General features: G+C 40.5%; 2 protein-coding genes across 3 annotated transcripts; one reads left to right on the top strand and one right to left on the bottom strand.

The window, feature by feature from the left end:
* The first annotated feature begins 240 nt into the window (after positions 1–240).
* Positions 241–72,781, top strand: MYPN (myopalladin). 2 transcript variants are annotated; one of them, XM_008695942.1, is made up of 19 exons: positions 241–1,142; positions 18,419–18,594; positions 21,207–21,258; positions 25,052–25,166; positions 26,294–26,365; positions 34,502–34,643; positions 36,876–36,899; positions 39,503–39,619; positions 40,010–40,382; positions 47,468–48,058; positions 48,442–48,580; positions 57,788–58,009; positions 59,184–59,333; positions 60,269–60,345; positions 61,547–61,673; positions 62,827–63,034; positions 64,549–64,714; positions 69,530–69,663; positions 72,612–72,781. In XM_008695942.1, the coding sequence occupies exons 1-19, from the start codon at positions 241–243 to the stop codon at positions 72,779–72,781; spliced, it is 3,957 nt and encodes a 1,318-aa protein (XP_008694164.1). The 2 variants fall into 2 exon arrangements, with proteins under 2 accessions (XP_008694164.1, XP_008694165.1); XM_008695943.1 differs by lacking the exon at positions 241–1,142 and adding an exon at positions 11,925–11,944.
* Positions 72,782–85,126: 12,345 nt separating this feature from the next.
* Positions 85,127–85,681, bottom strand: ATOH7 (atonal bHLH transcription factor 7). The gene has a single exon (XM_008696283.2). The coding sequence runs from the start codon at positions 85,583–85,585 to the stop codon at positions 85,127–85,129; it is 459 nt and encodes a 152-aa protein (XP_008694505.2). The 5' UTR covers positions 85,586–85,681.
* Between the last annotated feature and the right edge of the window lie 29,240 nt (positions 85,682–114,921).

Genomic DNA, 114,921 nt, shown 5'->3' with positions numbered 1-114,921 from the left:
CTTAATAGAGTGGCTATCATCCATGTTTTTATTTTATATTTCAGGGCAATCTCATTCAGTTCCTCTTCATTTTACAATTTGAGGTTAATCTGTAAGTCTTTAATGTAAATTTGTAGAAGTATCAACATTAGGCAATTTTTTAATTTCAAACTTTAAGTTCTTAAAAATGCATCATGCTTATAGATCTGTTATTCTTTAGAAATGACCCAACTTTTTCTATTATTATTATTTTGTGACAGCATGCAAGACGACAGCATAGAAGCCTCTACTTCCATATCTCAGCTTCTAAGAGAGAGCTATTTAGCAGAAACGAGACATCGGGGAAACAATGAGAGGAGTCGAGCAGAACCTTCTTCCAACCCTTTTCATTTTGGCAATCCCTCTGGAGCTGCTGAAGGAGGAGGAGGCCAAGAAGACCTTCCAGATCTTTCGGCCTTCCTGAGCCAAGAAGAATTAGATGAAAGTGTCAATCTGGCGAGACTGGCCATCAATCACGATCCGTTAGAGAAAGCAGATGAAACTCAAGCTAGAAAACGTCTTCCATCTGAGCAGATGAAACACTCACCTAAATCAAGTTGTGACCCCAGCTTCTGTCAGGATAACTCTCGAGGTCCTACCAGCTCTAAAGAGAGCCCCCAGGAGGCAAAAAGACCACAGTATAGTTCTGAAACCCAGTCCAAAAAAGTATTCTTAAATAAGGCTGCCGATTTCATTGAAGAGCTGTCCTCCCTTTTCAAAGCCCATAGCTCCAAAAGGATTAGACCTCGTGCCTGCAAAAACCACAAGAGTAAATTGGAATCTCAAAACAAACTTACTCAGGAAAATAGCTCCAGTTTGTCAGATATCTCAGAAAGAAGAGAAAGATCTTCTGTTCCCATCCCTATCCCTGCAGATACTAGGGATAATGAAGTGAATCACGCCCTTGAAAGGCAGGAGGCTAAGAGGCGCGAAGCTGAGCAGGCTGCCAGTGAGGCAGCTGGTGGAGACACTACCCCCGGGTCTTCACCTTCATCTCTGTACTATGAAGAACCTCTGGGGCAACCTCCTCGGTTCACTCAAAAGTTACGGAGCAGAGAAGTTCCAGAAGGAACCAGAGTACAGTTGGATTGCATAGTGGTAGGAATCCCACCACCTCAAGTAAGGTAAAAAATATCCCATTAGTAATGTTTGGTAATTGCTTTCCAGCTATCCTGATCCTCTTAACTTTGTGTTGTAAGTATGTGGTTTCAAAAATTATATACTCCTTTTGAGAAAAAGTCAGAGTCTAAGGTAGCACTCTCCAAGAGAAATATAATATTAGTCATATTACGCAATTAAAATTTTTCAAGTAATCACATTTTCAAAAAGTAAAAAGAACTGGGTGAAATAAACTTCTAAAATGTGTATTTTTTTATCAATATATTAAAAGATTATCATTTCAACAGGTAATCAATATAAAAATTATTAACAAGATATCCAGGGTGAATTCTGCACTTACAACAGCACATCTCAATTTGACCGCCAAATTTTCCTAGGAAATACTCAATCTGCATTTAGATTTCATAGCATTTACAGTTGAAAAAGTAGCTTAACGCACTCAAGTTGTTCCAAACATACTTCGAAATTTCATAACAGCGAAATTATCAGTTTTTAAATTTAAATTAATTAAAATTAAATATAATTTGAGGGGCGCCTGGGTGGCACAGCGGTTAAGCGTCTGCCTTCGGCTCAGGGCGTGATCCTGGCATTATGGGATCGAGCCCCACATCAGGCTCCTCTGCTATGAGCCTGCTTCTTCCTCTCCCACTCCCCCTGCTTGTGTTCCCTCTCTTGCTGGCTGTCTCTATCTCTGTCAAATAAATAAATAAAATCTTTTAAAAAAATTTTTTTTAAATTAAATTAAATATAATTTGAAATTCAGGTCCTGGGTTGCACCAGCCACATTTCAAGTGCCCAATACCACATGTGGCCAGTGACTAAGATATTGGACAGCACAGGTCTGCAGCCTGAAGCTTAGAACAAGAACGTATTTAGGACCTATACTCAATGAATACTTGAGATATTTTTTTCAATTTTAAAGAAAGCCAAATGATAAAGACTAATAGAATAAAGATAGAATTATGTTGTAGCTAAGTAAGATCAATTTTAAGATTCATTTTACATATATTGTATGTATTATCAACTTTTTCATAGCAGCTTAATGAATACTATTCTCCCTAATGCCCAAGTCTTTCCCTAATATGGCTAATGAGTAGAGAGGATATTAATCTTTTACGTGCCTACGAGTTAGCTTTTCTTTGAAGCAAATGAAGCTTAAGCTTCAGGGCTCCTCATTTGCATAAGCTATGCCTAATTTTGTGGTCTTATTTCATTTCATTTTTTAAGGGGCCCTTCCACATTTATGAGCTTCAGGCCCCACAAAGCTGGATCCGGCCTCAGCCCCAGGGTGACATTTGTAAACTCTAATATTACAATGCAATAATATGTGAATAAAGTGCTTTAAGTGTGTTGCTTTTGTAGAGAATTACTGGTATTTAGAGTCCTGTAACAATCACTTTGCCTTCTTAACCATTTATTTACTAGTAGAATGATTTCATTACTATTTAACATTTATTCTAGGTGTGTAAACAGGGCTTTGTCTTTTTCTCACACATTATTCATATTATAGGACAGTAATAGTATTAATAATAATAGTTTTATTTATATTCACCTATTAATTCAAGAGATTCTAGCCCAAAGACATATTCATATACCGAATTTTGCTTTTCAAAGGCAACATAACACAATGTTAAATATTATTTCTACAATGACATATACACTACTATCCAGTTATCCAAATGAGCTCCTTGAGGGCAGGGATTCTCCTTTGTATCTTGAACACATTTGTATCTCTTTTGTATCTTTCTGGCCCATAGTAGTCATTAAGAAATGTTAAGTAAACTAATGCATAAAGAAACAGGAAAACAAGAAACTCAACTTCAATTTAAATCAGGAGTGAGTCATTTGGCCTAAGCTATGACAAAGGGTTGAAACTGTATGACACAGGGCAGTATCCACCCTTCTATTCTAAGTATGCCTGATGACACTCTCTAGGAGTCTGGTTGGTAATGCTGGTGAGATGTCATCACAGCACCATGATGGAAATCATTCAGTGACATCTGGTCAGTCTAAGTAAGCTGGTAAGTACTCAAGTTATAGTACAAACACAACTTAGATTAGTTTTGTCCAACCGACTAATTTCTGAACATAGAATGGACCCAAAAAACCCACAAAAACCAGATCAGATTATTCAGGACTGATTCTCCCCATTTCTTGACTGTGACAATCTCAGATACAAAAAAGAATTCAGGGGCGCCTGGGTGGCACAGCGGTTAAGCGTCTGCCTTCGGCTCAGGGCGTGATCCCGGCGTTATGGGATCGAGCCCCACATCAGGCTCCTCTGCTATGAGCCTGCCTCTTCCTCTCCTACTCCCCCTGCTTGTGTTCCCTCTCTTGCTGGCTGTCTCTATCTCTGTCAAATAAATAAATAATATCTTTAAAAAAAAAAAAAGAATTCAGTGTTCTTGTGAGAAAAATCAGCCAGGAAGAATTATAAAATACCCACTCCCCCCCAAAACAAAGTAATCTAGTGGTCACTCAGAAACTACTTAATCAACCAATTACAAATTTTTTTTAAAGATTTTATTTATTTATTTATTTGACAGAGAGAGAGAGAGAGCCAGCAAGAGAGGGAACACAAGCAGGGGAAGTGGGAGAGGAAGAAGCAGGCTCCTAGCAGAGGAGCCTGATGTGGGGCTCAATCCCAGAACGCCGGGATCACGCCCTGAGCCGAAGGCAGATGCTTAACGACTGCGCCATCCAGGCGCCCCAACCAATTACTAATTTAAAAGTGAAAAAAACGTACACAGCTTCTGTGTAGCAATACTAATTTTACCTGGAAGAATTTCTTTACTGATAGAATTCATGCCTGTATTCCAACCACTGGTTTGGTGCCAGGAAATTCCTAGGTATTCACTAAATATTTTCTGAATGAATCAGTACTTAATTTATGGCAGCAATTATATTACAAAAAAGTTGAGAATTTTCTATTAGCTGTCATTATTGTCCTAAGTCCAGAGTTTACATAACTCTAATTAATTGGACAGCAAATATATTTTTACTATGTGCTCTGCACTCTGACTATTGCAATAACAGAGACAGTATAGGATGTGTCTCTGCCCTCAAGGAGCTTGCGATTCTATCAAAGAAAACATCTAAATTTGTATAGTACAAAACCATAAGAACTATCAGGCTTCAGAGAAGAGATGGAAGACTAGAAAGATCAAAGAAGGCTTTACACATGTAGGATGAGAAGGAGTGAGAGGATTTAGGAAGAAATCTACTCATTCATTCATCCATTCATTCAACAAATACCTGTTGAATTACTAAAGTGACTCACTGGGAGTACAGAACAACTGTGAGCTATTGGAGATCAGGGACCTTGTTTTGAAACCAAGTCTACAACTATTCTGAGAGGGTAGCTCACAATGTAAAAGAGCAATCAGGCAGGCATATAATCGAAATGTCGCAATATCGTACTATAAGGGCTATAACAGGAGTATGTATAGAACACATCCGTGGCTCAGAGGAAGACGGGGTTATTTTGCCTAGAGTACAGGAGAAAGGAAGCATTCACAAAGAGGTGCCTTTAGTTTGAAGAGACCAAGGGTGGAGGAGGAAGCTAGTGCAAAGGTCTAAGGACAAGTGTTTTCAAGGAACTGCAAGTACTTGGCTATGTGAAGGACGTGGGGCAACAGGTGAGCAAAGACGAGAGAAAAGATTGAAGAAGTAGGCAGAGGGATGGGTCCTTTTAGGCCAGGTCAATTTAACATGCTCATATAAAGGCACAGATGCTGGAAGAGTACTATTTTTATATGACAGGGAAGAGACTGACCTAACCTGAAAAGATAGTAGCACCAGATGATTTTGCAGAGCCTTGAAAGCAAAACAGAATAGTTGAGACTTGGTTTCAAAGCCACCTGGAAACCATTTATAAGGTTGTGTATAGGGAAGTACCAAGATGAAAGGGAGCATTTAAGTAGAATTAGTCTGGAAGGATGAGATAGACTTGAAAAGAATGAAGCGAGTAGGCCGCTGAAGAAGCTGTGGAAGTTATCCCGGGCGTCAGATGCTCTGATCGGATTTGAATGGGGACAGTGGGAAAGCAGAGAAAAGCTGTGAGTAAGATTTAGAAGAAAAGAAATCAAGCCAAACTTGGTGGCTGACTGGATAGGAAGGATGAGTAAAAAACGTTAATCCACATGTTTGAAGCTGGGTACCTGAGAGAATATTGGGGTCACTAGCAAGGACTAAGAAAGTGGAAGAGTGACTAACTTACGGTGGAGGTTGATGATTTGAGTCTGAGGAGACCGAGGGACGATATCCAATAGGCAGTTGGTAAAGCAGGACTGAAGGTCAAATGAGAGCGTAGTGGAACTGGAGACATTCCAAGGAATGACCTGGACACTGGGAAATCTGGACACAATATCTCTGTAATTACAAAGGGACTATATATAAACAGGTAACACTTGGAACTAACTTCTACTAGTGCCAGAGAGGAGTAGTGTTCTCCAACATTCTTTTAGCAGTAACTCCTCCTCCCAGTTTTCTCCTGGCAATGAATCTGTTACATGTTATCCCAACACACACACACACACTTTTTTTTTTTTAAGATTTTATTTATTTATTTGACAGAGAGAGACAGCCAGCGAGAGAGGGAACACAAGCAGGGGGAGTGGGAGAGGAAGAAGCAGGCTCCCAGCGGAGAAGCCTGATGTGGGGCTCGATCTCCCCGTCCCCGACACACACACACTTTTTAAGGATAAAATTAGAGCCTTTGAGATTGAAGAGCATTGGGGCGGAAGAAGCCTGAAACTCCTGAGGCATCTCCACAGAACCCAGGAGCACAGCTTTTGATCCAGAGAATACCTTACAAAAATAATAATGAGACATTTTGGTTTGCCACATAGGAACGTGGCAGTCCATCAGAAAAGTACCCTTTTCACTGTTTTTGCAAGAAAATGTAATAAGCGAACTTGGCAACCGAAGGCTCCCCTTGTATCTGGTCGCCCCTCTGTGTAACCAGTATGCTCTCCATGCTCTTGTAACTCTGGTTTAGCAAATTGAAAAATCGTTTTTGGCGTATTTGTTGATTTCCAAGTTAATCGGGCAGAAATTGCTTTGTGTTGTAGAGGGGAGATCCTACATCGCTGAAGGCAGCGTTTTGGAAAAGTTTGTTCATCTTGGACGTGGCTTCGCTGGAGGAAGTGCCTTAGAAAATGAAACATATTCATGCATTACCCACAGAGGAAAGAGTCTGTAGGAATTCACGGCAAATGGCTGTGATCCCTTTTTGTATCCTGCCTTCAAATTCTTTTCCCAGGAATGTGCAGCTGGGTCACACTAAGTATGTTTGCTTGTACGCAACCTTTTGAAATGGCACAAATTTACCCTTTACAGGCATCAGTGCCTGCTTTGGCTGTTTAGTTTTGCTATTGTTACTTCTGGACAGTAGCCTGCAAATGACATGCTCAGGAAATAAATTAGTTACAAAGACAAAGGATATTTGAAATGGCACAGGGGAACTATAAAAATATAATTATAAAAAATTAGATATGATAGATAGTCTAAAATATTATACAAATATTTTGAAATATTACATTATTTAGGGGCTTTTTCTTCTACCTTTTGGGAAAATCTAGATGCCTTCATTCATTCATTTATCTAACCAATAGTAAATGCCTACTATGTGCCATGTATTGTTATAGGCACTAAGATTAAAACAGCAACAACTAGAAAAAAAATTCCTGCCTTCATGAAGCTTAGGGTCTAGTAAGGAACATAGACAATAAACAAAAATTCCCCAAGTTATTATGTAAGTACAATTGTGATAAATGTGACAGAAGAGGGTGCATATAGTAAAGGCACCAAACTTCGTAGGTAGGCTGGGGAAGGTTTTCTTAAAAAGTGGTATTTAAGCTGAGAAATAAAAGATCCCTAGGAGTTAGCCCAGCAAAGTGGGGCTTGGGGAAAATTGTGTCAGGGTGAGGGAATAGCAAATTTGAAGCTCTTAAGACTGCAAGACCATTGCTGACTTTAAGGAATTGAAGGGACTAACGTCACCAGAACACAGAGTGAGGAGGAAGTGGTTTGAGATCAGTCCAGAGAGGGGGCAGGGTCTTCCTTTTGAGTGCCTCCTAGAATCTGCTGCTCGAAGTGGGTTCCTGGACCAGCTGGTCAGCATCATCTGGCACCTCGGTGAATATGCAGGTTTGCAGGCTCCACCTTATAGCTACCGAATCAGGATCTCTAAAAGTGAGGCCCAAACATCTGTGTTGTAACAAACTGCTGTTTGCCGCTGTGCTGAGAATGTTTGCAGTTTCTTCGGAGACTTCCTCAGCGGGAGGGCCCTTCCCCACACTCTGTCCCTTGACCCAGATGTTGCGATCTCCAGGTAACTTTTTAGTACCGGCTCCTCAGTTCTCACTCCCACAGTACACTCCTTCCACTCTCTGCTGGAATCCCCTCACCCTTGTAGGTGGTTCTTTGAGGCGAGTTCTGTTTTGAGATGGAACACCAGGCTAGTTTCTGTGGTGTCCACTCGGCCCATGGGAAAACCCACATCTTTGCCCCGTGAACTTTGGAAATGTAGGCTGCTTCCACTGAAGCCCTCTCTCTTGTCCTTCCCTCTTGGGCAATACTAAAGTTCTTTTCACCTTAAAAGTTTCTGAGGCAAGAATTGGGTATAAGCCTCTGTACGCCCCCAGACTCCAGAGGCTATAAGTCAAGCTCTCCAAGGGCTTCTATAGAAGTTCTTGCCATTGCCTAACAGCTTTCTTTAATCAGTCTCTTGACTTCACATATACTCCCAAAGTGGACACAGATCACCAGACTGAATTGTCTGAACCATCTTCTAAAGCATATTTTGAATAGATACTGAAGAATGTGTGTGTGTGTGTGTGTGTGTGTGTGTGTGTTCATGGGATAAGAATAATAGCACAAATATCTTGTGCCCACATTACCATTATTTTTAAGACTGCTGTCTTCCTAATCCAATCCCTTCCTCCCCTCTCAGAAGTCACCACTAGCTCAAATCTTGTGTTTTGTCTTTAAATTTTTCTTAACATTTTTTCTTCATAGTTTTACAACATATTTTTACGTCCCTAAACAATATTGGTATGGAAGTATTTACAAGTGAAATGACACAAAATCCTAGACTTACATTAAAATAATTCAAGGTGGGGAAAAAGGGGAGAATATAAAAGAAATACATTTGCCATTTGTTGATAAGGTATTGAAGTTAAGAGATATGTGGATGGTGGTTCATTATACAGTATCTCTACTTTGTGTATGTTTGACAGTTTCCATAATAAAAAGTTTTTTTTAAATATTAGTGAAATTTACATATTTTAAATTTTTTATGTAAGTGGAATCATGATGTTTATATTCTTCTGCTGCTTGAATTTTTTTCTCCCAAAACTATATCCATGATGTTGCATGTAATTCTAATTCACGCATTTTCATCGCTATATAGCATTTCACCGTAAGGTTAGGGGATTGTATTGTTGATGTACATTTGGTTTGTTTCTAGTTTTTTTTCCTAGTACGAACAATCTTATTATAAACATCCTAGGCATGGAATTGCCTTTTACATAAAATAAAACATACAATAATGTTTAGGGGCACCTCGGTGGCTCTGTCAGTTGTTCACCTGATTCTTGGTTTCAGCTCAGGTCATGATCTCAGGGTTGTGAGATGGAGCCCCAAGTTGGGCTCTGCACTCAGCAGGGAGTCACCCTGAGATTCTCTCTTTCCCTTTCCCTCTGCCCCTACTCCTTACTCATTCCCTCCCTCTCTCTCTCAAAATAAATAAATAAGTCTTTTTAAAAAATAAAATAAAATATTGAGGTTTCATATTCAGGAACATAATATATTTCTCCATCTATTTAGATTACCTAAATAATAAGCCTAAATAATTTTTTCTCTGAGTCTTACAACTCCTTGGCTAGATTTATCCATAAGTACCTCATTTTCATACTGTATAAATGATAGCTTTTTAAAAAAATTACATTCTATGCTTGTTATACAGAGAAATGCAATCCACTTTCGTATCTATTTTTTTCTTTTTTTAAATTTAAATTCAATTAGCCAACATATAACACATCATTAGTTTCAGATATAGTGTTCAATAATTTATCACTTGCATATAACACCCAGCACTCATCACATCATGTGCCCTCCTTAATGCCCATTACCCAGTTACCCCATCCCCCCCACCCACCTGAATATTGGTTTTTCTAACCAACAATCTTGCTACATTCTAGAGCTTTTCTATAGATTTTGGTGTTCTTCCTTTCCAGTCCTGTATCTTATATTTCATTTTCATGACTTATTGAACTGGCTAAGCCCTCCAGTACAATGTCAAAAAGAAATGGTGACACTGGGTATTCTAGTCTTATTTAGAATCTTAAAAGGAATACTTTCCATTTTTCACTCTTACATAAGATTTTGTTGTAGGTTTCTTTTGTTTAGGAAGATTAAGATTTGTTTTAAATCATGAGTGGATGCTGAATGTTATAAAACATTTTTCTGCATCTTTTGAGATCATTATATGATTTTTTCCTTTTATTCTTTTGATGTGGTAAAGAATATTGATTTTATAATGTTAAGCCAAACTTGAATTCTTGGGATAAACAAAATCAACACCATCAAAGTGGTTTGTATAGAAAAATTTATTCTGAAAGATTAACATAGTAAACAGAAGAAAAGAAAAAATTATACTTTAAAATACACAATATTGCAAAGATTCAAGTACATTGCATCAACAAAACTAAAAAATTTGATATGTTCATTTGTTCATTTACTCAATAAAAATTCACTCAGCCCTCACTATGCTTCTGGAACTATTCAAGGCACTTGAAATTCATTAGTAAATAAAGCAGTTTCCTGCCATATTCTGTTCTAGTTGAAGTGAAGGAAATAGATGATAAACAGTAAATTTTATAAATAAGTATATTGTGTAGTAATTTAGTAATAAGTAGTATGAGAAAAAGAAAAGGTAAGAATTCTAGAAGGAGACAATAAGAAGTTTCCAGTCAACCCTATGCAAAGTAATTTACTCCTTTAAAAAATTATTTTAGGAATTGTTTTCATTTTCACTTTATTAATCCTCACTTTGTTCTTAAAATTGGCTAGGTCTTGATATCTTGATATTAACCAAGTGCTTATTTATGTTTCTCTTAAGTTACCAAGAAGTTTCCACGTGGAAGAACTCAGTAAATTTTAATAAAATTTCAAGTAGAGTCTTATCCTCTCCCTTGTACTCCCACAGCCCCATGATTGAAATACAGCCACTGGTCATGAACACTTAAGTTTGTTAACTCAGCAGCAAACGGGACATACAGAACACCGAATTGTGTTGCAAAATCTAACGTAATTTTGAGTTTTGTTAGAAAACGTCTACTGTTATCTTACTGTCCCATATACTCCAGAGTCCAGTGCATTCTGCCTAGGGAAGAGTCACTCTAATGCTTGGAGAGAGCTAAGGATGTCACGAAGTAAATATACTACTTCTGTTTTAGGCCCTACACCCTTCACGTCGGATATCAGGCAGTGTTAGACTAAGCTGGTTAAAGGCAATTCAAGGAAAGTTCTTTTTTAGCCTCCAAACCTTCTTTTTTTTTTTTTAAAGATTTTATTTATTTATTTGACAGAGAGAGAGAGACAGCCAGCGAGAGAGGGAACACAAGCAGGGGGAGTGGGAGAGGAAGAAGCAGGCTCATAGCGGAGGATCCTGATGTGGGGCTCGATCCCAGAACGCCGGGATCACGCCCTGAGCCGAAGGCAGACGCCTAACGACTGCATCACCCAGGCGCCCCATAGCCTCCAAACCTTCTTGAAAATTAAAAACAAAACAAGCTTGAGACTCTAATAATCCTAATTTGAATTCATTCATTTAACATCCATACAGCAAACATCTCTTGGAGCAGCTCTGATATGCCATACACTGTGCTAGGAACCAGATAAACAAGTGATAAAAGAAACAAACATGATTATCTCCTTCCGGTGGTGTTTCCTGTTCGTAAGGGAGAGAAATATTAAACAAATAAACGTACAAGCCACTGTATAATTTAAGTGATAGGTCAGGAAAGGAAACAAACATGGAGAGGCAAGAATAGGAGGTAGGTAGGGACATTGGAAAGGCTGGGGCAGGGCTTAAGAAATGCTCTGAGTAATCGTTCTTTTAATGAGCATTATTGCTGGTGAGTCAGAATAACACATTCAAATTACATTTAGAAGTCGTTAATGTGCTAAAGCAATGAGTCATAACATTTATCCAATCCATATTTTTAATAAAATAGTAACCTAACAGCAGTAACCAAAAATCCAGTTAAATCTGGAAAATGTGTCTCTTCAAGTGTCTTCATTCCCAGGCTTGGTAGCCGGCCAAACCAGCAGATCTGGCAAGCTATCCTCAGTGCACGAAAGCCGGGTCCTTCTTTTTCAGTTAGACCTGCCCTATTTTCCCAGATCACTGACTCATTTCTGCTGCGCCATGAATCACGTCTGGCACCACTGTCATTCTGTGTCATGAGGGTTTGGCGGTCTAAAACACGCACCTTGGGCAGGGCACTCCTGTGAAGACGTTTGAAGAGGGTGTTTTCCTCCTTATCTTCTAAAGTCTTGAGGGGAGCTGGATACATTTTAATACTTTTTGAGAAGGCAGCCTGACCAGTGCGCTATTTCTGAGTGGGTCACAGTGTTAAAGTCAGAGTGACGGTTACTGATTGTTTTTTGGGACGGGCTGAAGCTATCCTGCCATCTGAGTAGGACAAAAACGCTTCTGACAGAGAGTTTGGGCATTTGAATCATTCCACTTATCGCGTTCCGGCTTCCAATTGCTCTAGATGTTTCCACTCTCATTTTGGTAAAGAAGAAAAACATTAACTAAGGAAGTGAGATAACCTTATAATGTTTATATAAGGGAAGGGATTTGTTTATTTGTTTTGAAACAATTATTTCTATTTGCTTTATCAAATTAATACAGGTACAGTGCTGAAAAAGTCAAATAACATTAAAGAATAGAGCAGTTTCCTATCTCTTTACCTCTAGATTTCTAAATCATACTCCAGTCGTTTTCATACTTTTTGTTCTCAGGACCCTTTTACAGTCTTAAGAGTTATTGAGGCCCCAAAGAGGTTTTGTCTATGTGAGTTACATCTATAATTATCATATTAGAAATGAAAACTGTTTTAAATAGGTATTTCTTATTCTTTTTTAAATAACAATAATGAACATGCTAATAGAAATTATTTTATGAAAAATAACTGTATTTTCTTTGAAAAAATGTAGTGAGGAGAGTGTCATTCTGTTACATTTCTTGCAAATCTCTGTCGTGGCTGCCTAAGCAGAAGACCGCTAGATTTCTCGTATTTGTTCCTGCCTTCAGTTTGTGGTACTATGTTGGTTGGGTTGAAGTAAATTTTAAAATCTGGCCTTATACATTCAGTTGGAAAAAGGAGGAATATTTCAATAGGCTTTTCAGGTAATGCGGTTATTCCCGTTTGGCACTACATCAACATTCAGCTAGCGGTAGTTTCTTAAACGTCAGTTGCAATGTGAAATCAACCATACCAATGAACTTTTGTACTCTGCTCTACTAAAACCCTTCGTTCATCTTGAACTTTCAATGGCTAATATCATGCATTGGTAATCTGGAAAATGAGTAATGCAGATTTTCCGAATGTTGACACATTTTATTATTTAATATTTTAAAAAATGTATTGATACCATCATTTGATTTTATCAAAAATCTTTAAGTATTGGGAAGCCCTAAATTCACAGTGGGGGATACAAGTTTTCCAAAACTTTAATTTTTCCTTGAAAACTCCAATATTTTCTCTGGCAACAAAGGTATCAGCTATTTTTACTTGAAACAACAGGTTTATTTCATTCATTTGTGAGAAAACATCTGCCAGGTACCCAAGTCTGAATAACCATAATTTGTCAGTTGTTCTTTCAAGTTAAAATATTGTTCCATGCATTTAATGCTTAGTTCAACTCAAAAAATTACACAAGTGCTCTTCCATATCCTGGAGAAATGCTTTATGTTGCTTCCCATTTCACCACTCAGAATGTTAAAAAGATATGGGCTCAAGGTTGAGATTTAATAGAAGTAATGATTCGTACTGCTTCACTGAGGATATTTTTAAGTGAAACTGAAATTTTTTTAACTGTGAGTATGGAGGTGAGGAACACAGTGACCACAAGTCAATTTTTGCCCGTGCCCTAATTCGTGCTGCTGGAGCACCAGCAGTTTTACCCACTGTGGCTTTTGCACCATCAGTGTAAATGTCAACACAGTGGAAAGGCAAATGATATTTTAATATTATATAAAAATAGCTTTGTCTTCACAGAATGTGAACTACACCTTGAGAACTGTAATGCGCTTGTACCACAATTGCTTGGCACAGATGTTAACTATTTTCTATTGACTGTTCCAGAAGATGGGGGTTCAGCACGCCTTTACTCAACCAGCACCTCTGTTTTTTCACTGCCTCAATGTAATCATATCACAATGTTGTTTAAAAAATATTTTATGTGGGGCACTTGGGTGGCTCAGTTGATTAAGCGACTGACTCTTGATTTCAGCTCAGGTCCTGATCTCATCTGGCCCACTTGCACACTCTCTCTTTCTATCAAAAAAAAAAAGTTAATATTTACTTTCTTCTTACTATGTAAGTATTATTCACTGACAACCCAGGTAGGGTAAAATGAATGTTTTGTTGCTTGTACACTGTTTGTTTGTTTGTTTGTTTGTTTGTTTTGGCCTGGAGTCGATTCCTGTCTTTTTTTTTTTTTTATGTGCTTAGTTCTGTGGTTCTATCACAAATTTGTCTCAATTCTCCAATAAATTTACAAAGTGTCTCCTAAATATTCCGTTTCATACAGTTGAGCCATTAGGTCCATTTGTTCTAATATGGAGCAGCTGCTTACGCAGCCAGCAACTCAGCCTTCATCCCAGCACATCCCCTAACTTTCGGAAGACAGGATGTGACCTGCCATGGGGATCCCAATGCTTATTTCCCGAACTTGAAGTCAATTACCCTATTTTAAGTTCTCTTCCCTGTTATTCATGTGTTTCCACACCCCAAACTCCTGTCTCCAAATTCTGAAACCTATAGGGCTGTGCGGTACAAATTGGCTTCTTTCAATGACATCCCCAAACAGGCACTTGATTTTCAGATTCCTCGACTCTCCTGGCTCCTCAATCAGCCTTCCTCCTTCCAAAAGTTCTTGAGGTCTCAGTTCTACTCTTGTCTCCCTTCTCATTCTTTTGGTTCTTGTGCCTTTATACCTTTTAAAAATTCCTTTATTGTCATTTTAGGGGCACTTCGGGAGAGGAGTAAAGATAAAGACGTGCTTAATCCATCACATTTGACTGGATGTTCACTGTATTTAGGACGACACATGCTCTGAGGGTTTGTTCAGATAAGCTCCTCAGGGTCTTTTTCTTTTTAAGATTTTATTTATTTATTTATTTGAGAGACAGAGAGAGGGCATGAGCTAGGGGAGGGGCAGAGGGAGAAGGAGAAGCAGATGCCCCACCATGCAGGGAGCTCGACAACGCGGGGCTGGATCCCAGGACCCTGAGATCATGACTTGAGCCGAAGGCAGGCACTTCACTGACTGAGACACCCAAGTGCCCCGTAAGATCCTTGGGGTCTTATTGAGATTTATGCCTTGGAGATTTATGAACCCATTTCAGCAGCCACATCTAACACTGTCACAGCAGATCAAAAACTGGCCTAGAATTTGATGAATTTTTAATAACAAAATTCTTACAAAATATTAACTATCAATTCTTTCTATCATTTGGTCTTTCAACAAATCCAACACATATTTTCTGAATATCTACCATGTGTCAGGGCACTGTTGTAGGTGTTGGCATTACAGTGGTGAATAAAACTAATAAGGTTCTGTCATGGACACTTTACAATCCGGTGGTGGGGGGGGGTGGACACAAACAATGCAAAGTGAACTGATTTCAGATAACAAGTACTGTGAAGATAACAAAAGAGGGTAGTATGATAGAGTGACTGAGGATAAGGGGACTGCATTAGGGGAGGATGGTCAGGGAAGGCCTCCCCAAGGATGTGACATTTGAGCTGAGGCCTGCCTGACTGATGAGAAGGACCTGTTGGGGAAAGGTCTGGGGAATAAGATTTCAGGAAGAAAAAAAAAAAAAAAAAAGATTTCAGGAAGAAAAAAATCCTAACGTGGAGAATATTTTAATGTGTTTGCGAAGTAGAAAAAAGATCGATGTGGTTAGAACATAGTGAAGGAGGTATCCAGAAGTCAGGGCTGGAAAGACGGATTGGGAGGCAATCCCAAATAGAGGTGATAATTGAGATTATGGGATGAGATAAGATGGCCAACGGAGAGAATATACAGAGAACTGTACAAGAGCACATGAAGTGGTTCCCTACCTTCAAAGAATTTACGATCTGGTGAAATTGGTGGAAGAAGACAAATCCCCCAAATCGAGAATAACAAAGACAGTGTATCATCAAGCCTTGCATGACATAGTACAGGTTTAAAAAAAAAAAAAAGTGAAGTTAAAAAAGTAAGTTAAGTTAGAAAAGGTAACAGTCATCAAGAATTGATGGTAAAAGGTCTTTTGTATAGGAGGTGATATCTGAGCCAAACTGATGGATGAGTTACCTTTACAGCAGAGGAAGAGAATCTCAGATAGAAAAACATGAGCAGAGACTTGAATGTTGGGGTAAATATGATGTATTTATGCAAGAGTAGAGAACAGCTTGACTGTTGAGAAGTAGTTGAGTGGGTGAATTTGCTTTGGAATCTTGCTTAATCAATAGTGGGAGGGAGGAATTAAAACACTGAATGGCTGGATCTGAAATTACGGTAAAGATTAGCAATTGCCAGGACTCCTTAATTTTTGACATTGAATAGTGGTAACACCTCCCCACTTTTTATTATGATGTTGATGAATAATTATTATTTCAAGAAATGAAAACAATATAAAAGGGGTACAGTGAGATATCTTGCTCCTATCTGTCTTCATCTGCCTTATTTCCCCTCCTTCCCCATAGGGAGCCACTTTCGATTTTCGTTTAGATCTTTATGCAAATGCAAATAGCATGATTATACCTTATTTTTTGTCCCCTGAGTTAGTTTCCTTGGGCTATTGTAACAAGGTGCCACAAACTGGGTAAAATAAACTCTCAGTTTTAGAGGTTAGAAGTCCAAAACCAATGTGTCACCAGGGCCATGCTCTGAGACTCTGGGCAGACTCCTTTCTTGTCTCTTCTAGCTCATGGTGGTGCCTGTCAGTTCCTGGCTCGCAACTGCCTCAGTCCAATCCCTGCCTCTGCCATCACATGCCATTTTCTCTGTGTGTCTCTGTCTTCACATAGGGTTTTCCTCTTCTTAAGGAACCCATTCACACTGGATTAGGACCCATCCTAGTAATTTCACTGTAACTTGATTATGTCTGCTGAGACCCTATTTCCAAATAAGGTCATATTCACCAGTACTGGCATTTAGGCTTCAACATATCCTTTGGGGAAAGATTATTCAGCCCCAACAACCCACATATTTTACACCAACACTCCATATTCACTATCCCATACCTTCCTGTTCAAATTTTAACTATGTATCTTGGGGTTCTTTCCATATCGATGCATAGTGATCTTTCTCAATCTTTTTTCACAGTTGCACAGTGTTCTACTATGCTGCTGCACCATGGTTTATTTCATAGGACCCCTAATGATGGACACCAGTCTTTTACTATTTAAATGAGAAACGTGTACATTTGTCATTTTGTATGCATGCAAGTGTATCTGTGTGAAGGATTCACACAAGTGGAATTGTTGGGTCCAAAGATAAACGCATCTGTAATCTTGGCAGATATTGTCGTATTCCTTTCATAGGGGTTGCACCATTTTGCATTCCTACTAACAGTGGATGACACTCATCAAACTTTTAGAGTTTTGCTAACGTGTAACATAAGAAATTGTATTTTTGTGTAGTTTTGATGTCTTTTTCTCTTATGCACCTCCACATTTTAAACATTATTTTTTTAAAGATGTATTTATTTTAGAGACAGAGAGAGAGAGACAGCACATGTGCATGAGCAGCAGGGAGGGGCAGAAGGAGAGAGGGGGAGAGAAAATCTCCCGGAGACTCCCAGCTGAGCAGGGAGCCCGTTGCAGGGCTCGATCTCACAACGCTGAGATCATGACCTGAACTGAATGAAGAGTCAGATGCTTGACCGACTGAGCCACCCAGGCGCCCCTAAACATTATTGTATGTATTATTTTATGTAAATTTTTGGCCAGAAAAACTATAATAAAAAGATCTAACTTCAAGTATATAGAATCAAAATAAAACACCATAACGTATGGAAACATACTTAACTTAGGTTATTTGCCAAAGTTGGGTCACTACTGAAGACTATGACCCATCCTCCCTACTCTGACGACTCAAGTAACCCAACAAAATAATTTTCATTTAACTAGGTCAGAAGAAATTTCGTAATAGGGAATGAGTGCACTCAACCTCATGAACTTTTTTTTTTTTTAAAGATTTTATTTATTCATTTGACAGAGACAGAGACAGCCAGCGACAGAGGGAACACAAGCAGGGGGAGTGGGAGAGGAAGAAGCAGGCTCATAGCGGAAGAGCCTGATGTGGGGCTCGATCCCATAACGCTGGAATCACGCCCTGAGCCGAAGGCAGACGCTTAACCGCTGTGCCACCCAGGCGCCCCAACCTCATGAACTTTTGATATCCCTTAGATTCTCTCCAAATAAGCAAAGAAGCACTTACTTAATGCATAGTATGGAAAGCTGTATATCTTTTTAGGAGAAGCCAAGTTCCACCTCAAAGACCCTGCTCCTTGTGGTTGGCTGTATTTGCTTTCTCATCCATCTTCTCTCATTGTATCTCTCTTTCTCTCTCTTTTTTTAAAGATTTTATTTATTTGTTTTAGAGAGAGAGAGTGCAAGAGCAGGGGGAGGGTCAGAGGGAGAAGGACAAGCAGACTTTCTGCTGAACACGGAGCCCAACTCAGGGCTTGATCTCACAACCTTGAGATCATGACCTGAGCCAAAACCAAGAGTTGGGCACTTAACTGACTGAGCCACCCAGTACCCCCACTCAGTTGTATCATTCTTAATAGGAGCCATTTCCCAATTTCTTGAATAAAGTGTCACTGTAGTGTGAATACTGCCAACTCTTCTCATTGTTACAATCAAATTATACCATTTAATGTCCTCATTCTAAGTTGTCACAGTTTTCTTCTTAGGGAACATCTGGAGGATCTATGTAATTAATTTTCACACTTGAGTCATGTGCAATATTCCCTTTTTCACAGGTGGTACTGTGAAGGCAAGGAGCTTGAAAATTCCCCAGACATTCATATCGTCCAGGCAGGAAATCTGCACTCGCTGACCATTGCTGAAGCCTTCGAAGAAGACACAGGACGCTATTCCTGCTTTGCCTCTAACATCTACGGGACAGATTCAACCTCTGCTGAGATTTATATAGAAGGTAAAACAAAATCCTCTCAGAGCATGGCCTTTACTGGTAAGACATATATCTGTAATAAATATTTATGAAGGACCTAGTGCACCACACGCTCTTCTAGGCAGTGGGACAATAGTAGTGAACGAAATAGACAAATTTTCGTGGACAGATGGAATATACACTGTAATGAGAGAGACAAGAAATAAATGAGATAAATAAATAAAATACGTAATATGATAGGTATATGAAATGGTTCTGATCACCAGTTCCAACCTGTGTGTGGCATGTGGGGTTGGGTGTCCTATAATTTAACTCACTTCTAACACCATTTACCTGGGTATAGTGTCACATCCAACAGGTTAAGGGCTTAGTTCTACAAGATTGCTCCTACCTCACTTCAGATACCAATCACAAGTATTAGGCCCCCAGGTTACCCACAACTTCTGTCTCACTTGGCTACAAATTGGAGGTTTCCACAACCCCCTTCTTGAGTTCAATTAATTTGCTAGAGTGGCTCACAGAACTCAGGGAAACACTTGCTTACATTCACCAGTTTATTAAAGGATATGATAAAGGATACAGATGAACAACCAAATGAAGAAATACATAGGGTAAGGTCTGAGAAGGTGGGGAGTGCAAGAGTTTCTATACCTGTAGAGTTGGGGTGTGTCACTCTCCCAGTGTGGATGCATTTGCCAACTTGGAAGCTCTCCATGCTGCTGGGATTTTACGGAGGCTTCCCCACGTAGGCATGATCAATTACTATCTCCACTTCCTGCCCCTCTTCCCTCTCAGGAGGGTGATGGGGAGGGCTGAAAATTCCAAGCAAGCTTCTAATCATGCGTTGGTCTTTCTGGTGACCAGCCCCCATTTAGGAACCATCCAGAGTCACCTCATTAGAACAAAAGATCCTCCTGTGCTCTTATCACTTAGGAATTTATAAGAGTTTTAGAAGCCCTGTGGGGTTCAAAGACAAAATTAGAACAAGATATACTCATGACTTAGGAAATCGTAAGAGTTTTAGCAGCTCTGGGGAACTGGGGGCAGAGACCAGTACATATATTTTCTGTATCTCACAGTATATATAACACTACAGAAGAAACAGAAAGCAAGAGAAAGGGATAGGAAGTACACATGTGTATATTTGTGTGAGCGTGCACGTGCATGGGTGTGTGGGTGGGGGGAGGGGGGTTGTACTTCTACAGATAGGGTGGTCAGGGAAGACCTCACTAACCAGGTGACATGAGTGAGGACCTGGAGGAAGGGAGGGAGGGAGCCACAATGATATTCAAGGCCAAACCACTCTAGGTAGAGAAATCAGTAGTACACCCACCCTGAGGTGGAAGTGAACCTGTGTTTAGGTATAGAGATGAACCAACGTGGCCTGGATGGGGGAGACAAGGAAAAAAGTAACAGATGAAGTCAGAAGTTCAAGATGGGGTAGATGTGGGAGGAGGCAGGTGAACAGATCGCGCTGGTCTTTGTAGGTCATTGTAAGGACTCTGGCTTTTACTCTGAGGGAGATGGGAAGCTGTGGGGGATTCTGAGCAGAAATGTGACATAATCCAACTTAGCTTTTCATGGGGTCACCCTGGCTCCTGGTTGAGAATATACCTCAGGCTGTCAAGGGTAGAAGCAGGGAGACCACTGGGAGCATTGGACAGGCCCTTTACATCAGTACCAAACCTGTATGACTAATTTTAGGGAAGAAATCAATTTGTGTTCCTTATATAGCTACCTAAGTTTTTGTTCCAGTTTCTCTCGTCTCTGGGTTTTTTCTGAGGATCATCCTTTAGCATGTTTATCATCTATAATACCTTCGGTGTGCTTAGGTTTTAGTACGTAAATATTGTATTATTTTGGTAGAAATGCTCCTTCACCAACTAGATTATAAGGCTGGGGCGGTCTCACTCCTTTTTATATCTTTAATACCTTATGGAGTACCAAGTATATAGTAAATATTTGATAAACATTTACTGAATAGATGTATGAATAATGATATTAATGCATAATGCATGATCGAAGTGTTTCATTTGTTTTTACCCTCAAACTTTGGGAGTACAATAAATACCTCCAGATTCAGCTCAGTTATGTCTTCCTGGAATTTACTATCTTGAGAGGTAAATCCGAGATCAAAGCTTTGCTAGCAGTGCTGAGATTGGATAGCTGATTTTTTAATTCGTGGCAACAGAGCTTCCAACACCCCCACTCCCAAGATGAAGTATGACCTGTTAATATTAGCTTGGGCGGAAGAGCATCCACCTACAGCTACAGTGTTTAGAATCCAATGTAATCCCTGCTTTTATTTAATCTGTGTAGGTCAAGAGCGAGAGAATTTATGGACAGCATAAAATGTCTGCAAAAACTGCTCTGTTAGAGGCATCAGCAGGTGTTTTATATACAAGAATATTTGGCATTTAGGCTGGTTCATTTGAACTCTCACTAACTAGCCATGTGACCTTGAACAAGTCCTTCAACTACTTAGGGTCTGTTTCTCATCTGTAAAATTGGGTGTTACTGTAGGAAATCACTAGGTTCCTATCTAGGTCTGCAATTCTATAGGTCTTCAAATGCCTAGGGACTAGTTTAAGAAATTATCATCTTAAAGATTTCATGTCTTGTTTTTACTTTTCCAGGGGTTTCTTCTTCTGACTCAGAAGGGGACCCTAACAAGGAAGAGATGAATCGGTAATTCTAATTTTCTATTTATGGCTTTAGCATCCTCAGAGCCTGAGAAAGCTGCTAATTGGTTTAGTAGAACTTGAAAAGCTGGCTCCAGGTGGCTCCAGGATATGACCTCAAAAAATAAATATTGAGTGGATTTGGAGAACTCTACTTCTTTTGCTTTAAGTCTTGCCTAGAAGAGGAATTTTAATATTCCCAATATATTTTTTTAAGATTTTATTTATTTATTTATTTGACAGAGAGAGAGACAGCCAGCGAGAGAGGGAACACAGGCAGGGGGAGTGGGAGAGGAAGAAGCAGGCTCCCAGCGGGAAAGCCCGATGTGGGGCTTGATCCCAGAACTCCGGGATCACGCCCTGAGCCAAAGGCAGACGCTTAACAACTGAGCTACCCAGGCGCCCCAAATATTCCCAATATTTTAAAAATGAGGTATCACCTATCATCATACTTATATCATCATACTGTATCACTCTTATATCTACAGAGTAAAAAGCAAATAGCCCAGTGCTCCAAAACAATTCATGTTTTGTGACTAAATAATAGTATTCATAAGGACATAAAACATGGTTACCCTAAATTATATATGTGAGTGATCTGAGTAAGTCATAGTCTTTTTGTTAAACAATTACACTGAATACTGAACAAAGTTACATCCATCCATTGTTTACTTTCCCCAACCATCAACTAAGCACCTACTCTATGCCAGGCACTTCGTTAGACACAATGGTTAATAAGAAAAATCAGATATTTCTTACCTTTGAGAGGCTCATAGTCTACTAGAGGGAAGTATATAGCAAATATAGCAAGAGATATATACCAAGCATATAGACAGTAAGAGTAATAAAGTGCAATAGACTATGATGTAACCATGGGCAGGGTGTATCAGACTTGGCACAAAGGTCTCTTAATTGGTTGGGAAAGGAATGAGAGATCAGGAAAGGCTTCACAGAGTTGGTGATCTTGAGCTGAGTCTTCAAAGAACAGTAGGTGGACACCCCCAAACAAGGAAGGAAAGAGCATTTTCAGGCAGAGGAAGCTGTGAACAGAAGGCATGGGACCTGAAACAGATGCAAATTCCATTCCCTGAGATTACGTGAAACAAACAGCAACATTTGGAAGACTGGTTAGAGTTGTTGACTTGTGTTTGCAAATTCTGTCCTCCCCTACAGAGGGGAAGCTCCTTAAGGGCAGAGATCATATCTTATTCTTTAAAATACCTTTGTGTATGCTTACCTTGGAATAATAATTTGCTTTTAGTTTTTGTGCAGATATGAAAATTCATAACCAGAGCAAATGATTTCTCCCTTTTAACTCTCTTCCTTATCATTCTTGCGGCTTTGCGTCAATTCCTCCTTCTTTCCTGCCTCTTTATGCCAGTCACTTCGTTATGGTAGCTCTAGCCCTTTTCTCCCTCTTATGGCCTCCAAACCACAACCGGTTATTCTCTAAAAGATAATTCTGATCCTTCATTTCCCTGACTTAAAAAAATGTATTATCTATGGGGAAATAAAAACCAAGCACAGGGGCGCCTGGGTGGCGCAGTCGTTAAGCGTCTGCCTTCGGCTCAGGGCGTGATCCCAGCGTTCTGGAATCGAGCCCCACGTCAGGCTTCTCCGCTGGGAGCCTGCTTCTTCCTCTCCCACTCCCCCTGCTTGTGTTCCTCTCTCGCTGGCTGTCTCTATCTCTGTCAAATAAATAAATAAAATCTTTAAAAAAAAAAAAAAACCAAGCACAAAATGAACATTAAAAAAAAATTAACATGACACACAAAGCCTGATTGAGTAGAATATCAACCAGGCTTTCCAGCTCCCTCCTACTCCCTTCTGCCACATCAGGCTCTCTACCCTGCTCCCATCTCACTCAAGCAATGTACGGTTTATTTTCACCCCTTTGTTCAAGCTATTCACTAGGAATGCCCTATCTCCTCTGCCTGGAAAACTCCTACATATCCTTCAAGACCCAGTCAAGTTCTCTAATAAACTCCTCCTCCATTGCACATACATACTTCTTCCTCAAGGCCCCTATAACATGGTTTACAAGCCTAATGGGTAGGAATTTTGATATACAAACTTAAATAAGCAAGAAATATCTCAGTTGATTATTTTCTTTAAGTCTACTTTTGGTGATTAGGATTTAGCTTCAGTTCTATGTAATAGATACCCCAAATGACAGTGGCTTAAATAAGACAGATATTTATTTCCCATTTACATAAACATAGGGATTTGGCTGGTAGAATGGCTCTACATTTCACTGGGTTCCAGTTGGCTTCTGGCTTCATCTCATTCTAAGGAATAGCCTCATCTTAGTCTCAGACTGCAGGAATAAAGGGCATTCCCCATCCCCTTTATAAGGTCATTTCTCTTAGCTCAGCATACATCACTATCATTCATATCGCATGACCAGAGAATAGTCCTGTGGCCACACCTAGCTTAAGGAAGGTCAGGAAATGCAGTCTTTATTTGGAATAGCCATGTAAAGAAATCAGAAATTCTATTATTGTAGAAAAAGAAAATGGATGCTTTGGGGACACTGATAGCCTCTGCATCAATACATAATTCTGCTTCTGAGACCCCATCCTTCTTGGCTGGGAAAAAATTCAATCACTCCTTATTGGGCATCCCTTTCCTCCTCCGTGGCTATACAAAGATGATAGATATAGATATAGACATAGAAATCATGTTTGATATTGAACACTACTCTAAGCATCTTACATGAATTACCATATTTAACCCTTACAAAAACCCTTTGAAGTAAGAATTATTATTTCCCCATTTTAGAGATGAAGAAGCTGAGGCAGAGGAAGGTAACAACTGGACAAAAGGGAAGCCCATCTTGTCATCAGTCATCTACCCATAAGATATGGGTGGGAGGCCTATGTCCCAGACTTCAAGGTCCCTTCAAGTCCAGTGCTTTGTTGCTTCCTGACATGCTTGGGTACTGACACGCTTAGTAAGACTGGGAGCTCTTTAACCAGACGGGTTGCCATCCCCTCTGAACTCTGGTTCTCCCTCTTGTCAGGTTCTCTGACAAGATCCTCAGATGTCTTTCCTCTCCACAGCAAAACTAAAATAATCTCCCTTTCACAGTCTTCTTATGAATATTTCCTGGCTCTCTTGCCCTTCAAATAAGCTTTTTAATTTAATTTAATTTGTGTAAACTTGAAGAGCTTGTTGACTCAGGCTATTTCTGCTTTATGCCATGCCAAAATCCCAGAAGCAAAAGTTTATAAAGCCTGGCCTTTCACTTGGAATCGAAGGGGAAGGGAAAATACAGAGGAAAATACAGCAACAACAAAAAATCTCAAAAAATTATCTTCTGCACTTGTCTTGAACCTCAGTTAGCTATGAATATTCTTGAGTCCCCAGCTGAGAAACAACTAACTCAAGGACAGTAGTGGCGTCCCATCACCTTCCTGTTGACATTGCCTATCAAAGTGTATAGTAAAGAGGGGCACCTGGGTGGCTTAGTTGGTTAAGTGTCTGCCTTTGGCTCAGGTCATGGTCTCGGGCTCCTGGAATCAAGTCCCACATCCATCTCTCTGCTCAGGGGAAGTCTGCTTCTCCCACTCAGTCTCCTCTCACCCTCCCTCTGTGCACCCTCTCTCTCAAATAAGTAAATAAATAAAATCTTTTTTAAAGTGTGTAGTAAAGAAATGTAAGCATTTGTGGAACATTGTTGAACAAATATTTTTAGTACATCTAACTGTAAGAAGTGATGATAGTCCTAGCTTTTCTGAAAGAATTTTCAAAAACGATGATAGGTCTGTTTTAAAATCTATATTTTAATCATTTCTCAGAATCCAGAAGCTAAAAGAGGGGTCATCTACTCCTACTACTTCTGCAGCCATTCCTTCAGCAGTACCCCAAGCCCAGCATGTGGTGGCCCAGCCCAGGGTGTCAACGATCCAACAGGTACAAGAGTCTAAGTGAACCACAGCTGCCATGGACTGTGACAGGCAGGCACCGTGACCATGGCCATCTTGTATGACATGATTGTACTCTCCTCTGTTGCAACTTCATGACTTTGGGCAACACATTTCCATGGTCATGATAATGGCTTCGTACTTCAGATGTAGGATATCAGCGTTTCTTATTATTTCCAGAACGTATTCTCTAGCTTCCTAGGCAAATTTCACAGGAAAACAGGCTCTTTATTAGTTAGTCTGTGATCCAGTTTAACGAAGGGCATTGATTACGTATACAAAGAGCTACTAGCTCTCACAGTGGCCCAGGCAGGAAAACTCTAAATCATGAAACTCAGTTTCGTAGAGCTGCAAATAATTCTATTTTCTAAGATACAGCACCCATGAAATGCTTTTTTTAGAAAGCATTAAATGCTCTCATTCTTCAAGTTAATGATGATAACGATGAACATGATGACGATTATAATGCATGCTTATTGTAAAAACATTCGAAAGACCCAGAAGTATATTCAATAAAAACCTTGGTCAAGGTACTACTCCCATGCCCCAACTCCTCAGAGATACCTCTTGTGAATAATTGGTAGCAGATAGTTCCAGACATTTTCTCTGCATGTATATGAATATATATAATATTTTTAAAATATGAAATCATACTAATCTAAACATATTTGTAATATGTTATTGATATATTTGTTTGTGTATAAGTAAACATTGATCTACAACTTTAAAAAAAATTTAAACAGAGTTTCTTGTTTAATCCATTTAGTAATGCAGAGGGGTCACATTTTAATTCTAATCCAGTAGTTTTCAAGCTGTGATCTGCGGAGACTCAGGTTTTATGGAACTTCCTCAGGGGATTAGGGTTAATTACAACCAATAGAGCTCTCTCTGTATATTGAGGCTATGGGGATGGACAGCACTTACAACCACCAAGACCTAGAAAGAAATACAATCAATTCAGTATCAAATTTGAAGTCTGTGATTCACAGACTTAGAAAATGTCAGTCTTTTGGTTTTGGAGTAATCGTATACACCAAATTCTATAGATTTGTTCTATCTATCATCTAGGTAGTAATCATAGTGACAATGAATCTATTGTTGGTTCCCTTCTAATAGTGTCAGAGCCCTACCAACTATCTGCAAGGATTGGATGGAAAACCTATCATTGCAGCTCCTGTGTTTACAAAGGTAATCAAAATATTACTTCTTTCTGTCATGGCTTTAAACATACCACAGTACCCACACAAAATTCTAGGATCCAAGATTTACTGATTTAGCTCAGAATTTTGGTCTTTTAGAAGTACTGTATAGGGCTTGGGGTTTTTTGGTAGTTGTTACCATGTCATTTCAAGTCCCAGATTCCTAATACAGGTGTGCATAATGAGAGGAATGCCTTCCCACTCGCCACAGTGATCTCTGGGGCCCTCTTATCACTGTTAAATGCAGTAGCCACACCTAGGGGTCAGGTGATACGTTTCTAGCCACTCACTACTCCAAAGGTTTCTCTGGACTTTGAGAAGAATCAGGTTGCAGGCACATGTCTCTCCCGTTCAAGGAGATGGAGTTAAATGATCTTAGGAGGCTTAACATAAAGGAAGACTCTAGGACAAAGAACTTTCTTTTTCTATTCCACGGTATCAACTATTGCGGTGGCATCAAATTCTGAGTCTCATAGTCTTTGTATTCAGAACTGGAAAATTTACTCAAGCACCTTCATTTACAAATGAAAACACAAGGGAGGGCCAGGGACCTGAAGCAGTTTATCCAAGGTCACGAAACTAGTTAGTGGCAGAATCAGGACTAGAAACAAGTTCTCCCAATTCCCTATTATTCCTTCCTTTATATAACGTACTTTATGTGTTGCCCGAGACAATAAATTTAAAGGAGAAAATTGAGTCACATTTTTTTTTTGGTATTATGAAGACCACATGGATGAAATCTATACCTGGATTTATAGCTTATCGTTTATACGAATGCCAAACTTAGGCCTAAAGAGATTTTGTCCTGTCAGAGGTATGCTTTAGTTGAGAGCAGTGGTTCTCAATGAGAGTTAACTTTGCCCCCCAAGAGACATTTGCAATGTTTGCAGATATTGTTGGTTGTCACGACTGGGAGACTGTGCTGTTGGCATCCAGAGATGCTGTGAAACATCCCATAACGCATAGAATGACAGCCTCCTGTGGGGTGCCCTGATTGGGTGGGGGCCAGTGGTGTGGGTGGTAAAAAAAAAAATTCACCCAACGCAGAACAAAGGAGATGGAGGTTAATAGACTATACTGCAAGGGAACAGCGGGAAGGACAGCAAAGAAGAGACTGCGAGGCAGTGGGAAGGGGTTATAGAGAGGGTGGAGTGAGGACTTATAGGGATGTACGGAATTTTCCCTTTTATGGTAATCTTAGGTACTATGCCAGGTAGTAAGTAGCCCATTGGTCGGTTAGGAACTATGGCTTAATGAGCCTGTTTGCATTCAGCTCGGTGGTCGCTGTGGGCCCTTTGGCCTTACTCAAGCTTCCACTGCTCAAGCCTGTTGCCTAAAAGCAGCTTCTACACCTCCCACAATAAAGAATTATCCAGCCCAAATTATCAATAGTCCTGAGAAATCATGATTTAGAGCAAAATGGCAAAAATGGCATATTTTCCAAAGAATATTAACCCCGAAGGAAGAGCTAAACACACACCTTCCACGGAAACATCAGTTTTAGGAAAGTTACATCATACCAGCTCATCTAAGATGGTTTTCCAAAATCAACAGAGTCTAGAGTGAGACACGTTTATCCATACCCGTATCAGTTGGGCAGACATTCTTACATGAAGCAAGATGCCTCTCGAATTATCAGGTTTGTTTCTTGAAAGCTGCTTTTGGAATTTCAGCCTTGCTATTTTCAAAGAATTGAGATGGGAAGGCAACATATTTGTGACTTGGAGAATACAAGATTTTGATGAAGAATTATAACTGGACCTTTGTAGAGGGGTGTGTGCGTGTGGCTGTGCGCGGGCGCATGGGTGTAATACAGCCAATAGAGCTACATCCAATTGTCTCTTATTTCACTACTAAGTCACCTAGCCTTAAAACAGAACTTAAGTGCTGCAGAATGAGGACTTTTTTTTTAAGGATTTTATTTATTTTTTTGAGAGAGCATGAATGGGGGGAGGGACAAGGGGAGAGGGAGATGCAGACGCCCTGCTGAGCAGAGAGCCCAATGCCGGGCTCAATCCCAGGACCCCGAGATCATGACCCAAGCCAAAGGCAGACGCTTAACTGACTGAACCACCCAGGTGCCCCGAATCAGGACATTTTAATTTTTCATGCCCTTTTGTCACACCCCAGAGACAGTGCTGACTCTTCAAAGGCAACTAAAGTCCCCGCTGAAGTGTCCTCTCTCTTCTTCCTCACCGCCACCTGCCCAGCCAGACACCAGACTGGTGTCCTTGTCTCCTGCTCAGTTTCAGAACTTCCCAGGTGTTCTCTCTTCCCGCATCTGAATCACCTGGTGCACGCGGTTGGTACAACATTTAGCGCAGTAATAAAGCTGCTTGCTTTTCTGTCTCTTCCAAGCACCTTGAAGGTTATCTCTAATATCTAGGTAGAAGTCCATGAAGGAAACAATAGGTCCAAAGCTGTTTTTATTATTCCAATAAATGAAATAGGACTTTAGCACTTATTCTTTACATTCAATTTTCATGGACTGGTTAAAAGAATAGGTTAAGCTGCTTTTGTGCGGTGACTCTGATACCTCCTTGCAATTAGATACTCTAATGGGCAGATTCATATTTGCTTTGACAAATAAAAATGGGGAAATGAATTAATCAGTAGTTATATCCTGGTAAACCCATTATTAACTTGAAAATATCATGGGTCCAAATGCATTTAGTAAACCTACCTTTGCCTAGCCTACCTTAAACATGCTCGGAACACTTACATTAGCCTTCAACGGGGCAAAATCATCTCATAGAAAGCCTATTTATTCTTATTTTTTTTCTTTATTTATGTGACACAGAGACAGCCAGCGAGAGAGGGAACACAAGCAGGGGGAGTGGGAGAGGAAGAAGCAGGCTCATAGCAGAGGAGCCTGATGTGGGGCTCGATCCCAGAACGCCGGGATCACGCCCTGAGCCGAAGGCAGACGCTTAACGACTGCGCTACCCAGGCGCCCCATAGAAAGCCTATTTTAAAATAAAGTGTCGGATATCTCATAGAATCTGTTGAATACTGTACTGAAAGTGAAAAACAGAGAGATTTTATGGGTACGGAATGGTTGTCAGGGTGTCGGTTGTTTGCCTTCGGGACTGCGTGGCTAATGGGAAACTGAGACTCCCTGCTCCTGTCCATCCTCACAAGAGAGGATCATACCTGCGATCGCTAAGCCAGGAAAAGATCAAAAGTTCAAATTTTGAAATACAGTTTCTACTGAATGTGTATCACTTGGGCACCATCATAAAGTTGAAAAATCATAAGTTGAACCATCCTAAGTTGGGGACCATCTGTGTGTGCCATTAGATAAATCTCCAAAAGCATTAGGTCCGTGGTGGGAAAACAGTCCTTAACACAAAGACCCAAACTCTAAATAGGCTTTCCCAGCCCTCAGGATATGTGCTTTTGCCTCCATAAATGGGCTCAGGATTGTTCAGACGTGGGGCACAGGGATAGGATAGGCTGTGGCTCAGATTCCAGAGAGACTTAGCAGGAACGGTGTGCTTGGTTAGTTTCCACCAGTGAGGGCAGAATTGAGGTCATAGTTATTGCCAGTGTCAGAAAATTTCTGAGTCGGGGCCACTGATGATGGTAATCACATGGCATGAGCCATGATAACTGATCATATGCATATGATTGTTTGGGTTATTCCTGCTTTATTTGCTTCTTTGGGGACTTCTGGCATTCCAACCCCTCTGACTCATTTTCTATACTGCCCAAAAAGCATTTCTTTGCCAGTAATGTCAAGAAGCCATTTTTCTAAAGCAAAAATTAGCAGAGTTTTATTTAACTCCTTGTGCCTCCTTTGGTGATAGGGAAGTACAAGCATTATTTTCTTTTTAAAGAAGGTTAAAATGAAAAGGAGGGCTGCCCAACAAAACAGTGGTAGCTTGAGAGAAGAATTACCGTATCTAGTTCACCGCTCTACTCCTAGGCGATACCTGTATTTTAAAATATTTTATGGAGATAGACTATCCTCCGTCTTCTGTACGGTATCAAATGCACTTTCACTCTATTTATGGGGGAGAAAACAGCGCTCACCCTTCTTGAGTGCGAAGGGAGGTAGATGATCAAATTAAATTAGAATCTTACTGCTACCGCTGCTCCCAGTCCACCAGCAGCTGCCCTGGCCGGCTTTCCAGGCTGCAGCAGCCTGGCTCCAGCTGCTTCAGCAGTAATTTGAAGAGTGCAAAGGGGCAGGGGAAGTGAGAATTTGAAGAGCACTTCATTATATAATAGCAGAAGCAGGAAAACCCTGAAATAACTGGGCCAGTGGCCGGATCCAGATTTCTGAAGATTACATGGGCGCCCCTTCCCAGCCCAACAATGCCAGAAACTTTTCTGGCTCAGCTGTGGCCTGGGCACCTGTGCCCACCAAGGGGTAAAAAGGTCCTCCGTCAAACAGTTCCTTATCCATTAAAATCCCTTTGGTCCAGCTGCAGCCGAGAGCACTGTGCACACTCACTTGCAGCCTCTCTCTCCCAAGGTGCACAAATATCAACTGGATTAAAAAAGAATAAAATAGGGTACCTAGGTGGCTCAGTCATTTAGGCATCCAACTCTTGATTTTGGCTTGTGTCATGATCTCAGGGTGGTGAGATCGAGCCCTGCGTTGGGCTCACACTGGGCGTGGAGCCTGCTTAAGATTTCCTCTCTGCCTTCCTTTGCCCCTCCCTGCCTCTCCCTCTCTTAAAAAAAGGGGGGGGGAGGGGGCACCTGGGTGGCTCAGTTCGTTAAGTATCTGCCTGCGGCTCAGGTCATGATCCCAGGGTCCTGAGATTGAGCCCCATGTTGGGCTCCCTGCTCAGCAGGGAGTCTGCTTCTCCCTCTCCCTCTGCCAGCTGCTCCCTCTTCTTGTGCTCTCTGTCAAATAAATAAATAAATAAAATCTTAAAAAAAAAAAAGGGAATAAAATGACAGTATGAACCTCATAGCTGACATCTTTGAACCGATAAGGGAGTTGTCCTTTCTCAAGGTTATCCCTATATTATATTTGTGGGTGTAAATCTAAGCTCAAACTATGTTCTTTCAACTCACATTTAAAGCGCCTGGCATAGTGTTTGGGATAAAGCAGGCACACAGTAATATTTATTCCGTGGTGAATAAGTTCCATTTCAGCTAAATAAGGAATTATTGCTTTCATTGCTTTGTGGCTTCAGAGTATCTTTAGGAGGAATAGAGAAAAAAAAAATCCCCTATCAAATGGCTATGGAAGAAATGCTTCTCGAGGCTCTGTGCTGTCAAATCTCCCTACAAAGAATGTCTTTCCAGAGAATCAGTATGGTGATGACACACAAGACAGGTTCGCTCTTTTGATACTGTTTACCCCGGGAGAAGTTGGGAATGTTTCATTTATCTTGTTCATCTTCAGTGAAGTCAAGATGATTATGATCAGATCTGTAGACATTGTGCCATTGGTAACAGCCTACGACCTACTCCTGTGTTGAACATGGCACCATCTGCACTATGTTCAAATGGTGTGATTGGATTGGACCCTGGTGTGAGTCAGTTCCTTCTCATGAGAACTTCGTAGAAAAGCAGTTTTCAGCAATAACAACTATAATCGTCCTTCAAACTATGACTTTCAACCACGTTTTTTGAGTGGCTTGTAAGATGACCCTTGGCGCCTCTCTTACTGAGTATTGATGATGTGTCAACTGGAATGAGGTTGCATCTCATATCACAGACACTTAGCAGGCATTTTACATACACTGTAGTATCTGAGGCATCTTGGTTGGATTCTCAAACAGAACGCAGGTCTTGACCTTCAATGTCAAGTGAATAATTACAACCAATTAAAGTTGGTCTCAATTGTGAGCAACACATTCTCTCAAGGATATCCTTTTGCAAGCAGGGCTTTGGTGTCACCTCTACAGATTGAGAACTGGCTGACGCATCTGAACTAATAGCCATGTCAGAACATATAGATTGACCTCATTCTTCTTACATCCACTTAAAAAGTATGCCATATTTAATTTATTCAATCTCTTCTGCCACCACCACCATTTTTTTTTCTTGGTCTATTTTTCTGATTTGTTTGCCTCAAGGAATGAAACTCTATTTTGTATGAATCCCAGGGAGATGTCTGACTGCCATTAAAATTTTCATTAGGCCTCAAAGCTGCGGGGAATTTGATCAGATGTCGGGGTGGAAGCCATATCCACCAGCTTGCCAGGAGCACCCAAGACTCCTTGATGTTCCCGGCTTACTGAGAACATTCCTTTCTTGTCACTAGAAGTTGTTGTTTGGGGTAAAGAAGAAGAAGGTGTTTGGGGTTTGTTTGTTTGTTTGTTTTTTTGGTTGTTGTTATTGTTGTTGTTTATCAGATAGTTTCTTATTAATTCAGAGTCCCCTCTATACAAATCTCATCTTGAATTACTTCAGCAAACAAATCGGGGAGTGCAAAAAGAACAGAACACTAATGTTGAGCTACAGCGCCCCCTGGCTTTCCCGATATCGACTTACATACCTCTGAGGTAAAAGTCATCTACTATATAGCTAAAGCTGTGTGGTTATCCCCACCCTTATATTCCTTAGACAAATGTCATAAATATGATAGGGCCATGCCATGCACAAAATATCATAAATTGCTCATAAAATAGCTATAAATAATCACAGGATATTTATAAGAGTGAATGACAAAAGCAAAAAAGTAACTAAATATCGGCTTTCCCTTTCTCTGATGGAGGAGCCTATATTTCCTTGATGCAGATCCCCAAATAGTAATAATAGTAAGCCTTGCAGCATTTGTTACTAATAGAGCTTGTGGAGGAAGTTAATCATAATCTTTCCAATGTTTAATTAAAACATTAAAAACAATAATATGAAAAAACCCCACAATAATATGTTCACACACAAGCCAAAGAAGAATTTCATAATCAAATGAAGTAGCAGGGGCACCTGGGCAGCTCAGTCGGTTCAACACTGGACTCTTGGTTTAGGCTCAGGTCATGCCCTCAGGGTCCTGGGTTCGAGCCCTGCCTCAGGCTCCGAGCTGTCTTGGAGTCTGCTTGAGAAATTCTCTCTCTCCCTCTCCTTCCCTCTCTCCTCCCCTTACTAGGACTCTGTCTCTGTCTTTCCCTCCCTCTCTCTCTCTCAAATCAAATGAAGAACCAACTACACAAAAGAATGTGTGACTTTAAGCTCACAAATCATGAGTGAAAGACTGGCTGTGAATGGAAACTGTGAGTGCCATTCTCCCGTAGCGTCTATTATAGAATATATTGATATGATACAGTTCAAAGTGGTTTTGTAGGGGTGTCTGGGTGGCTCAGTTGGTTAAGCCTCTGAGTCTTGATCTCATCTCAGATCTTGATCTCAGGTCTTGAGCTCAGAGCCATTAGTTCAAGCCCCACATTGGGGTCTGTGCTGGGTGAACCTACTTTTAACAAACAAACAAAAACAAAGTGGTTTTATAAACCTTTTTTTTCATGGATGTGTGGAAAAGCATTTAACAAGACCTTCACAAAGTTACGACATATTTTACCATGACATCAGACTCCACTTATGGCTATGATTTTATAGAGATTGTCATTGTTTATATCCGTCAACAGATCATTGAAGCTATACTGTAAAGAATACAGAAGGAAAACAAGATAACAAAACAAAAGTCAATTTCCAGGACTACAGTATGTAAACAAGACAAAGGCAGGAAAATGGCGTCAGTTACTTGAACCACAGAGACGTTCCACCTCGTGAACGGTGACATTCTTGTGTGGAGAAATCCATTGCTCCCATGTTGACTACACCTAGTAGAAACTCCTGCAGATTTCTTAAATTGTTATTATTTCTGGAAACCAAAACCAGTTGGGCATTTAAGAACAGAGGTGCTTTACCAAAAGTCTTTTTCCAAACCCTCAAAATGTGTCACCTAATATTTAATAAAATGATCTGGCACTGAAACGGAGAGGAAAAGGAAGAGGCTAGTGAGGGAAAAGCTTCATATGGGTTCAGATGATTCCATCTTCAAAAATAGACTAAATGAATATCCACAGAATTGAAACTGCTGGAGATGTAGAAGATTTGAGGAAAATCCAAATATGAAGGCTATAGTATCTTTTTCGAAAATTCAACACTGGAACTAGATTCCAAAAATGTACACTTTTTGGCTCTAACAATATTCTCATTACAGATGTTACAAAATTTATCAGCCTCTGAAGGTCAGCTGGTTGTCTTTGAATGCAGAGTAAAAGGAGCTCCATCTCCTAAAGTTGAGTGGTATAGAGAAGGGACCTTGATAGAAGATTCTCCAGATTTTAGAATTTTACAGAAAAGTAAGTGAATACTTTAAAATTATTTTTCTGATAATTAATTTTTATAAATATATTGTATTCATTTATTTCTATAACTTTTAACAACTAATTAAAAATATAATTAAAAGAATAAAAGAAAAATTACTTGCAATCATAATCCTCCAAACTAAATCCTATTAATACCGTGTTGTCTATTCTCCAAAAATTTCTCCATGCATATGTTTTTCAAAAATAAAAATAAATCATAAGCTTTTTTGTAAATTGATTTTTTCACTCAACGTATCGTGAACATCTTTTCACGTTAATAAATATACTTTAAAAACAAATCAATATAATCAATTTTATATTTATTTAATCTCCTGTTGAACATTTAGATTGTTCACAAATTCTTTTGTAAACTGCTTCAATGCATATAAAAGAAAAATCATTTGTGAATATCTATAGAATAAAGAGTATTGGGGGTGCCTGGCTGGCTTAGTCAGTAGCGTATGTGACTCTTGATCTCGGGGTTGTGGGTTGAAGCCCCACATTGAGTGTAGAGATTATTTAAAAATAAAATCTTAAATTAAAAAAAAGAATAAAAAGTACTAGAATTGCTACTATAAATTCACCCAGTTTTAGGCTTTCAATATATATTGCCAAAATGCCATTCCAAAAGGTTGAACTAAGTTGAGGATAATCACGTAATTGATTATCCAATCTGGGACACTTTGGGAATGAAAGAGACTGCTATTAATAATTACACAGAGGGGCACCTGGGTGGCTCAGTCATTAAGCATCTGCCTTCGGCCCAGGGCCTGATCCCAGGGTGCTGGGATCCAGCCCCGCATCGGGCTCCCTGCTCTGCTGGGAGCCTGCTTCTTCCTCTCCCACTCCCCTGCTTGTGTTCCCTCTCTCGCTGGCTGTCTCTCTCTCTGTGTCAAATAAATAAATAAATAAATAAATAAATAAATAAATAACCTTTAAAAAAAATAACAATAATTACACAGAGATCCCAGGAATAAAACAGGTCTATCCCAAATGAACCGGGACCGTGTTGTCCTAGCTATATTCTACTACAACCAACAATATATGGGAATGCCGTTTGTCTCATACCTTCGCTAATAATGGGTATTAAACATTTTTCAAATTTTCACTAATTTTATAGGTCCAAAATGGGAACATCTGTTTTAATCTGTACTTTACTAAGTAAATGTAGGGTGAAACTTTTTTTCATGTTTATTGAGTCTTTGTATTTCTTTATTATTAAATTACTTGTTCATATCCTTTGCTCATTTACATATTGAAGTTTTGTTCTTTTTTACTATAAGAATTATTTATACATTCAAGTGGTCAATTCTTCTTTTTCTTATCATGTACTGCCTTCACCTTGACCCATTTCGGTCGTTGGAATTTATTTGCTTTTTTGTTAATTTGTCTCTGCTTATCACTGATATGAGTCAAACTGCTATCAGGTTTTAACAACAGTAGCAGCAACAATAATATAATCTGAATACTATTTAAACTTGAGAAAAAAAACATTAATAGTTCTATCGGTGTTGAAGGTTGTAACTAAGTTCCATAACTCTTACTGAATGCCTGCGATTGAACACCTGTATTCTATATTCAGTACCACGCAGGCACTTTCATGAATGTCAAAGAATTTTAAGATAAAGAACCTGTTCTCTTGTTATCTATCCTGAGGCTGTTATCTCTCCGGAGGCTCTCTGGCTAGGAAATGTTTTCCTAGCCAGAGAGTTCTTCCTCCATCTTGTATATGCAAATATCCTTTGGAGACAGGATACTTTATCAGGCAGGTACAGTGTAGTGTGAATAAATTAATCAGATCTAGAAACCTTATAGCAGGAGGTATAGTCTACTTTTCTTTAGGATGTGAGAACCCTAGCCAAGAATGAGCTGTCAGTGTTCACAGACTTTGTTTCAGGTAAAACTGAATGGGTACCAGTAAAATGGGTACCTGAAACCCTAACTCAGTCACGTTTCCTCACCTAAGGCTTTATGTGTCCCAAGTGGAATCCAGGTGTGTCCCAAGATATGGCGACATCTGGTTAGCAGCTCTCTTGCTGCCCTTCTGTGACAACTGTCCTGTCCCTGTAGAGGTCATTGGTGCTTTACTTCCACACTTACAGGTTAACCTCATCAAATCACTCATGAATATACAAGAGACTGAAATTCTATAGGAAGTTTCTGATGAAAATATAGCCTCTCGGTAAAAGAAATGCTTAGAATCTTTTAATTTTTTTTTTCTTTTAGAACCTCGATCCATGGCAGAACCAGGTAAGTATCATTTTAACTTTAATTTGTTAGCATGTCAGCATGTTAGCTTCAGTGATTTTACAGATAAATAAATATATATACATAAATCAGTGGTTTTATGTATATTATATAAATAATAAAACATTGATGTTACACTGGTGTCAAGAAAAAAATGAAAAATAAGGTTTTAGAAACAGGATTTCAACCCACTCTATCTATTGTAAGAGAAGGAAAGAAGGAGAGCACATGCAAATTTGGAATTTATATCGGATACTGAATATGAATGTAGTTAGTTCCTGGTTTTTAACAGATGTTTCTTAGGAATATTTTCCCTCTTTCTTTTGGCCCCCCAAACTGGATAGAGCAATTTCCATGATGCTAGATCAATTCCAATTCCACAGCTTATATGTCTCAAAACTTATCCACCAGATCTTGAAATTTGCAGAGTCAATAAAACGTCCATGGTGTTATTAGATTTGGTTGGGAAGATATCAAGATGACATGGGAGTGATGGTAAAGGTGAAGCTCTTACCTCTAGAAAATGCAAGTTACTCACAAACCACAGTGTAAACATCTGTTAGTCTTCTCTGTGATCACCCTAGAAAATTCTATTGTATTTATACCCCTGGGTAAGAATGATGGTTTGGGATTTCATTATTATAATTCTCTCTTCTGAAAACTGAATGGAAAGGCATTCCAGAAGTAGACATGGAAGATCCATATGGCACAGCCTTACCACCCTAGGGCTTTGGGGATACATAAGTAAAGACCAGAGCAGCCTTACCCTTGCATTGCTTGTAGTGCAGTGGTACTTTTCCCCCTTGAAAATATCTCAGGTTCTGACACTTTTGTCCAGAGCAGGCTTTTCCACTAGGCAATTTCATACACAAAATCATTTCAGAGTCACCCAAAAGGGGTCCCTTCCCAAAACAATTGCTGCTTTTCCCGGCTCCGTGATCTAAAATTTCATAGCCAGAGAATACCCTTTAGAGGCAGAATACTTTATTTTATCAGGTAGGTACAGTGTAGTGTGAATAAATTGATCAGATCATTTTCTGAAAGTGGTTGTTGAAGGCTGAGAGTAGAAATGTTTGGGAAGGGGAACAGGGAGAAAGAAGCATAGTCCAAGGGCTTGGAAAAAGTACAGAGAGGCACCAAAACCAAACTTTGCCTTTCCGTCATTTAGGATTCTTGGCAGCAAGTGAAGAAGACCTAACTAAAAGTGGTGTAAGCATTAAGAAAAATGCATTTTCTCACATAGCAAGATGCCCTGAGAAATGTCGTGATATTGGGTGATTTCGCATCTTCAAGATCATTGGGGGCCAACCCTTCTTCCCAGTTCCCATTTCACCGTCTTCAGGCTTAGTCTTGTTTTACTCATCTCCCCAGACGGCTGCCACAGTTCTGAGTATTGCATGCAGACAACACTGCAGAGGCAAAATTAGGGAACAAAACTTTCTTTTGTTTTCTTTGAAGAGCAAGGAAAACTTTCTCATAAACTCCCCAAGAGACTTTCCCTCCTATTTCATTGACTGGAATTGTGTGGCACATGCCATGACTTAGCAAGAATAGAGCTTAGTATGACCAGTCATGGTTCACCACCTGAGACTGGGAGAGGCCAAGTTGCCTTGAAGCACATGACCGCTCCAAGGAGGGTGGACAAAGCCAGAATTCTGTTAGGAAGGAGGAAGGAGGATGACGAGCTATGGAACAGGTACTCAATGCTGTCTGCCGTGGCCTCCTGTCCAGTTTTCCTAGAGGCCGGCCAGCGAATTCAATTCAGTTATCATGAAACAGTGAGATGCCAAGTCCCTCCTAACACAACTATGCTTTTGTTAATTTTGTTTTTAGTGTCAGGTCCACTGAGTGATAATTGACTGTTTATGCTACTGTCCTATACTTCTCTTCACGTCGAAGAACATCTAACTATAATAACTTTAGGTTACAATCATGTGGTTCAATCTGGAAATCATTTTGGTAGTTATTCAAAGGGGGTTCATGCTGTGTACTGAAGTAATCCGTAAGAATTACCGTAGCATTGCAAAGGAAAAGATGCATTTCACTCTTCTTTCACCTGGAATTTCAAATTACTCTATCAGCTAATTACTACAAGCTCAGCAAAATATTTCTTGCCCAGTTTTAAATGGTGGCCTTCATTTAAAATTACCTCAGTGCAAAAGTTCCCCACAGACATAATGGGAGACCTAGATTTTAAAATGTTTTATTAATCCTTTTATGTCACACAAAATCTCTTTTTGCTTTAACTCCTAACTTGTTTTTGTGATTTGTAAGTTTACTGTTTCTCGGTTCTATTTTTGTCATCTGGACTGATAACATAAAAACAGAAAATAGTCTGGGAATTCACAGTATATTAAGATATTATATTATCATAAGACCCTCTTGCCAGTGGTCTATGTAGGGTTTTTTGTTCTACATCCTTTGATTCATTAAGCCTGTTCATCAGTAAATCCTATCAAATAATTGTTTGGACTAATTATTTTCAAACAATTAGTAGAATCAACTTCTTAGATTGACTTTTGTAGAATCATCATCTGATATCAGTAAATTTTGTAATTCCATTTCCACAATTAAGTCTATAACTGTTTTGTTTTACTGCTGTTTAGAGGAGATTTGTACTTTGGTCATTGCTGAGGTGTTTGCAGAAGACTCTGGATGCTTCACGTGTACCGCAAGCAACAAATACGGCACAGTGTCAAGCATTGCACAGCTCGATGTAAGAGGTAAGGGCTCCTGAAAGTCAGAACAGTCTAGAATATGGAACAATATTCAATTTTCAATTTTTTATTGCATTTATGACCACCACCACCAACTATTATCCTGCTGTTATCTCTTATATTCCCTAAGAAAACATCTCCTTGGTCTTTCATAAACTTCTAGTATTCTTTCTAAAACAGTACTTAGATTTTTAGTTTAGTTTTTGTTTCGTTTTGGTTTTTTTTCTGTATCCTCACCATTCTTTAATGCCCCAGATTATGGTCACTGTTTTTGACAAGCATTCTCCCATTAACGTACTCATCTGGTTTGGATACATGCCCCCGCTCACAGTTACAATCCTATCTCAGTTTTATTGAGTAAGGCTAACAGCTCAGGTCCTATTATTGTTCTTGTAGGAAATGAAGACCTCAGAAATAATGGGTCTCTTCACTCAGCCAATTCCACCACCAACCTGGCTGTTATTGAGCAACAGGCATCCCCACCCAACCCAGAGCCCCCTTCTGTGGAACAACCCCCTAAACCCAAACTCGAAGGCGTTCTGGTGAACCACAATGAGCCCCGGTCCAGCTCAAGGATTGGGCTGCGTGTGCACTTCAACCTGCCTGAGGATGACAAAGGAAGTGAAGCATCTTCTGAGACTGGCGTGGTGACCACCAACCAGACCAGGCCTGATTCTTTCCCGGAGAGATTCAATGGACAGGCAGCAAAAATCCCTGAGCCTTCTTCGCCCATCAAAGAACCCCCTCCAGTTCTGGCCAAACCCAAACTGTAAGTAAAAATTAGAATGGATGACCAAGGGTGCCTGTGAGCTTCTCTGAATCTGCCCTTAAAAATAATGGGGCTGAATGGGACACCTGGGTGGCTCAGTTGGTTAAGCGTCCAGGTCTTGATCTCAGAGTCATGAATTCAAGCCCTGCAATGAGCTCCATGCTGGGCGGGCAGGCTACTTTAAAAAAAAAAAAATGGGGCTGAAAAAGGGAATTACAGAATGATAAGATACAATTTAAATGCTTGGCAAACCATAAATCCTTCCATCAACGTTATTGTACTGTCACTACTATCCTTACTGTTAAATATTCTACCTCTGAAAAATGTTATACCTAATGTGACCCCTAAACTAGCTGATAAAGATGTTTGTCTAACATTAGAGTCTGCGGCTGAAGCACTTCTACACTATTCTTATAAAACCCCTTCTTGCATCTAATAATCCTTAGAGTCTGTAATTTCATCCTCATGTTTCCCATTTCTGCTTCAACTAAAGCTTTTGTAGTCATTATGGAAGAGATATTTAGTACGTTTTCAACTGTTCCTTGCTATGGCTAGATATTCTATACGTAACCACAGTAGGTTTCGTATAAAAGAATGGGGATGAAAGAATGAGGAGTCAGAATTTTCAGACTCACCTTGGGGCCTGATGTGGTGTCACCCTACCCTCTAGACAGCCTCTGTCAGAGCCATTTTGCAATGTTTAATGTTCATCCATCATAAAGCAAACACAGACCATGATACTACTACGATGTTCTGTTTGAGCCACACGTCAAAATTATAAAAATTATATTTATAATTACAGAAACCTTTAGAGGTCAACGTTAAAATCTATAGTAACAGTGCTCCCGTCATGTGCTTCTCAGTGCAGAACACAAGATGTTCATTGGAAGCAGGACATGTCGTTTAGTTTTATATTCTTCTCACGATCACATAAGGCAAAATCCTGGGGCATAAAATTAAATGTTATGAAACATGCTTCTTGGAAAACCATGTCCAAAAATGTCTCTGTCCCCTAAAAGTTCTGCTGGTCACAGGAAATAGGAATTCACTAAAGTAAAAAAGAGGGAAGGCATTACTATAAGGAAATAGGCAGAAATGGGAACCCAAAGGCAGCCAGGTCTTGCCTGGATACCCCAAGGCTCTGTCCACCACTCTCTCTCTGTCTGGAACACCTCCTTGTTTCTTCTTTGCATATCCTCTTCACTCTTTCCTCTTTGAAGACTCATCACCTCACATCTGGCCCATGATGACATGTCCCATTCTACGACTTGTGTCATGTTCCACTGCTAATTAAATCGTTCATAGCAGCTGAATTCCAAATATCAGCTAGATATGCTATACGTAACCACAGTAGGTTTCGTATAAAATAATGGGGATGAAAGAATGAGGAGTCAGAATTTTCAGACTCACCTTGGGGCCTGATGTGGTGTCACCCTACCCTCTAGACAGCCCTGTCCAGCCTGGTCAGGTGCAGAGGATTTATGTTTGGAGGAAAGAACAGTCAAATGGATCAAATCGGAACTATGAAGGACAGTGGAGTAGGGGGTGGGAGAATTTCTCAGAAAAGGGAGTTTTGGGAACAGATAATCAAAAACAATTTCTTTGGGAACTGCCTTCTTTATAGAGTCTCCTCTTACCCAGGGACTGTTCAGGGGCTACTAGGTACATCAGTTAGGATTCGGTTTAGCTTCATGTTGCAGAAAACCCAAACAAATGGTGGGCTAAACACATGAGGGTTTTTCTCTTGAAGGAATTAGATGGCCAGTCTGGGGCTGTTAGAGTGGCTCCATAGTCATTGACAACCCAGGCTCCTGTCTTTCTGCTCTGCCACCTTCACCACTGGCTTCTTCTCCAGGTCCCCTCATGGTCCAGGATGGCTGATGGTGATCTAGTCACCACGTCTGATTTCAAGCTGCAGGACAGGCAACTGGGTGGAAGGCCCGATGTCAGACTCTTTTTAAAGAGCCTTCTTAGGTCTTACCCAAAATCTTGTGCTTGTATCTCATCAGCCGGAACTTAGTCACACGGTACAGTAGCTGCAAAGGAGACTAGGAAGAGTAGTCTTTGGCTGCATATGTTGCCTCCATGAGTAAAATCAAGTTCTTTAACAAAGGGAAGAAGTAAGTAATCGACCAGCAGTATCTGCCACATCAGACTTTCAATTAATATAATAATTCTTGCTATTAAATTAGGTAGTGACGTCCTCTACAAATCCAGTCCTCAGCACTATATAATTCTTTAATCGTTTTTGCCTTCCTTAAGTTTTCTGTTAAGTGTGTGTATATAAGTTCGTATTGGTAGAGGTGTGAATATATACGTACGTGTGCACGCACTCACGCGTGCGTACAGATATGCACCCAATCCTTTGTGAACCCATATGTCTACAGCCTTTTCTTACTGGTTTTGACCTCATTGGTTTTAATCTTTTAGGTTTTGCATTAGAATATATTGACTCTCTGAGTAACCTTGAGGATATAATTTTCTGCTTGCTCCTTCAGTTTGCCACTCATACAGAAAATAGACATAATTCTTACAGATCCTAAAACTGCAACGGAAAGAGAAACTGTCATTGTTAAACATTGTATCATCAAAGCCTAGATAATTCAGACTTTGAGATTTTCAACTTGAATTCAGCCTGTCTAGAGCAGTGATTCTTCATCCTGGCTACACTCTCGAATAAAATGTAGAACTTTTAAAAAAATATTTATGCCTTCCATCCCCACTGAATCAGAATCCTTCCACAGATTATTTTAATATTCAGCCAATTTGGAAACTACTGGTCTAAAGTTGAAAAGTCTGGGCTACAACCCTTTATCATTCCACCCCAGCCCATACACACACCCCTCCACACCCAGGAAAACACAATAATTAACATTTAAAGTGAGGAAAATGTCAGACAAAAATCAGCATGTACTGGGAAAGCCTCTGTTTTGGGGACAAGTGTTTCTTTACAGCAGTGGTTCTCACTCCCACATGCATGCAAAAACCACCTAGAGCCTTGCTAGTCACACTGAGGGCACCACCTGGGAGCTTGATAGAAATGCAGATTCTCAGGTCCCATTGCAGACTTGAATGGGAAACTGGGGGTGGGGGCAGGGAGGGCAAAATCTGGGTTTCAACCAAGCCCTCCAGAGGCTTCTGAGGCTCATTAAAGTTTAAGAACCACTGACCTACTTTTAAAAAGATAATAATAACTAGGCCTGGATCTTTTCCCAGGTCGCTTGACTCTCTGGGCAATGGTGCCTGAATTATCGAGATTTGTTTGTCTTTTACGCTCTGCGGGTGATTCTAATGCGCAGCCAGCATGGTAGCCACCGCTAAAGCCACAGCTAAAAGCCAGTTGCAGAGACATATTTGCTCAGAACTAGTTATCCGAATCAGTGATGTGCTGGCAGATGTTTTAACCATGGATAGAGACAGGGAAGCCCTGATTTGTAGCATTTGCCAATTTTCTCCCACCGTGTTCTATTTCAAGCTACTAAAGAAAGGTGGTTAAACTGGGAATTGGAATGAGATGTGCACAATCTGCTCTGCAGAGCAATCGAGAGCTTTCTCCAGCACACACTGTCCCAAATTTTTGTTGCCAAAACTGCTTTCAAAAGTACTTGATACACCATCCCATGTTTGTTTTGTTGTTTTTGTCACTAAGCCTTTTTATCTCAACAGTTCAAAATCCCTAAGAAATTCCTTTGTACCCCAGAAACCACAAGAAGCATCCTTATTATTCTGAAACTCTTAATTTTCATTCTTACAAATCTTGAAATTGATATTTGTCGTTCAAAAACTAAGAAATAAAATAGCCACCATTTATTGATTACTTATATGTTTTAGGTGATTTGATCAACTCTCACGACAATGTGGAGATATTACTTATTCCTGTTTTATGTATGAGGCAATCAGGGTCTGAAAAAGTCTAGAAACTACAGAAAGCCACGCAGACAATAAGGGGCAGAGCTGGGATTAGGACCTAATCTGTCTGTCTGTCTGCAGAAACCATATTCTTGAGCACCGTGCTTAAATTACATGTTGTGGCAAAGGAGAAGATATATTCAGGTAACCCACCTGAGCGAGCTGATAAATCTGCCTGGGTAAAAGAAAGCTGGATGTCAGCTTGAAAGCTGATAAAAGAAAGCTTGGGTAGGGGCGCCTGGGTGGCACCGCGGTTAAGCGTCTGCCTTCGGCTCAGGGCATGATCCCGGCGTTATGGGATCGAGCCCCACATCAGCCTCTTCCGCTATGAGCCTGCTTCTTCCTCTCCCACTCCCCTGCTGTGTTCCCTCTCTCGCTGGCTCTCTCTCTCTCTCTCTCTCTGTCAAATAAATAAATAAAAAATTTTAAAAAAAAAAAAAAAAAAAGAAAGCTTGGGTAAAAACCTGACTTCAGAAATCCTCATGGCAGCAGAAAAGAGCACCTGAGCTCATAGCCATCTATGACAGGCTGTTACTTTGAATTAGAGATGTTACTTGGGATTTTAGAACTAGTAGCCTTTGTAATTAATTTTTGCTTCCTTTAATCTTTCATTGCACTTTGCACCTTCGTTATCAAAGCAGTAGGTAAGTTCCATATGTTCTCTGTAAATAACTAGTAGTTATTTGTGTTGCATGTATAGTCAGATTTTGAGCGCTGAATAGCTTGTACCAGCTCGGGCATATTTATAACTCCTAAAATGCCTAGCAAAGTAAACACAGAAGATTCAATAAAAGGTCGTCGAATAATGGAATTGACACCTGATGTCATGAATACGTGAATCCAAACTGCTGTTTTAAATCCCTTCTGAAACAAGACTAATAAAATGAGAAACCAAAACCAGAAAACAAAACAAGAACCAAAACAACAACCTTGTTCAAATAAAAAGAGACATTATTCTCAAATGAATTCTTCCAGAAACTTAGATAATCCAAACAATTTGACAGTGTATCTCACATATCATTATGTTTAAGGTTTGTGACCCTCTCTAATCCAATATACTGCATTGAATGATAGAGGCTAACATGTCATTGGAAGTGTCACTTAAAGTAAAAAGCTAGTTCTTAGTTTTTATTCAATGGGAACTAAAGGAAAATAAGAATCTATCAATACCAAATGACCTTCTGCCCCTTTTTATCATCCTTATCTTTCTGAGATTACTTACTTGTCATATACTACTTTTTCTATTTCCATAGTCACAAGAAAATATTTCTGCAAAATCATAAGACTAAAATCTATGTAGACTACTCTGTACAGAGATGTCCTAAAAACCATATAGCATTGTCTCAGGCAGAATGTGACCTGACAAATATGAAATCCATTAAAATCTAAAGATTTTTGTATTTTCATGCCGTTGGGAAAGTTAACACTAACAGAAACAATATTAATTGTATATATTTTATATTTTCTAAGGATAATCTAACAAAGATATTTCTGCTTCTCTTGATTGCTGAATCTTTCATTTATGGTGAAATGAAAAGATTTAATTAATCTTTAATTATATTACTTTATTCTCTCATCTTAAACATTTCTAAAAAGGAGAGAAAGAAGAAAATTACTGTACCAAGTGGCTAATGCTTCTGAATTCTTAGTTTAACTCAAAACAAGAATTTTTATTCACGAACAAAGAAGGATTTCGTATTATATAGCCATTTGACAACAGATGGGACTCTGTTTTGTGCAGTTACTTCTCCATATATCGTGTATTAGCAATGTTAATGGAAGGAACGAGAAAGGTCCTAAACTCCCAGAATTAAGAAAAATCAAGGTTCGAACCTCTTGGTTCAACTTTATTACCATTGGTGTTGACTTTCTAATGCTATGAAAATACCGAGCCTTTCATTTTTAATAGATCTCATATTCAGCAAATCACCTTCTATGTTCCAGAAGCAACCTATGTTTCTGAAGAACATAAAATCGTGGTAGATTTGAAACACCACAGTCTTTTGTGTGGATCTTCCCGTAGTAACTCGTTTGAGAGTAAATTCTCCTAAACAGCAAAGTTTAGCAGCCCTGACGACTTTATGCATATAAGCTTTTTAGAGATTTTCATTTTCTATTTTCTTTCTTAAAAAATAAGTAACCAGGGGCACCTGGGTGGCTCAGTCAGTTGAGCATCCGACTCTTGATTTTGGCTGAGGTCAAGATCTTGGGGTCACGGCATTGACCCTGGCATCGGGCTCACTCTGTGCTTAGTGGAGTCTGCTTCTCTCCCTCTCCCTCTGCCCCTTCCCCCGTGCTCACTTGCTCTCGCTCGCTCTCTCTCTCTCACTCTCTCTTTCTCCCAAATAAATAAATAAGTTTTTAAAAAAATAATAATTAACCATTTTGTTAAGATAAATTAAATAGACTGTGGACAAATCATGTAATGCTTCTGTGACTCAGCTTCCTGCAAAAGGAGAAAGTACTCCTAGCTTGATCTTCTCTCTCCTCTTAGGAACAAGAAAAGTCTAAGGCAATGTTTCTAATTATGGTTGCCATACAATCTACCATTCAAACCATGGTATATTTGAGAGTAAAAGAACACTGTTAATAATTATGCCAGGAAAACAGGCATAAACCAAGCCCGTCCAGGATGTATTGGGACATATGGTCACCTTATCTATAATGCTTTGTTGTTGAGAGAGAATGAGAAACGCCAGGACACATCCAGCGCCTTCATTAAGGTTTGCTTTAAAATGAGGCAGAATGAAGAAGACCACGCACTGAGGTACCTACATCAGCGTGCGGCTCACTGCCTCTGTCCCAGAGCTGAGATACAGTCTGCTCCTATCGGAACTTGAGGCATTCCCAACGGAGGACCCTTGTTTCTATGTCTTTTCTCTAATTTAGACACATTCTAAAATGGTGCTGCCGTGTTGCTGGGTCCCAACACGAAGGCTACAGTGTGAAGGAGGCCTTTCGGAGTTGTGTGTTGTGGTAGCTTTGCCCCTTCTCGCTGACGATAAAACAGACTCAGGAAGGAGACGCAGCTCACAGGGAATTGATCAGCTCACTTCTGGCAACTCCGGTTGTGCGTTCTGAATCAGCGTAACATTGTAAACAGCCTGTCTTTGGGTTCTCCGATGCGCGAGGCCGACAGTGACAGATTTCCCTTCTCTCTCCCTCTCTGTGTGCAGTGATTCCAGTCAGCTGCAGCAGCTTCACAACCAAGTCTTACTGGAACAACAGCAGCTGCAAAACCCATCTCCTTCCTCTCCTGAGGAGTTTCCTTTCAACATGAGTGCTTTGAACGCCACTGCTTCCCCGGCGGTGACAATGTCCAGCAAGCAGGTGAAGGCCCCTTCATCGCAGACGTTCAGCTTGGCCCGGCCAAAGCACTTCTTCCCCTCTCCAAATACCACCGCAGCAACCGTGTCCCCCTCCAGCTCTCCAGTGTTCACCCCGAGCAGCACTCCTCAAACCATTCAGAGGACCGTCAGCAAAGAGAGCCTCTTAGTTTCTCTCCCCTCTGTGCAGACCAAATCCCTAGGAGCAGTTTCCATCCCCAACGAGCCACCCCCTCCAGCTCCCGCAGAGCCAGGGCCACCGCCACTCACATTTGCCATCTCCAGTGGAAACCAGTTTCAGCCCCGCTGTGTTTCCCCAGCTCCTGTCTCTCCCACCAGCCGGATTCAAAACCCAGTGGCTTTCCTCAGCTCCGTTCTGCCTTCTCTCCCTGCCATCCCACCCACCAACGCCATGGGGCTGCCCAGAAGTGCACCATCCGTGTAAGTGTCGTTAAGATTTCTGGAGTAAACGGTGTCACTTAAGAAAGGACATATGTGTGGGACAGTTTGGTCCGGGACAGGACTCTCATTTAGTGGATTCCTAGATAATCCTATCTCTTAAGCACTAAACAGATATTGAACGCCTTACAGCAAAGAGCATGATTACTTTAAGTAATTATTGATAATTTAAATATTGAAAACACCTCTACAAACACAGATTCTCTGTGAAGTGTTCAACTTTTGTACATAATATGTCCTCCCTAAGTGCCCGATGACTCCTGGTGTCTGACTGCCATTTCAGCCACTCTGATTTCTAGGCTTTCGGACAAGGGTTTCTGGCAAGGGTTTCTCATGGGTGTGTCAGGTGCGAATTTATTTTACAGGCCATCCCAGGGACTAAGGAAGAAAAACACAAAGTCTCCCCAACCGGTGAATGATGATTTCATTCGTGAAACTAAGAATGCAGTGATTCTAGACTTGGGGAAAAAAATGAATTTCAGTGATGTCAGATCAAACCAGCAGGTAAGATTCTTCTGCTCAAACAGTTTATTGTAATTTCATGATAAGAAATACCATTTCAGGGGTGCCTGGGTGGCTCAGTCGTTGAGCATCTGCCTTCAGCTCAGGTTGTGATCCCAGGATCCTGGGATCGAGCCCCACATCGGGTTCTCTGCTCAGCGAGAAAGCCTGCTTCTCCCTCTCCCACTCCCCCTGCTGGTGTTCCCTCTCTGCTGTGTCTCTCTCTGTCCAATAAATAAATAAAATCTTGGGGGGGGGGGGAGAAAAGAAAAAGAAATACCATTTCACTCAATTTAGTCCTTGGATGGTCAGTTCACCAGACCTCAGTGAGCCTGACCCTGCAGTCTTAGAAGATAGAGCATAGATTAGCCGAGGGTCATATAGGAAACTCATCCACAAGGATCTACAGTTCTTGATTACCCCAGTAGTTAATTCAGTGTAACTGCTTATATGTGTTTGTGTAGAATGGAATATGGTAAAGAAAGAGAGAGACCAGCTAGTCTGTTGGCCATTCCAGCAATCTTCAGCTTGGTGTAGGCAAACACCATCACACCTTTGAAAAATTGCCACATATGAGAGGATCTAGACTTAAAGGAATTCTGGGATGGCACACTGTCCTTTATCTGACTCCTTCAATCTAATGTGCTAGAGGTCTGTTCACCAGTTCCTCTTGATCTTCACATTAGCTTGAATCATGTGAAACAGCCATTAGTCAATATCCTGTGGTTCAACCCATACAAGCCCTTGCTTACTAGTGAGTGTTCACACTGAAAGAGAGAAAGGAAAGTCATAGGTGAGCATCAAATAAAAGAAAAATAGACTGACTCTTTTGTTATTTGAGCCATTTATTTTTGCATTTCATAACGTGTTTTTTTTTAAGTGTAGGTTTACATTTTAATTACCTAATTCTTGGTTTATTTCCCAAGGTGGGAACTGATCAAAAATCTATTTTGAAACATAAGATCAGATTTCAGTCAAAACTACATGCCAAATTGTGGAATTTGTGGCATAAGTGATCCCTGGAAACAAGGCTCCAGATTTCCCTGCCCATATGCTGTTTTCCTTTGTTTCTGTCTTTTATCTCTAGTGGAGCACAGGTATTTTACACCTGTGCGATATGTTGGGCAATTTTTACTAAGTAGATTCTTTTGAAAATGTGCTGTTTAAAATCTTTTTAAAATTGACTTTAAATTGTTGAATTGAAGAAGAACATTGAAGCTTGTTATAATTGAGTACACTTTTCACGTATTATTTCACCAAATTATGTATGTTTCTGGGAGGCAAATTCCAAGGCAACTATTCTTCTCCCTTCCATCTTCTAGATGGAGACATGGGGGCACAGTTGTCAAACTGTCAGTGGCAGAACTAGAACTAGAGCCCTAGTCTCCAGAACACTTCACATTTACCCTGAAAATGTGCAGCCTTTTTCAGTTTTATGACAATTACCTTTAAGGCTCCATAAATGTTGCTCTGTCTGATGCAGATTTGCTTTCCTGTAATACTGTCATCACATTTGTGGCTGTTAATCCTTCTAAGTGTCACTGAAATCAGAGCTGTGTTCGGCCTATGTCTTTTGCAACTCAGAGAGGGAGCAATTAGAACCCTGCAAAAATAATACCAGGTCAGCACACAGGCTGTGTGATGTTACTTTCATAGTTACTCTGTGGTGGATCCATGCTAATCTGCCAGCCAACTCAGGGCAAAGTAGGGTTTTTCTCCTAATTACCTGAAATGTGAGTATATGTGCACATGAACGTCTATGAGTTAAGTGCCATAAACTTGATAGAGCTCATTATTAACTCTGGGGCTAAGAGCAGGGACTAGGAACAGTTTCAAAAAGCATGTCAGTACTCTCCATTTGAATATCTGTGACATGCATCGGTGTTCTTCTGAGATCATTATTCTGAGAATTGCTAAGCCAGTTTAGTTACAGAATTGGTTCTAGATTGAGTTCTATGCCATGGATAAGAAAACCAAGCTGCATAAATGCAATTCAGGATACTAAGGATCTATCTAAGATGGAAAGTTTGCATTAGGTTGGTAGGTGTTGATTCTGATAAACTTTTGAGGAGTAAAGTGATGACCACATTATAATACTGCTCTGCCATTGTTGCCTTGGGAAATGATAGTGAAGATGTCGTGAAGAGCTGTCTAAACTGTACTGTGGCTTGTTGATGAAGTTAGAAGAAGAAAACTTGCTTGGGAAAGTGGGAAAGCAATCATAAGGAAACACGTGTGTATTGACAATCGTCTGTATCTGCAGTCTGGGGACACGGGAATCAAATGATCAGTTTTCTCATTCCCGTATTAGGCTGCCCGTACGAGGGGGAAGCAAATGATATCTTCTGAAGAGTATACATTTGTTTTTGTTTTATTTTGCTTTGAAAACTTTTAGGTCCAAAAGCTGGACTCTCTGGCCCTATTTTATTCCTAGCCAATGAAGAACAGTACCCTCTAAGAACACGTGTGTGGTCTAGCCTTATCCCATTATGCTGAGCAGGAAAATAAAGCAGAGGTCCTTGAACAATGAATATTGACTATAGACGATTTCCTCCCCAGAACTCAAACTCCTAATGTTTTAAAAAATGGTTTTCTTTGACATATCTACCACTTTGTATTTCCCTATTGTAATATTTCAGTGTTTACTTTCTAACTCATTTTATATAACCTTTTAAAATAGCAATTAACATTTACCTGTTGATTCTTAGAACATTGTGTGACACAAAGGTGTCATCCTTTCAGATGTTCATATTTATTAAAATGGTTAACTTTCTAAACTGACAGTTAAGTTTCTTTGAGTTGGGGATAAGCCAAGAGAGGTGCCCAGCTTCTAGATTTTAGGCTGCATTATTTCTTATTTTGAAGGGTATCATTCACCATCAGTGGGATCTTCAGTGGACATCAGTAAAACTTACATGGTTCAGGATAGCAAGGTGAATCTGAGAGGTCAGAGGAAACCAGGATCACAGGATGTAATAATGAAGGTTTCATGGCCAATGATTTTAATTCACACATGACTTACCATGATTTTCTACACCCAGTAACTACTTGGTGACTGTTAATCTCTAAACACACACACACACACACACACACACACACACACACACACGCACACAGAGTCTTATTTCAGCTTCCTTCCTTGACCTCGTTTCCTTGGAAACCTTCCCATCTCTTTATTCTGCTCCTTCCCCCCAACACACTTTTTTTTTAAATTAATGCTTCTTTAAAACTGTCTGTGGTTCCCAGATACTGCCATGTGTGACAAAAGAAAAAATATATGCACCTAATTCTTGCAGGCTTTTTGTTCCTCTAATCTTCTTCTCTAAGCTGCTTAGTCATTTCTTCTATCAAAAGCATACCTCTTTCATCTCTTACTCTGAACTCTTTATGAAAATCCTATTTTGTGAGTCTTGCCATCCATTCCTTTTCTGATAAGAATTCCATCCAGCCATTGACCTTAGGTTGCTTACCTTGAGCATAGTAGAACTTTGGGACATTGAAGTGTCCCTATGTCATCTGCTGTGGACCCAACCAGGATGCACCAGTCACAGTCTCTCTGGGATCTGGGATTGGTGGATGTCTTAGTCATCGCTGCACCCCTGTTGTGTCTGGCACAGAGAAGGTACTCAGGGAATATTTGCTGAGTTAGCACATGGCAATGGGATTTACATAAGTTTCAGGTAAGATAATGAAACTTTTGACCAAATAGAAAATTTTGGATTTGTGGCCTATCTATGGAAAATATCTCACTTGACTACCTAGATTTTGATTATGCCTAATTGTGGATACTACCCTATGATAATAATCCATTTCAATCAATAGATTAAAGAGATGAAAACACCGAAATTAAGCAAAACTCTAGTGTTAACTGAATGTCAACTTCATTATCTCTTTTGAGCACAGATATCACTTACAAGCAGCTAATGCAGAAACTGCTGCTTTTACTCACAAAGGGATAAGGCAAGGGGAAGTGGAGAAGGTACCATAAATTCAGTCCTGGGAATTCAAAACCTGTGTCTACCAACAGTGGATCAGTAATACAGCCTTTGTGCAGAACAGTGCAGAAAGCACCTAAATTTAACTTAAATGTATTGCTTTTGTTTGCAAATTTCTTTACAAAATCTGAGTCCCATCAGTCATCCCTTGGAATGACCATCTTGATTTATGTGTAATCAGGGTAGTTATCCTTGGGATAACCAACTCTTAGGTGCAAAGCGCTACAAAAAGATGTCAATTTCTGCTTTGGGAATGGGATACATCTTGGGTAACAGCTCAGAAGTGAAGTTTCAGTGCTATCACAACAGGCCACATATCCCTGACACACAACTTGATGGTTTCCTTGTTCCTGTTTCCAAATTCCCAAATATTTTATGAAATCTTTCATGGAAATTCCTTGATCTACAATATTCTTATTTTGCTGCTCATTTGCAATTAATACATCATATATATACCTGGTACATTAAACAAGTATGTCGAAAAAGACATTTTTTTCTCCCAGTATCCCTTTGAATTTATTCAGTGGGACTATTTCTTCTCCTGCTCTGGGCCATCTCCAATATAAGGCAATCTCAAAGCAGTTTGGGCCACATTTAGTTCATTTAAGGTTCTATGGTAACTTTGTTGCAAAATACAATCTTGATCCAGTAGTACCAAATGTCCAGTCCTTGTAGTAACCAACACTCCAAACCGTATTCAAAAATAAGACCCCACACACAAACACCCCTGTCCATACCCCACACGGCAGGGACTGTTAAAATGGTGAACCTAAAGCCAGGAAGGGAAGCGTGGCCAGCTGCTCTCTTTTTTGCTCCCTCCTCCCCCACTTTACTAACTGCTGTTCCTCACTCCCTTTCCCAGCCACGGAGAGAAGAAAGCTGACCCCACAGTGGCTCTGTCCTGTTTGTGCCCCACGTGTGCCTGACGGGACCCATCACAGGTCCTCTGCCCTGACACAATGTGGGAGCAAAGGCTACTTTAAGTAGCCTTTGGACAAAAAGCTGCTTCACTCCTGACTCCAGCTTTTTTAAGCAGGAGTCAGATACTAACCCACTGTAGGAAGCAAAGCAAACTCTCCTAATGGGTCCATTTAATCTCCCTGGCTGAGCTTGAAGTGAAGGCAGGTACCCTTGGGGTACAGGGGGAGGCAGGAGATGCAGAGACACAACAGCTCTCTCCAAAGTCCTCTCACTGGAGCTTCTTCCCCTCATTCCTTTGTATCTCTAGTGGAGGTGAGGGGTTTAAATGGTCTAGTCTGTCTGTAAGCACCTGCTTTGAAATTTCTGGAGAATAGTTTGTCTGCCAACTCACTTGTTTTCTGATATCTAGCCCATGTTGGTGTCTCAATAAAAACTTCCCGTGAAGATCTGGTTGCAACTGTATCCTCAGTACCTAGTTATGAGTAGTATTTTTGAAATAACTCATTGAGTGTTCTGTTTCCATCACCTCCCAATTTGTTGTACTGATAAAATAATAAATATATAACCAATATGCATACATTTACGGTAAAACAAAATGTGCATATTTTCATCATATTGTTCCTGTAGTTCCTTGGATCAAATCAATTCAATTATTTATAAATTCCATGAAATCAGGCCCCAACTTGGTAAAACCAAGTTTGGAACACATGGAGACAATGGTATTTATATTCTTGGGCGGGCACTTACCTCCTCATACATCTCGTCCACTATGTTCCTGAAAGTTAGGTGTAATCATAACTTAACACTATGTACAAAACACTTCCTTGGGAAAATTACTTCATACTTTCAAAATAGAATTTCAGGAATTCATCTCTCCCTATAATGACTCTGACAATGTATTTAGCCAGGAAGTTAACAGCCCTTACAGGTCAGGCAATAGGAGAAGCTTCAGGGAAGACTCTTTAATTTAGAGCAAGGACTCCATTAGAACAATGGCTAAAGTCGGTATGGAATGGACTAGGAATTTGGGGACTTAAATGAAACAAGATGAGAAGTGGTAGACGGCTAAGATCTCCTGCCACCCTCACAAAAATTCTGGCGTTTCCTGAACCCTAGGATCTGTGTATGAGGTTTGAGAACTATATGAATTTTTCTGTTTGAATGTAATTTCTTTTTTTTTTTAAGATTTTATTTATTTATTCGACAGAGATAGAGACAGCCAGCGAGAGAGGGAACACAAGCAGGGGGAGTGGGAGAGGAAGAAGCAGGTTCATAGCGGAGGAGCCTGATGTGCGGCTCGATCCCATAACGCCGGGATCACGCCCTGAGCCGAAGGCAGACGCTTAACCGCTGTGCTACCCAGGCGCCCCTGAATGTAATTTCTAAAATAATAAAACTTCTATTTAATACCTACTTCATATGGTATGGGAATAAAATGATTCATTGGTTTTACTTCCAAATATCCCAGAAAAATAAACAAATGTGTTAAAAAGAAAAATAATATATGTTCAAAAGCATAAATGCAATTCAAGAAAGAAGAAATATGTAATCTTCATGTGATTTTAGACTGGCAAGACTAAGAAATATTTCAAATTTGGGGGAACGTTTATTGTATTTATGGAAAATATAGTCATTGTGAAGTGTTAGATTGAATCGTATGAAATTCTACATTTTCGTCCTACAACAATGTCAGTTTCATATAATTCAACCTAATAGGTAGATAGTTGGAAGCTTTAATTATTAACTTGTAAAAAAACTCCTATAATGTAGAAAATAGTCTTAATACTTTTAAACTAGGTTTCAAATTAATAGAAGTGAATATTTTTTTACTTTAACTGATTTGAATTATCTGATTAAAAATTAATAAGCTGGGGCGCCTGGGTGGCTCAGTCGTTAAGTGTCTGCCTTCGGCTCAGGGCGTGATCCCAGAGTCCTGGGATCGAGCCCCGCATCGGGCTCCCTGCTCCGCTGGGAATCTGCTGCCTCCTATCCCACTCCTCTTGCTTGTGTTCCCTCTCTTGCTGGTTGTCTCTCTCTCTGTCAAATAAATAAAAAAAATCTTTAGAAGAAAATTAATAAGCTAACTGGATGTTAATCATTTTCGTCTCTACCCTGAAAGATCTATGGTTTTATTTTGCTTACCCAGTGTGAGATGTGGCCAAGAGAAGAAGATTTAAAATTGGTTTCAAGAAATTGAAACCAAGAAACATCTGATTTTTGTATTTCTGTGTTTCATAAGTTCCAATTCTACACAAAGTCAGTGATAATATGTATAAGACAGTAACATGAGTAATGTGATTTAATAGCTTGAGAATACATCTTATGTATCCTGAACTCAATCGCTCTGCCTAAGACGGGGTGCAGATGTATATCAGCCGTGCACTTCCAAATTCTATTTCAGAAACATCCTAGTGCCCTCTCCATGGAGCTCCCCTAAATTATGAAATTGTGGTTAACTAGAGTCACAAGCTTAACAGAATGTCCTACCCTCAGCCCAAAGCCATGGCTCTGGAGTCCTCAAAGATGCAGTTGTAACAAGTGATTACCCCCCATGCCATCCATGTCTTCGCTCATTCTCCAGATACTCATTGAGCACCTGCCATGAGGCAGACGCTATTCCAGGTGCTGTTGATAGAGTGAGAAGCAAGACAAACAAGATCTCTGCTCTAGGGGAGCTAACATTCTAATCCTTAGAGATATTCAATCACTCAATCAATAAACAAACAAACAAGAAATATACTAGATAGCAACCAGTACTGTGCAGAGTATTAGAACGGGGAGTTCATGTAGATGAAGTGGACTGGGAAGGCTGCTTTGGGGAGGTGACAGATAAGCTTGATAGAATTTGGCAGGGAGAGGGAATGACAGGAATTCAGGATAAGTCCTAGATTTAGGGTTTAACTTGGTACACTCAAAGTGTGGTCTGAGGACGCGTGGCAATCTGCAAGCTATCACCTCTCCACCTTGGCATAAGCACAGAAACTGAGAGTAACCATTAAGAAATTTTTATAGCAATTTGACAGAAAAAATTTATGCCTATTAAATATAATAATTTTGCATGCCTCCTAAATTTCATTTTGCTACTCATTCATTTTTATTTCACTTTACAAAACTACACATTGGAAAATTTTTAAAACCTCGTTTTCACCAAAGGTAGTGTAAGACACACTGACTTAACTACTTAACCAAGTGGATGGGTAGTGGCTCCATTTTCTGAGATGGGGAAAAGCAGGGCAGGAGCATCTCTGGGAGACAGAAATCAAGTGTGTGTTGTTTGGATCACGCTAGGCTTGAGATGCCCCTTGGGCACCCACGCCATGATGTAGAATCAATCCCTGGATATATGACTCTCATGATGTATAGTAGATCATCGGTATATGAGTTTTGGGGAAAGATCAGGCTTGGAGATATGGGTTTGGAGCCATCAGCATGCAGAAGGTATCTGAAGCTGTGAGATAGGATGAGACCACCTACCTAGGACTAGGAGCTAGCAAAGGAGACTGATAAGGAGCAACTAAAGAAAAAGAAGGAAAACCAATATGGTGTCGTGAAAGCAAACAGAAAAAAAAAATGTTTCAAAAAGGAGAAAGTAGCCATCCTTGTCTAATGCTGCTGAAAGATCAGGTAAGGTAAGAACAGATAAGTGACAACTGGATTTGGCAAATTTGGAGACCCTATAGTAATAGTAATCTCGGTGGAACAGCGAGAACACAAGCCCAATTGGAGTACATTAGCGAAAAAGTGGGTGACAAGGAAATGATCCTGTAACAAAACAAAATTATTTCAACTAGTTTTGTTGTGGTGGGAGTAGAGAGATGCAATGAAGATGGATATGGAGTCGAGGGAGATTTATTCAAGACAGGTTTCATCAAGTATGCAGATGGGAATGTCCAGTAGAGACAGGAAGTTGGTAATGCTGGCATGCATCAGAATGCAATTCAGAATAGCTTTGCCATATTACCAGATAGGAAGTTCTACATAGTAAAATGGGCATTAATAGTAGTAATGGAAATTACATTCCATCTTCATTTCTCTGCAGGATGCTACTGGGGCTCCATACTCAAGGTGAGGAATCAGGATTCACTAAGGCAGTTTGGGATTATAGTAGAGACATTGACATCTCCTTTAGTGCTCCATGGTGAGGAACTGGAAATGGAACGTGCCTGGTTTATTGGGTTTCCATGATATATATTTAACATGTGAATCTAAACAGTTCCATCCTCAAATTATACTGATAGACACCTTCTTTCTCACCCATAGAATTGAAATTGAAACATGTTTGCCATTTTGACAGGAGTACAAAATTTCAAGCTTTGAGCAGAGGCTGATGAATGAAATAGAGTTTCGCTTGGAACGTACCCCTGTTGATGAATCAGATGATGAAATCCAACATGACGAGATTCCCACGGGCAAGTGTATTGCTCCCATCTTTGACAAAAGACTCAAGCATTTCCGGGTTACAGAAGGCTCTCCAGTGACCTTTACCTGCAAAATTGTTGGGATACCTGTTCCAAAGGTAGGGGAAGATGATCAGCCGCTTTGGCCAACCAACAACACAGAACTGTAGACAGTGCCTTCAAGAAAGTCTTATCAGATTCTAGGGAACTGTCTACAGAGGGAATAAAAACCACCACCAGAAAAACTAACAAAGCCCAGATAATTTTACTAAAAAGATACAGTCAGGGATAGGATTGTTAAAAAATGAGGCCAAAAATAAATCAGATTTACGGGTAAGTTAGAATTTTAATAAAAGTTTAAAATAAACTTCTTAGTCATAATCCTCCATTTTGGGCTATTGATTCTCTCAACCACCAAACTCACCAAATTGGTATTTTTCTTTTTCTTGAACACTTAGTGAATACCCACAAAGTGCCTGTTGTTGCACGAATTGAGTCATATTTGTATCATTACTATTAGGTTGGTAAATGCTGAAAATGTCATATCGTTATCACTGGCTGCAGAAAAATCTTATGAGTCACCAGAATTTTTTGGCAGTCAGCTGAAAGAAGGATTTACACCCTGTATGGTTGTGGTAGGGGATCTCTCCACTCCACTTTCACAAACATTAGCATGGTGTTATCATGTATGCTTAGGTAACCAGGAAATGTGGAGGAGAACAGCTGCAGCCAGTACTTTAACCCCCCTGTCTTTGAGAGATCTCCTTGGTACATGCAGAACTCAACATGAAAAATATATTTATTTAAATGTTAGCCAGATGAGAAATTTAGCAAGTGAATCCTGGCCTCTTCCCACTTGGTATAATAAACCATACTATCCTTTCAAGTAGGGTGAGCTATTGTAGACCCTGAGATGTGTGACTGCAGAAGACTTGAGCTTGTAAATAGGATAATGGGGAAAAAAATTCAGGCATCTGGTTTTCATTATTTTGCCTCTGAAGACATGTCCGGTCCTTGGGGTGACTTTTTAAGTGATTATGAAGTACAATAAAAAGAGCCAAAAGCTTTATCTCAATCCTAAATTACGCAGAATTTTTGATTTAAGTATCATGTCTGTACAAGTACAGGAGCAAAAACAGTCATTTTTAAAATATTTCTTTTCGAACTGCTTTATAAGGGATGGGGCACTTGTAGAGATGGCAATCAGCCCTTGTCTCATCCTACTCCCTACTTTATTATCCTCAAAAGATGTGCAGAACAGTATATGTTCTCCTTGATTATCTTTCATTGCAGGTTTACTGGTTCAAAGATGGGAAGCAGATTTCAAAGAGAAATGAGCACTGCAAAATGAAGCGAGAAGGAGATGGGACGTGCTCTCTGCACATCGACTCCACCACCAGTGATGACGATGGCAACTACACCATCATGGCTGCCAACCCCCAGGTGGAGAAGCAGGGTTCTGCGCTGTGCTACACCCTGAGGAAGGAGCACTGATGTCATTGTGAATGAGACCTTGAGAAGTGCGAGTTACTAAGGATTGCTGAGGAAAATGAATGAGAAGCATTGTGATTGTGTGTAACCAGAGCACAGTATCACAGCTTGAAAGACCAGTTAGCCACTGATGGGTCGCTCAACCTTTGAGCCTTTGTCAAAGGACATTAGTAGTATCTGTTCACTATGTCCCAGATGTATTGGGCTAAATCTTATGTTTATCAACTCATTGACTGTTTTGAAGAGTCTATAAATCATTCTATCAAAGAATGATTTGTTGTTTAGCTCTTTAGAGAATTAACAAATTACTCCAAAAAAGCTCGCAAATAATCCTCGAATTCATAATGTCCTTTTTTTTTTTTTTTGTAAAAGTTGGAAAGCCATAATCTTTCACTTTTCTTTTCTGAATGAGATCAAGGGTCAAGACCTAAAATTCTCCTAAAAGATATGGCAGAATAAATACCTTCAACTACTATTAGAATACAAAATATAGAACTATAATTTCTACTCTCACCCACTCCCCTTCTTAAAATGTTAGTTTTGAGGATAGTCTCTATTAAGAAAAGTATAAAATACTTGGCCATAGTCTCTGCATGTGGCTGCAGATAATGTTCAGTGCACAAGAATTCAAATTTTATTTTTTAATATTTGTGTTCTGTTTATTTCTCAGCTCAAAATGAAAGTCATCATAATATTCTTTAAACTCCCCCCGTGGAATACTAACAATGATTTAAGGAGTCGTACTTCATTGTTTCCATTCCCCACCCCCAAGTTTTCTTTCTCATAATAGTTAGCCAAAAGATTCATAATTGTTCCAGTCCACAAAAATTTATATAAATTGAAAAAATGGGGAATTCTCTTATTTTTAATTCATTTTTGTTTCTCAGGGGAGAATCAGCTGTTCTGGACACTTGATGGTACAAAGTTTGCCCATTCGCAGTCGACTAACTGGTCAGTCTCACAGGTAAAGACAGTAAGGGGCTTCTCTAGCTCCTCCCAAGCACCCACCTACCACAATGAGCATCAAAGTGTTGGGTCTACAGATTATTACTTGAAGTGTAGTCCTGCACCTGCAGCATCAGCATCCCTTGGGAGCTTGCTGCGGATGTGGAATCCCAAGCCCCACCCCAGACCTACGGGATCAGAAAGTACATGTTACTAAGATCCCCAGGTGATTTACAAGCACATTAACTTGGAGACACACTGGTCTGTCAAACACTCTTGATGGCTCAAAATGCATAACTATCAGTAGCTCTTGTGCAGATAATATATAAACCAGGGTCTTTTAATTAAATTACCTTATTTTCTTCAATAAAACAGAAACTGCTAATGGTTATATGTCTATAGATTGCATATTTTTGTTTGTTGTTGTCCCCAGTGTAACAATTGCCTCTAACAGAGCAATTGGCTTTCTTCCTCTCTCATTTTACTAACCACTAAGAATTAAGAGCCTGGCTTCCCCTTGAGTCTTATGGTGCCACAAGGTCTTAGCAAAGCATTCCATAACTGCTGACATGGATGAATTATATTTGACTTAACCAAAGGGGCAAAAATAGTGACCCATGTTTCAGATACAGTATTTCATCACTGCTGGAACTATACCTTCTTCTTCATTTTTTTCCCCTTCAAGAACAGCTGGTACTGTTGGTCAGTCTTAACTAGTTTAAGTTCATGATCATCTTTAATGGTCTGCCATAATTTATAGCCGGGTTAAATTTTTATTAGTCAGAGACATGGGGATTGCAGCTGTCTTGTTCTGGGTAATAAACAGGACTTGTCTGTTGGCTCTCATTTGAGATTCGGCTTGAATACTGATTTATTTGTTTATTTTGAAACTTTTGAACAACTGGTCAAAGCCAAGGCAAGGGGAGCTGAGCCACTTAACCCGGAATGACTTCAGAGAGAAAGAAGCTAAAGCCTGTTTATTTGATTACAGATCGCATAAGATAATCCTACAGTGTATGAGATGCTTACCACCTTGCTTTTTACATAAGCTTCACACCATTATTTATTATTTTATTATTTGTTTACAGTCCAGCAACCTCCTCCCCCACAGCCCCCAAAGTACCTGTTCTCTAGGAGCTATAGCCATGCCTCAGTGCTTGCTGTTGTAGGTTTATAGATCGGTTTCTATGTCTAATGCCTGAACATGCTTGTTTTTATAGAGGAAGGTCCCGAGTACAAGAAAGAGACAAAGAGCCCCTACAGGAACGCTTTTTCCGACCATATTTCCTGCAGGCTCCTGGGGATATGGTAGCTCACGAGGGGCGCCTCTGTCGGCTGGACTGTAAGGTAGACTCTAATACTCATCCCGATTCCAGAATCTGTTCCCATTTTGCATTCGTTTATTCTCGTTTGTATTTGTTTTATGTTTTGTTTAGAGAAAGGGGGGCTGGGGAAAGGAGAGAGATCACTTCTTTTCTCACAAAGCTTTTGCAAGGCATTTAATACCAGACAAAAGAATTTGATGAGATGTTCAAGGCTTTATACCTTACTAAAATTACTTTGGTGTTGTATCAAGTTAACTCTGCATTTGTAAAAGACAACCGAAGAAGTGATATAATTCAGACATTTAGCCTGATTTTTGCATCCTTGAAGTGAATTTCTGTGATGTATAGATTTCGAAAAAATTGTAGCCATGAAAAGATGGCTCTGAGGTGGTTTACGAAAACGGAAGTTGGTTTCTCATACTAATCAACACCCACCAGCTTCAGCTACTCTGCATTCTAATTCTTCAACCAGAAACTGTTCAGCTGAGCAGCGTGGATATCTCTCAGTATGAAGAGAAACTTAAGTCACCTCTTCGACTCCAGACAAAGATGCAGAATGCTATGGAAGTTTTAGATGCTAATTAGTAAAGGCTTGAGCTGAAACACTGATAGAGTCCACTTCTCTAGGTAGTTCTTACTCTGCCAAGGGCTGCCTAAATAATATTTGGGATTTATTGTTACTTCTTCCACCCTAAACCCTAAAAGATAGCCATTCCAGGTCCCATCTCTAGAGATTCTGACTTAATATAGTAAGTAGACATTGGGATTTTCAAATGCTCCCTATGTGATTATAACACACGGCAAGGTTTGAGAACTCTAGTTTAATGTCTGCCCTCTCCTCGCTTGCCTCTTGCTTATCAGGTATGTAAGCAACATTATCATCTGTGAAACTGGCTCTGCAGGCCAATTTATCTATTCATTTTGTTTTTTATTTCTTATTTAATCTAAAATATAACCATCACCTGAATTGGGGTCAAAAATACTATACAGTTTAAATTAATGCGGCCATTCATCCAGCCCCTCTTGTCCTGATGCCCCTGCAGAGAGGTTTCTCTCCACCTCATGTTTTTTCTCACTATCTATTTGGTGCTAGACAAGGATGAAGAATTCAGCCACCAAATAAATCTGCCTGTCACCGGTCTGTCATTTGCCTCAGCTGTCCTCTTGTTTGTTAGGTGAGTGGCTTACCGCCCCCAGAGCTGACGTGGCTGCTCAATGGCCAGCCGGTGCTACCAGACGCCTCCCACAAGATGTTGGTCAGGGAGACCGGCGTCCACTCTCTGCTCATTGACCCGCTCACTCAGCGTGACGCGGGGACCTATACATGCGTCGCTACCAACAAAACCGGACAGAATTCCTTTAGTCTGGAGCTCACTGTAGTAGGTAAGGTTTGTTTCTGGGACCCCCAAACATAACTCCCTTTAAAGTTATTGCCCAAATAGGCACAGCCTCTGACAGAATTCCTTAGTCCTTTGCTCCGCCAAGTTTCATCTCAGTTTCTCCTTCATTGTAGTAAGGGCCATATTTCCTACATTGCTTTCAAAGATCTATCAGTGAAAACATAATGTGGTATCTTGTGCATATATGCATGCAATAAATGGGAGCCATTGTAATAGCTAATTAATCAATTAATTAGTATATTGACTTCCACTAAATTCAAGTCACTTGCCCTACAGTTCATCACTCCTGGAACACACCAGGATCCTGCCCCTCCCCCAAGCTTCCATCCCTTCCCTTCGCTGATCCTTCTACCTGGAATGCCCTTCTTTGCCTAGGAACCTCCTCCTCGGTCTCTAAGGCTTAATTCAAATGTCACCACCAAGGCACATCCTCCTCTGTTTCCATAGCTCTTACAAAAGGAGAGACTCCTCAGGGCACTTGCGGCCTTCCATGGAACTGTTATCTCCTTTGCCTTCCTGAAGAGGCTGTAAGCTTCTAAATCAGACACTTGGTTGATACCCGCCCTCCAGCCAGAATTAGATTTCAGAATATACGAATTCTAGTGCTGAGCTTTCTCCCGTGTGTGGCCCTTACCGGAAACTGGGGGGCTTCGGCATGCTATCCTCTCTATAGGCTAGTGGCTGCCTGCCCCATATATCTTTTTCTCTTTCTCACTCTTAATTTTCTCTTACCCAACAGAGTAGGAAAAGCTTATCCTGCAAGGAAATATTGATTACAAGCTTTTACTTTTTCCCCAATATTTTGCTAATATCGACCCTGGAATCCTGAAATATGAGATATCTTTGCCTTATCTGCTTCTGGCCCTCCCCCCCAAAAAAATGCCTCCTTCGGAAGCATAATTTGTGTGTGTGTGTGTGTGTGTGTTTTTAAGTAGTGTATTTCTGGGGTGCCTGGCTGGCTCCGAGGAGAGTGCGACTCTTGATCTCAGGGTCATGAGTTCAAGCCCCACGTCCAGCGTAGAGATTACTTGAATAAATAAAACTTTATTAAAAAGGAGTGTACTTCTTTTCTGTAGCTATAAACTTCTTCAAAATAAAAGTTGAGGGGAAATGAATATATCTTCTACAAAATCAACTCCTCTAGAAAAGAAAAAAGATAGATTCAGTATATAAAATCTGTTGTTTCTCAAAATTTACTGCTGGGAATAAAAGAGCCTCCTTAAATTCCACACCCACCATTCGCGTCCCCCGTGTGCAAACCAGATCCTGGAGTGTTGTCTCTCATACAATATGCAAAGACCTTCCCTCATTCCCTTTTTCATCACTTGCGGAGCTTTTATCAAAGCAATGATCTTCCTTAGAGGTATGAGAAGGGTTCTGAAGAGGAGGTGAGGTGGGTGGGTGCCCACTCTGTTAAATTCCAGAGTTGTAATGACTTTGAAGCATGAACCCCAAGGTGCTCACAATTCAAACAAGAATGGACCTTCTCTCATTCAGCCAAAGAGGTGAAGAAAGCCCCCGTGATCCTGGAGAAACTGCAGAACAGCGGAGTTCCGGAAGGCCACCCAGTGAGGCTGGAGTGCCGGGTGATAGGCATGCCACCACCTGTGTTCTACTGGAAGAAGGACAACGAGACCATCCCTTTCACCCGAGAGAGGATTAGGTACAGCCTGCTCCCACGTTCAAAGGGACTTCCAAGCTCAGGGGGACTTACTGGGCACCAAGATAAGTCTGTCATCTTTTCAATTTGGCTTCTTTCACTCAGTATGATGCGTTTGAGTTTCATTCCTGTTATTGTGCGTATCAAGAATGTATTCCTTTTTGTTCCTAAAAGGCAGTCCATGGTTATGGATGTCCCACAGTTTCAAAACCTTAATTTTTTTCAGGATTAATTAGCAGGGTTGTTTTTTTTTTTAATTTTAAACTCAGTTTTGTTAACATACAGTGTTATATTAGTTTCAGGTGTACAATATGGTGATTCAACAATTCTATACATTACTCAGTGCTCATCAGGGTACATGTACTCTTAGTCCCCTTCACCTGTTTCACCCATCCCCCCATCCACCTCCCCTCTGGTGACCTGTTTGTTCTCTATAGTTAAGAGTCTGTTTTTTGGGTTCTCTCTTTTTTCCCCTTTGTTCCTTTGTTTTTTCTTAAATTCCACATATGAGTGAAATGATATGATATTTGTCTTTTTCTGACTGACTTATCTCATTTAGCATTATATTCTCTAGATCCATCCGTGTTGCTGCAAATGGTAAGATTTCATTCTGTTTTATGGCTGAGTAATATCCCTCCGTGTGTGTACACACACACACACACACATGCACATATATATCTTCTTTATCCATTTATCTGTCGATGGACACTTGGGTTGCTTCCATATCTTGGCTATTGTAAATAATGTTGCAATAAACATGAGGGTGCATATTATCTTTTTAGATTGGTATTTTTATTTTCTTTGCATAAAAACCCAGTAGTGGAATTATTGGATCATATGGTGATTCTATTTTTAATTTTTTGAGGAGCCTCCATACTGTTTTCCATAGTGGCTGCGCCAGTTTGCATTCCCACCAAGAGTGCATGGAGGTTCCTTTTTCTCCACATCCTTGTCAACACTTGTTGTTTCTTGTGTTGATTTTAGCCATTCTAACAGGTGTGAGGTGACATCTCATTGTAGTTTTGATTTGCATTTCCCTGATGATAAGTGATGATGAGCATCTTTTCATGTGTCTGCTGGTCGTCTGAGTCTTCTTTAGAGAAATGTCTGCTTGTGTCTTCTGCTCATTTTAAAATTGGATTATTTTGTGTGTGTGTGCGTGTTGAGTTGTATTAAGTTCTTATATATTTTGGATACTAACTTTTTATCAGATATGTCATATGTAAATAATCTCCTATTCAGTAGGTTCTCTTTTAGCTTTGTTGATTGTTTCCTTTGCTGTGCAGAAGCTTTTTATTTGGATGTAATCCCAATAGTTTTTTTTTTTTTTTTTTGCTTTTGTTTCCCTTGCCTCAGGAGGTATATCTAGAAAAATGTTGCTATGGCTGATGTCAGAGAATACTGTCTGTATTCTTTTCTAGGATTTTTATGGTTTCAGGTCTCACATTTAGGTCCTTGATCCATTTTGAGTTTACGTTTGTGTCTGGTGTAAGAAAGTGGTCCAGTTTCATTCTTTTGCATGTAGCTGTCCTGTTTTCCTAATGCCATTTGTTGAAAAGACTGCCTTTTTCCCATTGTGTATTCTTGCCTCTTGTGTCAAAGATTAATTACCATACAATTGTGGGTTTATTTCTGGGCTCCCTATTCTGTTCCATTGATCTATTGTTCTATTTTTGTGTCAGCATCGTACTGTTTTGATTACTACAGCTTTGTAGTGTAATTTTTAATTTGGGATTGTGATACTTCCAGTTTTGTTTTTCTTTTCAAATTGCTTCAGCTATTTGTGGTCTTTCGTGGTTCCATATAAATTTTAGGATCATTTTTTCTAGTTCATTGAAAAATGCCGTTGGTATATTGATAGGGATTGCATTAAATCTGTAGATTGCTTTGGGTAGTATGGACTTTTTTTTTTTTTAGATTTTATTTATTTATTTATTTATTTGAGAGAGTGATTGCACTAACAGGGGGAGCAGCCGAGGGAGAGGGAGAAGCAGGATCCCTGCTAAGCAGGGAGCCTGATGTGGGGCTCAATCCCAGGACCCTGGGATCATGACGTGAGCCGAAAGTAGATGCTCAACTGACTGAGCCACCCAGGCACCCCTAGTATGGGCATTTAACAGTATTGGTTCTTCCAACCCATGAGCATGGAATATTTTTCCATTTGTTTGTGTCATTTTCAATTTCTTTCATCACTGTTTTATCAATTTCTTTCATCAGTGTTTTATAGTTTTCAGAGTACAGATCTTTCACCTCCTTGATTAAGTTTATTCCTAGGTATTTTATTATTTTTGGTACAACTATAAATCAGATTGTTTTCTTAATTTCTCTTTCTGCTGCTTCATTATTAATATATAGAAATGCAATGGGAGGGGGCGCCTGGCTGGCTCAGTCAGTGGAGCATGTGACTTTTGATCTTGGGGTTCTGCGTTCAAACCCCACATTGGGTGTAGAGCTTACTTTAAAAAGTATTAAAAAAAAAAGAAAAGAAAAGAAAGAAAGAAATGCAACAGATTTCTGTATATTGATTTTGAAGCCTGCAGCCTTACTGACGTCATTTATCAGTTCTAGTAGTCTCTAGGGTTTTCTATTTATATTATCATGTCATCTGCAAATAGTGAAAATTTTACTTCTTCCTTACAAATCTGGATGCCTTTTATTCCTTTTTCTTGTCTGATTGCTGTGGCTAGGGCTTCCAGTACTATGTTGAATAAAAGTGGTGAGAGTGGACGTCTTTGTCCTAGGGGAAAAGCTTTCCATTTTTCACCATTGAGTGTGATGTCTGCTGTGGGTTTTTCACATAAAGTCTTTATTATGTTGAGGTATATTCCCTCTAAACCTACTTTGTTGAGAGTTTTTATCATGAATGAATGTTTATTTTGTAAAGTGCTTTTTCTGCATCTATTGAAATGATAATATGGTTTTTGTCTTTTCTCTTGCTTATGTGATATATCACATTGATTGATTTACGAATATTAAACGACCCTTGCAACCCAGGAATAAACCCCACTTGGTCATGGTGAATTTTTTTAACGTATTGTTAGATTCAGCTTGTTAATATTCTGTTGAGGATTTTTGCATCTGTGTTCATTTGAGATATTGGCCTGCAGTTTTCTTTCTTTTTTCCTTTCTTTCTTTCTCCCTTTCTTTCTTTCTTTCTTTCTTTCTTTCTTTCTTTCTTTCAAATGTCTTTATCTGGTTTTGGTTTCAGGGTAATGCTGGCCTCATAGAATGAATTTGGAAGGCTTCCTTCCTCTTCTATTTTTTGGAATAGTTTAAGAAGAATAGGTATTACCTCTTCTTTAAATGTTTGGTAGAAGTCACCTGTGAAGTCACTTGGTCCTGGACTTTTGTTTGTTGGGAGTTTTTTGCTTCCTGATTCAATTTCACTGCTGGCAGCTGGTCTGTTCAAATTTTCCATTTCTTCCTGATTCAGTATTGAGAGGTTACATGTTTCTAGGAATTTACCCATTTCTTCTAAGCTGCCCAATGTTAGCATGTATTTTTCTATAATACTCCTTTTTAATCCTCTGTATTTGTGTGGTGTTGGTTGTTATTTCTCTTCTTTCATTTCTGATCTTGTTAAAACTTTAATTTTTAAGTTTAAAAATGTATAAGGAATTTGTGAAGATCCTGCATATTTTTTGTCACATATTTTCAGTCATATTAGTACCTAGGAAACCCCTTTGACAGTAAAAAGCTAAAATAAAATAAAGCAAAAGAAAACATTAAGGCAGTAACTCATTTTCTATCCATCATGACTTGGTTATTTTTAAAGTAACTAAGGATCCAGTTTCCAGAAGTCAATGCCTTGTTAGATTTCCATTAATCAAACTTATCTTTGCTGTTTTGGTTTTATGCCACGAGAGGGCAAGCAAACAAAAGCAGCTTGTGTACAAAAGTTTCTACTGAGAATTATTTCTTCACAGTAAACTGAATTTGTCCCAAGGGCTGTTGTAGCTGTCAAACTTTATAGAATTTTGGCATCTAAGAAGTCTACATATATATAGATCAAGATTTTTCTCTGGTAAAACTTAGGCAAGCACAGAAAATATTCTTGAGTTAGCGCTTCAGTCTAAATTAATGTAACATGTTGGGGTGCCTGGCTGGCTCAGTCAGTATAACATGCCACTCTTGATCTTGGGGTCATATGATTTCAAGCCCCATGTTGGGTATAAAGTTCATTTAAAAAAAATAATAATTAACATGTTAAACTCAGCCTGAAGTTTTAGTGTAATTACCCAAGATGCAATATTCAGCCAAGGGTGAGAACTACTGATGTGGAGGAAACAGAAGGAATTTGCCCCTGAACTGTGCTAAACTAAATGCTGCATATGCCCAATTGGTTACATTAAGAAATAATCCCTCTATGCTAACAGTACATCCATCCCTGGACTCTCATTTTGGTCTCCCTTCTTACAGCTTCCTAGCAAAGTTCTTGTTGAAATGTCCAATCTGGTTTGGAAGAGAGATTTTTCTGGACTTTGGTTGTGACACGTGGGGGCCCCTTTGGTGGGGAGTACAACTCCAAACGTGGGGAGGGTAAGAACAGATCTCAGCCTGGGCTGCCAACCCTCACCTGGGCCTCATGAGGTTAACCTCACTAGGTTAACTGCTGCTCTTTCGTGACTCCTTTCCACTTTTCAGTTTGCCTTTGATAATTGCTTTAAGCTGATTGCCGCATCCCTCCCCATAAGGTCAGGGAGGAGAGGGGATGTACTGCACAGCTGGGTTTGCCCCAAGAGTTCCTCTGAGCCCTGCACTGCTCAAGGCCTTTCCTGCCTTCAGGTACGGCACAGATATGTTCTCTTTTTTCTCCAGTATGCACCAGGACACAACAGGGTATGTCTGCCTCCTCATTCAGCCAGCCAAGAAATCCGACGCTGGGTGGTACACGTTGTCAGCCAAGAATGAAGCTGGCATCGTGTCGTGCACCGCGAGGTTGGATATATACGGTAATGTCCTCAGTTAAACGTCTGGTGTGATAGACAGCTTAAAACAATCTTTTTAAGGATAGGCGTAGTGTGTTTCCATAACTGCATTGGTGGGGTTATATTTTAGTACTTAAGCGATGGATTTTTAAAATCATTTCATCCCAGTCACCTCAGGGCTTTTGTACACTTTTGTAGTTTCCTATGAGCTCAAGCTTCTTCAAGCAATGTCCTGTAATGTTAGGAATTACAGCTATTTCAGAGTTTAACTGTGTTTGTGCTTCTGATCACTTAACATCTCACGCTGTCTCCTTAATACCATGAGCCACCCACTAGAACTCCCTCCCCACTGCCTGTCATTCCCCCCCAGACATACCTCCACCCTGAAGAATTTTCCTGTCCCCATTCATCTGTTAATTCATTCCACAAATATTTATTGTGCCAATCCCATAACCAGACTAATAATAGAGAGCTGTCCTAATAATAATATCAAATGATGTTTCTATGATGACTTGTAATTTACAGAATGGTACCCTTAGACCCTTCCAAACAATTATTGCAATTGTTGTCACCCTCATTTAAATTCTGAAGAAACTGAGATGCAGGAAGTTTAAGTGTCTATAGCCAGGATGCAAATCTAGGTTTTTGTATCACTCCTTTGAGCCATGTTTCTAATTTTCAAAAGAATTTAACAAGTTAATCTTTATTTATGTACTCTACTCCTCTCCTCTATGCTTTTGACATTAACTGGTATTTTTGGAGACATATTCCTTAATCCAAAAAGGTGATTCTTTTTTCTCCCCTCTCCTTTAAAATTTTTTAAAAAATAATTCAACAATTAATAAATTTCTTATTCATTACTGGTTTAACATGATTAACAGAATAACAAATAAGAGTCACTATGTCTGGAACCTGAGGTCCCTGCTATTCAAAGGTGCATACTAGGTATACTAGGTATACCCCTGGGTATACCATACAGGAGGGGCCTTGGCCTACCATTTTTCCCTAGGTCTAATATTTGGGAGAAATATATAGCTTTCTGATTATTTTCCCTTATCCTTGGATTTGAAGTTCAACTGTGAGGAACGCTGACTTTAACGTACTTTCCCCTTGTGAGGGGGTGGGGAGAGAGGACATCGATATATTTAACCTAGGTTAAGTCCCCTATCCGTTTCATCTACTTCTCCGTGTCAGAGGGAAATAGCTCTCCAACTAAGAAACTCAGTACCAATAAGCCCTGAAACTGATCAGTCTTGTCCCAATCCTGCTCTCCACTTCCCAGTTCAATTTTCTGGACTTACTCCTCCCAGGCTCCTGCCTTGATTGAGCACCACCAACAATAGGGGGTGCTGTTTCCTCGATTGGGACCTGGGAGTGGAGGAGGGGATGGAGGACTTGGCTAAAATCAATCCCGCACCCCCTCACCACCTCCACCACCACTTCCTGTCTACGGAACGGGGAAGCAGGTGGGCTCCCCTCTCTCATCCGAAGTAGGGCTTCTAATAGAAGCAATTACAGTAGTCTGGTTAAGAGCTCTGGAGCAGAGACCTGACCATTCACAGCGGCCTTACTGAGTGCCTTCTCTTCAGTGAAATCACTAGACGTTTTGTCCTCACTTTTGTACCTTTCAAAACTTGATTTTATCAATCCATTCAGAGGTATTTAGACTCTAAAAAACTGATTCAAAATAATGAAATCAACAAAGGTCCAATTTATAAACGAGAATGTTAAATAGGTCCATAGCTTTGTAGGACCCAGAGCATCCGTGTTCCCCACCTGGTGCTCCCCCTTCTCCACATTAAGTCCCTGGAAGCCTAATCAGAAGACTGCCTGGTAATTTTCAAATCAGACACAACAGCAGGGACAAAGCAGTTTGGATGGATATTTCATTCAGGCCATGTTCAAGCCTAAGGATCATCTCTGCTTAAAAAAACAAAACAAAACAAAAAACCTCCTTTAGACAGTGCTTAGACATGGAAATTCTAACATATTCTCTTTTGTCCCTGAACCGTGGTTGATCGCATCTCTGTTACTTTTCAGTCTTCTTGCTGTAACATTAGAACCTGATTAGGGTGGTGGTAGGTAGTGGCTAATTAATGATTAGGGTGTGGGGTAGGTACTTCTCAGAGGTCTGGACTTATCTTTTGGCTTCTATTACCTCAGGTTTCTTGTCTCTACCTTCTGAGGTACCTGCCCTTGAGAGCCTAACAGCTCTTTCTACACTGCCCTTGGGAGACCCCGTGCTAGGTCAGTGAGAGGGGACATAAGAAGAGATGTTTTGACAAATCGACCTATGCAGCTACTCTTAAAAAAAAAAAAAGATTTCATTTATTTATTTGAGAGAGAGAGCACGAGAGTGGGGGCGGGGGGTGAGGGGCAGAGGGAGAAGCAGACAGCAGACTCCCCACTGAGCAGGGAGCCGGATGCGGGACTCATCCCAGGACCCTGCGATCATGACCCAGAAGGCGGATGCTTAATCTTCTGAGCCACCCAAGTGCCCCCCTATACAGCTACTCTTTTTTTTTTTAAGATTTTATTTATTTATTTATTTGAGAGAGAGAGAGAGAGAGAGACAGCCAGCAAGAGAGGGAACACAAGCAGGGGGAGTGGGAGAGGAAGAAGCAGGCTCCCAGTGGAGGAGCCCAACATGGGGCTCGATCCCAGAACGCCAGGATCATGCCCTGAGCCCAAGGCAGACGCCCAACGACTGAGCCACCCAGGTGCCCCGCTATACAGCTACTCTTATAGTCCCAGATCGTGGGTTTTGGAATTAGGAGCGTAAGGGATCGCCAGCCCAGTTTGCCTATTCCTAGCAGGGAAGGAGAGATTTTATTATTCTTTTGCAAATGACGCATTTCAGACCCAGATATGTTTCATAGCAAGTGTTGGAATGAGGACAGAATACACCCCTACAGTGTACCCACTCGACTGCATTCCTTTGATTGTAACATGTTATTTGGTCCATTTTCCAGCTCAGTGGCACCAGCAGATCCCACTGCCCATGTCCGTCCGGCCCAGCGGCAGTCGCTACGGATCTCTCACCAGTAAAGGACTTGACATTTTCTCTGCCTTCTCCTCCATGGAAAGCACAATGGTGTATTCAAGCTCTTCTCGGAGTGTAGTGGAGAGTGATGAACTTTAGGAATGTCTGGATGCCTGCTGTGTAAGGGGGCAGACTGGAGGGGGATGGAGGACAAGCCAGACACAGTGGTTTCCAAGCAACTGGATTTGAGTAAGTTCCCATGCTGCTGGACCCGTGGCAAACAAGTGCTTTGAATTAAGTCAGCTGGGTTCTCTTGCAGTCTCAGATGGGGGAAAGACGTAGGGCTGTGCCTTTTAAAGATTCCAACAAAAATATGAGAAGACGATACAGATGAACCAAAGATGTCATGAAGTCATCCACTGCTTTGGGAAAAAGCTAGTATTCTCCCCTGCCCCCTGCTATGTTAGGGATATTTAGGCCCTACTAGGAGCAATGAGGGGCCATATGCTTGGGCTGAAAGGAGTTAGACAGTAGTGACCTTAGGTATCACTAACTCACCAAACAATGCAAAGGGAAAAGGTGGGGAGGTCTATGTTACCTTTCATCAATTACACCCATAGCTGTAGTTTTGATGGATTCATTTAATCAGCTTCTACTTAGCCTTAAGAGATCGTGCCATACAACTCACAGACGTGGAGACACACTTTTGATTTACTTATCCTGAGTGTACTGAGCCACATTATAAGGCGCCAAAATGTGCTTGAGACACAAAAAAATCCACTGAGACACTCAATATTGCACAGTGCGCTTCTTCTATAGCCAAAACAAGGCCCCATCAGCCTGTCTGCTCCATTTTCTTTTGGATATAATGGTGAGTGGTTTTTCTTTGTGAATTTATACATCCCTAAATTCTAGAACTAAAAGGTTGTTAGTAAACCAACCAGAGAAATCTTCTGTGGGGTCACTTTTAAAACTACTAGCTTCAATTGCCACTTGCAAAATATGCAAGAGTCGTCATCATCTGTCCCTCTTCTCTCCCCAAAAGTCTGGAAGTGTATGAATGAGGCAGTGAGGGAGGAAGAGATGCGAACGAGGAGAGGAAGTGATGGGAGAGTGTAGTTTTTCACTTGCCCTAGAAGAGCAGTGGGTGTGGAAGGAGACATCTTTAATAGGTATGAACTGTTTTTCAGATAATTAATTTTCATTTTCAATATAGAAAACATCATGCTAACCAGGAAAGTGGGAGGAAAGGGAAATATGCATCTTTGTTCTAACCTACCCATTCAAAACCTGCCTCTTAACTTAAGCCATCTTTAGACATAAGTTCACTGCGATTATCCCCAGCGCCTAGAAGAGTGCTTAGCACCACGTAGACATTCAATAGATATTTGTTGGATGAATGAATCTTACATTAGAGAAATCTGCAATTCACACAGCAGTCCAAAAATTGCCCTGGGAATGGTCCTCACAGCACAGCTTGCTCCAGACTCACCTGTGAAGTGAATTGGAGGTGTCTGTTAACCAATTCCCTTGTGCCCAGGTGTCTGGTGGTCTCTGAGCCAGGCACCCTCAGCTGGCATCTTACTCGAATGAATAAATAGTTGTTGTTTAGAGAGGCTTGAAATTTTCTTCACTTCAAGACAAGGATTTCCAGTATAAAAATAAATTCATTCACTCAAAAAAAAAATCATTTGTGTGTCTACTCTGTATAAGATGCTATGCTAGAGCCTTATGAATAAGACACAGTCCCTGACCTCAGGGAGCTGACAATCTAGTAGGGGAGGTAAGATGTAAGGCATAAAGAGTGCTGCTTTTGGGGGAAAAAATCTATTCTTTATCAAATAGACATTTCTAGTACTTTTCACCCTATATTTTTTATGACTCTAAAATCATCTTAATATTTTCAATCTTTATTCCTTAATGAAACAAAATGCCACAGGTTACATCATTAAGAAATACAGGTTTCAGTCAGTTATGCAGTGAAATTATTAGATTTGGTTTCCTTTTTTTCATGTATTCAGGAACAATAGTAAAAATACAGGCAACTGTAATGAAATAGTATACGTTTCATGTAGAATGCATCCTGTAAAATGTTCTGTTGCCACATTGGCTTCTACTATGAAATCTCTTCTGGCCAAAGAGAACTTTCCAACTCCAGGATTGTTCCTTCACGGTTGTGCACCTGACCTCCCCATCACATATATTTCTGTAAACGCTAAATAGTCCTCCCACGAAAGGATATTTTTCACCTCCGCACGTCTTAGCTTTGTGAATACTTTTTATCTGTTGCCTTCTAGTGTTCACCAGAGAATTAGCTTCAATACTATATTTGACCACTGGATGGCGCTGTCTAACTTAAAATATAAGAAACCTAAAAATTCCTGAACCGAGATACTGGATGATGTCAATGCAGGGTTTCTGAGCCCATTATTGACATTTTGGGGTGGATAATCTTCATTGCAGGGGACTGTCCGGTGCGGTGTAGGATGTTTGGTGGCATCACGGGCCTCTAACTAGATGCCAGTAGTGTTAGTGGCCATCCCCAGGTTCTGGCCACCCAAAATGTCTCCAGACAGGGCATACACTTCCTAGGAGGCAGAAACCTCCCCTGTATTGAATGAATCAGTGTCCTGCTTCGAGAATTCCATTAGAAGTCAATTATAATGAGGGATACTTATATAAGAAATTTTGGTTCGGTTGGATATGTTTGGTCTCAACATGTCCAAAATCAGATCCTTCATCTTCCCTTTCATAAACCATTCTTCAGCCTTGCTTAATGATTTCTATTAATGGCACCATCACATTCCTAGCAATCCGAATAAAAAGCATCCAAGTCATTTTTTTGCTTCCTCTAGCCAGTTCATCAACAGATCCCATTAATTCTAATTCCATTATTTTTTTTACATTCAGCCCTTCTTTTCCATCCCCCTGCAGTTCTCCAGGTCAGACTTGCATTACTTTATTAAGTTCCCTCAATATTTCTGACTTCAACCATCATAAAGGACTTCTAAGTGGCCTTTCTTGCCTCTGTTCCTGCCATTTCTCCCACTCAAATCCAGCCCAGATCTCAGGGTCAGCTCTTTCTTCCTGAAGTACTGTTCTGCTCATACTATTCCCCAATTTCAAGCCCCCAATGGCTCCCTGGAGCCAAATCAGGTACCAGCTCTTCTGCCCTGTGGTATTCAAGGCTTGCTCCAGTATGATGCCAAAACCTTTCAACCCATTCCTCAGAAAACACACTCAATATGGCAGCAAACCTAACACAGGCCCCTGCTTTCCAGCTACATGCCTTTCTCTGGCCTCTACCTGGAAGGCTCTCTCCCCAGCCTCCACCTATGGCAATCTTACCTGTCCCTTAAAGCCCATCTGAAATGCCACTGCCTCTGCAAACTATTTTCTGATCCTCCAGACCCCACCCAAAAACAATTCTACTTTCCTTGAAAACTTATAGCAAGTTTCTTCAATCTGGAAGAAGAAAAGATGACCTTATAGTATTTTATATAAAATATACCCTCTCTAGACCTCCTTGTCCCCTCCCCTTGCACTAGCCAGTCTTGCCCACACTAGGTTTTAGCTACTGTTGGTATGGACTGTGTCAAAACTTTGTCATGGACCTTATACAGAGCAGGCACTCCATAAATACTCATTGACCTAAACTGAACTTTAAATTTCTACGTAAGTCAGTATGTTTCTATATAAAGTGAATTGAGTCTAGAGCAGTAGTTCTTGACATGGGCTGCATATCAGAATCTCCTAAAGAGCTTTTAAAAAGCTTGATACCCAGGCCACAACCCCCCATCAGTTAAGTCATAAGCTCCGCAACTGTGGCATAAGCATCAGTGTTTTTTGAAGTTTCCCAGGTGATTCCAAAAAGCAGCCAAGATTGAGAAGAAAAATTTCAGAACTTACCCAGAAAGGTCCAAAGGGATGCAGATGGCGTTAAAGCTGTAGTTTTGTCACTTGGTGAAGAACTTACTCCCCCCCTTGTGCTACATGCCGTGCATGCCTAGAAAGTAGAAATACACGCACACCTCGGCCTTATTAGACCCTACTATTTTGTGCAACACTTATTAGACATGTAGCATTCATGAAGACCTTAGAGGAATCGCAAAAACCTGCAAAAATGGACCAGGGAAAGAGGAAAAGTTGATGCAATATGTCTGGCCCTTTGTTTCTAAAAGCCATACAGGTCCCATAAGCACTCTTGTCTCCAAACAACTTGAAGGGCTTTTCATAATTTGATTAGTCGTGGAAATGGGGATCAAAGGGAAAATGGAGAAAGGAAAGGCACTGTTTAAATGAAACTGCCGTTTTGAAACATAGCACCCTTCACTAAAGGAAGGTTTTAATCAGAATTACCAAATAGTGGAACTGGTTTCAATGCATCTTTCTCTTTTTATTCCTCACCTAACTTTTGTAAGCATCCAATGAGAAATTAAATAGTTGAGAGACCAGCAGCAGACAGAGCCAGAGCTCTGAATGAAACACACCATGGAGAATAATTCCCAGAGGAGTCAAAAGCTGACTTTTATAGGGACAGGTTAATTTGGATAATCCTCAAATGGTAAATGGGTTGCTTTCTACATGTTCACTTGTAAATTGGTTGTTCAAAACTCAGAATATATTTCCTTACACACACAACACCCAATGCTAGATTCCCAAGTGAGCTCAGTAAAGCCCATTTAATTCATGACTGAGTTATGATATCGATTATACCTGATTGGGTTATGGTCCCAAGAACAGGATCCAGGCAAAGCAGCCAATAGGAGGAGAAGAGAGACTACTTCCTCCTTTTTTGCATCTATGATGTGTCAAAGCGAAAGTGTGTCTAAGGTCCTTTCTGCATCTATCCCCCATTCTGTGTTTTTCTCCCCAGATGCCCTGTGCTCCATGTTCTGTAATCCCCCTGTGTGGTAACCCATCCCATCTCAGCCTGTCAGCATGCTTCATGCTCCAAAATGACCTAACTCCTGTTCCAGGCATCTTGGCCCGATGGTCAGAAGAAAACAGTCCAACTGAACGAATCCTGAATACCTGAGAGTCTCTTAACTTCACAGAGGGACTGCATTTTTTTTAAGCAGTTGCCTTCTTACTCCCATCAACTTCTAATTGACAGGATTGCTGACAAAGTGAAAAAAAAATCAGGTTGGGAGGGGAGGTCTAGAAAACTAACTGGGTCAGACATCCAAATTCTTGTTGACCACAGCCTCCTTCTGTCCTCTTCCTCCCCACACATTCCCAAAGTACCTTCCAAGCTGAGATCCTGGCCTGCGTCTGTATCTGGGCTATTTATGAATTGGTTGTAAACTCAAAGGCAAAGTTCCTAATAATGACCCTTATTCAAGGTCCCTTCCAGGGTCCTTGGGTAACCTGGCCTCAAAGTATTTCTGCTGATGGTTGAATAGAAAATCAATGTGCCTTACCAGTAAGATGAACAATTACTGAGATTACACTAAGCTTGTTGAAGTCCTTTTCACCACTAATTACCTTTTCTTGTTTTACATGGATCAATATTTCAGAAAGTTAATTACTGAAACATTGCTCGAAGAATGCCAAGCATCTTCTAAACTTTGACAATGCAGTGGTCATCAGTATGCTAAAAAAGTTGCTAATACCATGTTTTTAAAAATCTGTGCAGTGCAAAAAAAATGCATATTTGTTGAAAATATGTTTGCCTCTGATTTCTAATTATATTAGTTAGCATACTTGGTGTTATAGAATGATAAACAGGCTGCCCTTTGTTAATATGTAAATAATGGCCACCTCAAACTCCAAAAAGTAATAGCCTTGAAATTGCAAGAAATAGAGAAAGAACACACTTTTCAATCCTCTGAGAATTCTGCCAAAAATGCTGAGAGTAAGCATAATGACAATGGCTGTACTGTAGGGGCATATAAACATTAATTTGCTAGAAGATTTTAACATATGAGTGAATAGAAAATGTTTCCCTAATAATAAAAATTACAAGATTTCAACACTATTTGACAATAAATATTTTAAGGCTGAAATAAATGTATACTTTTCTTTAAAATGAAGAAAACAGTTCTAGTTTCCAGGTTTAAACTTTTTGATGATGATTCAACCATTTTTTTAATGTGCAAATATATTTGACACTTGGAAGTGATTTTTAAAAATTATTCTTATTCAAATCGTATAAATTACAACATGAATTATAACCTGGTTAAATATCAACAGAGCAACAGAAAGATAACTAGGTTTTAATCTTCCTAAAATATCCAGCACAACCAGTAGACTTCTTATAGAATGTTAACTCTCTAGGATAAAAGTTCATTGTGCCTCCTAACTGAAAACAGAGACACATTAAAAAATGAGACTCAAAGATGGGAAAGATGGGGGTGGAAAGACGTGATTAGTTTAGATTGAAAATTAATGGAGATACAATAAAGGGGTGTTTTGGGGCGCCTGGCTGGCTCAGTCGGTGGGACATGCAACTCTTGATCTCGGGTTGTGAGTTTGAGCCCCACGTTGGGTGTAGAGATTACTTAAAAATAGAATCTTTAAAAAAGAGAGAGAGAGAGATGTTTTAATACCCATAAGAAACATAAGTTATTTTCATATAATATGGTAAGAATGAATTGTTCAATGTTCCAAAATTCCAAAGAACCTGATGTTTTTCACAGATTCAGTGAGTTATCTGCAAACTAGAAGATTCTTTTAATTTTCCCACAATTGGGGTGCCTGGGTGGCACAGCGGTTAAGCGTCTGCCTTTGGCTCAGGGCGTGATCCCGGCGTTCTGGGATCGAGCCCCACATCAGGCTCCTCTGCTATGAGCCTGCTTCTTCCTCTCCCACTCCCCCTGCTTGTGTTCCCTCTCTCGCTGGCTGTCTCTATCTCTGTTGAATAAATAAATTAAAAAAAAAAAAAAGAAATCCTTCAATTTTCCCACAATTAATAGTGCAAGATTTCAGTGAATTATATGCTAGTATTGAATTGAATTATACAGCTAGCATATGCTAGTATATACCAGTCACTACCAAAAGATTACTAAATGTTTATGTGTACAGAGTATAAATGGTTTTACTGTGTTTAAGGAGAGTTAAAACCCTAAAATAATTCAAATGAAATAATTTACATGCAACTGCATTTTTTAAATGCATGTGGGTAAATTAAATTTTACTTTTTCAGTATTTTTATTTCAGAGACACCTTACCTTCTTTTCTGGTTTTCACTTACTTTTCCAATCTTTAGCATCAAGTTTCTTAACCTACCCTTCTCCCTTTGTTACCTTTCTGTTGAGATTTTTTTAAAAAAATCTGTAAAATACTTAATAGCATTAGGAAAGCTCCTTATTTGTAGGAATTCAAGGGGGATTTTAATAATTCAGATGAATTTCAGACACAGTCTCTGATTTTTCTATCACTCTGAGGTCTCTTATTTCTTTATCTGTAAAATAAACAAAATACTTGATTGAAACTCTCCAGGATGGAGGCTAGGATAAACAAACATTTATGAAGAATTTACTTTGGAGACCCTAAAAAAAGTAATAGGATTTTTTTTCTTTATTCCAAAGGAAATTTTTTTAATGTTTTTCTCCAAAGTGAGTAGTTACATTTGCTTTAAAGGTTCACATTTCTTTCCTGCCCCCACTACTTTGTTTTTCTTTAGAAAGGTAGTACATAGTGGTGGAATCTTCTTCTAAGATGGTATACATTAAAAAAAAAAGAATCTAGAGAAAAATCAAAGGAATTCAAGAACTATTCTATCTGCTTTCTGTAGGCAGATTCCCAGAAAATTTATTTTGGCCTAGGTAGGATAGCCTACGGGAACTCTGACTCCTGTGTCCACGACTGAAGCTAGTGGAAATAATGACTCTGCAGCCCACAAAGAAAGAGCAAAGGAGTTCCTGTATTCCTTTCTGGCTTAAGCAGTTCAGGACAACTTCATTGTACTATTCCAGACCCCAATGAAAAAACGTTCCATGCTAGCATGTCAATGGCCTTATGTTGAAATGAATCAACTTTAGGGTAACAGATAGATATGGACCCACAAAAATGAGCATAGATTTTGGCCGCTGCTTTTGCATTCTCGGCTACATCAAGTCTGCATTTAACCCCAATGACTCATTTCAGCCGTGAGGACTGGCAAAGGATGTACATATGCTCACTGGCATGTACACACACATGCACACACACTTCAACTGAGGCATGGAGCGCCCATAGCTAACATAATTCAATCAGAATCGAGAGATGCCTCTTACAAACATGGTATGCTTCCATCTTAGGAAGCTTGAGTCAACTTATTTTCTAAAGTACTTTTTTGGTTATTGAAATACTAATGGAAAAAACGATTATAGAAGCCATTTTGAAATGTGTGAATTACATAAACAGTATGTTTTGCTTCCATTACTAAAAAGCAATTAATGGATCTTGGCTTTTATTTCTGTTCTTCTGCATCATGCATGTTAGATATTCTGTGGAACTGAAAACAAGTGATCGCTTAAGCCCAAATGTTTGTGAGCATAAACTGTGTCTTTCTTCAGAAGGTATGTGGTACTGTATTCCAGTAGACCAGTCATCTCCATGACATTGTTACTGTTTCCTAGTCGTGCTTTCTTAAAGATTTGTTGGGGGTTGTGTTTTGTTTGGAAACTTTGCAATTAGAAGAAGAAAAAATAAGAATTAAGAACCAGTATTTAATTCAAACTGGATATTTTAAAAAGCAATTTAGAGGATGTGATGGACTGTTTCTTTATTAATTAAATAAAATTTTATTTATTCTCAATTAATTGTTGGGTTTGTTTTGCTTTGTATCTGGTTCCAGACTATGTATGTGAGTTAGGTAAATTCTTGCTTTCAGTGTTTTTCTTTCAGCTCAGGTGGTTTTTGGATACCCTGCCAGTTTAAAATAGCAATCTTAAAGACCCGTGTTACTTCAATAAAACAATTGTTAGAGCTTGTACCCACTTGTATTCATGACCAGAGAAGGGAATGGGTTATACGCATGTGAGAAGACAGGTCATATATTTACGGCTTTATACGCACTTTAAAATTGTTTTCACCCGTAGGTAGCAAAAAGAGGTATTTTAGCGATGCCTACGCAGAGAGCAGAGGCTAGCCAAATTCAGTCCAAAAACAGCACTTTGCATTTACTGTAAGATGGCAAAATTTAAGTAACTGAGACTTACTGTTGAGTTCCACAGTTCTATTAACCACAGCCCAAATGCATTCTATCTGGTTCATAGCTAACAGAAATTTTAGATCTTCCTTAGTATAAAGGCCACCTCATTAACTAAGAAACGGGCTGTATTGGATGTTTAGAAAGATAGCCCGATCCTCTTAACATCTGCAAATACCAAAAGTTTGAAGTCAGTATCATCAGTTTTTGGTAATGAGGTTAATGGTGTCATAGTACACGTTGTTCTTTTAAGTGGTTCTTAACATTTACAGCCCGTTAGAATCACCTGGGGAAAATTTTAAACTATGCCCAAGCCTCGCCTTGGAGCAGTTAAAACAATTCTTGAGCGAGCGGGGGACCCAGACTTGATATTTTTTTCAAGACTCCTAGATGTGATTCTAATGAGCAGACAGGGTTGAGAACCACTGGCTTGGATGGTCTTTCCCATCTTGATAGCCCTATTCATTTGTATATGATTCTTCAAGACTTCTGACCCTGGGGTTTGGGGATCCAGCCTCCAGCTAGCACATAGGAAGAGCCCAGATATAATAACTAGTCAAACTGAAAACCTGCCCAGGGGAGTCTTCTTTTATTATTTAATGTTCCCTCTTAAGAGTTCTTATGGCATAATGCTACTGGTACTACACTGTTGAAGCATTCAGCTATATTCTGTTTAGGACTGCTTATTGATTAGTACGTGTGTGTTCTTCTTGGCTGCATATCCAAGGGCAAGGGTGGTGTTGAGTAAGTCTGGGTATGGGTAGGTGCTTGATAATATTTGTTGGATTTTTTTAAAAAGGGAGCTCAGGTAAAAGAATGTTTTTGAATTTCAATATGCCCTGTTGTCAAACTAGAAAGAACACAGATTTTTCAAATGTAGACAGTATAGAATACTGTAGCAACTCTTTAGTGTTTTGGTAATCTACAATCTATTATGTATAATAATGAATCTTAACTTCAAAAAGATTTTACACTTGTGCTATCCAAGCTCCTAATGCATAAATCATAATGGATTTCCCAATGTACAGTTTCTGGAGTTTTATCAAAGACTGGATTTGATCACTGAGACCCATTTACTTTTCCCTCAGATGTCTTCCAGGAAAAGATAGTACATCAAGTGGGGTGGATAGCTAGGGATTTGGTAAGAGCTAAATTGCTTCCAGAGATTTCAAAAACCAGAACAGGCAGTTATAGGCAAAATATTTAATGGAGAGATTCCCATTCTTTTTGGAGAATGGGGATGCAGAAGAGAAACAGGATTAGGACCCTAACTTTTTAATAAATCGTTCAATTTCATTAAGAAACTACTGTTAATAATCAAAAAAGAAATATTTATTGAGAGCTTATTCTGTCTTTCCCTCTCTACTAAAAGCCATAGAGATAAAATGAAAAGCACAGTTCTCTTTTACAAGGTATTTACAGTCTAGAGAGTGGGATATGAACGCTACTGGAAAAAGGACTCCATCTTAATACATTTAGAGACCTTTCCTAATTAATACATTTTTTAGTACTGATTTGATTCATTCTCAAACTCTACAAACTTACTGGGGTTATTAATGAAGCTTTCTGAGTCTAAACTATTGTACCCAAATAGTAAGAAAGGCAGATGCCCAGAGCCTTGCCGTTAGTTTAAGTACACGCTGCAGTGTGGAGTGTGGTCAGAAAAAGGACCTGACATTGTCTCTTCTAGAGCTGTGTAGTGTAGACTATAGTGTCTTCTAAGAGCCTAAACATTTTACTCTCGAATTTGCAGTGAGGAAGCAAAGTCCTGAGGCTGCCTCAGGTTCTTCTTAATGGATATCCGAAGGAAAGGGAAATTCAGCACTGGTTTCTCAAAGCTTTTTAGAGATACACTTGGGATTTTGTAAGTTGAAGTTTATGCCCTGGGGAAGACAGTTTGATTCCTTACAAACCAAATGGATTTTGATAATTAGGGATAACTAAGTAAAAATTCTATGAAGACTTTCTATAGAGTTAAATATAAATTGCAAATAGGTGGCTGCATCTCATGTTAGGTGTTGGAATCCATAAAAGTTCGGGGGATGTCACTGTTGTTTCTGTTGACTTGTGAAAAATGCCAAATGCACACATAAGTTAGAGTCCCGCTTTTTCTAGTTATTATTTATAATTATTATTACTTCTAATACTGCATGCAATGCTGTTGACCACCAAGTCACTCTTTACATTAAGGGTTTGGTTTACTCATCCAATGGTTAAGCAAATTTATAAAAGTAATTCAAACCAATACCGTGCATATTATTTTGCTCTAAACTTGATTAGCCTTGATGGCAGTGATGCCCTTTTTGCTCGCTTGTACTGATTAAAAGGAAATCACTTACAAAAGCAACATTTTTAAATTTCTCAGTGCTAGTTATATTTATATATATAATACTAACATATATATATTCCTATATAGGAACAAATATATATATATATATATTTGGGTACTTGTAAGGAATTAGTAGTAACTGGCTTAAATAAGATATCGAGAAATTGTATATCTAGTTACTTAAAAGCTAAATGTTATTTCAACTAATTTAACCTTTAAAAAAAACATGAAAAATATATCTATATTTCCAAGTTCACAGAGAAAGCTTTCAAATTAATTATTTGTATTCTCATCAGCTTGTCTTCTTTTTTTTAAAACAAAGTATTACAAAAGGGCACATTTGCCAACCGGTGCAATTAGATTTAAACATTCCACATCTTCACTCAGGGAAGCACTCAATGTCATCACCTCCACATAGGCCTTTGTTGCCGTCAGGAAACTAGCAGGGCACTTGGCATGAAAAACAAACCCACATTTTTATTTATATATTACAAAATCTATATTTTAATAATGCGTACATTTAAAAATACAGAGCACTCACGCCCATGTAGTCTAGCAAAAAAAAAAAAAAGTACGACTACTTCATGCATACACACACAATGCACTAAGCATAAATGCATTTACATGACAGGTAGGTAGCTGTTTTAAGCATACACAAGTAATGGATACTGTAACTTCACCCGAACAGGTCAAACTTAACAAAGTTTAAGAAAGTAATTATTTCTCCGAGGACTAAAACTGCAGTAGAGCCTAATCCTATTTTTTTTTTTAAGATTGCTTTTCCTCAAAGTCGTCCAAAAAAGAGGAAAGCGGGCATTATTTTCACAGCAACCAGATCCATTAATGTAATCTACAAAATACTGATAAGGAGGAAGAGAAAGGCAATAAAATCATGTCCATAAGACCGATGATGCGAATAAATGCAACCTGAAAGTTTACTATTTTATCCTAAGAATGCATCCTAGGCCACCTACTGGGGAAAGGGCTAGGGCCCCGGAACTCGATCACTGAGCATCTCCGCCAGGCAGGGCCGCGTGCCCTAACTGGCCATCTGGAAGGGCTCTGGCTGGAAGCCGAAGAGCCTCTGGCCGTAGGGCTCGCTCTCACCCGGCAGCTTCGCGCCCGCAAACGGAAGGTAGTGATCGCGGCCAAAGTGCTCACAGTGGAGACTGACCCAGTCCCGCTCCGAGCCGAATCGCTCGGCCTCGGCCAGGATACGGGTCAGCGCCATGATGTAGCTCAGTGCCATCTGCAAGGTCTCATACTTGGACAGCTTTTTATCCTGGCCCCACTGGGGCACTACCCTGCGCAGGCGGTCGAACGCCGTGTTGAGCCCTTGCATGCGACGGCGCTCGCGCGCGTTGGCCGCTAGGCGCCTGCGCGCCGCGCTCTCCAGCCGCCCAGCCCCGGCGCACGCACCCGCGCACTCGGCACCGCCTGCGCACGGGGGCGCGGCGCGCGGTGCCGCCGCCGGGTTGCTGGGCTTGCAGGACTTCATCCCCGGCCGGAAGGAGGGAGGCGCTGAGCTCACTCGTCCGCTTAGGACCTGCGCGCGAGCCGGTCTATCGAGCCGCTCCCCAACGTGGCTCTTCTGAGCGAGTAAGTCATACACAAAGCAACTCGCGTGGAATCAGAGTTTACAGTGGGGAGTACGGGACCCCGCCTTCCGTCCTACTGGATAACCAGATTGATGTCTCTTCACTTGCTCAAATTTAGGGGAAACTGAGGTGCTGAAGAGAAAGTCATTTTCCCAACGTGAGATTGGAAAAGAGAAGGGAACCTTCTTGCTGCGGAATTTGGTGTGGCTGGTTTGGGGAAGGTCTTTCAAGTCCTCTGGGAAAGCCTGAGACTTCTTTTTCCGGAAGACGAAATCTTTCCAGATGCTCAGAGAAGGAGCGCTTTTTCTGCAGTAGCTGTCGGACAGTGCTGGATAAATCTTTGAAGGAGGAGAATTTATAGCAGACGGCTGAGGGAGGGAACAGGTGGTGGCAGGTGGGCGGGCGTCCCTCGGCTTCCATCTCAGCACCTTCCTACCCTGGGAACTGCAGGGGGGGGGAGGGGAACGACGCAAGGCAAAATCCTGACATTACAGCCTTCGTCTGTTGAAGTTTCTCCAAAGCTATGTCCAACAGTAACACACCATCTGGAGTGGCCTGGCTGTCCCCAAAAGAATAACAGGGTGGGGGTGGGGAAAGAGCTTGGTCGATTTTTTCCCATATCAGCGAGAAGCTTACACATAAAAACTTAACGGAGGTTTTACAATTATTAGAAATTATTTGTATGAACATGTTGGTCTTGGAATTGAGAGATATATTAAAAATTTAAGAAGATTTAGCTTTGTCAAGATGTATGACAATTTTGGTTAATGCCGATCTAATATACTGACATTTTTATTTAAGCTATTAAGTAAGTTGGGACAAATTAGTAGATCCTAATATTGCAGACCTGGAATTTTACTGTCCAAATAATTTGATTGTTTTCTGCAGAATAATTTATTGTAACATATCAAAAGATATTAATGGCATATCAAAATATTCTAATTATATAGTTAGATTGCATGAGTTTGGATACTTAGGCAAATTAACTCAGAATTTATACTCCATTTCCCTGAAAGAAGTTCATAAATGTTTTGGGGACATATATGGAGATGGTAATTATTTAATTTGACATTTAAATCTAATAAAACTAATAATCCACATATATGTGCAAAATGGAAACATCTAAGTAACTTGTGAGATTTTAAAAAATAATTCCTAATGGAAGATTTTTCCCCATCTCGTAAATAACTGTAAATATTCAATACTCCATGGATGTTTCAGTTGTATCAGCCGTCCTCAGGAACAATAACGAAGCATGATTTCCACCATTGATAATCATCTGATTTATACAGAGAACCCAGTAACTTGATTCTCTCATCACAGCTTTTTTCTAGCTCTTAAGGAAGAGTAAAGTGGCAAAGAAACCAGCTCCAAATAGATGCAAGCCAGGATCATTTCTGGATTCTTCAGGAACACCAAGTATGTCCTTTCTCCTTTTGAAATATGGATTATGACAGCATTATTCTCAGATATTTTTGTTTAATTCAATTTTCAACAAACTCTCACAAAGCAGGAATCTTTTTACTGTAACTTTCTTCTCTCACCATTGCCTCAGACTGAAACCCCATTGTGAATGCCCTGACTCCCAAGTCCAATCTTCCCATAAATAGTTGATTAATCCCCAGCTGAAGCAATGACAGTGAAATGAAGTTGAGTAACATGAAGACAATAGAATACAATTGAACATTAATGATCTCCAGCGTGACAGATGTTGAACACAGACTTTTGCAAGGAGCCACTCAGCTCTGTTACTCTGAGTCCTAATAGTCTTGGTCAGGAATGGTAGTCCTGTGACAGGAAAGACTACATTATTTCATCATCAAAATGTCAAATATATTTTTTGAATTTTTATGGAAATCTTCCCTATTAATCCTATTATTTCTCGTATTCGCTTATCTCATCCCTTTCGCCCAAGGAGCCTCCTCTGTGATACTCTCTGGAATGTTCCCCCACAAAACATACTGTGCGCTTGTTCTGTAAGCTATTTTTCAAAGTGCTAATAAGATGCATGATTTTGCAGGCCATATATTCAGTTTGGAGAGATTATAGCTTGTGCACCAAGAGAAGCAAAAGCACAACTTGAAGAGAAAAAGGAAAAATAACAATATGCACACAGCACATAAGAACGTAAACTAGCAGATATCTATGACATGAAATTGATCCAGGATAGAGAATATTGCTACAATAAAGGGACTTAGGAGTATACAGTGTGTACAGTAAGACAGTTCCCAAATGTATTCTGAAGGATAATTTATTAGTACTACAAAGAGGCTATTGGGGAAAAGGATTTCATTGTCAAGTAAGTTTAGGAAACATATCTGCTATCTCCTGCTTGGAGAGGCATGAAGCAGAATTGGTATAGTAAAGTTTCTAAGAAGTCCTGAGGTAAAGAAACCTACTGACTCTAGCATTTCCTAGACCTTTTTGAACACAGAACCCTTTTTTCCTAGAAAAGCCTATTCACAAATTTCCTTGGAATACATTTTTCCACACCTGCTCTAGTATCTCCCATTTATTTTATAGAGGAGAAGGTGAGATATAGAAACTAAACACTATGCTCAGAGATATTGAGCAGCTTAATGACTGTATTAATATCTCTGTGTCCTTTGATATTGGAGGTTTTCAAATTATAAGATCACTTAATACAAGCCACTCAGTTTACAGTGGGGCAACTGAGATCCACCAGTGACTTCCCAAAGTCAGACAAGTCACTAGTAAAGATTTCAGGAATAAAATTAGAAATTTTGTGCTTAAAGGACGTGTTATTTATTATATAACGCTGACGTCTAGCACGGTCCTTAGACAATGAAAGGTAATACATGACACAAACTGAATGGCTGGAAAAATAAAGTAGGTAAATGAGAGATAGATGCTCTAGAATGAGTGCATTCGTAGTGAATAACCCGTATGAGTGATCTGCATTCCCTCACCTTGTAGAGAACACACACATTAGTTCCACATTTTGAATGCAAAATTAATTCTTTCTTACCAAAAAATACAGCCATTTGAGCCCGAAGGACATGCATGGTAGAAACTCCCACAATGTTTCTGTACCGAGGGTATGATCCTACCAGCTGAACTGGCAGTTACTGTATATCTCAGAGTTGGCCAGAAATCAAAACTGGCAGATGGAGATGGGGGAGAGGAAGAAGTAGAAGGGGTTTACACCTGTAGAAAAATAGGAGCAATATTATTTAAAGGAAAGATGACAAGGATGCAGGGGTTCCTGTCCCTGGTCCCAGAAGTGATCACTTATCTCCAGAAAGTATGGGCTCACCACAGTGCCCCAGGTGATTCTCCAACCCCCATTACTTCACACACTGCTTGAAAATTCTGGCTTGACAGTCTGATTTAATTTCTCGTCGCCATGGGCCAGACTGACTTGCATGGTTTGGACTCTGCATACACTCTTTTCCATAGTGGATCTTAGCCCCTTCTTAGCGTCTAGGTGAAGCACCATCTTTGGAGTCCGTTTTGAGTCCTGTATCTCCTGTCAACTAGCTGTGTGCTCTTGCACAAATCACTTCTAGGTTTCCCTCTGCAAAGTGGAATCATAACACCTACCTCACAGGGCAGTAGAGAGCATTAAATGAGACTGTAGTTGTAAAGAACCCTTCTTGGTCCCTAAGGAAGTCACTCTTTAAATGACAGTTAATGCTGCATGTTGTGAGTAGTTTTCACAAATGATAATGAAAATGAACTTAATGAATCATCTTTGGAATCTTTTAAGCATAAAGCTATAGTTAGTCATGATGCGAATCCCAGCTGTGCAACCTTAGGCAACTCACTTAACTTCTCCATGCCTCTTAAGTTCATCTGTTAAAAAGAGGTTGAATAATAGTACCAATCTTACAGATTTGGTATGAGGATTGGATAGTTACTCTTTGTAAGCACTTAGATCTGTGCTTGGCATACAATTAAATGCAGTATATAGATGCTTGTTTGGGTAAATGACCTGTGGCAATTGTTCAGGATGTAGACTAGCCCCCCCCCCTTTCATCCCTCCTTTCTCTCCACCCATTTTTGCTTTATTTTCCTGCTCTTCCATAAAGGGAGCAGGAATAGGGAGAGAAGACTAAATTCAAAAGAGTTCCTTTTCCCTTTTGCTGCTCAGGGCCTTACTGGGTAGTAAATTTGGTGATTTCATTATAGTTTGAGGTTCAGTTTTGTAATTACAGACACATTTTTAAAGTGTTAATTTTTAGGGGATACTCTATTTTTCCAGTGACTGGAATATTTGCATTCACCATCCAGGGCCTTCCTTTCCTGGTGCTGAGGTCTTTGAGAAGACAAATCAGTTATCATGATTTTTTTTTTTTTTTTTGATGAGTCTAGAAGCAGAACAAAGGGAATCAATCCGAGGGATGTGCTGCACTGTTCTATGGTAAATTTGGACCAGAAGCTGTGTTTTTTAGAATGCCTTTCCCTGTGTCATTCTGGATCTGAGGTGGGCAAAGGGAAGTTATATGAGCTTTGGGAAGCAGAAGTGAACCCACCGTGCTCTGAACATCATTGCAGGTTAGAGGCCATGAAAGACAGACACAGAGGTGCACGTGCATTCCAGTTTGTTCTTGAACTTTTTCATTGTGTATCTACTCCTCCCTCCCGACTGCCAGCTCTACTGACCAACACCTCCCCACCCAGTCTTATTTTAGCTGCTGGAAATACATGTCTCCCAGATTCCCCTGCAAGCCCTTCCTCATTCACCCAACCCAGGGCTGCTTAGTGACTATTCCTTGATGCTTCAGCAACCCCTTCTGAGCCCTTACATTCTTAGCTCCTTTCCCTATTGTATAAGTCCTCATTCTTATAATAAATTCCTTCCTCCATAGTCCACACAGTGGTTCCCATTTCCCTGGTTGAACCCTGACTGGGACAAGGAATCTTTTCTCCAGGCAACAGCAAAGTCATGGGACCCATCCCTGCCTCCCAGCGAAGACCCTCTGCACGGGTGCTTCCTTGTCTATGTGTCCACCAGTAATTACTGTTTCCATCTGTTCAGCCCTGTGCCAGACAACATCAGGAGTAAGACAGCCTTTAGCCTAATGGAATTCACAATCCAGTTGTGGAGATAACACCCAACACGCATGAAAAAACTAACCCAGAGTCGTAAACCAGGGTTATATTCCTCAAACAGCACAAAGACAGTCCATTAAAGTATGTGAAAAGATTAGAAATTCTGCCGATATTTAATTAATCTCATTTTTTAACTTTCTATCTTGGGATGTATTTATACCATATAAAATATAAAAACATTTATTTATATGTGAGTATATACTAGTGTGTTTTTTTTCTGTTAGGAGTGTATGATCAGAAAAGCTGGGACCACTGTCCTAGGCATGAAACACTACATGATTAGTACCATTAGGAGCTCAGAGCAGAGAGATTTTACTGTGCTCTGGAGAAAGAAGGATTTTGGCTCGTGAAGCCACCTCTCTGACATCATCTCTTACTGCTGCGCCCTCAAAAGGCTGCTCCTCCTCCACCTCCCATGCTTACCCCCACCTTGGGGCTTCTTCCCTGGTTGCTCCCTTGGCCTCAAATGCAGTTTCCCCAGATCCTCCCTGGCTGGCTCGATTGTGTCATTTAACTCCTATTCTATCCAGTGCTTTATGTGCTTAGCTGTTTGTTTGGCAGGTCCGAGAATTCAGAGGTTTCCTCTATATTATTCCTAGCTGACTCTCCAGTACCTAGAATTGTATCTAGCACATAACAGATGCTCAAGAAATACTGGTTGAAGGAAAAAAAGAAGGGAGGAGGAAAAGGTAGATGAAGGAACCCCACGCACAAAGGGAGGGTAGACACTGTTCCCCTAGGAATGCAGCTCTTTTTCTTCCTGCTCATATGGACTCTTTTGGGGGAAATTGTGCCCTCCAAAAGCAGTGGCAGCAGACCTGCTGCTTTTGTTTCTGCTCTGAAATTGTGATATTTGCTGTTTCGCGGTGAGCAGGTGGCTTACTTCCCCAAAGGGTGGCTCTCGTTACAATCAAGGTTTCAGGCAGTACCTGAGTCAGCTCAGAGTTAAAGCCCAGAGACCTTGCTGGCCCAGGCCAGCCGCTGATACTGCTCCCTGCCCAGGGGGAAGTGGTTTTTCTCTCGATTTTAGTTGGTGTTGCTTTTTTGTCTCCTTGTGCAATTTCAGCAGCTTGGCTGAACAAGTTTTTCTAAATGTCCGAAGACTTGGGTCTTTTAATTCTGTGTTCCTGTTCCTCCTCATCATCGTGTTCAATTCTTACTTCCCTGTCTGTGCCCCAGCCTCCTGCTGACCTTCACTGAGCAGGGAGCAAAAAAATGTCATGCCTAGCTGACCAGATATCTGTACCAGTCAGATTCCTCGCTGTCTCTAAGTGAGATCCAGCACTGGCAGCCATAGGAGTATATGTGCTTTTCTATTCCTTTGGCAACCATATACCAATTTGTTTCATTGTTTCAAACTTTCATTCATTTATTCAAATATTTAGTGAACTTATTATCTGTAAGGTACTAGAAATAGAGCTGAGCGCACTGCAAAAATCTCTACCCTCGTGGATATTTAAAACTGGTATTGTTGGTATCTTCTTATGAATTTATTTCCTGTTTCTCCAAATAGGTTATAAGTTCTTTGAGGGAAGGGGCAAATTTCAGATACCTGGGTCTTGCTAAGTGTTTGATAAATATGTATTTGCTGCTTGGTTGACTGAAGTTTTTATTTAGGCTGACCTTAAGCTAAAGAAACCAATATCATCACCATAAATAAAGTAATGCCTTCAGGAAACACCAAATGCTTACCAGGCATTAATTTCTATCTTCACAACACCCTTTGAGTAGGGGCCGTTATAATCTTCATTTTGTGGCCAAGACAACTCAGGGCCCTGATTAAGCCAAACTGCATAACTAGTGAATAGATCTGGAACCCGGTTCTCTTTCTCCCTAGAGCCCATGCTCTGTGCTGCACTGGGTCTTGTGATGTTAGGGACAGGGTCTTAGTGTACCCCCAGTGCCTGGTATTATGGCCAGCACATAGCAGATGTTCATTAAAGGTGCTGAGACCTGTATGCACCAATATGTCAGTCCCAGCCTGCCTTAGCCCTGNGTAGGCAGTAGCCTGCAGGCACAGACTAGCCTATTTCCATGAACCAAATCTTAGGTTCCCTTGGAGCTCCATCTCCTACTAGTGGGTTAGAATTAGTACTTAGCGCTCTCATTACCTCTAGGAGGGGTCAGAAGACAGAGGTGGAAGCTGGACCTGGCCCAAGGCAAATAATACAATAAACTCTTTGTTATTTGATGCATGTAGATTAGATTAACAAAAAAAAATGACACTTAACACACTTACCTACTTTTCCCAGGAGCTTAAAAATCCTGTCTAAACCTATGGAAACTATGGTTTTAATTTGAAGAGATAAAAAGTATTCAAGCTTCTTTAAAAAAAAAAAAAAAAGGGAATTAGTACTTAGCCCTGAGCTTCTCCTCCTTAGATTCCTAAAGGCCTGTCCTGACCCTCAGTCTGGTTAATGGAAGTTCAGGGTAAATCCCTCATTTACCATGAGCTCTCCTTCCAGGACCTGGACACTTGCTGTTGTTGCAGCAGAGGACTAAGGGCCTGCTTCAACCCACATACACCTCCCTAGCCCAAGGACTTGACCATTTCCACAGCTCACCATACCTATAGCATCCTGCTTCTGCATCTCCTCACATATCAGATTCTTGGAAGTCATACCAAGAGAGCCTAAGTTTTCAATACCCCTCTCACCCTGGGCTTCTGACCATCACCCTCATAAGCCAAGTTCACCAGAGTCAGCTTTTCCAACCCTGGCCTTCCATTGCTTGCATGTTTACCTCCTCACTACTGCCTCTTCTTGAGACCTCAGTGACCCAGACAACTGAGCACCCTGTGCTTTGCCAGTCATGCAACCGCTGTTGGCTGCATTGCTCAGATACCAAGTGATGTCCATAGCCCCCTCCCTCCAGCACACCTGTCCTGTTCCCCAGTGGTTAATGCCCACTCTCCATATGATCTCTCACTCTAAGTCACTTGAATCACTTGGCAAATTTGCATTGCTACTAACTGATGAATACTGAATTGGGGCCCAAGAAACATAGGTTCATGCCTCCATGCCCCCGATGGTATGCAGGATGCAGGTAAGTCATCTCAGTTGGAAGCCAGAAGGTCACTTAAATACTTGATGACTTTAGGCCAAGAAATATCCCTGGAACACAAGTTTTCTGCATTTTGAGAACCTCTTACCAATTCAATCTCCCCAGTGTCCCCAGACTCAAGTGGGTCAGAGAAATTCCAAAGTGCTGACTCTAGCCCCCAGTGTCCCCTTTCTCTCATACCTCACTTTACCCAGAAAATCAGCTTTATTTGTTTCCCGGAGAGTATTCTGAAACTGTTACCCTTCAACAAAGAAAAGGAAATTCTGGCTGAAACAAAGCTATACAGGCTTTTTACTGCAGGACTTTTCAGACCTTTTACTATGATCATGGTCCTTCTCAGGATGAGATATACAAAGCTTCCCAAATTATGTGGCCACAGAAGCTCTTCATCTCAGAGGATATCCAGAGAGCAGTATCCACACAGAAAAATTTTGGAAAATGAATCCATATTGTTACATTTAAGGAAAAGGCCATCTTAAAACATTTTAGTGTTTGATTTTTAAAAGAATATCTGTATATCTTGGGGTGCCTGGGTGGCTCAGTTGGTTTAACATCTGCCTTCTACTCAGGTCATAATCTCAGGGTCCCGGGATCCAGCTCCGGCTCCCTGCTCAGTGGGGATTCTGCTACTCCCTCTCGCTCTGCCTCCCCCCCCACCCCCACCCTGCTTGTGTACTCACGTGCTCTCTCCCTCTCTCAAATACATTAAAATCTTAAAAAAAAACTATATATCTTTACACTCAAAAGTCTAACTTGCAATTTTGAAATTAATGAACTAATTCCTTCTCCACTACATTCTAGTCATTCTTTTGAGTCCTGAAGATTTTTCTTATGAAGTTACTTAGGAGCATGCAAATTCTCTGGCAACGCCAATGGTGAGGTGGATGTGCTAGGAGAAGTATGTTGAGGCTGGGAAAATTTTCAGGGCAAAAAAAAATAGCTAACAAGGAGGATGATCGGAAAAAAAAAAAAAAAAAAGGAGGCTGATCAGAGGTTCACTGCTCAGCCAGGTTGGAATTTGACCGTATATAAAGGGACCCAGGAAAAGAAGGAAGTGCCAGTAGAGAGACGGGCATTGGTGGCAGAGTCAGATTCAAACTGTCCTAACCCAGTTTATTGTCCAAGGCCTGCTGGTATACCTGTGCCTGCAAATAACCTACCTCTGTTATTTGAGCGCTTCTAATTATTGTCCAGTTACCCCACTAAAAAGTGTTAAGAGAGACACAGAAGCAGACACTGTAGGCCTCCTATGGAAAAACACAGCACCCAGTATAACTACTAAAAAATTGAACCTGAATGTTATTAGACCTCTATATCTAACAATCAATTTGCATGACATTTAGAAGACAGAGAAACATGTTAAGAGATACCGTGGGGAGGCAAAATCCAGAATTGAGAATCTCAATAGGACAAAAACTGGTTTGTCAACAAATACACTGCCTGACAAAAAAGAAAAATTGAGGAACCTATGGAATTATAATAAGAGACTAGAACCATATCAAACATATGCAATGTGTGGATCTTGTTTGGATCCTGATTCAAGTAAAGCAATTTTACAATTACTTATGAGGCAATGGGGAAAATTTGGACACTGATTGCATATTTAACAGTAAGGAATTAATAATAATTTATTAATTATTAGCAAGTTATTTTAGATGTAATAGATATCATGGTTACACTAAGTCCTTATATTTTAGAGCTACATACTGAAATATTCACAAATGAAATTATATAAGATGTGGAATTTGCTTCAAAATAATCTAGGACAGAAAGAAATAGGTAGAAATATAGGGAAAACAAGATTGCCTATGACTTAATAATTGTTGATGCTGGGTGATGGGTATATTGTGGTTCATTATACTACTCTTCCTGTCTGAAATTCTGCAAAATACAACATAAAAAATGTTGGGTGGGGGGCTGCCACGAGTTGATCACACCATATGAGCTCCTGAAATTAGAAAGAAATTAGTCGGTAGGGACACCTGGGTGGCTCAGTCACTTAAGCATCTGCCTTCGGCCCGGGTTGTGATCCTAGGGTCCTGGTATCGAGTCCTGCGTCTGGCTCCTTACTCAGCAGGGAACCTGCTTCTCCCTCTGCCTGCTGCTCCCCCTGCTTGTGCGCACACACTCTCTCTCTGATAAATAAATAAAATTTAAAAAAAAATTAGTAAAAAATTCCATTTCAGGGTTATATTGGGTGATGCTTCAGAAATGGGGACAGAACAGGAACAGTGTGTGTCTTTAGGGCTAGTGGTCAGCACCAGTGCTTTGGGGTCAAGGAGGTGACCCTCTTTGTACTTCAGTCAACCTACAGAGTCTGCTTCTGGATTCCCAGAAGTTAATCCAACCCTTTTCTGGTTTTACCCAAGACCTGCCTGGAGATGCACCTAGTTGCTTCCCTCTGGTCAGTTCCCAATCCCTTTATTTACCATTTGGGGAGGAAAGGGAGGGTAGGAGACAGAGAGACAAATGGAAGGCTCAAGAGTCATCAAGGGGGGAGCTCCATAAGAGAGCTCTAACTGCTACTTCATGACATGGAAACATGAAAACTCCAGGAAGTATGAAGGAAGTTTTGGTGAATCATGTGGTCTATGGGAAGCTAAAACAGTACCACTGGTATTCTGAGTTGCTCCTACAGAAGTGAGGATGGATTGTGCCTAGGGTAGCCCTCTAGGAGTAGCCTGATCATGGCCATGGAGAGCAGATGAACTCCACGGCCAGAAAACGGAAGAAATTGAACTAGCCCTAACAGGTCCTGTGTCTTTAGCTGTGCTTCGGAGTTAACCAACCCTTGGTGACATCATATGGAAAGTCTCTCTATTTGAGGGAGCTGAGAGAGAGACTTTGATCTCTTGCACTGGGATATTACCTAGCTTCAGAGTTGTCATTGATAAAAGGACCCAGCCTCACATTTGGGTTCTCAGGGGAAGCACTTTGGAGAAGATGGGGCTAGAGCCTTGCCTGTCTGAATCAGCACCCAAACATGGATTAGAAGGATGGGTCCTATGGAAGAAGCCATTGATAGTAATAACCGTAGGAAACCCATGGCCTGCTCGCTGGATGATTGGCATAGCTGAGGCTGTTCCAGTTAATCACTGAAGGTAATATTGTAGTTCACAAAGAATAAAATGGTGGCAGCACCTGGCTGGCTCAGTCGGAAGAGCATGCAACTCTTGAGCTCAGGGTCATGAGTTTGAGCCCCATGTTGGGTGTAGAGATTACTTAAATAAAACCTTATTTAAAAAATTTTTTAAATGTACTTGGCTTTACACATTTGTGCAGCTTAGATGAGCCTAAGACCCTTTTTCAGAGATCTTTGACATTTGAAGAATTAACACTCTAATGTCACCTGTTCTTGAGAAAGCCAACTTGGTCATTTTCTGTAGGCACAAATTTAAATCCCAGGCTTCCAGACATAGATGTAAATCACTTAGCCAAGGAACAAGTCCAGCTGATTAGCCACGTGGTGCATGCATCTCCATGTAGCCTTACAGGTCTCATGGTTGAAGACACCTTTTATGAGGGAAATTTTATGTTATGATGATATTCTCAAGGTTGGAAAACCCAAAAGTTTTGAGTTAAACATCACAAGCCTGCTGTACAAAATTCACCTCTCTCTACCTCTTTTTAAAAAGTTTTCAGTAGGAAACATCACTTAAGGTTATTGCAGAAGAAAAAAAGAAAACAGAACCAGTCTTTAAGTGAAAAGGAGACAAGAAATGATATGAGGAGTAGCTGACTAAATCAAAGGAAGCTTAGCCAATTCTTTGGCAGGTGAATGAATGAAGGTGACCTGGGAACTGAGGAGCCCCTGCTCTTGGTCCTAGAGCACTATCTTGAGATGACTGCTCAATCCCACTTGTCTATTCCAGTCAAGTTTTCAAATACCCTGGAGAGAGAATTGGACTGACCAGCCTGTCAGGTGTCTCTAGCTGTGGCTATGGAACAGTGTCGGGGTCATCAGGGGGTTGGTCGTGAGCCAGAAGCCACTGCAGTTTGTGTCTGTTAGAGAAAGAGGCACCCTTTCATCCTGTCCCAGTGATGGGGATTCAGCTGAAGCCGCATATAAAGGGGGAAAGTCTCAGGGAAGCTGCAGTTTTGGGTGTAGCAGTTTCCTGACTGCCACTGCTCTCTGTTCATCTGGGAGAACCGGCCGTTCTTCCCCTGTCCTCTTCCTCCAGCCGCACCCAGAAGCAGGGCTCCTCGCCCCTATTCCCTTGGCGTCCATTGCAATGAAACTGCCTCTGATGGGGGAAAGGAAGCTTGGGGTACGTATGGCCAGGCAGGCCCTCCTCCGGCAGAGTCTTGGCCCTGAAGAAAACAGCCCCATCCCCAGCTACACAAAAGTTCTTCTCCCTTGAGTCATCACCTGATCCTGATTACCCAGCTCTCTCGGGGGAGTGCTCTACCTGAGGAATGCAACAGAAGCTGTTGCCATGACTACTGCTGTGTTCCCTGGAGTTCTGGTTCTGATAGGACCAGAGACTGGCATGACAGGCTCCTAACACAAGAACCCATTCATTACGGGATAAACCAAAATATGTGCCTGGATCTTCATCTCTTTGTTGAAAAACAAGAAAGCCTAGTGAGTCCGAACGAGGAAGAAATGAGCAACTTCAAGACTTCCCATTCAACTTTGAGACTATGGACTTCAATAGTAAAAATGTTAACATTCAAGATTTTAAAACCAGCACTACTCACTTGGTTCCTGCCTATTTATTTAACATGCTTATCTTATCCATATTTGGCTGGAATTTTCATTATTATCTTTATTATCTTTTTTAGTACCTGAGATTTATTAAGAATGCACTAATGTACCAGGTACCATACTAAAACCTTGCAACATATTATGTTATTCTCTCAGCAGCCCAGTGAGATGGGTACTATTATTGTCTCCATTTTACAGATGGGAAAATGAGGCCCAGAGGGGTTAGAAAATTGTCCCAAGGTCCTTCTGCTGGTGAGTGGTGGAACCTGAATTTGTCTGACTGCAGAACATAGCGTCTTAACCACTGTAAAAACTGTGTCAGTCCAAAGAATACTAGCCTGCTTAACATGGCGTCAGAACATTGAACACAATGATTCAGTATTGCCACACGCAGAGGAACCCACATGTCTCCCTCAGGCTGGAGACACTGCGCTAGGCTTTGGGGGCTCACATGTATTGCATTTGTGGTCAGACCTCCAGGCCTTGTATAAATAGTGGCTAACCCGACCATTACTGTAGTCTGGCTTAGCCTGAAACCAGGCTCCAACCCTAGCCTCTAGTAAACAAACTCTTTAATTCAATTTATCGATGGGCTGCGAAGACAACAGTCCTGGGAGGCTGCTCTGAGCTCTGCCCTTCCCATTAGGGGCTGTAAGTTTGTGCAAACAACCATAAAATTAAACCCACCCAGGGAGGGACATTGATTTCCAATTGGCATAGTTCGCCAGATGCTGTTTGGTCTAAGAACTGCTTGACCTCTACTAGTGACGCCACCTGCCCTTGGCTTTACAGGGTGTGTTCCCAGCAGGGAAGGCCTCTCCACTAATGCTTGCCACTGGAACTTGGGCTGAAGGCGTGGTGGGTTCCCCATATGTTGCAGGGGAGAGGACAGCCATACCCGGGTTTGGCTTCACCCTCTTATCCAACCCTGGGACTAAAGCTGCCCCCAGGAGATTACAGACGCTCCCACCCCCAACTAATTAAGTAGGTGGCCTCCTGCTGCTAAAAGGGAATGAGGGCGGAAAGACAGAGGATGCCTGATTTAACTATGACCTGGGTAAGTAACTCAGCCGGGGAACCCAGAAATCACTGATGCGTGCCTAAATGGTCTCTAATGGGTTAGGGTGGTTCCTATGCCTGAGACCTAGAGTTCTGTTTATTCTCAGCCTGCTTTGTAATTTTCCAATCTTATAGTCCAAAACATTTATTACAGAAGCTTTACATGCTATTAAAAGCGAAATTATCTGCTAATGAGTATCTTACAATTATTATTACACACCAATCCTTCTGCTACAGCATTGGAATATAAGTGACTATTCAAAGACACTACTTTTTCTCCTGGGACAACCTGAAGATGAACACTTCCTACACAGGAACACGTGTGCGTGCACACACACATACACAAAGAGCAGCCTTCTGGATTCAAAGCTAAGTGTCTACCTGAATTACTAGTGCTACATCTAAATGTCCATGCAATTATGTTTATTCAGAAACTAAAATCATGGCTTGGATTAAGGAAAGAAACCTTTTAGAGTTTTTTGGGAGTTCAGCCTACAAGTGAGTTATTAGTTGCTCCGTTTTCCATTCTGTTTTTGCTAAAAATCACTTAAAAGGAAAGAGGACCTGAGAGGCAAAGAGGAAGACAGTTGTAATAATAGGAAATTGGACTAAATTAAAATGATACTAAGTCACAGCACTACTTGGCCTCTTTGCCACCAACTTTTGACATTCTAATTAGAGTAAATGGTTATGCAAATCTAGTCTGTCACTCATGTCCCCCCTAGCCAGAGTGCCTGTGATTGTTTAAGTGAGGACTGTTGATGGCATAATTAAAGCTCTCCTAAAAATTAATTGGGAATTGGAGGACAACCTCCAAAGATGCCCTAATTTGTGGTCAGCTGGGCACAGCTGTCCTTTTGTCCTGCCTGCCACCAGGACGCCTCAAGTTTCCCCATCAAGTGTAATAGAATGTGACACTCGAGGTGTTCTCAAGCCTTGGTCCACAAGATGGAGTGGAAGATAGACCAACAGGAGTCCACAGCACCCAGCGTCACCTCCTGGGCAGGTTCAGCTGAGGAAACAGGGTTTCAGGTGAATCCAAACACCGAGCACAAAACACCTGGGTTTGGGGGAGTAGATGAAACAAAATTGGTCATGAGTTGATAAACGTCAAAGCTGCATAATGAATATGGGGCGGTGGGGACTCGAAGGTGTAATTATAGTATTTCTTTGCTTTTGTGCACTTTTGAAATTTTCCATAATACAAAAGATTTAATGCATACACTCTGTTAAATTAATTAAACATGGAGGCCACAAGACTGAGGTGGTCTAACGCCTTAGCCACCGACATAAGCAAACCAAGACCTAAGTCTGTAAATGCCTCAAGCTTAAGAAACCAAAACCTAAGGACAACCAATCATAAACAGCCAACTAGGCTTTCCCAAATAATGCGGCTGCGTAAGCTATAGCCAATCAAATAATTTACTTGCTCTGCTTCCAAGTCTTTTCTATAAAAGTTTGACCCATAGCTTCTATTGGTGGAGCATTTCTAACCACTTCTGGTTTGGCACTGCCAGATTGGAACTGATTTTTGCTCAAACTCCTAAAATTTTTAATATGCCTCAGTTTATCCTTTAAAACTAGCAAAAAGTAACTACCATCATGAGGAGGAAGTTCTTAGTAGCCAAAAGCAACTTATGGTTATACTCTTGAAGGAGAAGAGTCAGAGTAACTAATCCTAAAAATGAGTATGCTGTTCTAGTACTTCTTTTTTTTAAGATTTTATTTATTGAGAGAGAGTGTGGGGGTGGGGTGGCTGGGGAAGGGGCAGAGAGAGAGGGGAAGAAAGAATCTCAGGCAGACTCGGGCTAAGTACAGAGCCCGACTCGGGGCTTGATCTCCCGACCCCGAGATCATGACCTGAGCCACCACCCACGTGCCCCTGTTCTAGTACTTCTTATCACGCCCAACACATCCCTACATCCAGCCCTGACTCTTCCTAGTTTTGCCCTAGCTGGGAATGAACAGCAAGGACTGAGGAAAGATTAGAAGAGAAATGGGGCCAGGTGAGAGACGGACGAGGGGAAACGGGCTGAGGGGGTGTAAAGAGTGAGATCCCCAGGGGAGCCTGGGTGGTGCAGTAGGTTAAATTTTCGACTCGAGTTCAGCTCAGGTCATGGTCTCAGGGTTGTGACATTGTTTAAGATTCTCTCTCTCTGCCCTTCCTCCCACACTCTCTCTCTCAAAAAAAGGAAAGAAAGGAAGGGGGGAAGGAAGGGAGGGAGGGAAAAGAAAAGTGAGATCCCCAGATAATCTATCCAGAAGAGAATTGAGAGTTGATTATGAATTAATTCTATGTCATAAAAAAACAATACAATCCCATTTGACTTAAAAAGAAAAATAACTTGGAGCACCTGGGTGGCTCAGTCGGTAGAGCATATCTGAATTGGTTTCGGCTCAGGTCATGATCTCAGGATCATGAGATAGAGCCCCACAAAGGGCTCTGCACTTATCAGGGAGTCTGTTTAGGATTCTCTCTCTCCCTCTCCCTCTCCCCCATCTCTCTCTCTCAAAATAGATAAATCTTAAAAAAGAAAAGAAAAGTAACTTAAGTAAATTTTAAAAATGAAAAGTGCCTGATAGTCAAGGGCAAATTCTCTCATGATTAACAAGCCTGCCTTGGCTCCCATGAGTTAAGATGCGATGGGAGAAGCAGTTGGTAGGCTCAGTCCTAAAGATGGAGATTTCTGAAAGACAAGGAGCCCCTTGGCTACAGGAATTATAATGCAGGATAGCTGCAGGCTTTGGAGATCACCCATCTTCCCCCACACAAAGTGATGCTATTTTTCTTTATCTTTTAGAAGTATCCATGTCTAGGGTTACAGTAATTAATGAGCTAGTAAAAAGCTGCCCCAGCCAGTGTCTCCTAGCTTTGTTAGGAAAACTGGAGAGAACCAGTGTGGGCTAATTAATTGGTCTTCAGGTAGTAACTAAATCAAAGGTGTCTTGGGTACCCTGGGAAGCCGGAGTCTACCTCTTTCCTGAGAATCAATCAGTGCAAGATTGATGAAAGGCTGCTAAGGTCATGCTTAGAAACACAAAACCATCTGCCAACTCTCTAGGGCTGGTACCTGCAGTAGAGCAATTTTAGAAGAACAGGTGTTCACTTTTAACTTACCTCTTCTTTTCTTTTATGCTGAAATCATGATTTTAGCTAGGAAGAGCCTCCAGTTGGTTGATGAAATTCACAAACTGCCTATTGTAACTTAAAATAACCTGGCCCAAAGGTATTGTGATAACCTCAACCAGCTCTTGCACAAAGTCATAAACCACTCAACTCTGACAATAGCTGCTCTGGCCTCTCCAGAAGCATTTGAGAGCATCAGGAAACGGATTTCAAAGTATTGCCTTAAAAGGGCTGCTATAGACTGAATATTTGTGTCTCCCAAAAATTTATATGTTGAAACTTAATTTCCAATATGATAATATTTGGAGATGAGGACTTTGGGAGATAATTAAGCCATAAGGATAGAGCCCTCATGAATGGGATTAGTGCCCTTATGAAAGAGACTCTGAAGATCCCCCTTGCTCCTACCATGTGAGGACACACTAGAAAGACACAATGAGAAGACTGCAGTCTATGAACCAGGAAGCAGGCTCTTACCAGGCATCAGATCTACCAGCACGTTCATCTTGAACTCCACAACTGTGAGAAATAAATGTTTGCTGTTTATAAGCCACCTAGTCTATGGCATTTGTGTTACAGCAGCCCAAACAAATGAAGACAAAGAGCTAAGCCAAGGAACATTGCTTTGCTCTGTACCACAGAGCAAATCCAATCTGGCCCATCCACTTTGCAGAGTATGCTTGAGAGCCCTGATGTCCTTAAAAGCTGGCACTTAAATGCTCGTTTCTGGTTCCTGGAAAGTATCCTCTGGTTCGGTAGGCTAAGAACATTTTCAAAATTCTTTAATGATGATCTATGAGCACATCCATACGTTAGTGGATCATAGTCCAACGACGAGTTGCCCTTCCTCTATATAAAAAAATTTTTTTAAGGTTCAGTATTTACACCAACTTTCCTTCTTTTTAAATGAAGGTATTCCTTGTTCCTGCTAACCATTTATGTCCCAATTTCCCCAAGAATATGGGAAATTTTCCAAAACACCCATTGTGGTAGATTGTATTTTTCCAAGGACGGCTGTAGCCAAATATATTCTATCTCATGGGCTCTTATTATAATGTGACATTAACAATCCTCCACCAAGGGGTGGGATTTGTGTTCCTGCCCCATGAGCAGAAGTAAAACCACGTGACTAATATGGTCATAAAAGGTAATGCAGCTCCACTTGACCCTCTCGGAGCCTTGGGGACCAAGCTGGTGTGTGGGAAGTCCAGCTATCCCTGAGGAGGGGGAAGGTAGACTAGTGAGGATCAGAGGTGGGAGGAAAATTTATTATTCAGAATGCCTACAAATCAATAAGCAAAATGCCCAATAGAAAAACGGGCAATGAATTTGAAAAGATGTTTCACAATAAAAGGAAGTAGAAATTGCCAATGAATGAATTAAATAAAATATGTTCAACTTCACTAATAAACTAGACATGCAAATTAAAACCTCAATGAGATATTTGTAAACCACCTACCAACCAGACTGGCAAAAAAATGTTAAAAATCTGACCATACTAGGGGTCGGTGAGGATGTGACACAGTGGGAACTGTTGTATGGGAGGGAGGATTGTCTGTAAATTGAAACAACTGCTTTGGAAGCCTGTTAGGTGGTATCTACGAAAGCTGAAGATATGCATAGCACGTGGCCCAGCAAGCCTGCCACTGGGTACATACCATAGAGAAAATTTTGCATGTGTACATTGTAACACATAAAGAAGAATTAATGGCAGCACTTTTGGCAAAAACTAAAGCAAGAAACAACTAAATACATAAGTTGTGATATGTTCTTTCAATGGAATGCTATACAGCAAGATAAATGAACAAATAATGTCTGAACACAAAAATATAGATGATTCTCACAAACATGGAGCAAAGAAGTAAGACACAAAAGAGCACATACAGAATTATTTCACTTGTGTAAAGTTTGAAAGTAAACTAATTTGGAAGAATACATACACAGGTGGGACGCCTGGGTGGCTCAGTCTGTTAAGCATCTGCCTTCGGCTCAGGCCATGATCCCAGGGTCCTGGGATCAAGTCCCACATCGGGCTCTCTGCTCAGCGGGGAGCCTGCTTGTCCCTCTCCCTCTGCCTGCTGCTCTCCCTGCTTGTGCTCTCTCTCTCTCTCTCTCTCTGTGTCAAATAAATAAATAAAATCTTAAAAAAAAAAAAAGAAAAACAAGGCAGTGGTTATCATAAAAATCAAATAGTGGTTACCTCTGGGAGAAAGGAGAGTCTTATAATCAGGAAAGGGAATATGAGGACCTTCTGAGGTGCTGGCAGTGTTCTGTTTATTGATCTAGGGTGGTTTCATGGATATTTGCTATAAATTATTTGATAAGCTATACATATGTTTTCTATATTTATATTTTCCAATAAAAATGTGAATTTTTTTTAGAGCTAGGTCTTATGTTCTTATTTTTTTAATTCCAGTATAATTAACATATAGTGTTATAGTAGTTTCAGGTGTACAATGTAATGATTCACCAATTCTGTTCATTACTAAGTGTTCATCATGATGAGTATACTCTTAATTCTTCACCTATTTCACCCATCCCCCACCCACGTCCTCTCTGGTGACCATCAGTTTGTTCTCTGTAGTTAAGAGTCTGTTTTTTGGGTTGTCTTTTTTTTTTCTTTGTTCACTTGTTTTGTTTCTTAAATTCTACATAGAGTGAAATCGTATGGTATTTGTCTTTCTTTGACTAACTTATTTCACTTAGCATAATACCATCTAGATCTGTCCATGTTGTTGCAAATGGCAGGATTTCTTGTATTCTTTTATGGCTGAGTGATATTCCTCTGTGTGTGTGTGTGTGTACATCTCCTTTACCCATTCGCCTGTCAAAGGACACATGGGTTGCTGAAAATGTGAAAAATTTCAGAGCCCAGAAATAGAACACAGAATCTACAGAAAACTGTAATATATGACAGAAGAGGGATTTCAGTTCAGTGGGATAAACTGTTCAGTTCAGTTCAGGATGGATGGATGGATTATTTAGTAAGCATTACTGGCACAAGTGGCAATCAGCCAAAATAAAATAAGATATCTCTATGTACAAAAATAAATGTCAGATGGATTTTTAAAAACTGAATATAAAAATTAAAATAGTAAAAATTGGAAGAAAATTTAGGAGACGATGTATACCACCTATGGTGTAGGGAAGATTTTTCTAACCAAAAGTGGAAAATCAGAAGCTGTAATATATATATTTGACTACATAAATACTTTAAAAATTGTTTCATGAGGGGCGCCTAGGCAGCTCAGTCGGTTAAGCAGCTGCCTTCAGTTCAGGTCATGATGCCAGGATCCTGGGACTGAGCCTCTCATCAGGCTCCCTGCTCAGCAGGGAGTCTGCTTCTCCCTGCCCCTCTTCCCCTCCCCCAGCTCCTTCTCTCTCTCTCTCTCTCTCTCAAATAAATAAATAAAATCTTTTAAAAAATTGTTTGATGAAAGTCACTCAGACAAAATATTGGAGAAAATATTTCCATACCTATGACAGGTAAAAGTCATAATATACAAAGTATTTTTACAAACTGATAACAAAATGCAATTAAAAATACGCAAAATATATGAATAGAGAGTTCAGAGAAGAGAAAGTATAAATGGCAAGTAAATATATCAAAAGATGCTTAACTTCCCTAATCAGGTAAATGCAAATTAAGTAACAATGAGCTATCTATCGCTTATCAAATTAACAAAATTCTGCCAACAGGCTTGTGGTCAAAAGGATGCAGTGTTAGTGGCAATGTGAACAGCTACAGCCTTTTTTTGGAAAGCTATCTGAAAATATCTAGTAAAATGAAAAATACATTCTTCAAACCAGAATTGCCTCTCTCAACCTACCCTCAAGAAATAAAAGTACCAGAATATTAAAAAATAAAATAAATTTGGGGCGCCTGGGTGGCACAGCGGTTGGGCGTCTGCCTTCGGCTCAGGGCATGATCCCGGCGTTCTGGGATCGAGCCCCACATCAGGCTCCTCCGCTATGAGCCTGCTTCTTCCTCTCCCACTCCCCCTGCTTGTGTTCCCTCTCTCGCTGGCTGTCTCTATCTCTGTCGAATAAATAAATAAAATCTTAAAAAAAAATAAAATTAAATTAAATTAATTTGCTCTCTGTAGTACAGCTTGTAATGGTAAAAATCTGGAAATAAACTAAAAGGTCTTCAATAGGAAATTGAGAGGACTGATCAAATAAATTGTGAACAGCTATTATGTGGAAAAATGTTCAACCATTAGAAAGAATAAGCTGGAGTATGAGCTAAAAGATCTAAAGCAGTTGACTGTTGCATGAAAAAAGAAAGATGCAGAGGGGTATATGACACTATTATTTCAAAATTATGTGTGTGTGTGTGTGTGTATGTGTGTGTGTGTGTGTATAAGAGCTGATGGATTATATGATCATAGAGAAAAGTATGGAAGAATATACCAGGCCATCAATAACAATTTCCTGTGGTGGGGAATTGGGAAGGAGGAGTACTAGTTGGGGAAGGAAGGAGCGACAGTTGGAGAGAAAAGGAAGACTCGGAGGAGTGCTGACCACACTGACTCCATCTTTGGCCCTCCATCTTGGTCTCCCTCTGGTACACAGATGGCCCCACTTTAGATAACTACTCTGTGACCTTCCCACCAAGCCTCTCACTCCATAAAAGCTGGGGATTAAAGTAGTCCAGATAGCAGCAGACAATAAGCACAGAGAAGAGCTTCGGAGTGCCCTCAATCGTCCATCTGCCCCCTCGATTGCCTCGTCGCTAAGTTATCCTGAATAAAACGCTGTGTCAATGATGTGGAGTGGCTTCCTTCATTTTTCAGTATTAAAGTGACTTCTTAGTCTGGAGAATACATTATTGACCCTCCTCCAGCTTCTAACAACTCAGTATTTATCAGATAGAACATTGAACAAGTACCTGAATACAAAATTAAGCACTCAGCACTCAATAAAATCTCGAGATAAGAAGGAGGTAAATCAATACAAATGGGTGACACATGCCTAATGCAGGGCACACAGACACGATGGGACCCAGGGTTCAGAATCCAAGCAAGGGCAGGTGAGTATCCATGTAATAATGGTGGTAACCTGAAATGGGAGTCAGAGTCCAAGAAGGGAGAACAGGACTTCCCTGCAGGGTATGGGGTGGAGAAATAGGAGATGGTTACAGAGAGGGGCACTTATTAAATAAGTAACTATATTAAGGATAATGAAAGCAACTTTTCAGTTGGTGAAGGTCGTTACAAATATAGAAAGGGTTGGTGATATTGGATTAGAATTGGAGGTATTCATTTGAATGCATGCTCTTCAACATGTAGATATAGAAATAAATATGTGTGTATAAACATATATTCCTTAATCATTTCACAATATGTGTAAATCAAATCATCAAGCTATACACTTAAAATTTATAGAGTGATCGTCAATTATTAATAAAACTGGGTGGGGGGAAACATTTATTCCCTAACTCTATCCACTGAGAGAGGTTGGAGGAGCAATACCCAGTAGACCTAAAACTAGATCCTGGCTTCTAAATGTAATTTTGCACTAGACGGAATCAGGACTCCTTGGAGAAAGGCTGATTCCAAATCTGGGGCATAGAAAGTACAAAATGAACTGGAATATCTTACTGTGCCAAAAAGCAAGGAAATGCTCAAAGAATGATATGGACAAAAGCCAGCTTGAATGGGCTCTCTCTGGCCAAATTTGGGATAATTTGAGCATCAAAGCAAATACCAACAGTAATAAATTAGTCCATTATATAATATAGAAAATCATGAGTCCATAGAAATATTAAAAAATGATTGAATACATTGAAAGTTTGTCGAGAAACAGGGTATTTAAATGGTTTTAAAATATTTCCCCACAAAATGCTTATTAATTACAAAGGGGAAAAGAGTAACTATACAGTGAAGAAATCCAGCAGACACCACCTTAATCAAATAATCAGAGTGAAGGTCATCAGTCCTAGGGTTGATTGAAGTCATGTGCCTGCCACCCAGTAGGACTGCAGCAAGGACACAGTGGCACCTCTGCAATATTGCTGCCCTAGATTCCCATCCTGAATCTAACCACTAATAGGACTTACGCAAACCCAAACGGAGGGACATCCACACAAAAACTAGTCTGTCGTGCTCAAAAGTACCAATGTCATGAATGTCAAGGAAAGACTGAACAACTATTCAGACTGGAGACTGAAGAGACTTGAAAAACTGATGGAACGTGTGATTTAGGACTGGATCCTTTTTGTATAAAGGGCATATTGTTATAAAGGACTGTGGTTGAAACATGAATCAGGTCTGAGGATGAATAAGCTGTAATGTATCCAAGTTAGCTTCCAGATTTTGATGATTTTATTGTATGTATTTAAGAAAATGTCCTTGTTGGGGCGCCTGGGTGGCTCAGTCGGTTAAGCGTCTGACTTCGGCTCAGGTCAAGATCTCAGGGTTCTGGGATCAAGGCCCACATGGGCTCTGCACTCCGCAGGGAGTCTGCTTCTCCCTCTCCCTGTGCTCCTCCCCGCTCCTCGTGCCCTCTCTGTCTGTCTCTTATTTATAAATAAATAAATAAATAAATAAATAAATAAATAAATAAATAAATAAAATCCTTAAAAAAAGAAAAAAGAAAATGTACTTTTTCTCAGGAAGTATATACTAAAGTACTGGGGAAAATGAGGTATCAGATTAGCAATCTAATTCTTGAATAGTTCAGGGGAAACATTTTTGTGCTGTACTACAAACTTTTCTTTAAGTTTATTTTGACAGAAAAAAGGGATAATGCCAAAAAGAGAGAAAACTAACAAATAAACACAGGCATCTAATTTTGTTCAATTCCAAACACCACTAAATTAGAATAAAGGTATTTTTTAAAATATTTTGTTGCGGTAAGGTAAATATAACATTTACCCCATTTTTTTCTTTTTTAAGGAATGCTAATTTTGCACCCTCCATTGGCACGTTCCCATTTAACCCATTTTAGTTGTACAACTCAGTGGCATTGAATTCATTCACAATATTGTGTAACTGTTATGGACTGAATGTTTGTGTTCCCTCCAAATTCATAAGTTGAAGTCCTCATCAGCAACATGATGGTATTTGGGGTGGGAGGTAATTAGGATTAGATTAGGTCTTGAGTCAGGGGCTCTCGTGATGAGATTAATACCCTTGTAAGGAGAAGAGAGATCTCTGTCTCCATGTGCATGCGTGGAAGAAAGGCACGTTGAGCACACGGCAAGAAGGCAGCTGTCCGCAAGCCAGGAAGAGAATTCTCATCAGGAACCAAATCTGCCAAAACCTTGATCTTGGAATTCCCAGCCTCCAGAATTGGAAGAAATAAACCTCTGTTCTTGAGGCTGCCCACTCGATGCTGTTTTGTTACAGCAGAGCCCAGATGACTGAGACAGCAACCCTTTACCATTACCTATTTCCCAAACCCTTTCATTACCCTTAAACAGAAACTCTGTCGCCATTAAATCAGAACTCTCCATTCTCGGGGTGCCTGGGTGGCACAGCGGTTAAGCATCTGCCTTCGGCTCAGGGCGTGGTCCCGGCATTATGGGATCGAGCCCCACATCAGGCTCTTCCGCTATGAGCCTGCTTCTTCCTCTCCCACTCCCCCTGCTTGTGTTCCCTCTCTCGCTGGCTGTCTCTATCTCTGTCAAATAAATAAATAAAATCTTTAAAAAAAAAAAAAAAAGAACTCTCCATTCTCCCCTTCGCCTGGCTCCTGGTAACCTAACCTACTTTCTGTCACTATGAATGTTCCTATTCTTGATCGTTAGTATAAGTGGAGTGACACAATATTTGTCCTTTTGTGTCTGGCTGATTTCACTTAACGTAGTATTTTCAAGGTCCACCCATGTTTTAGCACGTATCAGAACTTCGTTCCTTTCCTATGGCTGAATGACATTGCATTTTCTGTATATGCCAATTTGGTTTGTCCTTTCATTGGGTGATGCACAATTGGGTTGTTTGCTCCTTTTGGTTAGGTCTATGAGCATTGCTATACAGGTAGGTGCTGAGTCACTGTTTTCAGTTCTTTTGGGTACTTACCTAGGAATCAAATTACTGGGTCATATGGGAAAGATATTTTTTTAAAAGGCGTAGTTCACAAGGATCACAAAATAGTGAGGAGTGACAACAATACAATTTTAGAAGCTAAAAATGAACAAGGGGTGATCAACTTTAATGAACCGAGGATCAGATTCTCCACTGGCAGTAGGGAAAGAAAGGAACCATGACGATCCTCAAAAGGCTTGGGAATCAGCAGCACTAAGTACCCCGAAATTTGAAGGTGGGAGGACTGTAAATAAGATATGGTGAGGGTGCTGAAAGAACAGGACTGGTTGAAAGGTGTTTAAGAAGTGGTTATAGAGGGGCGCCTGGATGGCTCAGTTAAGCGTTGGACTCTTGATTTTGGCTCAGGTCATGATCTCAGGGTCCTGGGACCTAGCCCCGTGACAGGTTCCTGGCTGGGTGTGCCGCCTGCTTAAGATCCTCTCTCTCTCTCTCTGCTCCTCCCCCAACTCACGGGTACGCACACTCCGTACGATTCCCTCATTCCCTTTATCAGTAAAAAAAAAAAAAAAAAAAAGTGGTTATAAAATATCCAGTTGGGGCCACCATAGAGTAGCTGGTATCAGACTTAAACTCCTGCTGTAAAATAATTTTTAAAAAGTTTAAAAAGCAGGGGATGCCTGGGTGGCTCAGTCAGTTAAGCATCTGCCTTTGGCTCAGGTCATGATCTCAGGGTCCTGGGATCGAGCCCCACATGGGGCTCCCTGCTCAGCGGGGAGTCTGCTTCTCCTGCCACCTGCTCCCCCTGCTTGAGCTCTCTCTCTCTTTCTGTTGAATAAATAAGTAATCTTTTTTTTTTAAGATTTTATTTATTTATTAGACAGAGATAGAGACAGCCAGCGAGAGAGGGAACACAAGCAGGGGGAGTGGGAGAGGAAGAAGCAGGCTCATAGCGGAAGAGCCTGATGTGGGGCTCGATCCCATAACGCTGGGATCACGCCCTGAGCCGAAGGCAGACGCTTAACCGCTGTGCCACCCAGGCGCCCCTGAATAAATAAGTAATCTTTAAAAAAAAAAAAAAAAAAAAGGATGAGAGACAATTTTTTTTTTTTTACTGATAAAGGGAATGAGGGAATCTTCTGGTGTGATGGGAATATTTTATGTCATGATCTAGATGGTAGATACACATTGTATACATATGTTCAAATACATGTAATAATAATAATAAAATAAAATACATGTAATATGTATGTGCCAGTTTCACACATTGGGCAGTTCCCTCTCCCCTCTCTGGGAAAACTTGGTGATTTTTTCTTTGGAGAATATGAAACAGAAGATCTCTGTACTCAGGGGCACCACGCACAGATGAGGGAGGGACGCCATACCAAAAACTGGAGATTAAGTAAACCTATCCCTGCCAAATGCTGGTTTACCCCGCTCCAGGTTTTTTTCCTCACTATGTTTCCTGAACTGAAAACTTACCTTTATGTCTCATTAACCAAAGTTGTATCACATGCTCAATCCTAATCTAATGAACAGACTAGGGAATGTGCAGGAAGCAGGGGGAAGTGGGGGGGACGGGCTCCCAAGAAATCAGGACAACCTGATGGTGTCATCGCCATCCTCATTATCATCCTATCATACAGACTTGGCTGTATTATCTATTGGGCCAAAATTACACAAGTGTTCCTGCAGCCATTACTCTAAGCACCTTCGCCAAACTGTAAGAATTCTAGGTCAGCTCATGGAGCAGCCACTGCAGGGACCAGGGCTTCCAGCCACCTCCACAGTACTGCTTCCTTTGTTCAGGATCCAAATTCCCGGGAGATCGTTTCTGAATTGGCTGAGCCTGAGTAGCATGCCCACAGCCTGATTTGCAGGGAGAGGTAGCATCTGGCCACTTTGGCTTCCCTGGTGAAAGTTGGGTACTACCTCCTTGACTACTCACAATGACAATTTCCCATCCAGGGAAGATGGTGTTCAGGTGCTGAATAACAGCAAAAAGTCATGAAATGGTTTTAATCAATCTTGAGCTAAAAATTTAAAACCATTTCCCCTTATTTAGCTATCTTTAAGTTTCCCTGATGCCCCCTTGACTGGACAGTCTCATTTCTTTCTCTGCTCCTATAGCACAAGGCTGTGAATCTGCTTACTGTGATTTAATACACAGTCTGTTCCTGGTCTCTAAGAGTTCACAACCTCCCCCCACTCACCTGATGTTCTCTGGCAAAAAGGACTGGTGTGTGATTTTGACTCTCCCTGCTGTAAGTCCCATCCTGTCAGTCAGTGGTCTCTGTTTAGCAAAGACTCAGTATAGCAGTTTGCATGTGTGTGAAACAGAAAAGAGGATGGCACAGTCTTCCCCTTTAACAGAATCTCACTAGAGTACTATACGCTTTTTGATATGGGGATCAATTCCTGCTGGAAAAGATTACAATATTTATTTGCAGTGAATGATTAACATTGCCAAGCCAATCCTCTAATATTGCATAAAACAAAGTCTGTTTTGGATCCCCTAAAACTCGGTGAAGAAAATTCTTGCAGGTCTCAGCAGCCCAACTTGTTTTGCATACGGTTGCATGTTTAATTAGTGGTCCTTCTGTAAGTGTCTGCAATTAGCACTGTGATGATTAATAAAATAACTCCTTTAAAGCTCCATTTAGCTAGCAGAACTGCACAATCAGGTATAATTAATTCATCATTAATAAATCATGGATGATTAACTAATCTGTTTATTACCAACACATTACTGAACAGCTCCCACCTGAGCACAGCTAATTTGCCTATGCTGAACAGAACTGGAACCACCACCACCACAATAGCTCCTTCCAAACTCTACTGAGCAGCAAGTGTATCAGTGCAGTCAGGGAGATGTTGAAGCAATGTACATTTGCAAGTGATGTGATCGAGCTGCGTGGACAGTTATCGCTTTGGAGGGAGGAAAGCAGTGACTACATCTGAAAGCCTGAACACCAGCGGTTCTCAAACTTCGTATGCACCGGAATCACCTGGAGGGCCTGTTAAAAAACAGATTTCTGGTCCCCACCTCCAGAGCTTCTGATTTGATACGTCTGAGAAGGGGACTGAGAATTTTCTTTTCTTTTTTTTTTTTAAGATTTTATTTATTTATTTGACAGAGAGAGATAGACAGCCAGCGAGAGAGGGAACACAAGCAGGGGGAGTGGGAGAGGAAGACACAGGCTCCCAGCAGAGGAGCTTGATGTGGGGCTCGATCCCAGACTGCTGAGATCACACCCTGAGCCGAAGGCAGACGCTTAATGACTGAGCCACCCAGGCGCCCCCAAGAATTTGCTTTTCTAACAAGATCCCAGGTGATGCAGACGCTGCCTGTCCAGGCAACCACGCTTGGAGAACCAGAGTTCTGCCGCTTCTTATACATGGGGGATGACTCAGAATTGCCACAGTCCCCAAGTCCTTTCTATAGACTTTAATAGTTTAAAACAACAACAACAATAATAGCTTTCCATATTATTTATCTGTCCTTGTGCTTACATGCAAGCTCTTCAACTGGATTGACAATGGAAAATTCCTCTCTTTTATTTCTCTCTGCCCCCACAAAACCTAACAACTACTTTCTAGATGTAGAAACCATTCGGCAAAATGCAGACATGCTTTGCGTATTCATCTCTGAATCTTTGTCCCCGTCTTTCTAAGCGCGCTCTTCAATTCTCCTCTGGCTATGTCATAGCACTCGGTGCCTGGGCCATATGTAGGCCCTAAGCACAGACCAGCACAAACACTCATTACCTTGTCATGAATGGATGAGCCTGGTCTCCCCAGTTAGAGTCCCTGGAGAGCTCTGTAAGCTCCCTCTCTAATCTCCTTTGCGGCTTGCCCCCCAGCTCTCCACCCCACCAGCTTCTAGCACAATGTCCTATACACAGGAGACAGCAAATTGCTTTTTACCAACCATGTAAGATTGCTGAACGGCAGATCTGACCCAGAGGCTGCAAATTCAGATCCCAGCTGGGCACCTAACTTGGAGAATGCATAGGAGTAACAGAGAGCAATACGTCTCTCTGACAAATAAATAAAATCTTAAACATACACACACACACACACACACACACACACACACACACACATTTGTTGTTTCACTGGTTCTGTGGGTCAGGAGGCCAGGCATGGTTTAGCTGGGTCCTCTGCGAGGCTAAAATCAAGGTGTTAGGTAGGGCTGGGTTCTCTGCAACTGAG

Source organism: Ursus maritimus, unplaced genomic scaffold, assembly GCF_017311325.1.
Source record: "Ursus maritimus isolate PB19 unplaced genomic scaffold, ASM1731132v1 scaffold_7, whole genome shotgun sequence".
Taxonomy (NCBI): Eukaryota; Metazoa; Chordata; class Mammalia; order Carnivora; family Ursidae; genus Ursus; species Ursus maritimus.
The sequence above is the reverse complement of the archived record's forward strand: the minus strand, read 5'-3'. Positions and strand labels throughout refer to the sequence as shown.

Bases quoted from the DNA above. Each gene is read 5' to 3' on its own strand.
- MYPN (XM_008695942.1), top strand. From the start codon at position 241: ATGCAAGACGACAGCATAGAAGCCTCTACTTCCATATCTCAGCTTCTA. The intron at 36,900-39,502 runs GTAAGTATCATT...ACTGCTGTTTAG, and splicing joins TCGATCCATGGCAGAACCAG to AGGAGATTTGTACTTTGGTC. The intron at 39,620-40,009 runs GTAAGGGCTCCT...TTGTTCTTGTAG, and splicing joins TGCACAGCTCGATGTAAGAG to GAAATGAAGACCTCAGAAAT.
- ATOH7 (XM_008696283.2), bottom strand. From the start codon at position 85,585: ATGAAGTCCTGCAAGCCCAGCAACCCGGCGGCGGCACCGCGCGCCGCG.